Source organism: Gopherus evgoodei, chromosome 14 (genome assembly GCF_007399415.2).
Source record: "Gopherus evgoodei ecotype Sinaloan lineage chromosome 14, rGopEvg1_v1.p, whole genome shotgun sequence".
NCBI classification, from domain to species: Eukaryota; Metazoa; Chordata; order Testudines; family Testudinidae; genus Gopherus; species Gopherus evgoodei.
This window is the reverse complement of record NC_044335.1, coordinates 21,714,691-21,850,075: the sequence shown is the minus strand read 5'-3', so window position 1 is coordinate 21,850,075 and position 135,385 is coordinate 21,714,691. Positions and strand designations below refer to the sequence as shown.

Sequence of the window (135,385 nt, the reverse complement as noted above, 5' to 3'; positions counted from 1 at the left end):
GCGGTCGACTGTTCTTTCTCTGTTCCAATCTTGGTGATGCTGATAGATGATAGAGAGATGATTTGACTTTCATCAGGTCTGAACCTGCTGTACACTGTCATGCTGGATGGCTCCTGCAGCTTCCCCGCTTGCACTTGCTGTAAGACTGGATTTGCCTGGGTTTGAGTGTATGTGAAAACATGAGTGTCTGGTTAAAAACGATCATTCCATTCCAAGGGCCTGCTCCTGCAAGCTTTCCATGAACAGAGCTGCCCCTGTGATCGGTGGGAGTTCATTGTACAATGCAGGGCTGTCATCTGGATATCTATTCTCAAGATGGGGCTGGTCTCTTGAAAGGGCTTTCCTGTATGTGTGCAGGCTGTACAAGGAGAGTGGAACAGATAAGGGGGAGTGCTGGAAAGCAGTGAGTTGTCAAATGGGTGATATGGTGCATTGCTGGGAAATGGAGCTGCCGTTATGGGCTTAGCAATGGCTCATGGAGCTGTGGGTGCTATAAGCTATTGGAGTACAAGAAGATTGTAGGCCGGGTGACAGGAGATTTCCTGCCCCTCCACAAAAGGTTCTTTAACTTCCTTTAGAGAGAAACTGGAAACAAATACCAGGGGGGCTTCCACCTTGCCTCAAAGAACAGTGCGGCACGCTGTGCTCTGGCAGGGCTGTATAACACCAGCGCTGGATAGAAGCCCTCATTCTGACCATGGGACTTCCCTTGGCTCAGAGTGTAGGGAATCGAGTGATACTTCAGAGAGCTCCAGTTGTACCCTCATTTTTCCCCAGGCCAGCAAACTCAGCATGCCCCACTTCAGTAGTGTTTGAGTTGGTGATGGTCTCGACCAGTTCTGCGTGGATGAGCCTCAGCACTGGACCCCCTGTACGATCCGTAGCTTGGGGGAGAAAGGCTAAGGAAGCTGACCTGCCCTCCCACCCCTACAGCTGCTTCCTGCACACTAGGGCATTGGGCTGTGCCCTGTTTTTGGAAGCCTGTCCTGCCACTGGCTGCAGGACAGAGGGCTCCAGACTGGCACTTCTCCCAGGTCTGAACTCACTCGGAGACCCATTAGGGGGAGGAAATGGTGAACGTGCCGCAACAAAACGGAGGATGCAGGGGGGTGTTGCAGAGAAAGGATTAACCCCGGCTACCTTGAAGCACCTGTCCAGTCTGTCCAGTGCAGAATTCGCAACAGGAGAAATGCTGAAGGCTCCAATATGGTGCAGTCTGTTGGTGAAGTTGTGGAGTGAGCGTCAGGAGACCTGGTGCTCTATTCCTGGATTAGCCATTGATTTGCCATGTGTTCTCACCTCTTTGTGCCTCACTTTCTCCATCAGCTGAATAGCTGTGCTTTGGCCAGATTTCTCTCCACGGGATAGGGAATGGGGAGCGGAATTGGATTGGGATTGTATCATTTCCCTTTTGGGCACCCTTCTGGCTTCATGGCGGAAGGGTGGGAAGGCAAGAAAGATGTGAGGGTTTTCCCATGTAAGTTAATGTCAGCCTTCTTTCTGTGCTGTGACACTTGTATTCCAGGGTTCGGCCCAGGTGTGGTGGTCCCACAGGCTGCCTGCCATGTGAGTATTGTGGAGGCACTGGATCTCTGCTGGAATGCTCCTGCTTTTTGTGAGTGCTCTAAAGATCTGTGGGGAAAGCATCATGATTTTCGGGCTACCCACTGGGTTTGATGACCATGCCTCCCCTGCCCAGATGATCCTCAAGGCTTCAGACATTTTCCATCAAACCTGTTCGTTTGTTTGTTTTTTTTAAAACCTGTAAAGCAGGGTATAGCCAATTTCAACATCAAGTGCGTTCTACTAGGAATAACCCCTCCATAAATCCATGCTTTCAGCAGCCTGAGTACAAAGCATGGCTTCCTGTCTGAATTATTCTCATGTTTTAAGACATGCGTTTTTTGTTTGCTGTGATTTGCTGTCTGTCGGTAGCTGCAGCAATTTGACTTTCGGGTTACTCGGGAGGCTTCCTTTTAAACCAAACACACGCTGCAGAAAATGCATGCCAAGGGAACTGGAAAGTCCGCATTTCTGTAAATAACTTTCCTGAGCTTTCCCGGCTTGCTCATGTTGGGACAAGGCGGATGGATAAAAATATCCTTTCTGTATATGCCAACTCCCCCTTGTCCAGTAGTTGAGAACTCAAGGCTGGATTATCTTCTGATGCTGAAGGTTACAGAGCAGGAAACCGAGCACGTCCCCCATATTTCAGGGCAGCGGTGCTTCCCACCAGGGATTCCCTCTTTCTTTTGTCTGCTTTAAAGCAAGCAGGAAATACAAAGCTCCAAGGCCTCTCCAGCATGAAACGTGATACTTGATGTGATCAGTGCTGCCAAGTGAGAGAACACAAGAGGTTCAAGTCTGTTCAGAAATAATTTAAAGTGATACTAGCCCATTGTTTGGACCCAGATCTTGGCAACATGAACTTCTGGTACTGAAACATACTCTAGGTCAGTGGTTCTCAAACTATTGTACTGGTGACCCCTTTCACATAGCAAGCCTCTGAGTTCGACCCCCTCCTTTATAAATTAAAAACACTTGTTTATATATTTAACACTATTATAAATGCTGGAGGCAAAGCAAGGTTTAGCGTGGAGGCTGACAGCTCGTGCCCCCCCATGTAATAACCTGGTGACTCCCCAAAGGGGTCCTGACCCCCAGTTTGAGAACCCCTGCTCTAGGTGACAATATCTTGGACCTTCGCTTGCTGCGTGTGCAGCTGTTTGCAAGACTCGTTCCTGCCGAACTTGTGACAAAACTGTATCGGGACATGAAAGCAAGTGCCAGGCTTTTGCTAGTTTGGAAATAGGTGAAGAAAGCCCAGTGTTGCCAAACAGAAAAAGACCAATTTCTTTTATTTATTTATTTTTTTACGGTGGTGGTGAAGACACTATGCATCCAAAATAATAGAACCAAGCGAGGGACAAGGCCATGACCCTCTTATTCAGAGAAATATCCCTGATAGTTGGTATCTTCCAAGCATTGTTACAAATGCTGGTTAATCCACCTTGTATCCCTGTGACGTGGTTAACACAGTTATCCCTCTTTCAGAGACAGGGAAACTATAGAGACACTGGCCCAGATTTCAAGAGCCCAGTTCCCACTAAAAATCAATGCGTGCGCTCCATAATCCCTCGGGAGCTTTTGAAAATCTCCCTCTGGGGCCCTGTGTGAACCAATTTGCTCCATGTTCTGTGCACCCCACCAGCATCCTCCATCTGCCATGTGCTGTCAAGCCGATGCAGCGTTCCCAGCTCTCACCGGTCCCAGCCTGGCTATGATGCCAGAAGCTGCAGTCCTCTCTTGAACTGCAGCCCTGCCTAGGGAAAAAACTCCCTCTGGTTGGCTGTCATCCACGTTTGCCCACCTCTTGGAGAAGAGCCACCATTCAGAGCTGTTGCAGGAAGAAGACAGAGCTCCCCACACCCAAAGCCAAGAGGAGGTTGTGGGGAAAGTGGGGAGAGAGGGAGCCACTGACACTATTCTAAAGGAGGGGAGGGGAGAGGAGAGGAGAGCAGAAAGAGCCGAGTCACTCAGGCCAGATCCGTTCCCCCTTCCTCTCCTGTGAACAATAGGTAAGTCAGCTCATGTCTGGGGATGGGGAGAGGAGAGCAACTGGCACTGCAGAAGCAGCAGATTTGGGGTAGGGGGAGAACTGATGTGGGGATGTGTCACGTAGGGGATGCATAATTAATTTCTGGGCTAGGGAAGGAGCAGTGATGCAACTGGAAGGAGACAGTTGATTAGGATGATGGAGTATGAGGAGAAGCTGGAAGCTTGGTGTTCAAGCGTCAGTGAGAATTCCAGCAGCAGGGGCCAGGTGTCTTGTCTATCTGTCTCTCGCCCACCACCTGGCTGGGCAAGAAGAGTTCAAAAATCAAGATGGACCCACAAAAAAACAAAAGATATAATTTGTGGCCAGTCATATGATATCTTTGGGGTCTGACTCATGATTTTTGAAAGTTTAGGGTTGGCAATACTGCAAATTCCTCATGAGTTACTGATGCTTTGACAATCAGAAGGCCTCTCCTTGGGCACAACAGAACTTTTGACATGAAGCCACCTGTGCAGGAGACAGAAGTTTCTGAGGGGCTGATCCCAGACTGCAGAGACTTCCCACAGGTACGAAGGCCATCTCAAACCTCACCTTCTGCTCCAAAGTGCAAGGTGCACTTTTCTGATCTTGCCTTCTCTAACATAGCAGTGTGTACGTGTGTGTAAAAGAATCCCTACCAAAACAAAACACTCCACTGCACACAACTTTTCCCCTGGGATGAGCGAAAGCAAAAACCACATGACAGATGTAAGTCACAATGCTTAATTCGTTATTGAAAGGGGCACTGATTCTGCAGTGCTGGGGCAGTCTTTCATATGGCAAGAGAGGTGATAAGCAACCACATAACCAGGTTCAGATTACTGCATCAAAGAGGGATAGCTCAGTGGTTCACGCATTGGCCTACTAAACCCAGGATTGTGAGCTCAATCCTTGAGGGTGCCATTTAGGGATATGGGGCCAAAAATCTGTCAGGGACAGTATTTGGTCCTGCTGTGAAGGCAGGGGACTGGACTCAATGACCTTCCAATTCTATGAGATGGGCATACCTTCATATATTATTTAGTGGCTTGGTGCAAACCTGAGGTGCTACCAGCCAATGATTGAAGTAGGCCATCATTTATATTTGCAGCTGGTGTCCACAGTCACACTGTGCATCATCTCTCATCTCCCAGATGTGTAAGAGATGACAGCATCTTCCATGTGATGATCTGGAATGATTCAAAATAGACCACTGCTTCTAGGGTAGATTAAAGCCTCAAAGTTGTTTTGGGGGGTGGCGGCCATGAGGTGTGTTTGGGACACAAGCATTATCCCAGAATTCTTCTGAGGGTGCCTTAGGACTGAATGTGGGCACTTTCAGTACTTTAGCCCAACCCCAAAAAGGCTTGCAAGATTTCAGGTGTTTCTTCAGAAGCTCCTGGAGGCCCTTATGAACTGGTAATTTCAAGCCTGCCATGGTTTGATTGTACTCACAAGGGTGGAGGGTCTCTCTCTCTCTCTCTCTCTCTCTCTCTCTCTCTCTCTCTGAATTTTAGGCAGAGTGCATGTGCCAGAGTGGACAACCATTGAATGGGTCTTGATTTTCATTTTCCAGTTATGAGTCTCATAGCAGCACTAAGCTATACACCTAGCAATTTGGTAAGTGGGCTACCTGCAGCGACTGGTGCGCAATATTCAGCCATTGAGTATACCAGTACTAGAGTCCCTGCTCGAGGTGTGGGCACGTTTCTTTGTTTTTACCTTCTCATGTGCCTTTGCCAAATGAGCTCTAAAAGTCAAGCATCTGTCCAGGGTTACACCCAAGTATTTTGGGTAGGGCTCATTACGGACCTGTCAACCACAGGAGGTGACACTGAGTGGTTCCTTGGTGGCTTTGTTGTTTAGGTGAAAAGCTATTACCAAGAATTTGGAGGCTTTGAGATGGAGCTTCCAATAGTGAAAGTATTCTGCAGGTCGGTGGAGAGAGAGTTGTCGAAAGTGGTGAGAACTCTGCCTGGTACTGCAAAAGTGATGATGTCAGCATAAATGAATTTACACCAAAGTTCAAGACGACAGCCTTCAGGTTGTGCTCCTATATGTTGTTGATCACCACAATGAATGTTGTGAAAAGGCTACCAGACATCGATTTGTCGATCTCCTGGTATGATAAGGATATCATATAAACCTAAATACAATAGAATATAGCGTGTGCATGTTTGAAATGTTTTTCTAGTACAAAGCTACTCTTTAGGAAGCAAATACTATGGGAGAAGGAGATGGTGTGCAGGAGTTCTGATGCTTGACGCAAATTGGATTATAATCTATATACTGGGTTGCTTCAGCATTATATGTACTATCACTTTTCCTTGTTGGAGAAAGGGCAGAGAACAGTGTTTGAGACTGGAGTGGGGAGCTCTTGTTTTTAGGCCTGCCCTATGCTGGGGGATTTGCCCCAGTTCCAGCCAGCACTGGAGATGCCCCAGTACAACGTAGAGCTGGGTGAGAAGTGGTTTTCCCATTCTATGGGAATCAGGACAGAAAATCTAAATCTGGGAAACTTTTGCCACCCAAAAATAAATAAATAAAATTTCAGTGTGGGTCAATAATACATTTTTGTTTCACTTTTAAGGTTTAATTTTCTTTTACTATAAATTGCAAAATGAAAAGGCATTTCAGAGCAGAAAACTGGAATTCTCCATTTAGAAAACGTCAAAATGAAACATTTTGGTAATTTTTAAATTTGTTTTTCCAAATGTTTTCATGTTGGAAAATGAATCAAATCCGACTCTCTTTTTCCTGTGACAAGTTTCAGTTTTGGGACGTTGTAATTTTTAACAATGCTCCCCTCTCCTTCTTCTCCCTCACCCCCCCCCCCCCCAAAAAAAAAAGGTTAGTTGCAAAAATCCCAGCTGGCTGTGTTGCAAAGCTGTAGCCAAGGTAACCATCGCCTGAGTTGGTGCACTTTACCCAAGTCCACGCAGAGGTGAGCTGCTCTGATGTCAAGTATGATTTACCTTATCTTCGCTCGGGTTCTGCACTAGTGCAGCAATACTGCTGCCTGGAACTGAGGCAAATGCCCCTTTTTGTATAAAGCCTTAGAGGCTCTTTGGGAATTGGAAGGGAGCAGAGGGTTCTGCTGTCTGTCTGGAAATGGAATCAGTGCTTGAGTTCAAACACAGGCATTAGTTTGAAAACAAGAGTAAGGCCCCCCGGGGGGTTTGAACCTGTGCGTGAAGGATGTTTACATTGCAACAACCACCTATTGCTGCATGTAGCAGCTAACCCACGTACCTGTAGCCTTAGGGGAAGTGAGGACTAGTGCACTGCTCTTTCTGCTCCAGAATCATTGGTTAAAGGAGAAGCTCTGGAAGCTGCCAGTCAGTAATATCAGGAGTTTGAATGTCTTCTCTGCCTGCCGCTCACTAAGGGTACGTCTACACTTCAGGATAAATTCGAATTAGCTTAAACCAATTTTATAAAACAGATATTATAAAGTTGATTGTGCGCGTCCACACTAGGCACATTAATTCGGTGGTGTGCGTCCGTGGTCCGAGGCTAGCGTCGATTTCTGGAGTGGTGCACTGTGGGTAGCTACTGTAAAAGAATGAGGCCAATAACGTCGATTTGCGTCCACACTAACCCTAAATCGATATAGTAATATCGATTTTAGCGTTACTCCTCTCGTTTTGTAGGAGTACAGAAATCGATTTAAAGAGCCCTTTAAATCGATTTAAAGAGCAGTGTAGTGTGGACAGGTGCAGCATTAAATCTATTTAACGCTGTTAAAATCAGTTTAACAGTATAGTGTGGACCAGGCCTAAGATGGCATGAAAATCACAGATACTTGTGCAACTCTGATTCCATCCAGCAGAGGGCATCGCAGCACGTTGGTACATTCAAGCTGCGCCAGAGTTAAGTCTGACCCCATCCAGTGCAGGGCACTGGTGAGCATTCCTAGCATCCAGAGCAGCTTTGACTCTGTCCGGTAGGGGGATATGTTGTGTATCATGCAAACCCAGGCCATGACCAAAGGCTTGTGTGCATACAGAAGGAAGTGTTCAGAGCGATTCTCTGCAGGGTGTGTTGGCACTGTTCCATGGCCAAAGCATAGCCTACCGCACAGCATGGGTTTGAATGCGACTGTGTTAACTTAGCCCGTTGCCTTCCCCAAAGAGATGAATTGAGTTCCATGTCGGTTGTTTGTGGACGCGCCAGTTCTCTGGGGTGCTTTTCAGAAGAGGTAGAGGTTAACTCACCCCAGCCCGCTACCTGGGCCAAAATGCACCCCTGCTTATGCTGTACACCAACTGCTTCTCCTAGATTCAGGCCCTTTGCCCCAGAAGTAGCCGCACTGCAGCCAGAAGTGTGGGGTTTCCTGTATGAAAGAGGCTCTCTGAGCGTCAACCCATACTAGAGAGAAAAGGCCTGGAGGAGGACCATTTGTATACAGAAATTGGGAGGTTCCAGGGTGAATGAGGAGGGGAACCCTGCTGTAAAATTGGTGGGGGAAGTCCTGTTTATGTGGCAGGTTGATGTTGATGACTCATCTGATCGTACTATGGCCATGGTTCACCACGGGATGTGAAAGTAGTGACCAGCCACCCTGCTTATGGTGGAGATGGAGTGAGGGAGTCTAATGGAACCAGGGACAGTAAAAATGGGCCGGGAGGACCCCTTCCCCCCCCCGCAACTCCACGTGTCTGAATATCTTCTCTGCATGCCACTCACTAAGATGACATGAAAATCACAAATACTTGTGCTTCCAAATCTGCCGAAAGCTCTGCTCATGATGCGGCCCTAAGCTGCCTCTTCACGGGGTTACTGTAAATCTCTCCCATTCCTTGGACAGTCTCTGCTTACTAGACTGCACCCTGGTGCTGTGGCTGAGCCAGGCAAAAAATATTCAAGATGATTTATTAGCTTGGTCTGTTTGGGAACTGTAGTGAGCGGGGAGCTATTCCCAACAGCAGCCACAGTGCAGTTACAGACTCCCTGGAGAAACTGATCTAAAAGCTTCAGCAAGTGCAGTAAGGACAGTTTTCAAGCTAGACATTCTGAGCTGAAAGAGCAGTCAACTTCCCCCGGGGATTGCCATTATGCTGCAGCTGTGCCATGCTCAGGCTCATTTTTCATTGAACCTCTACTCCTTTTACTACACAATTAGATCTGCTGATCAGCACACCCCAGGGAATGGGGATAGGTTGTTTTCTTAAAGTCCATTCAACCTGCATGTCTTTTATTAGTGACCAGGTCAATTTCAGCAAAGCCCAGTCTAAGGCACTGAAGAATGAACACAGTGATTGGGTGTGTGGGTTCATTATGCTGTATTCATTACACAAGATACAATTACAGTTGCAGAAAATGCAAAGTCAGTATAAAACAGCGAGGAAGCCCTGGTGCACCATAGGTCCAAAGCGAAAAAGAGAGGTACAGTGCCCACCTATGGCAGTTTCCACTTTATTCTGAAAGCTGGCCTGGGAAGAATCTCCCAAACGTTTTCCTTGGCTCTCATTTCAAAGGAGTGGTGTGCGTTGTGATGATCTTTATATCTGGCAAGAACTTTTAGATTCTAGGTTTTGTCCTGCCTCAAGAGTGTGTGGGAGGAGCGTCCAGCAGCTTCTCCGCATCTTTCTCTTTCGGCAGAAACATTCCTCTGCTGCTGAAACTTGAAACAAGTGACTGAAGTGGAACACTCCAGAACTGTCCTAGTATTTGTAGAGTGAGCTTATTATTTATTACAGTAGCACCTCAAGGAAGAGCAGCCCCTCCCCCCCTCTTTGCATTAGGCGACTGTTTTCCATGCAAGCTGCAGAAGCTGTTCTGTTCCCCAGGCACAATCCCTTCTGCTAGTTATTTAGTCCCATAAGCACCTGTTTCTGGTGCCTAATAAGACTTTCGCTGAACCATTCAGAACCTCAGAGTGCCAGGCTCCCTGGCCCAGGCAGCAAGGAGGTCAGGGTTTGATCAGCTGGGAAGACCCAAACACAGGTGCATCTCACAGCCCTGTCTAACAGTAGCCATGCTGAGGCTTAATCTTAGGCCTGCAGTGAATCTGTGCCTAAGGCATGGGCCTGCAGGGAGAAGATGTTGGTAGGGCGTTGGGTTTGTATTTATGTATGTTGTGTGTATACACACATGCATGCCTCTGACCATGGAAAGTATTAGGCATCTCTGCCTGCTCTAGCTGTAATACACATCCAGCTGGCTGAATTATTCAACAGTGCCCGTTTCCATCTCTCTGTCTGTATCCAGCTGTTAGCAGCATGGCCTTGGAGAACCTGCAGTAAGGGCACCTTGCAGCTAGAGGGCAGTGCTCACTCTGCAGTTGAGCCCAGGGCACGGGTTCTGCCAGCATCCCACACCTCCCCATGTACAGTGTGGGGGGCCCTCCCAGCCCGGGGGGGGGGGGTTTGATGGTCTTTCTACACATAACAGTGGCCCCAGTAGAATTCACCTTTCGTCAAAGGTCTCCAGATTCCTGTCTGTCTCCTACCAAAGGAGCACTGCACTAATGAACACTAGCTATTCCCCTTGGGCATCGCCCAGTCGAAAAGGGACCCTGACGGCTCCGGTCAGAACCACTGACCGGGCGTTAAAAGTCCGGTCGGCGGCACAGTGGGGGCTAGACAGGCTCCCTGTCTGCTGTGGCTCTGTGCGGCTCCTGGAAGCAGAGCCATGTCCCCCATCTGGCTCCTCTGTGTAGGGGCAGCTGGGGGCTCCGCACGCTGGCCCAGCCCCAAGCGCTGGCTCTGCAGCTCCCATTGGCCAGGAACTGCAGCAATGGGAGCTGCGGGGCAGCGAGAAGAGCTATCTGGCTGTACCTCTGCATAGGCGCCGGAGAGGGGACGTGTCGCTGCGTCTGGGAGCTGCCTGAGGTAAGTGCCGCCCGGAGTCTGCACCCCAAATCCCCTCCCATGCCCCAACTCTCTGTCCCAGTCCTGATCCCCTTCCTGTCTTCTGATCCCTCAATCCCAGCCCAGAGCACCCTCCTGCACCCCAAACCCTTCATCTCCAACCCCACCCCAGTGCTCGCACCCCCAGCTGGAGCCCTCACCCCCACACAACCCAACATCCTGCCCCAGCCCTGATCCCTCCCCACATGTTCCAAACTCATCGGTCCCAGCCCAGAACACCCTCCTGCACCCCAAACCCTTCATTCCTAGCCCCACTCTAGACTCTGCACCCCCAGCCAGTCTTCACCCCCCCACACACCTCAACCCACTCCCCCAGCCTAGAGCCCCCTCCCGCAACCTGACCCCCTCATTTCTGGCCCCACCCCGGAAACTCTCTCACACCCCAGTCCCCTGCCTCAGCCCAGAGCCTCCATCCCACACCTCAAATGCTCAGCTCCACCCCCTAGCCCAGGGCCCCCTCCTGCACCCCTTGTCCTGTGGGTAAGGCACTAGCCTGGGACTTGGGAGACCTGAGTTCATGTCCTGACTCTGCCACAGGCTTTCTGTGTGACCTTGGGCAAGTCACTTATCCTCTCTGTGCCTCAGTTCCCCGCCTGTGAAATGGGGCTCATAGCACTGCCCTGCCTTGTGACATAAACATGGTCAAGATTATGGTGGAGGTAAATGAAAAAGAGACAGACTGTGGAAAGGTTGCATGTGAAGCACTGAGAGGATGTAAATGTGGTTCTTCTGAAGGTTTTTTGTTTGTTTGGGGGTTTTCTGGCAGGGTGCAAAGCAGGGAAAATGAGAGAACTTGAAAAGTGAGCTGCTTCTCTGAGCGATAGTCCCTATGTGAAGGGCCGTCCCTAGCTATTCTGGGGCCCTATGCAATCCCATCTCCATGGAGGTGGAGTGTCGGGCCCAGGCCTCTGCAGAGGAGAAGCAGGGGCCCCAGGTCTCCACGGGGGTGGCACCAGGCCTCTGCAGGGATGGAGTGGGCCCCAGGCCTCCATGAGGGGTGGAGTGGCTGGCTTGAGGAGCGGTGTAGCTGGGGCCAGGTCGCTGCATTCCTGCCACCAGGGGTGGCTCCAGGCCCCAGCACACCAAGCAAGTGCTTGGGGCGGCAAGCCGCAGGGGGTGCTCTGCCGGCGCTGTCAGAGCGGCAGGCAGGCTGCCTTCAGCGGCTTGCCTGCGGGAGGTCCGCCGAAGCCACGGGATCAGCGGACCCTCCGCAGGCAAGCCACCAAAGGCAGCTTGCCTGCCATGCTTGGGGTGGCAAAATGCTTAGAGCCACCCCTGTTGCCACCAGTGACTGCAGTGCCCCTGGTCCTGCTGCAGAGCTTGGGGAGTGGGGATGGGGCTGGGCTTTCTTATCCCAAAAGAGGGAGAAGGACTCGGCTCTATACTCTATCTCCCCTACTCAACACCTTTCTCATGCAAGCCAAGTTCCATATGGAGACACTCACATCGGCCATCCCTCCCCCTACCAGGGAGCATCGTTCACAGCTGTTAATATTAAGGATATGTACTTTCACATCGACATCCATCCGGCTCACCGCAAGTTTCTTTGCTTTCACGTGGGCGACAACCACTGCCAGTTCAGAGTTCTCCCCTTCGGCACTGCAGTGGCCCCAAAAATCTTCATGAAAGTTTTCATGGTCATGGCAGCTCAACTGAGGTGACTGGGACACTGTGTTCCCTTACCTGGATGACTGGCTTCTGGTTGTGCCATCCATCGCCGATGCTACTTCGGCCATCTGTGCTCTCCACTCTCTCTTCACTGCTCTTGGCATCTGTATCAACAAGGAGAAATCTGTGATTCTCCAAATGCAGACAATCCACTTCCTTGGTGCGTGCCTGGATTCTGTGACAGCTTGGGCCTTTCTCCCGGCAGACCATTTTGATGGGCCTCGTGGCGACCCTATTCTGCAACCTACGTGCAATGGTGCGCCGCTGCCTCTATCTCCTCAATCACATTGAGGCCTACACCCATGTGATGCCTCATGCCTGCCTACACATGCGCTGTTTTCAGCTGTGGCTCCTATCAGTCTGCAGACCCGCCTCCTCCCGTCGACCACCTGGATGCAACGCTGATTGTCCCACGACCAGTCCAGGCCTCCCTAGCCTGGTCGAATGACCTCCTTTGCTACCTCCATCCTAGCCCCCACCCTCACCACAGATGCCTCTCTAGTCAGTTGGGCTGCACACCTGGACAGGCCTGCCACCCAAGGGGCTTGGACTCCGCATGAGGCCATCAATGTCCTGGAGCTGCTGGTGGTCCGCTTGGCCTTCTATGGCCTGTCCCTTCCCCATGCTTGCTAGGTTCAGATCCTCTGTGACAATATGACTGTGGTGGTCTGCATAAACAGGCGAGGGGCACCAAGTCCTAGTCACTCTATGTGGAGTTCATCCACCTCTGGAACTGGTGTATCTGCCACAATGTCACACTCCACGTGGCGTACCTCCCAGATATGCAGAACTCTGGCGGATTCACTCAGCTGGACCTGGTTCCTCAATCACGAGTGGGAGCTACATCACCCCAATCTCCCTTCCATTTGCTGTGCCTGGGCCCCCATTGCTGGGACCTTTTCACCACTCATGAAAACGGCATGTTTGCCCTCTACTGCTCCTGGGAAGCAAAGAGTGCATGTTTCCCAGAGTGATACTCTCCTCTTTCCATGGCAGGCTGGTCTCCATTACACCTTTTCCCTCCATTTCACTCCTTCCCCAACTAATACGCAAGATCCACCAAGACCAGGCCATGGTCCTACTTATAGCCTCATTCTGGCCCCATCAGTTTGGTTTACAGACACTCTGCCTGCCCCCAAGCCATCTCCCTGCACTGCCAGACATCTTTACCCAGGACCAGGGCAGAATTTGATATCCCAGCCCAGGCGCGCTTCGACTGATGACCTGGTGTTTGGATGGGGCTCGCACGTAGACAACACTTTTTCAACACTGGTGCAGAACATACATGCAGCAGATGAAGTTCCACATGAGCATGCTACACAACAAAATGGGAACACTTCACCTTCTGGGCGCAATGTTATCACCTCCCCCTCCAGGGCAGCTCAGTCCAGGAAAGTGGGGATGATCTTCTAGAACTTCCCTCCAGCTTCACCCGCAGCTCAGTCCGGGTCCATTTGGTGGTGCTTAGTGCCTCCCTCCCACTGGTGGATGGCCACTCACTGTTCACCCAACCACCACCTGATTTCTGAAGCGGCTGATGAACAGCTTCTCATTGGTCCTTAAACCTACACCCCTCTAGGACCTCAAACTTGTACTCTGCCCTCACCAACCCCCCGCCTCTTGAGCCCCTGGCCATGTGATCCCTCTCCCACCTATCCATGAAGGTCATCTTTCTCTTGGCCATCACTTCTGCTTCTGAACTGATGGCCATGATGGTCAACTCCATGTATATGGTCTTTCATAAGGACAAGGTCTCCCTAGGCCTTCACTCTAAGTTTCTTCCAAAAGTGGTCTCGGAGTTTCACCTCAACCAGTCCATCCACCTCCCAGACTTCCATCCTAAGCTGCACGCCACGCCACACCAATGGACAGGACCCTGCATTCACTTGATGTCCACCGTGTACTTGCATTCTACCTCGACAGAACCTGCACCTTCCACACCTCTCCACGCTTCTTCCTGCCCACTGCAGAGAGGGCTCGGAACAAAGCCCTCTCTTCACAGCACTTATCAAAGTGGGTCTCTACGTGCATCAGAGAGTGCTGTGTGCAGTCTAACACCCCGTCACCCAGCCGGATTATGGCCCACTCAACGCAGTTGCACGTGACTACCTCTGCCTCTCTGGCAGACACCTCCTGGCTTGACACATGCCATTGCTCAGGCAGCAGCGGAAGATGTGGCCATGGGTCATGGCGTCCTGCAGATGGGGATACCTCTTGCATCCTCGCACACACCTCCAAGCTAATCATTGCTTGATACTCACCCATGTTTGGAATACATATAGGGAGCATCACTCGAAGAAGAGGAGAGGAAATTACTTACCAGGAACTGGAGGTTCTTCAAGATGTGTGGTCCCTACTCATATTCCTGTATCCACCCACCACTCCCTCTCTGTTGCAGACCATGCTGCTCAGCAATAAGAGAGCGACTGAAGGAGCATTGCCCTGCCTGGCCTTTTATAACCTTATCTGGAGCACGAGGCAACGCATGACCCATGTGCAGTCAATAGACACTTTTGGCATTTGCCTCGAAGGACAGCAGTGACTCCATATTGGTACCCCATCTTCATGGACAGTTTCATGTGAAAAGTAATGGACTGTGGGGTGACCAGTTCTAACTGGCTCCACCACAGAATCTTCGCACCATCAAGGTTACAAATAGGGGACTGCGCAAAGCGGACATTCTTGCTGTCTGTTCAGAAGGCAGCCAAGTGCCGTATTGTTTGCGTGGGCAACAGACCAAGATTCATCTTATCCAGATGGCAACAACATCATCTTACCTGTGGTATCCTGGTTCCTGATCCATCCTCCATCTGTGAGTCTGGGTTTCAGCACCGCCAGTCCAGGAACTCCTTCCTCGGACTGAGCCTGGCCAGAGACAACAGTTGAAGGTCCTGGGTCCAACGATCTCAAGTAGCAAGCAAGGTACTCGCCATTAACTTCTGGACAGGTTGATATCAGACTGCAGTACAGTATTTGGGGTTTTAAGTTTTTTGTTATGCTGTTACCAAGGGAGGGGTCATTTGGGTACCTGAGCTTCAGGTTCAGTCAGGGAAGCAACCACATCTGTGTGTTTATTATTGTTTGTCTTTTCCCCGGTTATCCCACACTTTGTTTATCCCTAATAAACCCATAGTTTGTTTTCGAAGAATATCTTTCTCTCTCGCTTTTCTGTTTCACTGCACCACACTAGTGGGAGGTGGGACTGATATTACTGCTCCCCAGGTGATATAAGTCTATCATATATAACTAAACTATTGTTGTATGTAAAGTAAATAAGGTTTTTAAAATGTTTAAGAAGCTTCATTTAAAATGAAATTAAAATGCAGAGCCCCCCCTAGACCGGTGGCCAGGACCCGGGCAGTGTGAGTGCCACTGAAAATCAGCTTGCGTGCTGCCTTTGGCACATGTGCCATAGGTTGCCTACCCCTGTGATAGACCCTGAGTCCCAGACAAGAACCTGGGCCCTGTAAACCAGGAGTAGATTTTTTGGTTTAAATTAGGGAGCTGCCTGCTTTCTCTTGGGTTTTGCTTCTTATGTGTTAATTTAAGAACTGAAGTAGTGTTATGCTGCAACCTTCCAGAAAGAATGTTTGAGGTTTTTAATCTACCTTCTCTGTTTAGATATTTTGGACATATCTGTCCACATAAGAGGTTAATGGGTCTGTTACTGCTGACAGCTAAGGGGATTTTATCCTTTAACTCAAGCACTAGCAGCTCATGCTTTGAGTGAAGAAAGTCCTGGGGCCAACTCCTGCCTGTGGCCCTTCTGGGGCCAGTTACTCGGGTATTTCACATTTACATGATTTCATCCTCCAGGCCTGGAGGGAATGGACTGGATTCCAAATGATGTGTTTTAAGATCATTTTGAAGATCTGTACAAAAAACCTCTGTCTTACCGGACAGCTTACTCATTTCCTGGGTTGATCCCCTCACCCACCACTGCAGGTAACTATGTCTCTTCTGACTTTAAGTGGCTCTAAATAGCAACTCTCAGCTTTGCCAGTGTGCACTTGGTAACGTTTTTAAAAATAATAACACATGCAGAATACCTGACCGTTGCACGTGCATAATATATGACTAACTGCACATGAAAATATGAAGAGCGCACATGGGAACTGGATCATTTTGTGCATGAAAATGCTCTGGATAATGCTCCTGCAACAGGCTGACTTTTGTGCACCTGCTGGGAGTACACCGGCTGGGAGAAGGAATTCCCTCTGTGGGAAAAGGCTCTGCCCTTAGGCTATGGAGTAGCAGCACAGCTGCTCTGCTGTCACCAGGCTGTGGTAGCTCAAGCATGTGCTGGCATATCTGAGCAGTTGTGGTTCATAGTCCGTTTCTGTGGAGGTGTGCTTCACAACCACAGGCAGTTGGGACTTTCTGCACAAACTCATGCTTGCTCTTGCCCAGCAGAACCACACCAGTTCTGTCTTACCCAGGGCCTCCTAAAGGGGGAAGGACAGGATTTGTCCCTTAGTTATGATAGAGGAGCCATGGGAGAGAGACAAGCTGCAGAATGTTGAAAATGTTCTGCACTGCATAGGGCCTGGGTTAGTGATCTGAGCACAGGTCTGGGAGTCAGGAAGCCGAGGCATTTTAATCCTGGCATGGGAATCAAATTCCCCTCTCATGTTGGGCACATCATACAGAGCTAGGGTGATCAGGCAGCAAGTGTGAAAAATCGGGATGGGATAGGGGGTAATAGGCGCCTATGTAAGACAAAGCCCCAGATATCAGGACTGTCCCTATAAAATAGGAACATCTGGTCAGCCTATACAGAGCCTTGATATTACTTGCAGTGCAACCAATGGCAACATTTCCTAGTCATTTTAGTAGGGGCGAGGGCAGGCCCTTAACCTCTATGGTCTTTCCTTTCCGGTGTCTGTAGTGTATATGTATTGGGTAGTATCCTTTTAAATAGACGTGAGCCCTCTTGTGGTGCTCACCGTGTTCTGTGTTTGAGAACACAGTCAGAGCAGCAGCAAGTATGTAGCTAGGCCTGGCCTTTTGTGTATATTAAGTAGATAGGGTGATTTGGACTTCTCCAGTGCCCCGCAGTTTCTGCAACTTATTTTCTTGTGCAAGGAGCAAAACACAGATCAGCCTTTAAAACAGGACCACAGTAATTCTTACCAGCAAGACAAATTAGTGTTTAAAAAGTATGGTTTATTATTAGTTTCTTTTCCCTGTTTTGGATAGGCAAATGCTGTTAGGAATCAAGAAAATTGTCCACAGCCTCTCAGGTGCTGTTGCATGTTGTTTGTACCATAATAAGGGACTGTTGGCCAATGTAATCAGAGCAAAAAATTTGATATACACTTTAAAAAAAACCCAAAAACACACACCATGGCTGATGAAAACTCAGGCTGCCCTAATGTCATTGTGTTGTATCCTGCTGATTTGGGGTTGGGGAGGAGAAGGGAAATCGGGGGGGGGCTTCCAAAGAACGAAAGTGACAAACAGGCCTTAAATACTTTCCAAAGCAACCGCTTATCCCCACACTAAGCCTCTCTTTGTTTGATTTCCTGCCACTGGCCTGAATGAGGATGTAGCACTGCACAATTGGCCTGGCACTATTGGATGCTAACACAAACCTGGCATGAAGAGGAAAGCTGCTCTCCTCCTCTGCATGAAATGTTACGGCATGGAGCAGTCTGGCAAAGGAAGTTCCGTCCGGTTTGCGTTTAGTGGACACAGTAAGGGACTTTTCAGTGTGGAGGGGACATACCATCTAGAAAGGATGGGCTCTTGGTTAAGGGACTTGCCTGTGCTTCAGAAGAGCTGGGTTCAATTCCTGCTCTGCCACACTCTCTGTGTGCCTGGGGCTAAGTCACTGAGGCCCAATGCTCCTTGGTGTTTAGGCACTGAACTCCCATTGATATCAGTGGTGTGCTAAACACCAGTGGGAGTCAGGCACCTAAATACCTTTGAGCGTCTGGGCCTTAATTTCTCTGTATCTCTGTTCCCTATTGGTCAAACGGGGATGACATCACCGTCCTCCCACTTTTTGTCTTGTTTTGGCACCTTTTCAGGGCAGGGACTGCCCCATACCATGTGTCTATGCAGCCCCTAGCACAATGGGGCCCCGGACTGGTTTAGGGCTGCTAAGTGCTGCCGTAATTCAAATGATGATAGCGCAGCTCTCCTGTGGCCCATGTGTGGTTAGTGGTGAGGGCACTACACTGGAACTCAGGAATTCTTGGTTCTATTCCTGGCTTGGCCACTGACCTGCTGGGTAAGTTCAGGCATTTCCCTTCTCAGTTTGCCTACCCACCCTTTGTACATTTGGCCCATGCTACCTCCACAACGATGAAACTTCAGTGCCCACTGCCCAGAGTCTCTTTAGAGTTGGGTGTCCTTCCTCAGCACCGATTCTAGCCTAACACAAAAGTAGGCTCTTGTTCAAACCAGGGGGATTACTTTATGATGATGACATCATCATCCCAGAGGGTGGAAGAACACACAGGTGGGGAGTAGTGTGAATGTCACAATATAGGGGAGAAGCCCTGGCAGGGAAAGTCTCATGCACCAGCTCTTGGAAGCTGCTCCTTCTACAGGTGTCTTGGGAGGGGGGCACTCTGCTCTGCCCATCCCCAGATAGCATGGGGGCAGCCAGCATTAGGTATCCCTGTCTGGGGCCCAAGCAGTATGTCCTGAGCTAAATTATCCACCTTCTAAACTCTTTTGGCTTCCTTCCATCCTGGCGGGTGAACTGTGTAGGCGAGAGATGATTTATTAGGAGGAAACTGCCTTGTTCTGCAGCTGGAGGAGCAGGGCCAGCCTGGGAGCCTAGCCATGGGGCTGGCATGAGCAGAGAAGGAAGCATCCCTGTGCCAGACCCTCCGCCCCAACATTAAGCAGCGCAGCTTTGGCTGGCTGGCTGTGTGACTGCCAAGGGGGAAAAGGGTAAGAGAGAGAGTGTGAGTGTGTGTGTGTGTGTGTGTGTTCGTTCCCAGAGCCGATTTGGACTGGGGGAGAAGGAAAGCTGCCCCATCTGTCATTATCCTTTCACCCACTCCTACAGGTGGCTTCCCATCCAGCCTCTCGCTTGCATGCCACCTTGTTGTCCCCCGCACATGTGGCTCTGTGTGAAGATGGCTGATACCCACCCAGGTCTTCCCTGCTAGAAGAGGCCCTCTATGGACCTGATCAAAGCGGAGACCACACGCCCCGGGCAGCAAGGTAACAGCGTGTCGAGGGGGAGGGGGTTAGGACTCCAGAGGAAACGAGTCTGGTGTCTCTTTAAGAGGCTGCTCTCTGGCTCCTCTGCCCTGCTTTGTTTTACATGCAGGCTGGGAGGGGACGGGCTAAGGGGGAAGAGCCAGTTTAATCTTTTCTCACCTCTGCCAGCTCGCTCGCCCCATGGCACTTCCCCCTGGGGTGGCACACTAAACGGGACGCAACCAGCAAGGGGCGGAAAACCCCAGGCCAGGAAGGAATGGGAGCGCGAGCCCCCAGCCACTGATTTGCTCTCTGCCCCCTGGGAGCCCCATATTCTAGGCCCCCCCGGCTCTGGCTGGGGGAGTGGCGAGGGTCTTTTTCCTAATGCACATGTCGGAGTTGGAATAATCCCCGCTGCAGCTGGTGGGTGAAATTGACACAAAAGAGCCCTGGAGGGTGAAACTGAGGCAGGCTGCCGGATTTTTCAGCCATTTCTTGCTGAGTTCTCGGGAGATCTGATCCGTCTCCGATCAATGCAGAGAGAGATTCGTAAGCTGCGGGAGGGAAAGAGCCAGTGCGTGTGTGGGGCGGTATAGGGGGGGACGGGCTGTAACCGGGGGCCCCGAACAAAAGGCAAATCGGGCCACCAAGTAAGCCCCCCTCCCCCCGCACGCGCTCTTTGCAACCAAATCCTGCTGGAGGAGCCAGGCTCTTCGGGAATGCTTTGTGTCTGGCTGCTTTCGCTTTGGACTCCGCTCGGGAAGGAGAAAAAAAATGGTGCATGATTCAAACCGGGAGAGAGGCGATTTTCTGCAGCCTGAGGGGAGCGAAAAGTGGAAAGCTGGGGGAACGAGCGATCCGGGTTTGCTTTCGCCCTTCTAGCTCTCCCCCAGTATAAACACTCATTTCCCCCCCTGTAGGAGGGGGAGATTGTTGCCCGCCGAGCCATGAACTGAAGCTGCTTCTTGGATTGTTTGTGTTTTAAGTCTTCCGAGTGCCACGAGTGAGCGGCAGATCCCTGGTGTTTGGAAATCTCGCCGCCTTTGAGGAACGAGGTGGAGGCGGAGGGGCGCGATGGCGTCTGGCTTTTCCAATGGACCCGGTGTCCAGAACGAAGCGGAGGTGGTTCACCTCTGCAGGAGTCTGGAAGTTGGCACCGTGATGACTTTGTTTTACTCTAAAAAATCGCAGAGGCCGGAGAGGAAAACTTTCCAGGTGAAGCTGGAAACCAGGCAGATCACTTGGAGCAGAGGGTCGGAGAAAATAGAAGGAGCGAGTAAGTGGATTCTTCTTCTTTCTCTTTTTTTAAACAACCAACCCTTGTTGCCTCTGATTCCCCAAACATCCGACTGTGGATATGGAGGGGCAGGCTTGTGGCGCATGGAGGTGAGGGTGGCCCTGTGACAGGTTGTGTTTGGGCTAAGCGAGGATCTCTGTACAATAGATGCAGCGGTGAAAGTTTCCCTAACCAGTTTATTTTGAAAAGTGCCTGGGATTTTTTCTCCTCGTTACACTACTGGTATGGAAGTGGTAGTGCTACCCAAACCTGGCCCTAAAGCTGCCGTGTACCTTTCTACCTAGCTTCACATTCTGGCCTCTTGCCCATCCGGAATCACTATTATTCCGTTTTATTATAAACACTCATTTCTCGCAGAGGAAGAAGTACATCGGTCTTAATCGTTCATTTCTTTTGGCCCATTTTATGTTCCCTCCCTGCCCCACCCCACCGCCTAAAACTTCAGCAGAGCTGCCAGAGAAAAACAGATTTCCTGTTTCCTCAGGATTTAAAAACTAAAAATATGTTTAATCCATCCTTGCTGCTGTAATGTGGTGGAGCTAGGTTCTCATGGTCTGAGGACCCGAGTGTGTGTGTGTGTGTATTAAAGTGAAGTTTAGATTTTTGTGTTTTATTTGCAAAAGCAGATGATCCGAAAAGGCTGAAGGCTTTGCAGCTAAATTGGGTTATTTAACCTTCTGCCTCGTTGTTAGCAAGTTTCATTTCCCCTACACAGATACCCTACCATCTTTTGATTTGTTAGTTGTGTGGGAATCACATTACATGTAGAGATACAAACTCCTTTTGTTATCAGTGCCTGCTTAGGAGGACAGCAATCTAGCCACTTAGATGGAAACTCTTAACTGTCTGTAGAACTAATTTTTATCTTAAAGCCATTAACTAGTTCGCTGCTTTGTTTACTCTCCTATTTAAAGTTGTGGACAGAGCTGGTAGGTCCAGCCCTGATTTTGATCATTGCAGTGAGGTCAGACGTGAAACAATGGAGGGCTGGAGAGAGATTTCGCCAAATACAGGTGAAGAAATTAACATGGTGGGTAGTGACTCTCCTGCTGCTTTTCATTGTCCTTGAGCTCGATAAGAATCTGCAAAACAAGACAGGTTGTCTGTCAAATAAGCTATTGAGTGACCAATTTCTCTCTTTTGCAGGCACATACCCAGATGTTGTCACAACTGGGTGGTGGATTGATGAGTTATAATCCTCTTGTAAACTCTGCTAGCTAAATTGTAACATACTAATCTAATTATAGCCAGTAATAATTATATGGCTAGTATTCTGATGTGCATTAGCTAGTAGGGGCTGTAGTCTGGTATGAAGTTGGTGCTAGTAAGAATGGTGCCTGTACGCTAGGTCTAAGTCAGAGGCGCATCCTTTGTATCTCTTGTCCCTGCAATGTTTGCAGTACGAACTGGGCATCAATACTGAATTCTAAAGGAGAGTGGGTCTCTCCTGTCTCCTTCATGAAACAGCATAATTGATAAGGTATCTGGTTTCTGCTTCCATGAGACATGTCTGTCTGCAAGCTAACCTTCTGCTATTTGATCAGTTTGCATGGCTCATAAGTAGAGTGGTGTGTGTTAGTGTTTAGCTACTCTGGTGATGGGTGCTGTAGAAATCAGACACTAAATAGCACTCTAGAAAGCCGGATATTCATTTGACTTTCATCTTGGTAAGTGACTGCAAAAAGGTAGGATAAGGTTGGAGTCTGTGACAAACCCCCTCCCCCATGATATATTTACTACCAGCACCTCTATATCAGAGGATAGCTAAGCGTTGCAGAAGGCAACCCAATAATTTAAACCCCTCTTCTGTTTTTACATGTAGTACTTGAGGCGGGAGAGAAGAACGCTTGTTTTTTTTTTTTCCATTTGTTTCCTTTGTGCATTCGACAACACTTCATGTGTAGTGGGCCTCAGGGTTTCCAGCATAGTCTGTCCCTGATCCTGCAAGCTGCTCTGTGTAGGCAGACCCGTTTGCTGGTTCAGGACCTCAGTCAGTTTTCCTTGTTGTTTGATATGGCTCTTTAATGTAACGACAAGAATGAGAGAAGCATAGGAAATAGTGCACGTAAACCCACAAAGAATAGCAGGGGGCTCAGAAACTGCTTTTAACTGCTCTCTTCTTTCCATGTTGCTCAGGGCCCTTTTTAATCAAGTCCAACAACCCCACTGTAAGGCGAGTAAATATTATCCCTATTTTGCAAGGGGGAACAGGGACTGAAACACACAAAGGAGAAGTGACTTACGCAAGGTCTGGTTTGTTTTACACAGATTCTTATACTGCCTCATCACCATATATATATTATAGTGCATTGAGCATCATGACTAAACATACAACGAGTCAGTGACAGACCCAGGACTAGAACCCAAGGGTTGTCCTAGTCCCATGCGTTAGCCACCAGATCGCAGTTCCTCCTTACAGTACATTGTGATTCTGTCTTGATGCCCAAAACGCAGAGGTTTGAAACATTTAATATTGCCAGGAGAGATATCAGTGAAGCTGCTTTTCCTGCAGAGCCTATTTCCATTTGTTAGGCTAATGCCTTGTGAAAGAAGAGTCTTGGGACGGCTGGAGCCCTGCGGCCGTGCATCGCCAAAAGCATTAGGGGCATAGGTGAAATCTAAGCAACATGTTTGCTCTGTAACTGGGAGGGCAACTTGGTACTATTTATTAGCACGATAAAGGGAGCTGGATAATGGGTACATCACCTGACTCCCCTTCTCTGTCACATCCGACATCAGCTGCTTCTCTTGACTTTTGAGGCCCTTCACGGCCTATCCCCACTGTACCTCTCGTCTCTTGTTCACTTTTGAGCTGTTGGCGATTGGCGGCGCTTGGCCCATTATGCCAGCCTCCAGTTACACTTGCAAACAGGAATCTCTGCGCTTTCTCCTGTGTGGCCCCACACGCTTGGGAGGTGCTCCCCATAAACATTGCAGAGCTCCCTCATAATCCACCCTCAAAACTCCCCTTGGCCGTGATGCATACAAAGCTCTTCAGGCTGCTGGTGTGCTGAGACCCCTGCCTGTCATGCTGACCGGTATTGGCTCATCATTTCCTCGTACTCCCCACCTGTCTGTATCCGTATGTTGTCTCTCATCTCACACTTAGACTGTGAGCTCTTTGGGGCAGGGACTGGGGGATTTGTTTTGTTTTTTTTTGCTCTAGATTTGTACAGCACCTAGCACAGTGGGGTCCAGGCCCATGATAGGGGCTCCTACTGCAATACAAATAATAAATGTTGGGGGTAAGGTTGGTTAATAGAGGTGGTAGAGGCTTGATTTAACTGCAACAGTTAGAGTTGATGGTGGGATGTGATTTCCCACTTCAGAGAGAAGACTAGAAAGGGAAGTGTTAGGCGGAAATAGAAATGACAGTTTCCTGGCTGAAAAGGGCTGAGTTCTTGAGTTGTGTGCATGCCAAGAGGCTGCAGAGATCGTTCAGGTAGCTGAAGCAACTGTAAAAGAGAGCAGGATGACATCTTATTTCAATAGCATCTTCCATCTGGGTGCATCACAGGTCTTAGAGAATCTGCACATCCAGGGATGGCTGGACTCGCCACAGAAATGCAGCTTTCTCTGGGGTGGAATATGCCAGCGTTTCTGTAGTGCACAGTCACAACAATTTAGGGACTTGTCGATATAGCTCGGTGCTGGGGATCCTTACCTAATTTTAGGCTGGAATTTGCAAAGGGGCCCAAGGGAGTTAGGTGCACAGCTCCTGTTGACTTTTAACACTATTACATTTTTTCTTAAACTGCATCCAATGAATGTTTTGTTTTATTGTCTTGGTCTGGTAGACAGGTTTGTTTGCTTTAAGCAAGTAGGTAAAACTATGGGACTGACTGTCTAGGAGAATTCTTCCCCTTCTAATGACAATATATTAAAGTTTCAAGAACAAACTGTGTACGTTAAAGTTTCCTGGATTTTTCAGATTTTTTAAGGCCCCAGTCTTGCAAAGATGTAGGCACCTGATTGAAGTAATGAATAGAAGTAATGCCAATGACTTTGAAGAGACAATTCATGTGTGAATTTAAGCAGGGGCACAATAAATCTTTGAAGGATCAGGATCCAAGCTAGATTATTTGCTGTCTGATAACAAACTTCCTTCAGCTTCTTGCAAAATAAAGAATTTGTAATGGGTAATTCTAAAGTTAGGCACCTGAATAAGAGTGGCTTGATTTTTTCAGAGTGGCGGAGCACCTGCAGCTCCCATTGCATTCAATGGCCTCTGAGGCCATGTCTACATCTAAAATTTTGCAGCGCTGGTTGTTACAGCTGTATTAGTACAGCTGTATAGGGCCAGCGCTGCAGAGTGGCCACACTTACAGCAACCAGCGCTGCAAGTGGTGTTAGATGTGGCCACACTGCAGCGCTGTTGGGCGGCTTCAAGGGGGGTTCGGGGAACGCGAGAGCAAACCGGGAAAGGAGACCAGCTTCGCCGCGGTTTGCTCTCGCGTTCCCCGAACCACCCTGCAAACCGCAGGGAAGGAGACCTGCTTGCTCGGGGGTTCGGGGAACGAGAGAGCAAACCGGGAAAGGAGACCAGCTTCGCCGCGGTTTGCTCTCGCGTTCCCCGAACCACCCTGCAAACCGCAGGGAAGGAGACCTGCTTGCTCGGGGGTTCGGGGAACGAGAGAGCAAACCGGGAAAGGAGACCAGCTTCGCCGCGGTTTGCTCTCGCGTTCCCCGAACCACCCTGCAAACCGCAGGGAAGGAGACCTGCTTGCTCGGGGGTTCGGGGAACGAGAGAGCAAACCGGGAAAGGAGACCAGCTTCGCCGCGGTTTGCTCTCGCGTTCCCCGAACCACCCTGCAAACTGCAGGGAAGGAGACCTGCTTGCTCGGGGGTTCGGGGAGAGAGAGCAAGCCGGGGAAGGAGACCAGCTTGATTACCAGAGGCTTCCTCAGGTATGCTGGGATACCTGCTTATTCCACGGAGGTCAAGAAAAGCGCTGGTAAGTGTCTATACTTGATTACCAGCGCTGGATCACCAGCGCTGGATCCTCTACACCCGAGACAAAATGGGAGTACGGCCAGCGCTGCAAACAGGGAGTTGCAGCGCTGGTGGTGCCCTGCAGATGTGTACACCTCCTAAGTTGCAGCGCTGTAACTCCCTCACCAGCGCTGCAACTTTCTGATGTAGACAAGCACTTACATTTAGGCACCTAATTGCGGACTTAGGTGCCTGAAATGTGGAAGGCCTGAATTCTTTTCCCTGCAGGCATTTGAGTTTGATGGGTAAAGCTGGGAAACTCTTCCCCCACACAACTCTCCCAAGAACCAAGCTGGGGTGGATAACAGGGTGACCAGACAGCAAATGTGAAGAATCGGGATGGGGGTGAGGGGTAATAGGAGCCTCTATGAGAAAAAGACCCCAAAATCAGGACTGTCCCTGTAAAATCTGGATAGCTGGTCACCCTAATAACAGACAAATAACTTGTAGGAAGGTGGGGGCTTGTAACAGCATGGATGTGAGTGGTGCAGATAGCGCAGCTGTACTGTGCTATTGCTCAGTTCTCATCCTCTCACACCATGCTGCTGTGTAAGGCTTTCAATGGGTGGCAGTTTTAGTAGCTTGCTCGTCTTTCCGGCTGTCTCAGCAACTGACTTTGAGGCTATGACCTCCAGGTTGGAGAGGGCCTTGCACCTTTGGCTGAAGAAAGGTCCTGACCATTGGTGGTCATTCACAGTTGTAGCACTCTTAGTTCTGGGGTCCTCCCCTAGTACCAGCTGGGTTACATTTTTGCCTCCCCAAGCTCCTCTTGTAGTTGCATTTGTCGCTATTCCTGTTCTGCTCTGAACTCTGCAGTGTTGTGACCTGCTCTTAGTTTTGTTCTACCTTAGAGGTGGCCACATTTCCCTCCTGGTTGAAGTGCTCTTTTTGGGCCCAGTCCTGCGAGCTATTGAGCATACTTATGGGTGCAGTGTGTGCTCAGTAAGTCACAAGAACAGGGCCTGAGTGTGCTTTAAGGTATTCTGAGGTGAACAGCACTATATGAACCTGAGCTAACAGGCCAATGCTCTTAAACATGGTGTCTGGAGTTAGGCTCCTAAATCCCTATTTAGTCAGATACGTAAAAGTGGCCTGACTTTCAGAGGTGCTCGGCACTTTTACTCAGGTGCCTAAATGTAGCCTGGATTTGATTGCCAATTATCTGGAGACAGCTAACCCATTTGTAAAGGCTGGAATGGAGAATGTCGCACGTCTGTGGCTGACCCAAGACTGAGAATGCACCACAGTGGCTGCCTGCCAGCCCGCTCTTCCCCAAATTCCATCTGCATGCCTTCCCCATGGAAAAGACTGGACTTCCTCACACGCCACCTTCAGCACAGTCCTGTGAAACTACATACAGGAGGTTTGGGGAAGTTTCTGCAGGGAGGCTGGAGTACTGTGGGGGCAGAGTTAAGGCTACTGTGCTAATGGAGAGGTGGATATCTGGCTAGGGAGTAGAGGGAATGTATTGCTGGTACCCAAAACTTTTCATTTCCTTGCTTTGTAGATTTTGCATTGGGTATATTACGTAAAGAGCAACCTTAACTGACCGGCAGTTTTGGTGTGTTAATTGCCCAGATGTGGGCTTTGTTTAGTTAACATCTCCGACAAAGGAACGGTTTCTTTCAGGCAGAATAGGATTTTCAGCCAGCTGGGCTCTATGACGAAGAACCTTTTCTGTGTGGGAGGAGCCATTGCTGCGTTGATGATCCTGCTGTTAACAGTTAGCTCCAGAGCTCTGCTGCCCTTGATAAAGATTAGAATCCATCGATGGGAGCTTGATCAAACATCTCAAACAAAAAAAGGTTTAATTTGCAAAATGGCAGCCTCCTCTTTCCAAAAATGGGAGATTTTGCAATCAGACCATTTATCAATAAATATTTTTTTCAGCCACAATATCTCAGCTGGCTCTAAGCATTACCAAACGCTGCTTTCTCGATGAGCAACTTCACACACAATCCTTGTGATTATGAAATTGTTCATTCAGTTCAAGACAAACACCTCCACAGCTTCTCGGAGATCATGATCTTTGGTAGATCAGCCCCTGATACTTCCTAATAGATTTGATCATAAAAAAATGGTTGTCAGCCCATTGTGGTGCATCAGGCTATCTGTTATGATGAGGAACTCTTAATTCTTCATTCTTTGTGTTAATTAATACAGACCCCACAGTACTCCCGCCAAGTGCACGTTTGTAACTTCTTAATCTGTAGGGGCTCAAAAATCATAAGTTGGAATGTGAAACTTTTTTGGCCATTTCTTAATCAACAAGTTTGTCTTGAAACTCCTTGGAAAATTCAAGGTTTGTTCTGAGGCTGAACTGAATTTGGAGCAGATCCATTTATTTTTCTATAAAACAAACAGGGTGATCTCCTGCTTTAAGTGTAATGAGACTAGTCCCAATGGGTCGGATCAGTGTCATAGTCTGAGCCTCAGCTGTGTGCAAAAAATTACAAGAACTACTGTATATGTTTTTGAAATAATGTGACTTTTAGAGAGTGTGTATCTCAGGAGCCCCTTGCTCAAACAAATCCAGATTTAGACCACTAACCCTAGCAGCTCATGAAGCTGCTACCAGGTATTTGTCAAGGTGACAAAGGTGCTGCTTTGTGGTGGGTAAAGAAGCCTCACCAAAAAAAAATGTTTTGTTTTTTCAGTGGCTGGAGGTTCTGCATGTCTTTTTACCTTAAGTGTCAGGCATAGTTGATTAGGTCACCCCTGGTTTTGCTGGAGTTCTCCGATGGGAGCTGGGAGCTTTCTCAGTCGTTATTTGAAGGGGCAAGAGGGGTATTTCCATCTTTACCAAACAGACCTTTTATCCTAATTGCTTAGTGAGGTGTTTGTGTTTAAATGTGGGTGAGCAAAGAAGCACCCTTGTCTCAAAAAAAAGAAAAAAAAAAAAAAGGAAACGGTCTGATTAAGTTACTTCCCCTCTCAGTCACATTGCGCTTGCTTGTCTGTGGTGTCCTCATCTGGCTACTTTTTCTTGTCCTCCATCCAGTCTTTCGGGAAGAACAGGCTAGACAAGACTTATTTTCTAAAAGCCCTTCAAAAACAACCTCCCTCCCATCCATCTTTCAGGCCTTCTCTAGATATCCTAGAGGGACCAAGAAGGGATGCAGGCTTTCCTTCTGCGGGTTGCCTTTCAGAGGTGAACAGCAGGGGAGAGAGAGACCTGTGTTACATGTGCCACCAGCACCATTGCTGTGCTCACTGCATGTCTGTTCTATTGGTCTCACTTTCTCTCCCTCTTCCCTGGCTCCTGGGTGATTGAGTTGTAAAGCGCCAGGTTTAATTTCTAAGCCCTGCTGGCTGAGAAGTGGTGCAGCAGGCCCCGTGCTGCAGGAATCAGTCTTCTTAGCTGTCGGTGGCTGTCACTTTATTCCCAGTTTTCAGGGGCAGATACAAATAGGGTTTATGTTTGTCCGACTCTACCGTATGGAAACATGCAGTCTTGCCTGTCAGATATGTGAACGTTGTAGTAAATGTAGCCTGAATGAACTGGGTTTGAAATGCAGGCCTGCCTCTCTTTTTCTTTTGCATTGATTGTTTTAGTAGTTTATGTCTCAGTCGGGATTTTTGCACTAGGTTTAGTTTTTACATACTTTTAACCTTAAACAGTCTTGGATCCCTGCACCAGTCATCTGAGTCACTGTGTGACCTCTTGACTGCTTTGTGCCTTAGCTTCTTCATCTGTAGAATGGGAAGAGTAACTTGTTATCTATGCCAACAGACTGGCATGGTTACCGAATAACTCTGACGTCCTTTGAGAACCTCAGGGCGAAGGACAGAGTATTACTAAAGCCATGTACTTAGTGGTATTCTTCCTTATATCACTTAGCCCTCCCCAAAGGTGGACAAAAAAGCCTCCTGGGTATTTTTCTGATGGGAGATGGACGTAGGGAGGAGTGACTTGTCCTCGAGTCTGTGGCAGAGATCAGACTGGAACCCAGAGTATTGAATATGATAAAAAAAAAACGTGACCAATGGGCTGTTCTCAAAGCTGCCTGGAACTAATGGAATCTCCAGAATTGTAGTAACAAGAGCTTTGCAGTTGAGGGGGAGAGAGGTGGTTCTCGGGACTCCACAAAAGTGTTCCAGTTCATGCAGATTGCTGCAGCGCATTCCATGCCCTGTGTGAAACGGGTGATATGACAGCTTTACAGAATGAAATGAACGATTGGGCGGGGAGACTTGGTGGGGTAGAGGCTGGGGAAACCCTTTATGCAGCTGCTGTATCCTTTGGGGTCTCCTGGAGTTGCCAATAAGACAGACACTGATTCTTTTCTCTACACCAGAGAGAAACTATATCAAACAACATAAAATGGAAAAAAATAAATAAATCTCTGCTTTGGCCACATATGGGTTTTGTTCACAGCTGTGCTAGTTTGTGCTACAGTCGTGTCTGTCCATGCTAAGCAGGATCTGGATAGGTCAGTGCCTGGAGGGGAGACTGCTAATTCACAACTAGGAGTAAATAGCCCTCTTCTCTCTGATCCGCAGCCCCAGCACCAGGCTGGTGTGGCATTGCTGTCACAGGTGCCATCTTTCAGCTGAGATGTAAAACCTGAGGTCCTGACCACTTATGGTTGTTAAAGATCCCAGGGCAGAACAGGTACTCCAGGTTGGCAGTTAATGTACTGGCCATCGATGGTTTCCTTTGAATGCGATCATGGAATTTCCATTGGCATTCTTCTTTCTCTCTATTTGCATAGGGTTGCTGTGTGCCGTTGAACAGGTGCTGTATTTTGCCCCTCCAAGCCACTTTGTGGGCTCCCAGCACCCATTAGCTAGCGGCACTGTGATCACGAGCTGCATGGCGATTGCTAGCGGCCACGTGGGATTTTTTTCAAAGCACGCTGAAAACTTTTTTAGCAACGTGGGTCACAGATGATCGATGTGAGCATGTAACTGGATCTTTCTGTGGCAAAGCAAGACATTGCTTAGGCTAAAACTGAGGCATTAGAAATCCTGGTGCCCATACCATCCGGTCCATAAAACAATTCTGAAAGGAGCCAGGAAATCTTCCTTCCAGGTGACCAATCCGATGCGTGGCTATTGCCATTCCCCAAACTGTGTGGTAACAAACTCAGGATGCAGTGAAGCCCATCAGTCAAAGGGAGCATCACAGACCATCTCCTTGCAGAAGTCTGGATTTCATTAAAGCTGCACTGGAGACCCTGGGGATGCAATAAAGTGCTCACGTGGGACAGCGGGGTTGCCTGTAGGACATAGGCTTAGTGCACTTGTCACACTCAGTTTTCATATCTTAGCTCTTTAGAAAATAGGGCAGGACCTGTTGCAAAGGTCAAACTGGGGGGAGACCCAGGGGAGCCTGTCACATGTGTTGGAGAAGGTGTCTGGCGCTTATTCTGCTGCAGCAGAGAGCACCTGCATGTAAACGAGTCGACCAAGGGAAGCAGAATCCTGAGATTACTTTGTTGGGGGAGGGTTTTTTTTTTCAAAGCACCCATGAGATTTAGGAGAACAAGTCCTACTGGAAGTCAGTGGGGCTTATGCTCCTAAATCCTTTCGAACATCTCTTCCTAAAACAAGCTTGGAACATTTAAGGGGAAGCTTTTGTTTATTAAGTAAAAACCTGATGATGCCAGTGTGTGCCTCTAGCATTCGTGACATTCTGGAGGAGGGCAGGGAAAAAGAGAATGTATTTGGGGGGGAGGAGGAGGAGTCACACATGCACATTTGGCATTTGGTACCGGCAAATGGAAAATGCTGTCAAAACCCTGTCGTCATCTAAGACCTCCAAGCAGATGTGCATGTGGCAGTCTTATTAGCATGTGTGTCTGCTTTTGGGATGCCTGTTATCGCTTTCTTGACCTTTTGGCTAGGATCACGAGTAGTACCAGTGTAATACCAGGGACGTCTACATCGAACACGTCACCGGCCACCAACAGTACCAGGAGGTGTGAGCCAGAGCGACATTGACTATGAGAAAGGGACCGAGAGACTTTGTCCGTTGGACCATATGAACTGGAACCATAAACTCACTGAACGTTAAATCTCACCAAATAAGGGTCAATCCATCCTCATCATTGTAGCCACTCTTTATACTCCACACCTGAACACAGCCGTTGTATGAACAACGTACCCTCACATCTCAGTGTCTGTATTTTGACCCGTTAACCTTTTACTGCCAGTCGGGGAGATTGCAGATTATGTATTCCTTACACCACCCTAGTTTAAACAGAACATTTTACCCCTCGATAATCTGTACATTCTTCCCTGATAACAAGAAACTTCTATCCTTAAACTCTGTACCATTCACTTTTTTTTTAAACATCTTAATAACATTTTTAAATCCAATACATCCTTTATCTAGTATCTGTATCCTGCATTGCATGTAAGTGGAGGCGAAGATCTCATAGTTTCCTCTGCTGCTTCCCTGATTCTGTTCCATTAACATGTTTCCCACAGCTGAATTGGCAAGTGGAGCAGGAGCGCTGCTGTGCTGACTAGCTATGCAAAGTGCAGGATAGAGGCCTCTGAGAGAGGTGCAGTGGGATTGGCCATTCAAGTAAGGCTGGTCAATAATTTTTTATCTGAACATTTTTTGCTGGAAAATCAGGTTTTTGATTAAACTAATTTTTCTGTGACAAGCATTTGCTTTCTGCAGAAAGCTTCAACTTTTTGTTGCAAATGTCTTCAGAGTGTCACCAAACATTAGCAACTTTCAGCAGCGGGGAAATAAACATTTTCTGGCCCGCTCTAAGTGGGAACTCAGTCGTCCTGGAATTCATGATTTGTGCAGCCAGGGTGCTGGTGGTTGAACTACCTCTGGATGTGTTTTTTCTCTCTCCTTCTGCCCTTCGAAGTGGCTCTAGAGATCTGGAGTGCCAACTTTGCAACATTTTGTCCTGCTATTGCACATACGGTGTGTCAGAATAGGGGCGTTCCATTGCCAGAATTCCAGAGGAATGAACTGATCAGTCCATGATGCGAGGTGGCTTTGCAAAGAGAGATCCACTCCTAAAAAAGTCAGAGGGTCAGATTCTTGGCTGTTGTAAACTGGCACAGCTCTGCTGAAGTCAACATAGCTGAGCAAAGAATATGGCCAGTTGTCTTAATAAACAGTCTTATTTGTAAACAAGAAAAGTCTACAATGGGTATAAATTCCTTCTCAACCTCTATATCTGGAAAATTTGTGGTTGGGAGACCTTCAGAGTAGACATGGGTGAGTCTTTCAAGTGGACGGAGATTTGTGTAGAACTTCCCCACATCGAAACAGGCCTCAGTTTTTCTCTAGCTCAGTGATGAGGTTTTTATGAGTGCAATTATCACTTTATTAAATGCAGCCTCCCAAAATGTGCTTGGCACGTTACAGGTCAAAAGACCTGCGCCTCTGCTCCACAGAGCTTATTGTTCAAGCCTGCAGCTGGGTTTGTGCAGCCACAACGCTGTGTTCAGATAGAGCTGGCTGGCAGAACTGGGGCCTCGGTGAACAACATTTTCCCGGAGGAGTGGGGCAGGAAATGGCTTAAATGTGATTTGCTGATACCTCCCCTGCCCTTGCACACCAGACACTCTTCTGTTTAAAAATAGGGGCAGTTTTTTAAAGTGATTTTGGTGCCACGTGGCCACGTGGGGGGACCCTCATTAACCAAGGCTCTACCAGTGCCTCTCGGTCTCACCCCACAGCTGTCCGGACTCTTCCCTGACACACAGGCAGACAGAGGTCTAGTTATCCACAGAACGTACAAACACTGCCTCCTCGGTGGGCTGTGCCTCCCCAGTTCCCATCCCTCCTCTGGCTCCCAGCCCACTGCTGTTCCAGCTCAAGGCCTTAGTCCTGAGCGTCAAAGCCATCAGCAGGGTGAGGAACCAGTCGTGTTTGCGACTGCGTCTCCGTCCACCACCCACTGCAACAGCGGTGCTTCTCTTGGGCAATCCAGTACACAGCACCTGGGGTGGGATTACAAGGAAGGGGTCAGATAAAGTGTTCTCAGGCAGAGAGCCTGTTGTGGGAGGAGCACAACCTGCCATTGCACCTGGGTCCTGACCTGCTGCAGCCCCATTTATAATCCAGTTCCACCCTGTTCCCAGCTTTGTCAGTGGCCTCCGCAGTCCTGACCTGCATCATCCCTTATATTCCAGTCGTGGGCCTGTGCTAAAAATGCCAGTTGTGCCAGAATCTATGGTGACTTCAGTACCCTGCATCTGTGTCCACTAGGGGCTCGGTTGAGAGATGCATCTTCAGTTGTGGTCTGAGCAGGGTTTGAGCTGTGGCTGTCAGAGACCGGAAAGTGGTAACTTGAGGCCTGTTTGCAGGGATGTCGGGGAGAAACCCCTTTGTACTCTGTTTCAGCAGAGTGTCTGTTTGTGTAAGAGCAGAAAGGAACCCACTACAGCAAAAGTCTGATTTGGCTTAAAACCAGAAGCTGACCAGCCCAGCTGTACCATAATCTCCTTGGCCTAAATTAAAGGGCACAGTTAATTGCATCTTGAAGTGGACCCTTCAGATCATGGTCACTTCAGTTCCATTAAAGGAAATCAATATTCTCCCACTAGGAGGGATAAAATGTTAAACACCCAGCTGTGTCACTTACCCTCCCCCTCTTCATGCCCACACTGTGAAGAGGCCACGCAGTCTTTGTTACCCATCACCTTCCCTGGTCTCTGCTCATCAATATGTCATGTTTTCCAAGCTGATGCTGGTAGGTTTGATTCATGTTAAAGGCTGTTTAATTTCCCTGCACTTCTCCCTGAAAGGATTTCGCTTGGGTCTGGGATTGGCAAGACATCAAGGCAGATTGCTGGGTCAGTCTGATCTCAACAGGGAGATACTGGTTAGAGGCCGGTTACAGGGTGTTGTTTGAGTGGCCTTTTCCTGTTTACATGCTGGGTGAGGTGCCGGGTGATGATCAAAAGCCATGTGGTTTTGATGTCCTTTCTCTTCCCCCACCTCAGTTCCCTTGTCCTTTGTTTTCCTCAGGCAATATCTAGTAAGAGCTCAGTTTATCAGTGAATCTTAAAATCTTGGCATTTACTAGGTCACTTGTTTGTGTTGTATCTACTTATATTTGCTCCTCTCCTGTCTCGTACTGTTGCTCTGTCTCTGATCTGGCCTCTGCCTTGGTCTATGACCTTGAGCGAGTCACGGAACTTTCTCTGTGCCTGTTTCCCTCCCCATAAAATGGGCAGGACAATACTACCTCACAAGGATAAGGGGAGGCTTTGTCTGTGAGGTGCTTGGGCACTACCTCAGGACAGATGCCACGGTATCTAGGATAAGCTTCAGTTGCTTCGAGGACATAGTGGATCAAACGTTCACATTCTGCCCTCGGATCTTAGTTGCTGCCGTGCTTGTGCATCTGAGGGCAGAACTCGCCTCTAAATTGTTGTTTCAACCAATATCTGTTTCACAGGCTTGCTCTAAAGTCTCAGCATCATTCATTGTATTGATTCTCTTGCTGGTGTAGGCTAGATCAGTGGTTCTCAAAACTTGTCCACCTGTGACTTAGAAAACACCTGGTTCCTGTTGTGCCCCACCCTGATTCCACAACCCTCTGTGCCTAGCAAGGATTTGGGGGATTGAGGTTTTGATAAGAAAGTATGAGGCTGCCAGTGGTTTTGGAGGGTGGCATCTTGGCTGGGGTGATAAGGAGAGCGTAGCACCCACAAATGCCTCTCTGCCCAGCACTTGGCTCTGGGTACAGCGCCACACTGAGGGGCTGCCCAGCCTCTTGGAGCACCCTTTCCCTTCCTTGGACTACAGTTGAGCCTCGTGCGGGCCGAGGGTACGGTGAGGTGGGGGATTGGGGCAGAGGGTGGGGGTGAGGAGGTATCAGCAGAGAGAGCTGGGGGACAAATCCAGAAGCTCCTGTTGGTACAGCCTGGCAGTTTGAAAAACCCTGGTCTCCAGGGCAGGGGCTGGGAGTCAGGACCCTGAGTCTGCTCCCTGCTCTGCCCCTGACTTGGTGCGTGTCCTGGGCAAGTAACACACACGGGCCTCGTGAGCTCAAAATCCAGTTGGTCTCAAAACAAGAATTTAAAAGTAGTTTCAGGCCCTACAGTAGTGTTGGGGTTTGCTCATTTGCTGGACATGGCTTGGCAAGATGCACATTAAATGTCAGAATTTATTTCTGTTCTTTACTTACTCATTGGGCTGTTTTTCCTTTCCTGACTTCTCACTTTTCTTGTTCAATGTCTTGCCCTACCTCTCCCCCTGCAGCACCTGCTCTGGGAACAGACGGAGTCATTCTCCCAGGCTATCAAGTCACCAGCTCTCACAGCACTAAATTAACCCCCTCTCCCCAACCTCAAAAACAAACAAACAAAAAAACAACCAAGAACAAAACAAAACAAAACGAAGAACCAAAATCCTATCCAAGCTGCTTTTAAAGGCACTGATGCCTGGAGCTGCTGTTGTGGCTTCCTAATTAGGATCACCATGGTCCCAGCGTTGACTCTTTCCCACACCTTTGACTAGCGCCAGAGTATTTCTGCGGAGGCATACCTGGCATGCTCCCGATGTCTCTTCTGCCAGTTGTTGGATGGTACGGCCCCATCCCCGTCCCCCTAATGCCAAGTGCTGTGTTGCTAGTGAACTGCGTGCTTCTAGCTGTGTCGAGGTGTTGGTGTTAGTATCTGCAGTCTGGTTTCCTGGGCTCTGGAGAGAGCGGTACTGCTCCTTGGCAGTGGTCAGTTCCTGGAATCAAACCTGGTGCTTCGGTTTCTTTTCCCTCCCTACCCCGCTGCCTCTCAATCCCAACCCCTGTGGGTGCTGAGATGAAGAGCTGTGTCAGAGTCACTCTATTGATCAGCCTTTGTCCTCTGCAGGACCTTTCCGATCTTGTTACAGCTGTACCATCCACCCTGAAGAGTGACACGGTGCTGCTGGAGGGATGGTGAGATTGTGCCACTTGCAAATCCTTGGCTGCTGCTCTCCCTCGGTTTTGTTTCCTGCCCCCCCGCCCCCCCCCCCGAGTGGTGGTGATCTTTCTGGGAAAGAAGGAGGGAGGGGGTCAAGAGTGAAGGTTTCAAGTACAGCGTGGAAGAAGTCACCTTGGGCCCATCGCCGACTCTTCCAGCAGCCCCAGACGTCGGCTGGATCCCACTTCCATTTAAGTCAGGGAAAGTTTTCGCTGCTGATGTGAGGATCAAGCCGTTGCTGCTCATTTTATGGTACCAGGTGGACAGTCCCAGAGGACTGAAGTCCTCTGTGTAGCCACAGGATGGCAGGTACCATCGCAGGCCTCCCTGCATTGCCTTAAACCTGGTCCAGAGAGATTCTCTCCAGGTGCACATTGGCGCTGGCAAAATTGAGCCCCATCATTCACAATTGGGACAGCTCCTCTGGCAGCGGGAGTGATGGATGATGTGGTATACGCGGGGCCCTGCAAGTCTAGTTGCCGTGGTGGTAAAAATGCCGGCGCCCTCTCTACACTGAAGCTTCCACCATTACTGACCCCAGGAGAGCTGCACTAGGGGAGAACTCTGATGTGTAGCCAGAGTCTAGAAATGAGAAGGCTAATCCGTTCCCGGGGCTCTGCTGAGCGGGGTGAAAGCCGTATCAATGTTCGGGGAGAATTCACTCACTTCTGTGCTATTTATTTACTTAGGAAGCTTTAACAGGTTTACAAATCCTTGCCATGTAAATACCAGAAACAAAACAGTAACCATTAGGGGCATGCACAGGGACGAGAGGAGCGCAAGCAGGGCCCCCCCCCCCCCAGTAATTGGTGGGAGCACAGAACTTCTCTGGCCCCCAGGGCCGCTGTGGGGAGAGTGAGCTCCTCCGCCTCCCTGGGGCTGCAGCAAGGGCACAGAACATGCTCCTCCAAAAGCAGTCAGATTTAAATTCCTGCACGCACCCCTGGTAGCCATTACAACAGGGAGCTTTTGTGCAAAGAGAGACTGCCCAGGAATATTGTCATCACGTCTCTCTGTGTATCAGGGTGTGTCACCCTATTGCACCTATGTCGTTTCTAGTGATTTTATTAAATTGAGTGAAAGCTCCAATTACATGTATTTAGCAGACCAGGCACATCTCTCAAATGTTGTTGTTAAAAAAACAAAACAAAACAAACGTGCAGGTGTGCTGGGTTATTTTATTTTTTTTGCAGGATTCACTCACTTTTTTAAGCACTGCCACTTCGTCTGTGTTCATCCCACTTCTCACCTTCACTCGCCATGAATTTCTTGACGAGAGCATTTGTAGAGGCAGCAAATCTTAAGCGAGCACTGCAGAGTGTTTGTAGGAGAACAAATTTCAAATTTCTATTTGCCCCAGATGTCTCCCTTTGTACCAGCTCATCCAATCAGGGAACAGAACCATAGCATGTACCTTATTAAGAAGAGCTTGAGTTTCCTGTCTGGAGTCCTCATGATGACATGGCTTCAGAGAAGACTGAGAACTAGTCAGAGAGTAACTTCAAGTAACAAATTAGAGGAAAAGCCATCAGGAGAACAGGAAAATCCCTTGAATAAATTTGCCATAAATTACCTACAGCTCTACTGCTAAGTCTGCCAATTAGCCTCAATCCTGGTGGTGGGTTTTGTAGAAAGTCTCAACTCTCCCTCATGTCACGCGCACGTATATATATTCCATTAAATGTAATATTTCCTGTAGTCGTTATACAGCATTTTACATCTTCAAAGTGCTTTTAACCCTTCTAGTGTCCCCTTGAGGCAGGTAAACGAGTATTGTCCTAGATGGGGAAACTGAGTCAGGGATGTGAAGTCAGGTGCTTAAGGACACCTGGTTTTGGTGGAGGAGCTGGGCTTATAACTTGGAGGTCCTGGCTCCCAGTCCTGGTGTCTAGTGCAGCTGTACAAAACAGACTCCAGCCTCTTAGAGTCTAGGACCCAGGTCCTGCTTGCTTGCTTGTTTTTTTAAACAAGGGGTTTAGGGCACATCCTGGTTTGCTGCTTTTTTGTGGTGTGTTTCTATTCCACTAGCACTGAAATGCCCCAGCAAAGACTGCAGGTCCATCATGCTCGGCACTGCACATACTCATAGTGAGAGAGAGTCCCCATCTCAAAGAGCTTACATTCTAAAATAAGCAGGACAGATGGGGAGCGGGAGGGGCAGCAGAGGCACTGGGAGAGGATACTCACTCAGCACATCAGTGGCAGAGCCAGGACTTAGAGCCCAGGTCCCCTGACTCCCAAGTGGATGCCGTTTCCACTAGCTCATGCTGTCTCCCAACTCGCCCCTGCTTCCTGAGTCCTGCCGGAAGAGCTACACCAGTCAGATAGTGGCTACTCCCATCAGGGAATAGGGGGGCTTCCCATCGTTGTAGTTAATCCGCCCCCCCAAGGAGGCAGCAGCTAGGTGGATGGAAGAATCCTCCTGATGACCTAGCGCTGTCTACGTGGGGATATAGATCAGCTTAACTACACTGCTCAGGGGCGTGAATTATTCACACCCCTGAGCGATGTGCTTATGCTGTCCTAATTTCCTAGTGTAGACCTGGTTACAGGCTTGGCCTTTTGAGCCTGATCCAAGTGTGACTGAATCCCCTGGCTCTCTTCAGAGCAGATACCTGTGTGTATTGTCCCTGTCCCTTTACTTCCTTTGCTTTGGGCATCACTTGGGCTTAATGAAAGCTTGTTATCCTTCAGCTTCTTGGATCACCTAGTCTCTCAGAGGCAGCCTGATGAGGCTTTGCCTGTTAGCCCAGCAGAAAAGCAGGTTATTTGGAAAGGAATTTTGTAAATTTCTCTGTAGGAATGGAGTGATCGCTGAGCAAGTTCTCTGCCTTCCACCCTCTCCTGGGCCCATGGCGCACGCATGCTGATTCAAACCAGTTCATTGCATTGGTGGAGGGATGCATGAAATTGGACTATAAGATGATCTCCTCGCTCCTGAGCCTCCTGTAAACAGTTCTCTCCCCTTGTACCATGTTATAAACTGGAATGATAAAGGACCCTCCGCTCTGAGGAGCTGAGTCATGTGGTTTGGAATCGATAGTCAGCCCCCTCAAAAAAGTCCCTCCTGAGCTGTATAGCTAACTGGGAACGCTGTCTCCAGTGCTGGACGTGCACTGGGTGAATGCTGCATGTGGGGGCAGGGCACGCGGAGTCAGGGCAAAAGGAGAGGAAGATCCTTTTCTGAGCACCCTCTCCTCCCGCTCCAGGCCTTCTCTAAATGCCTGTTGTGTGTGACAGCTGGCTTCAGTTAGCAGGGGTCCTAATCTGTTTGTCTGTCCTCACATCACGTGTTTCACTTTGTTTGATAATGATTTGTGGAGCTGGGGGGAGGTTACCAAGTGCTGGAGTGTACAAGACACAGAGCACGTGAGCCAGAAATGAAGCTGAGGCAGCAACATCTAGAGATTAAGGCAGGAAATAGCAGCACCCACAGCGAAGCCACACGGAGCATCTTAAGCGCCTACGGCACGGGGGAGCATACCCCACCTGCTGCCTACATTGCTCGTCTCACAGCTGACCTGAACCACACTTGGCAGGGGTTGGGAACAAAGGGCTGGTTCCCAGGCACAGCATATCTGCTAAAAGGACACTGACATCGTCTGGGTGCACAAAACATCGTAGGAGCTTGAAAGTAAAGATCCTGCCCTGGTAGACGTCTTTTTGTTCTGTATCGACTGTCAGGTATTTATTAGTGAGGGACTCAATCCTTTGTGTTCAGATCTAGATGCAGACTGGGACATTCCCAGAGTTCAAGGTGAGTGGGGAACTCTGGTGTTCCAGGCTGATCCCATCTTGAGTATCTTGTGATATTTGCATAGCACCTTCCATCCCAAAGGCGTCTACCTGCACACGCTGTGCATGCATCCACTTCTGGGGTGGGGCTAAGAGGAATACAGCAGCTGTCTAACTGCACACATCAACCAAATACGCTAGCTTAGAGCAGATTTGTTTTCTGATTACTCCATTAATAGGACTCCTATTGAGTAAAGATCTGCCAGCCTTATTCATGTTGTGCAGCATGTTGCTATGCAAGAAGTACAAGTGTAATCTATTTATGTACATGGCATCCCTCACAGTAGTATCTGTACCAGGTTTAATGTATTTATCTTCACAATACCTGTGTGAACTTACAGCAGTGGTTTTCAATCTGTTTTCATTTGCAGGCCCCTAAAAAATTTTGAATGAAGGTGCGGACCCCTTTGGAAATCTCAGACATAGTCTGTGGACCCCCAGGGGCCCACGGACCACAGGCTGAAAACCACTCAGTTGGGAAATACTGTTCTCCCTATTTTTACAGATGGAGAATGGAGGCCCAGAGAGATTGCGACTTGCCCGGGGTCATACTGGAATCCTGTAACAGAGGTGGCAACTAAATCTGGCTTTCCTGAGTCCCAAAGCAAATGTCTTTACCTGAGTCCATGCTATTACTTGTGCATGAAGTTAGAGTGGCAGAATCTGACCTTCCATTCTTGAGAGCACCAGCATTATTGGGGACAGTGCTGGGATGGTTATTCAACTGCAGAACAGAAGGGGGAGCTTGTCCATTGCATTGCACTAAAATAGCAGCTTTTCCATGTTAGTTTTTATTTTTCCTTGAAGGGGGAAGGATTGCTGGATTTGGGGCTTTGCAGACACTAGAATCCAGAGATAACTTCCTCTTAGCATCAGAAGGGTAGCCGTGTTAGTCTGGATCTGTAAAAAGTGACAGAGTCCTGTGGCACCTTATAGACTAACAGACGTATTGGAGCATAAGCTGCCACTGACGAAGTGGGTATTCACCCACGAAAGCTCGTGCTCCAATACGTCTGTTAGTCTATAAGGTGCCACAGGACTCTTTGTCGCTTCCTCTTAGCAGCATCTCTCACCCAGGAAGAACAAGGAAGGTCAAATGTGGGGCCTCGACTGGGTTACTCTTGCCGCTCTTTAATAAACCAGACAATTAACAACAGAGGGGCTGGAACAATTTGTAGAGTGGGGGTGCTGAGAGCCATTGAATCAAACTGTAAACCCTGTATAGGATGGAAACCACTTGAAGCAGCAGCACCCCCAGCGCACCTGCTTCCAGCACCTATGGCTAACAATGTGGATAAGCATGTCCTTGAGAAACCCAATAGCCCTGTATTTTCCACTGCATGCATCCGATGAAGTAGGCTGCAGCCCACTGAAGCTTATGCTCGCATAAATTTGTTAGTCTCTAAGGTGCCACAAGTACTCCTGTTCTTTTTGTGGATACAGACTAACACAGCTGCTACTTTGAAACCAATAGCCCTGATGCCCCGAAAAATGCTGAAGACTGGTATGGGAATAGGTATACGGTGGTGGTGAGGAAATGGTAACCTCGGTGCTTTCTAATCTCCATCTGCAAGCTATAGATTGATTATTTTTTTTAATTAGATCTGTGTTATTCTGGCACTGATTTACGGTGGAGGAAGGTGCGCAGAGTTTGGAAGTTGAGCTATTGTAGCTTTTAAAACCATGTAAATGCTAGTGGGAGAGATGTAATCCTTATCTTTAAAAAGCTGTGTAATTCAAAACCTCCCCACTCTGGTTTATAACACGTGCTGAGATTATTTCTCTCTTTATTCTGAATGAGATGTAAAAAGTAGGTTGTGGTGTCTCATGGCTATTAAACAGGGGTTCTCACACTGGGGATTGGGACCCCTCAGGGGGTCACAAGGTTATTACACGAGGGGGTCACAAGCTGTCAGCTTCCATTCCCAAAACCGCTTTGCCTCCAGCATTTATAATGGTGTTAGATATATAAACAAGTGTTTTTAATTTATAAGGGGAGGGGCGGTTGCACTCAGAGGCTTGCTATGTGAAAGGGGTAACCAGTACAAAAGTTCAAGAACCACTGCTATTAAAGATCTTACAACATTTTTCTTAAGAGCAGAGATTTTAATCTCAGCATCCAAGCCAAATTCAGAATCGAGTAGTCACTGCCGACCTAAATTCCCTTTGCAGTTACAATTGGATGTGGTATTCTTTACTTCCCGACCTGAGCTGCTGTTCAGTGTTGCTGTGCACTGTTTAGCATTTTCTGCCTTCTACCCAAGAGGTGGCTGCATTTCAGGGGTGAGTCACTTGTGCATAGATAGTACACAGGCTTCAAAGCCCCTGGGAATCCTTGCAAATGGAAGGGGCTCTGTAAATGTGAGATGATGGCAAGATAGGGCTCAATACTGCACGGTGCTGAGCACTCTGGCCCAGTCCAGAAGAACGTGTAAGCACTTGCTTGACTTCAGGTAAGTTGTTCCACTGAAGTCACATGTGGGGTGTTTTCCAGGAAGTGGGCGATTGTGTCCAATGTAAGGACCTGGCGTTAGCTAACTTGATACAAGGACAGATATGATCAACTTTAAGTGTCTCCTACAGGGGTTTGAACCTAGCTTTACTATATTGCTCTAAAATCTGATTTTTAGTTAAATCAGTGCATCTTTCCTGTATAGACAAGGCCCATATGTCTGACCTGTCCGATTTCTAATGAGGTATTGCAAGGAAAACTGCAACATTCTCTTTTCCGCACAAACCCCGTTATACTGATTGAGGAGAAACTTACCACTGGGTTATTAATTTGTTCCTCTTATTTCAACCAAAATATATTTAAAACCATACCACATTTTTATTTTCTTTCTCACTTCCCAGACGATTGTCTTTCAAATCAACCTGTCAAGCTATGGGGAAATTTTAAAATTAACCTGCAGTCCATGCTTGGTTGAATGTGGGATGTCCTAAAAGGTTCAGATGTTGTATATGTGGAAAGCTTTGTATCAGGGGTGATTATGTGCTGGTTGAATGAGTTCTAAATTTGAAATAACTTTAAGGACTGGTACAGTTTTCTTGCAACCAGAGAGTGATTTTAGAAGGGATACAAAGAGAAGACTGGGATAAGCTAATTCCTTCCAACTAAACCCACTTTAAGTGGTGGGTGATATTTCATGGGTAGGGCCCTTCGGTTTTGGTTTTTATTTTATTTAAACGTTCCTGGGAATTTATCAGTGTTTATTACTATAACAACCAAAAAGGTGAAAATCGGGGCAAAAAAACTATTATCTTTTCTGGATAAATATTGGAGTTTATTTGGGTGGACGGAAGGACAGGGGGAAAATGTGTTCAGTAGATTAATGCTTTGATGAATGGAATTCAATGTAGTTTGCTGCAGAACTAAAACAGAACTCAAAACACAATGCCACCTCGGAGTTGAAGAAAACAATATTTGTATTCCCCAAATAAAACTTTTCCTTTGACTAAACAGTTTACTCTTGTAGACTTAGAACTATTAGCCTATAAATATTTACATTTAGTAATTGGGCCACACCGTTTGCAATGCGTACACTTAACTTCATCCTTTTCTCCTGTTCTGTTTTATTTTTAAACTTTTGAATACTTCCTCATGTTCTGAAATGTAGGCTGAGACAGATTTTTGTTTGCTTCCCATTTTAGTATGTCAAATCTTTAAACCATTATCTGCTAACAGCTTGAAATGTGTATGTGGTGGGCATGAGAATTCATCACAGTGTTCAGATGTGCACGCACTTCAGAGCTTGCGTGCCTTCCTGTTTGTTTATTGCGTGTATCTTCTAGACTAATACATAACCTTACTTCAACAGGCAGCTTTGCATATACACAGAGACTAATGTATTATCATAACACATATAGCTCATATAATGTATCGTATTTTCCTAATAAAACAATATATTTTTTATATATAGAATGATACCAAAGTAGGGTGAAAATGGGAAAAAGAAACACATAATATTCTTTGTAAAACCTGGGATTTTTTCGGTCAAAATCGGTTTAAACTGAAAACGATGGGGCTTATTCCTGGGTGACAGAATTTTGGGATACAAGTTCAGTGCACAGTTATATAACGAGATTGGGTTTGCCAGTTTCTCTTCAATCTGTATCCATGATAGATTCTCTCCTTTAGAGATCCATTCCAATACTGGTCTAATTTCTGCCACCCTAGAGTATATTTTGAAATGTGGCAGAGCCAGGCCTCCCATCTCAATTTGTTGGTCCTGCCATTCGGTTTTGATTCTTGGTTTGATTTGACCATAGGAATCTCTGAATCACTTTTTAAAATTTCTTAAAGCAATGTAATGTCTTATTGTAAATGACCACAAATATTACTACACCTCTACCCTGATATAATGCGGTCCTTTGGAGTCAAAAAATCTCACCGCCTTATAGGTGAGACCGCGTTATATTAGGTTTGGTCTGGTACAGCGTACCAGACTGGACCAGCTTCCCCGGTGGTGATTTAAAGGGCCCAGTGCTCCAGCTGCTGTGGGGAGCCCTGGACCCTTTAAATCAACACCAGAGCTCCGGCAGTGGGGCTCGGGAGGGTATTTAAAGGGCCCAGGGCTCCCTGCAGTGGCCAGAGCATCTGGCCCTTTAAATCACCGCCCGAGCCCGGCTGCCAGAGCCCTGGCAGGGATTTAAAGGACCCAGTGCTCGAGCTGCAGTGAGGAGCCCTGATCCCTTTAAATCACCGCCAGAGCTCCGGCAGCCAGGTTCGGGTGGGGATTTAAAGGGCCTGGGGCTCCACACGCATTCGGATATAACGTGGTAAAGCCACGGGGCTTGGGTGATGCTTTACCAAAAAAACAACCCTAAGCCCATGTCAACTGGGGCTAAGGAATAGTGTCTAAAAACTTGACCATATAATGGGCTTAGGAAAAGCTGATTTCTCTGTGAGGTCAAATGTTGACTTATTTATTTAAGCGCTTGCCTGATTCTGAAAAGCCAATTAGTGTAATTACACCGTGGTTTAAAGGTTAACAACATCCTGTTAGTCCAGTAGTTCTCAGACTTTTGTACTGGTGACCCCTTTCACATAGCAAGCCTCTGAGTGCGCTCCCCCCCCCCCATAAATTAAAAACACTTTTTAATATATTTAACACCATTATAAATGCTGGATGCAAAGCAGTGTTTGGGGGGGGAGGCTGACAGCTCATGACCCCACATGTAATAACCTCATGACCCCCTGAGGGGTCCCGATCCCCACTTTGAGAACCCCTGGTTAGTCTGACTTGGAGACAGAAAATCAGTACTTGTGCTCTAGGGATCCTTCGTTATGGGAAGAGCAGTCTAAGCACATATAGTAAAAAAGACAGAGAAGACTATGGCTATAGGTAGTTGGGGTCCATGAGACTAGCAGAGACTGACATTAAGCATAGTTGTGGTTTGATATAACCTGACCACTTCAAAGAAATCTTGTTCAGCAGTACACAGACCCCAAATCTGACCTTCCCTAATGTGGGATTCTGGCCTGTAAGGTGGCAGCAAAAAATGGTACTGTGGGACTCTCTGCATGTTGTGTCTCATTGAGTCTGTATTGGATTGGCTCAGATGACAAGGTGTTTGTTTTAACATCAAGCTGGGCCCTTTCCATCTCCCGAGTGCAAGAAAACCGTCTGTCTCTCCAGCGTGCTCATATGGCCCCAATTATCCTAGTATCTGAGCTACTCACTATCTTTACCACACTTATTCTCACAACACCCCTGGGAAGTAGAGCAGTGCTATTATCCCAACCTTGTAGATAGGGGACTGAAGCACAGAGAAGCTAAATGACTGGGCCAAGGTCATACAGGAAGTTTGTGGCAGGCCATGGTCTGGAACCCAGGTCTTCCTAGGCTAGTGCTTTAACCACTAGACCATTCTTTCTCTCTGCTCTCCTGTAATTTCTGTGCTGGGTTACATCTGTGCAGCCCCCAAATGCTAATGGCTTTGAGCTGGCATTCCTGAGGTCCATTGGAAAGCAGTGGATTGCACAGGTATAACTGAACATAAAAATGGCCATACTGGTCAGACCAATGGTCCATCTAGCCCAGTATCCTGTCTTCTGACAGGGCCAATGCCAGGTGCCCCAGTGGGAAGGAACAGAACAGGGCAATTATGAAGTGATCCATCCCCCGTTGTCCAGTCCCAGCATCTGGCAGTCAGAGATTTAGGGACTCCCAGAGCATGGGGTTGCGTCCCTGATCATCCTGGCTAATAGCCATTAATGGACCTATCCTCCGTGAACTTACCTAATTCTTTTTTTAACTTAATTATACTTTTGGCCATGATTTAAATCACTAGTCAGGAAGACTTGATTTAATCATGGATTTCTACATAAAAGTGCATTCTTGTTGGTTGTTCTAACCTTAATACATATTCTTCACAACTCAGAGATAGATGTAGGTTTCATTTTTAGAAGGTACATACTATATATTTTTAAGTGATTTATTTTGAAAACTTTTCAGATTAGTTTTACAGCTATATCAGAAAATGAATGATTGTTTAGTTATTTCATTTACCAAAGGTAATTGAAGAAGATAGTTCACCTCCCAATGACTTCATAAATATATCCATTTAACCAGGTTAATCATTAATATTTGGAGGATTTTCTTTCCATGCTGTATTAGAAAGAGAACATCATCAGACAGACATTTAAATTGTTTTATTTAACTAAAACAACAACATTAAGTATTCTGGATTTATTTCTTCAACAGCAAACATAATATTTTAACAAAACAAGCATATGAATTTTTGAATTTAGTTAAACATTCAAGTTTTTTAAAATCAAATTGGTTTTGTTAAAATTGCTTTAACTAAAATAGTTAAATTAAATATTTAAAAAAAATTAAATCGACTGTCAGCCAGGTCAACATGAGAAACTTAAAATATTGGCTTCTGCAGCTAACTGAGTCGCCTTCACCTTCATTTATTTTCCTGTTTGTTCGTAATCTGGAAAAGAAAAACAATCTTTCCTACTTTTTTAGGTCCCAAACTATTTCTCAATTCGGAATGAAAGGAAGAAACTATTCTTTCTACCCTGGCAGAAGAAGCTACAGCTGTTAAAAGTGAGATTATCACTTTAACAGTCTCTGAATCCAAGTGCTTAAGTGACTTCCACCAGTTCAATGGTGTGACTTTCTTTAAAACATCATCAGCAAACATGTATTTCTTGAAAGGTTCACCCTTAGCTCTGAAGTTTTATAATTGGCATTATGGAGGGATGATTGCTGGATGTCCATGTCATAACTAACTCCCCTTCTTCAGCAGTTAAGGTTTGACCTTGGTACCGAATATTGAAATATTTGCAAGAATATGAGCTGGAGATAGTGCTTATCCCATTTGTTTTTTTGAATGCTTGTAATTTAACTCGGTCACTGCATATTTCTCTTTTTAAGATCTCACTCAGTTCCTTCCAAATTTCAACAGCGTCAGCAATAAAACAGCTATTTCCCTCTACTTTGTTCAAGGCTACAGAAATAGGTTTCAGGGTACTCAGCATGTGTTCAACATTTCTCTTAAGCCCAATGTTGAGAACTTTGGCTGTGACAGAGCCATCTATTTTTTCACAATTTTGTTCACAGACTGTCATCAGATTAGGCCAGTTCTTGATATAGTGCTCAAAACAGTCCACTGCTAAGTTCCATCGCACATCTTGTGGGAGAGTTAGCTTGGATCCTCCCACTTTTTTCAGAGCAGCTGCTGCAAAGTGGTTGTTATGAAAGTATTTTGCAATTCAACAACATTAGCCTTTATTTCTGGAACACTGAAATCTTTGGCTAAGAGGTGCATCAAATGAGCACTGCAACCATATGATCTTCGCTTGGGACTCTCTCCTAGATAATTTCTTCTCATCTTGGCTATATTTGCAGCATTGTCTGTTACCAAGCTGCGTACTAGACATTTGAAATATTTTTCAGTTTGTTATAGCCTTTACTGCTACTTCTTGTAAGTATTCTGCTATGTGTGCATTTCCTGATGTATCAATTGTTTCTGTAAGGAAGACATTCCCTTGTTCTGTCATCACACAAGCACAAAGAACAGGATCGTTGCGGACGTTGCTCCACCCATCAAAACTCAGGTTAACAATTTTACCCTCTAGACCTTTTGCTCGCTGCTCAGTTTTTCTTTCATACACTTTATCCAGCAATTTGCCTACAACATCTGGCTCTGTTGGTTGGACTGTATCCTGGTCTTAATGACTGACCCATGTTAATGAAGTGTGGGTTCTCAATCATATGGAAAAGAGAGTTTGTTGCATAAACAAATTGGGCAATTTTTTCATCAATTACCTCTTTTTGTAATCTGCTGGTTCTTATTATAAACTTACTTACGGTTTTGTCTGGATGATGTAGATTTTTTTTTCTTTTTGCTACAAGTGATATAAGAACATAAGAATGGCCATACTGGCTCAGACCAAAGGTCCATCCATCCCACTATCCTGTCTACCACCAGTGGCCAATGCTAGGTGCCTCAGAGGGAGTGAACCTAACGTAATGATCAAGTGTGCATCCATCTATTGTGGCTATGTGACATACATGATGTGATTGAAACACTGTCATTGGCAGATTACTCTGAAATTATGGAAGATGATGGTGATCTTGAAGGTGGATAGTCTTCAGAATTCTGTATGTTGAGGATGGATTCTCCTAAACAAAATAAGTCAATGCAGTTATTTAATTATTATTACCGTACTGCTTATTACTCACTGCATTCACTGACACTCAGTACTACTTTAAAGGTGAAATTGTAAAAGGAAGATCTGCCTATTTCAGCTATTTATTTTTTTATCACAACTATATTTTTGCTCAAACATGAGAATTCAAGAATAGTCCAGAAGGAAGACAGGCAGGCAGTCCTTAAGAAAAAAGTATGAAATAAAAAAGTTTACCAACCTGAAGATCCTGCATGTTCGACATGTTCCTATCATCATCTTCAATGCAGCTTCCTTCCTTCTGAGAAGGAACACTTCTCATGATGTTGTTTCATTCCAGCAACCAGGCCTTGCATTTTTTCTTTGTTGCACTGTTTGTATTTTGCACACATGCCTGTCTTACCCACAGGTAGAGGAACTTCATTAAAATATTCCCAAACTGAGTCTTGTTTACGGCCTGCTGCCATTATAGGTTTTCCCTTCTAGTGAGAGAATGGTATGGTCGATCTCAAATCAATGAAGGCTGCACTCAGAAAGGCCTCAAGACTTCTGGAATATCCTGCTCAAACAGTTTCACTTTTGTTTCTACTGCCTGTCCCTCCCTTCTCATATTTATCTCCAGACTTCTTCTCCTTGTCCAGATCTATTTCGCCCCCAACAATCTTCTATTCATTGAACTTTTTGAAATGTTGCACTTTTAGAGAGAGGTAAGAGATTGACTCTGTGTACACAAATTTGCAGAGGGAAAATAGGATTGGGGTCTGATATTTCTCACCTCTGTATATTTTATTTAAAAATATTTTTGCTGTTAACAAGCATGTTTTGTCTGGAGAGACAAATCCACAGTTTGAGAACTGCAAAACTAAGTATCTCTGATGGTATCTTCTAGACTGAGCACTGAGTCCCATTGGGTAGATAGAAAGATTAACCTAAATAATCTATATAGAAGCCCCTGGAACCACATAAGATTGGATCCCTAATCCATGAACTGTTGGAACTCATTTACAAAACTTTTCTTAAACATTACATGAATAGATTATCTCATACCGTAGAATTAGAATTTATAATCCCCATTCCATGATGAGACATTATAGCTCAAAGATATATCTTAATGAAAACTATCTTTTAGAGAAGTATTTTTATCAAAAAAATCTGATTTAAAAAAAAATTGATTTTTATCCACCCTGCTTTTGGCCTTCACAACATTCCCTGGCAACAAATTTCACAGGTTGACTATGCGTTGTGTGAAGAAGTACTTACTTCCTATTGTTTTTTTAAGCCTGCTGCCTATTAATTTTATTGGGTGACCCCTTGTTCTCATGTTCTCTGCACCGTTAATGATTTTATAGACTCTATTATATTCCCCCTTAGTCATCTCTTTTCTAAGATGAACCATCCCAGTCTTTTTAATCTCTCCTCATATGGAAGCTGTTCCATACCCCTAATGATTTTATTTGCCTTACTTTGTACTTTTTAAAATTCAAGTATATCTTTTATGAGATGGGGTGACCAGTGCTGTATGAAGTATTCAAGGTTGGGAGAACCATGGATTTCTTTAGTGGAATTGTTATATTTTCTGTCTGATTACACTGCTCTACAGCCAAAATGCTTCTGAAATAAATGTAGTCCAACTTTACTAATTCTGGGTCACTGAGAACGAAAATGATGCTTAAAATTGTTGATCGGCTCTAGTTTTCAAGATATGCTATTGGGTCAGTATATACGACCCTTGACTTGGGAATGGCGGAGGATAAGTGAGTTATAAAGGGAAGGGATCTCGGTTTAAACCAGAAATGACTAAAATACATCTTTGACTGGATCTATGAATAAATCTATGACTGGGTTTGGACAGTACTTGCTTTTTAGGCAAAACAATGAATGATGCAATCTGAAGCTGGTATTGCGTCATACATGATATGAATTGCATCATGTTATTCCTAGAAGTCATCGATGATGCAATCATAACGAAGCTTACATCACTCTGCTGAACAAATTGCCCTTTATCAGCTCTAGAAATCATACAGTGTCGCTCTCTTATTTGTCAGTGTTTGATTTTGCAAAGGGACCCATTTCTGTTTAGCCAAAGTGAGCAGAGATGCCTCGTACTTGTGTGAACAGTGCAGATAACTTCTGCTATGTTTGTGGTGAAGTGACTTTTGCATCACAAAAGCGCAGTCTAACCACTATGATTAAGAAAGCTTATCACCTTTATTTTGGCTGCAAAATTGGAACTCAGGACAAGAGGTGGGCCCCACACATATGATGCAACACTTGTGCAGCAAATCTTCGCCAGTGGTTGAACAGGAAAAGGAAATCTATGCCTTTTGCAGTGCCAATGATTTGGAGAGAGCCAACAGATCATACCAGCAATTGTTACTTCTGCATGGTGCCTCCAGTTGGGAAAGGTGTGTCAAAGAAGAAAAAGTGGACTGTGCGTTATCCAAACATTCCATCAGCTATACGCCCAGTACCCCACGGAGAAGGACTGCTGGTTCCTGATGCACCAGTATCGTTCTCACTTGAGTCAGACGAGGAAGAGGAAGAGGATGAAACTTCTGGTCCTGAGCCATCAATGTCACAGGACCCACATTTTCTCCCATCCTCCTCCTCTGAACCACACCTCATAACACAAGGTGAACTGAATGACCTTGTCAGGGATTTGGAACTACCCAAGAGTAAGGCAGAGCTGTTGGGCTCCAGACTACAGCAGTGGAATCTCCTGGCAGGTGATGTTAGGGTTTCCATGTTCCGTGACCATCAAAAGGATCCTGTCCCATTCTTCTTCATGGAAGGTGATCTTGTAGCCTGCAACAACATCGATGGTGTGATGGCAGCCCTCAATATCGTTCACGATCCAGATGAGTGGAGACTGTTCATTGATTCATCGAAGACGAGTCTTAAAGCTGTTTTGCTGCATAATGGCAATGTTTTGCCATCAATTCCAGTTGGTCATGCAGTCCATATGAAGGAAACCTAAGACAACATGAAACAACTTTTGAGGTGCATAAACTATGACCAACATCAGTGGCAGCTTTGTGGCGATTTGAAGGTTGTTGCTCTCTTGCTTGGTCTGCAGATTGGATACACGAAGTACTGCTGTTTTCTCTGCGAATGGGATAATCGTGCAAGAGATTCCCACTACATCAAGAAAGATTGGCCACTCCGACAGTCATTGGAGCTTGGGAGGAAAAGTGTTCAGCATCCACCACTTGTTGAAGCAAGGAAGATATTGTTACCACCCTTACACATGTAGTTGGGTCTGATGAAGAACTTTGTCAAGGCCATTGACAAAACACAAGCAGCTTTCAAGTACCTCCATGGAAAATTTCCAAGGTTAAGTGAAGCTAAGATAAAGGAAGTTGTCTTTGTTGGTCCTCAGATTCGTGAACTTCTTCGAGATGATGCATTTGACCATGTACTGCGTGGCAAGGAAAAGACGGCATGGAAAGCCTACCAGTTAGTGGCAATAAATTTTCTCGGAAACAACAAGGCAGACAACTACAGGTTTTTGGTGGAAAACCTCCTCAAGGCATACAAAAGCCTTGGTTGCAGCATGTCACTAAAGATACATTTTTTGCGCACTCATCTAGATTTTTTTCCACTGAACTGCGAAACAGTGAGTGACAAGCACGGCGAGCGATTTCACCAGGACATTGCAACAATGGAGAAACGCTATCAGGGCAAATGGAGCCCATCAGTGCTTTCAGACTATTGCTGGACAGTGACAAGAGATGCTCCATTTAATGAATACAAGAGAGAAGCCAAGAAGCGCCGAGTAGACACTGAATAGGACTAAACTATGTACATAATAGTTTTTTGCCTTTTGTTTCATAATACATTTTATTTATATAACCCTTTTGCTGATTTTTAAAGTGTTACGTAAACAGGACAGGTGAAATATTATCATGTAAAGCAACCATAAACACATGAAAAGACCTAGGTTTACAATTTATGATTAAAACTCTATCTGCACAATATACATAGACATAAAATGTAAAAACTTAAATATTTTAGAAACAGTAGCCAATCAGTTGTTTAAATTGTCATATTTGAATTCAGCACATCAAAATACATAATAAATAGCACATTTTATCTCTGAAGCAGACGACTTCTCAAAAACTTGTAGACCAGTGTTATCTAATATTCCTAACATTCTGTTAGTTTTTTTTGGCTCCCATTGTACATTGAGCAGATGTTTTCAGAGAACTATCCATGGTGACACCAAGATCTCTTTCTTGAGTGGTAACAGCTAATTTAGACCCCATCATTTTGTATATATAGTTGGGATTATATTTTCCAATGTTCATTGCTTTGCATTTATCAACATTGAATTTCATCAGCCATTTTGTTGTCCAGTCGCCCAGTTTTGTAAGATCCTTTTGTAACTCTTCAGTCAGCTTTGGACTTAACTTATTAACTTAAGTATTATCTGCAAATGTTGCCACCTCACTGTTTACCCCTTTTTCCAGATCATTTATTAATATGTTGAACAGCTTTGGTCCCAGTACAGATTCCTGGGACCCCGCTATTTACCTCTCTCCACTGTGAAACTGACCATTCATTTGTACACTTTTTGATTTCTATATTTTAATCAGTTAATGATTCACGAGAGGACCTTCCCTCTTATCCCATGACTGCTTACTTTGGTGTGGGACCTTGTCAAAGGCTTTCTGAAAGTCCAAGTACACTATATCCACTGGATCACTCTTGTCCACATGTTTGTTGACACCTTCAAAGAATTCTAATAGCTTGGCGTGGCATGATCTCCCTTTACAAAAGCCATGTTGACTCTTCTCCCAACATATCATGTTCATCTGTGTCTGATAATTCTGTTCTTTCCTACAGTTTCAACCAGTTTCCCTGGTACTGAAGTTAGACTTAACAGCCTAACTAGACTTAACTAACAAAATCATCCAAAGCCCAAGATTTGGTGGTGATGGGGGACTTCAACTATCCAGATATATGTTGGGAAAATAACACCGTGGGGCACAGACTATCCAATAAGTTCCTGGACTGCATTGCAGACAACTTTTTATTTCAGAAAGTTGAAAAAGCTACTGGGGGGAAGCTGTTCTAGACTTGATTTTAACAAATAGGGAGGAACTTGTTGAGAATTTGAAAGTAGAAGGAAGCTTGGGTGAAAGTGATCATGAAATCATAGAATTTGCAATTCTAAGGAAGGGTAGAAGGGAGTACAGCAGAATAGAGACAATGGATTTCAGGAAGGCAGATTTTGGTAAGCTCAGAGAGCTGATAGGTAAGGTCCCATGGGAATCAAGACTGAGGGGAAAAACAACTGAGGAAAGTTGGCAGTTTTTCAAAGGAATGCTATTAAGGGCCCAAAAGCAAGTTATTCCGATGGTTAGGAAAGATAGAAAATGTGGCAAAAGACCACCTTGGCTTACCCTTGAGATCTTGCGTGACCTACAAAATAAAAAGGCGTCATATAAAAAATGGAAACTAGGTCAGATCACGAAGGATGAATATAGGCAAATAACACAGGAATGCAGAGGCAAGATTAGGAATGCAGAGGCACAAAATGAACTCAAACTAGCTATGGGAATAAAGGGAAACAAGAAGACTTTTTATCAATACATTAGAAGCAAGAGGAAGACTAAGGACAGGGTAGGCCCACTGCTCAATGAGGAGGGGGAAACAGTAACGGGAGACTTGGAAATGGCAGAGATGCTTAATGACTTCTTTGTTTCGGTCTTCACTGAGAAGTCTGAAGAAATGTCTAGTATAGTGAATGCTTACGGGAAGAGGGTAGGTTTAGAAGAGAAAATAAGAAAAGAGCAAGTAAAAAATCACTTAGAAAAGTTAGATGCCTGCAAGTCATCAGGGCCTGATGAAATGCATCCTAGAATACTCAAGGAGTTAATAGAAGAGGTATCTGAGCCTCTAGCTATTATCTTTGGGAAATCATGGGAGATGGGGGAGATTCCAGAAGACTGGAAGGGGGCAAATATAGTGCCCATCTATAAAAAGGGAAATAAAAACAACCCAGGAAACTACAGACCAGTTAGTTTAACTTCTGTGCCAGGGAAGATAATGGAGCAGGTAATCAAAGAAATCATCTGCAAACACTTGGAAGGTGGTAAGGTGATAGGGAATAGCCAGCATGGATTTGTAAAGAACAAATCGTGTCAAACTAATCTGATAGCGTTCTTTGATAGGATAACGAGCCTTGTGGATAAGGGAGAAGCGGTGGATGTGATATACCTAGACTTTAGTAAGGCATTTGATACAGTCTCGCATGATATTCTTATAGATAAATTAGAAAAGTACAATTTTAGATGGGGCTACTATAAGGTGGGTGCACAACTGGCTGGATAACCGTACTCAGAGAGTAGTTGTTAATGGCTCCCAATCCTGCTGGAAAGGTATAACGAGTGGGGTTCCACAGGGGTCTGTTTTGGGACCAGTTCTGTTCAATATCTTCATCAACGATTTAGATGTTGGCATAGAAAGTACGCTTATTAAGTTTGCGGACGATACCAAACTGGGAGGGATTGCAACTGCTTTTGAGGACAGGGTCAAAATTCAAAATGATCTGGACAAATTGGAGAAATGGTCTGAGGTAAACAGGATGAAGTTCAATAAAGATAAATGCAAAGTGCTCCACCTAGGAAGGAACAATCAGTTTCACACATACAGAATGGGAAGAGACTGTCTAGGAAGGAGTATGGCAGAAAGAGATCTAGGGGTCATAGTAGACCACAAGCTTAATATGAGTCAACAGTGTGATACTGTTGCAAAAAAAGCAAACATGATTCTGGGATGCATTAACAGGTGTGTTGTAAACAAGACACAAGAAGTCATTCTTCCTCTTTACTCTGCGCTGGTTAGGCCTCAACTGGAGTATTGTGTCCAGTTCTGGGCACTGCATTTCAAGAAAGATATGGAGAAATTGGAGAGGGTCCAGAGAAGAGCAACAAGAATGATTAAAGGTCTTGAGAACATGACCTATGAAGGAAGGCTGAAGGAATTGGGTTTGTTTAGTTTGGAAAAGAGAAGACTGAGAGGGGACATGATAGCAGTTTTCAGGTATCTAAAAGGGTGTCATCAGGAGGAGGGAGAAAACTTGTTCACCTTAGCCTCCAATGATAGAACAAGAAGCAATGGGCTTAAACTGCAGCAAGGGAGATTTAGGTTGGACATTAGGAAAAAGTTCCTAACTGTCAGGGTAGTTAAACACTGGAATAAATTGCCTAGGGAGGTTGTGGAATCTCCATCTCTGGAGATATTTAAGAGTAGATTAGATAAATGTCTATTAGGGATGGTCTAGACAGTATTTGGTCCTGCCATAAGGGCAGGGGACTGGACTCGATGACCTCTCGAGGTCCCTTCCAGTCCTAGAGTCTATAAGTCTATGAGCCTGTCAGAGGCGATGCATGGGGTGGGGCACACAAGGTCATGGTCCCGTCCCCCATCCCTCCCCCCCAGATTTCTGCCTTCTATTTAGCACAGAGGTTTTCAAACTGTGTGGTGGCCCAAAGGGGATACGCCCCACAGTTTGAAAATCGCCATGTCCTGCCAGGAGCTGGTGGGAGCCGCTTGTGTCCTGGCTGTCTGCACTGTGGGACCTGGGGTGCTGGCTGGCTGCCCAGCAGCCCTGGCTGCCCTGCTTCCCAAGGTGGGCCATCTCTGTATGGCCAGGCACTCCCCCAGCAGTGCGGGCAGCACAGCTCCAAGTCACACCCCTGATGTGCTCTTGCCTCTCCCTTGAAGAAGACGAGCACCAGCTGGCAACGCCCCCTGGAGCTGGCCCCTGCCCATGGAGCCTGTCTGCCATGAGATGCTCCCTGCGGTGCTCATTCACTGCTGTCCTGGTGCTCCTGGCTCCCCTGCTGCTCCTCAGCCCAGAGGCAACATGTGGAGTGGTCACATGCCCACCTCGAATCTTTAAATTGTGCCCCCAACTCCACTCATCAAGAGTTACGCATTGTCTCTGCAGCCTGTAATTGCTAGGATCACCTCTTGAGCCCTTTTTAAAAAAAATTGGCGTTTCATTAGCTATCCTTCAGTCATCTGGTCCAGAGACTGATTTAAGTGATAGGTTACGTATTGCAGTTAGTGGTTCTGCAATTTTATATTTGAGTCCTTCAGAAGTCTTGGATGAATCCCACCTAGCCCCGATGACTTATTACTGTTTAATTTATCAATTTGTTCCACAGCCTCCTGTAATAACACCTTAATCTGGGATAGATCCTCAGATTTGTCACCTAAAAAGAATGGCTGAGATGTGGGAATCTCCCTCACATTCTCCACAGTGAAGACAGATGCAGAGAATTCATCTAGCATCTCCACAACAGCCTTGTTTTCCTTGAGTGCTGCTTTAGCACCTTGATCATCCAGTGGCTTCACTGATTGTTTGGCAGGCTTCCTGCTTCTGATATACTTAAAAAAAAAAAATTCTGTTAGTTTTTGTGTCTTTTGCTAGCTGTTCTTTAAATTACACTAGAGGCTGATGGCATTAGTATGCCATAAACATCTTGTTGCCGAGGACATGAGAAGGGAGGGAATTAAGGCGCTGGAAACCTTTCTGGAATTAAGAAAACATCATCACCCAGCTCTGTGAAGCTGAACTTGCCCTGATCCACCCAGCACAAGGTTCCACAGGACAAGCTGTGGACCTGACTTACAAGGGCAGCTGCAGGAACAAATATAAATGCTGTATGAACTGTAATTTGAAAGCTTTCAACCAGCCCCAAGCAGTACTTATTGAGAGCAGTCGGAGCAGTTCCTGGGGAGGGGAGTTTGGATGGATTGTAGATATTTGACTGGTCCATAGAAGGCTTCAAACTTCTTCCTAGGGGGTCAGGTCTGGTTAGACATGACATGGGGGGAGCCAACATGGGTCAAAACACAGAAAGCAAAGCACAGTAGCCAGGTGTGAATGCTATGGTAAAACACTGGCATGCCATCACCTAGTTTGAGAAATGGACTCTCTCCATGTGAAGAGACAATGAGCACTGCTTCACATCTCCATTCCCTGAGAGAGAGCTTCTTAAGACCTCAGTCAACATTAAGGACTCCTGGATGGGCTTTACTGACCTCAGAGACAAAGACACTGACTCCACTGTGATGGCATGGTTAGGCCAAGCTACTTGGAGACTCATGCTGGCTTCTGCTGAAGTGGGAGCCAGCTGGCCACAGCTGAGTGGAATTCAGAAAACCACCAGTGTGTGTCAATCCTTGGTCATCATCTGTGTGTTGCTCTCTCTGCTGCTCCCAAGGATGCTGGAGACTCAGGGGGAGGACCTTGTGGTTCTGTAGTTCTTGCCGTGACTGAGGACACACTCAACCATCAGCAGGTGATTTGACTTCCTTTGTTGCCGTCTCATTCTTTACCCATCAGTGCCCTTGGGACATTGGCTGAAGGCTCTTTTGAGACCAGTTTTAAATAGGAAACCAGAACCAAAGGTTTAGAAATGCATGACAATTGCAGTCTATCATCCCTTTGACCTGAGGTAAATTTGGGTTCCTGAGCCTGGTGGGTAACTGGGTGTGTCTGAGGAGAATATGGAGTTAGGGGTTTGTTACAGGAGTGGGTGAGATTGTGGCCTGCATTGTGCAGGAGGTCAGACTAGATGATCATAATGGTCCCTTCGGACCTTAAAGTCTATGAGGATCATCTCTCTGGTAGTGCAATGCAAGGCCTTGGTGCACTCCATGCCGTGCAAAGCAAAGAAGCCAAGGTCTCTGCCCCAGTATGTCTACAGTGTAATCCATCCAAGGTGTGTGTGAGGGACCAGTCAAATTTACATAAACATAATTGCTAATTTACATATATTTGTCTATTCTTGGCCTGTTGGAAAACAAAGGGGATGTCTAAAATACATTTTCCACATCTTTAGATGCAGATGGTCTGTCCTGCCCCTACAGCAATGTCAGGGGCAGCTCTATCCACTTTCCTCAGGGGACACGAGCTTCTTTTGTCCTCTGGAGTTTCCCAGCACTCCACTCCTGGAGCTGCCCCACATCTATCTTCAGCCCCGTTCCTCCTCCTCTGAGATCAGAGCCCCCTTTTCCCTGTCTCATCTTGCCTCCCGGCTCTCTTCCCCCCTCTTTCCTCTTGGCTGACCCCTCACCCCATGGATGCTGTTTGACATTTGACTAATACCTGTCAATATTTTAAAGACCAGAATTATCCATTTCCTGGCTGAAAGGAACTGTGGACAACAGGCATCCCAAGAGCAGTCAGCCTTCCTGGACAGGATCCATTGCTCTCTTCCCCGTGTTCAGTGTCATGGTCATAGTTATGTCAGCCAGCAGGCAGATCTTGGAGCAGGCCTGAGAAAACCAGCCGCCTTCCCACAGTCTGAGGTTAGGCGGGTTTGCCCACAGTTTGCTCTGCTGCGTGCTATTCTGATGAGCAAAGGGGTGACTACCACACCCTGGGGCAAGATATTGTTAAAGTCAGTACCCCGACCTGCTAGCCAGAGTGGAAGAACCTGGGAGGTGGCGTAAGCAGGTGAGCTGTGCATGGGATGGCACTTGAGAGGCTAAGCAAAGCTGGGGGTGGATCCACTGTTAGGCTTTCTGTCCTTGAATGTGTTCCCAAGTGTTGTTCCCTGTTCCAGAATCACTAGAAAGCGTCCAGATGGCGCCAAGCTGGCTAGCTTCTGTTTTCAGTTTCAACTCCCTCCACCAGTCCAGGTGTACGCTGCTCCCCCCCGCCCCAGCACAATCCTCCAACCCAACCACCCTCTTCCAGTTAATAAAGCCACAGGACTCGTTCTGCACATCCCGAGAATGCAGGTGCTAACAAGGCTTAGTGAAAGTGTAAATCAACCCAAGCATGAGGGATCAATAACCTCTGGCCAATGCATTCCTTGTGGAAAACAGGACCAAGCTTGCAGTCTGTGGAGGGGCTCTGGGCTTTCTGTTTCCCTTCAGGGGAGTGGCTGGTGTGTGCTAAGTCATCTGAGTTTATTTGTAGCTCTTGTGAACTGAGGTGGGAGTTGATAGGGTTTGTTTTATTGTCAGATGAGATGTTACATTCGCTGCTAGGGGTGTGAGGGACAGAGAGGAGAGCAAAATCCTTGGGCTGGAGGATTCTCCTGAGGTGGGAACCGAGGCATGACTCTAAGGGGCTGCGGGAAGCACTGAGCATTCTTGCCCTGTATCTGTTGGTATATATGGGGCTGATGAAGCTTGGATATGAACAGGGAAGTAACCCTTAAGTCATGTCGGCATCTCCCCTCTTTGGAAGGGTACAAGTTTGGGTGGATGGATGCTTATCAAATGGAAAGGAGACAGAATCATTCAGGGAAAGCATCTTGTCTGTCAGATCAGGGCCTTCACATGCGCACTTGCTCTCCAAGGAGTATCTTCCTCGTAGTGTGTGAAGGGACCGGGGAGATTCTTCAGCTGCTAGGGGTGGTGGACGAGTAGAGCCATGAAAAGTAGCTACTCTGCTGCTGCGTGGTACAAAAGAAGCTGTTGAGATGAGAGAAGAGAAGTTGTATGTGTGGAACTCCAATTCTCTCCAGATGCACATGCAAGTGTGTCTGTGCAGTTGAGAGAGGGCAGAACAGGCAGCAGGGAGCTGCTGTGCACTCTGGGCCAGCAGTTGTCACACTGCTCCCTCTTGGAGCAGAGAGAGACAAGTTTGTGCTGTGAACTCAGTTCCTCCCAGAAGAGTGGGTGCTTGGGTTTCTGAGAAGCTTCTGGTTTGATTGGCTTTTCTCCAAAAGTGATATATTTGCATGAATGCAAGTGTCAGGTTTGCACTGAGACCCTGGCTTTCTCCGCACTGACAGAGGCGTGCGTTCGGTTTGTTTTGTTTTGTTTGAAGTGAAGTAATTAACGCAGGATAGTTACCTCACTGCAAAATCCAAATGGAGACACAGCAGTTGTTGTGTTTTGCTGCAAGGCCTATAGGTCGGCATTATACTGGCTGCCTGGGTTGACCCGCTCTAGTTTATCACACACAATAACTGTAATTTGTCTCCACTCTGTTTTTACAGCAGGACAGCTAATGTGCCTTGGTGATCCCATGATAAAAACAGGCCTGTTCAGTCGGTGAAGACCAAGCTGCTGAGTCTCTTCTAGCCACAGCCTGTATTTAAAGTCCTTCACAGGAATAGCCTGTAGCCCTGCACTGTCACTCTCGTAAGCCATGTTGGACCATTACTGTGGAATGCTGCAGTATTAGGGTGAACAGATGTCCTGATTTTATAGGGACAGTCCCGATTTTGGGGACTTTTTCTTATATAGGCACCTATACCCACTGTCCCAATTTTTTACACTTCCTGTCTGCTTATCCTATGAAGTATTGTCTTGAAAATGGATAAAATCTTGTAAAGATCCCAGTAAAATACATTGAACTGAACTCTCCATGGAGTTACTTCTGATTGAAATTAGGGCAGCTGAGAGCAGAGCTTGGCTCTTTGTGCATGAAGTACTCGGGGGAGGGGTAAAGGGAGAATGAACAATATAGAGAGCTTTGAGGCAAACCATATCTTCACTGCTGCTCTTCAATACAAGGAAGGCCCCCCTGTGTTAAGGAAGAGGCCCTGAATGGAATTCCCCTTGTATCGCAAACTCTGGATGGTGATGAGATTGGTAGGTAGACACATGGAAACAGTGTGTTTGGAAGAATTATTTTTGGATCTGTTAGTCTGTTGACTCAGCTGACAGTGCCGTCGGGATTCCTGTGACTAGGCAGAGGTGGTGGGTCTACTTTGGCTTAAAAGGAGGTGGGAATAGAAGTGTTACAAAGAGCCTTGTAGAGTTCTGAATGGGAGAACTGATCCCCTCTCTGGGAACTGGCAGGGAGTTGAAGGTTGTGGGCTGGGGAGTCATTAGCTACAGGCTAGCTGTGTCCTGTGCCAAACAGGAGGCACACGGCGGTGTACGCCAATCAACTTCCTAGCGGTTTGTAGCCCTGTCAGAAATATCGGTTCTTCCAAGACAGCCAGGACAGGAGGCAACCCTAAATAGTTGAATCAGCAGTTGGGGGATCAGCTGCACCTTTCTACCTTTGGGGGGGATTACATTGAAATGTGTGTGCACGTATGGGCATGCAGTGACAAATGGATCCAAGTTGTGGCCTTTCTTTCCAATGTTTTAACAATATTTGTAATCTCCCTCGCTGGTAACAGATGAAGAGTTCCTCCAACTGCAAGTTCCAGGTTACTTAAGTTGCGGTTAGTAAGGTGTTCCTTGCCGTGGTTTGATACATGGTCAGGAGTGAACACGCTTGTTTGCTGTCCTGCCCAGAGCCTTCTGGCTGTACTGCTGTTGGCTGGCGTGTCAGATTTCCACCCAGCCAAAGAAATTGCACTAAAATTAAGGGCCATGTTACTCCTCTGTTTGTGCAGCAAGTGGAGCTACACCAGAGTAGAATTACAGCCTACGCTTGCAGTAAGCTGTATTCTGAATTGCTTGGAAACATTGGGTGTCTAGAAAATGTGACTCACAAATGTCATTATTCGGTTCCCCTGAGGATTAAAGAAACACTTTTCCAGGAAGCAAGTGGTTCTTGTTTGTTGAGGGTAATCAAAATCCTTTCCCAGAATCTGCTCTGGGGAAGGCAGACAGTGAGGTGTCCCCTTGCCCTCCTGCATTCAGATCCAGCCAGTCTATCTCCATTTACAGTGAACCCATCCCTGTCTTATCTTGTCACAACTTAAATAGATCACATCAAATTTGAAACCTCTCCATCCCGTTCCTTGTTCTAGATGCTATCTTAAAGCGAGATCGCTTGGCTGGCTGTGTTGAGAGGACCGTAGCTGGGATGTTCTGGAGCTCCACTCCATGTTAGGAGTGCCTACTGGCTTGCACTGTGTCCCAGCAGCATGACGCTGGGGCAGCCGAGTCTGAGGTGGGGAGGATTTCCACAGCCGTAAGCCTGTTCTTGTGCCCCAGTCAGTCTGATCCTGCAGGCTGTTGGCATTCATTATAGCAGCATGCTGTCTTCACGCTGATACGGTTTGGCCACTCAGGTTCTAACTGAAGTTTAACTTGCCCCGTTTCACTGCTGCCTTTCTGCTGGACCTTTAGCCTGGGGGAAACAGGCAGACATATCGGTTGTTCATAACCTGAGATGAATGTATCATATATGACAAATGTAAGAGCTGCACCATGAGGTTCTTGGTGCCAGCCCTGACTGGGCTGTAGCATCTGAGGTCTGCCCATGTCTCGGGTCCAGCCCCAGCAAGTGGGATTCCACTAAATTAACAAAGGCTTATAGTGATGAGCCCCCAGTTGGAAGAACCAGAAATAGCTGTTGTCAGTCATGCTGGTGATTTGGGAATCCGTTACCTCGTCAACGGGCTGTGAGAGGGCCATGATTTTCAGTCATTGCCGCCTTCATCTAGGGTTGCTTCCTTCTTAGATTTGTCCTGTTGTGCAGTCATTTCCATGTCCCATAATGATACTCTTATGTCTGCCCCAGAGCAAAGTTGGGATTTTCTGTGTGAGCCAGATCCAAAGCCTGTTGAACTCATGTAGCAAGCGAAGGTTAAACCCTTTAAATTGGGACAGGTGGCCACCCTGTATCCTCCTTCCATCTCCCTCCTCACCCGATCCTAATCAGGGGCTTGTGTTTCTTTAAATGCTTCATGACAAGGATTCCGGTTAGGGTTTGTTTTTGGTAGTTAAATTTGCTTTTCATACCTTTTTTAAATATTTGCTCTCTGGTAGCTGCTGAGCAGTAAAATACGAGAGATTTCCTGTTGGGTTGTGGGGAAGATTCCTTTTTGGAAGCAGGACAGACCTTGGATTCAGTGAAACCTCACTCTGGTTCTGTAGGGAATAAGCCACAATTAGAACACGGAAGGTTTTGTTTTGTTGGTTCCTGCATTGTGCTTTTCCTGTGGCCGGTTGAGTGCTGTCCAGATGTGTTTGGTATTCAGCTGTATCTGGCTGGGGGAAGGCCAGAGAAATGTGCTGGTGTTGCATTAATGTACAGTGGCTCTGGCAAGCTGAGCTTGCAGCTCTGCAGATGTATACAAATGCGGAGGCACCTGGCACCACTCAGGGAGGCAGAGGCCAGTGTGATTCCTATTCATCACTAGACTTGCTAGGGGAATCCATGCAATGGAGGCGTGGACACAAGTGGCTTGTGTGATCTATTTTGAGTGGGAATGGTTGCAGGGAAGAGTGAAAGGGACACTGGTCAGTAGTTTAAACCAAAGAATATGATGGTTTTGAAAACAGCTTGTAATTAGGAGAAGAACAGATTCTAAATACATGGTGGCTCCAAGACTGTGGAACTTTGTTAAACTGGATTTGATTAAACTGAACTGCAGGTTGTATGTTCATTTCCATAATTTCAGGGAGGAAAAACCTTATTTATACTATTATTATTATTATTATTTATTTATTTATTTATTTATTTGTTTGTTTGTTTTGTTCTCTTGAAAAAAAAAATTACAGCCTTAAATAGTAAAATGATTCTAAGAGGCGGTTACACTTGTGAGGGGAACTGTTTGAAAATGTGAGCGTGAAATGTTTAGGAACTCAGAATAATCTTAACTCTGCCCCCTATCCCACTGCTTTTGTATATTATCCATATCTGGCAGATAAGAAATGCTTATGATTGAGTATGGCAATTGGACAAGGCTTTGCATTAGTTGTGTAACGGACACAAATAGTTCCATATCTTTTGCCAACGAAAGTGTTATTCATTGTGTGCAACATACATTCTACTTCTGTCTGGAAGAGCTAAGGTGCTAATGTCCCACTTAGTTTGGTGAGTGACACACTTACAGTTAGGTTTGTGGTTAGTGTTGCTAGAGTGGATGAGATCAAAGTGGTTGGCTATAGAGGTTGGGCTGTATGACTTACAATGTTAATTACCCTCCCCCTCATGTAACACATGGATTCTCAAATTGGGGAGAGGGGATCACATTATGATCACTCCCCCTTTTTTGTGACCAGACTCGAGGATGAAGGCCCCAAAACACTTTTCTGTTTTACACGAGGTCACTGCATAGAAAGGTTGAGAACCACTTACAATGTGTGGAATAGTGATACTTGTAGAGGTGCCGGCGATGGCAATAGATGTGGCTTTTCAACTTCCGTTGAAATGATGGATATAGACGGTGTGTGTGTATGTGTTAGTCAGTAAGAGAAAATCTTGATAAGGTCTTAACTCTATTTGGCAGGGTTTTTGTGTGTAGGGTAAGAGCTGAGATGTCAGTGTGGCAATCTTGGGAAGAGGCTGAGAACTGGAGGAGAAAAGAAGACTGTGGTCTAGTGGGAATTGTCTATAGTGGGCAATCGACGCACAGGATGGTATGCGAGTATCGAATGGCGTAGCAGAAGGGTGCAGCTTTCAGCATCGTGGCACAGCATATACAGTGTGCCAATGTGGACTGTGTCAGACATTTTGGCAGGGATTTGGAAGCTGTGTGAAGGCCTATTTGCAGTAATTTACCCCTGCGTTTCCAGCCAAACGTAACTTTAAACGTAAACTGCAACCTTGCTTTGCTTTCACATTTTTAAAAAAAGGTCTAAGAAGCTCTCTGTCCCTCAAATTATAGATTTGAACTTTAAAACCGCAGATTAACTAAACTAGGTGGGAGAGTGTGGTGTTATGGGAGTTTCCTGAGACTTTTCCTCTCTCAGTAAGTATAACACATGATCAGTGACACCGTGGTGTACGTGTTTGATCTGCCTAGATTTTGACTGATGTATTAAACTATGTCCAGTTCAGATCTTTTTGACCCTCTTCCATACTGTTGGTTCACATGCAGGCTTGTTAAAGTTCGCAGCTGCATGATGAGCTGTAACAGAGTATGAGCAACCAGGGTTTATAAACTCAGTGGCATTCTCAAAGTGTAGAAAGTGTTGTCCTGACTATGTTCAAAGCTAACCCACCAGACTTCACACCAAAGACACCATCCTTGTTGATTTCAGCAGAGTAAGCTGAGTTCAGAGATTCTAGGCCAAAACATATTTGATGGATCACCTGAGAGGGCTGTGGGGAAAGAGAATTAGAAAACATTAAGAAGTGCAACCTCAAGTAGCCCCTGCATGAACAAAACTGGTGTATCTCAATCCAGTAAAAAGGAATCCCACCACAGAAATTTCCACCACCACAGTTGACCTTACCTGAGAGTCTCTTAGCTGAGAAACCAAGGACTGAACAAGTCCCGGAGATTGAAATGCCCACTCAACCCCTTTGAGGGCAGGCCTCAGGTGCACAGCTGAGGCGAGAGGAAGCTTGCACTCAGACACTGGCGCTGGCTGTGCAAGGCTCTGTAATCCCCATCAATAAACACAAGCATCTTAAGGAGGAGAGAAGCAGGTCAGGATAAGAACAAGGAAGGGGGTTAAAAAAACTAGGGGCCAAATGCTCCCTGTGCCAGTCTTGGAGTAGGAGGTAATGCCGGGGTTGTTGGGAGGAGTCCTCCTTTGCCACCTCTCCGGGCTGCGGAGCAGCAGTGGAATTGCTCCGATTCTGCTACCCACTGTGCTGAAGCAGGGCTAGGCCCAGCTGCTATTGCTCCCTGACTCTGCAGGGAGCTATGCTGGTGGATCCACCAGTCCCCACGTCACTGTGCGGAGATGTCAGAGAAAACTGCATTCCAGTGCATGTGGAACACAGACACCCCTGCTGCAGAGGGTCATTAAATTGCCCCCACACCACCATCCCTGCCCAGGCTCCTTGTCCTTCTGCAGAATGGAGCGGGATTTATTGCAGGTGAAGCAATGCTGAATGGTTTTATAAAGCAGCCTCCCCATCCCTGCCCTTCAGCTTATCCTGGCAAATGCAGTTTGTTACATCTGGGTTTTCAAAGAGTTAGGTGCCCAACTCCCCTAGGCTTTGTCTAGCACCAACAGTGTGTAATGGCTGCTAATGTCACCTCTGTACCCAGACCTTGGATAATGATAGTCATGTTATCGGTGCCCTTCCCTGGGCCTTCTCTAGTGACTAAGGGATCCGGGGGCCTTTCCAGCAGCCATGGTGCCAATGAAAAGTGCAGGCCACAAGGTTACTAGAGAGGGCAGCCTACCTGCACAAGCCTAAGGATAGCATGTATCTGTAGGGCATTTGTAGTACTTTACAGCTTCAGAACATATTAATGAATCCTCCAGACACCCTTGTGAGCTGGCTAGGCTAAATCACAGCCAGTTTTGCAGAAGGGAAAGCTGAAGTGAAGTGATTTGGCTGAGGTCATGCAGGAATCTGTGGCAGAGCAGAGAATTCAACTTCAGCTTCTCCAGTCCTAGGCTAATGCCTAACCATTGGGCCATGCTCTCCTCTCCCCTGTTTCCTCCTTCATTGGTGTGTTTGAGAACTGATACCTCATGGCTGTTCTGCTACATTTTCAGTCCTCTTATTTCCTTTTCCTTCCTCTTTCCCCCCAGTCGACATTCGTGAAATCCAAGAGATTCGTCCAGGAAATAATTCCCGAGATTTTGACCGATACCAGGAGGATCCCTCTTTCCGGTCAGATCCGTCTCACTGCTTCGTTGTCCTCTATGGAATGGAGTTCAGGCTGAAAACTCTCAGCCTGCAAGGTGGGCAGTCCCCTCTGTTTGCTTTGCATTTGCAGGGTCATTTCGATTGCATGCTCCTCAGGGCATTTAACTTAAGATCAGTGCCAAAGGCAGTGTAGCTGTTCTCATTTCGGTCTAATGGTTGCTTGTTTCAGATTAGCATAGGTCAGTTAGGAACAAGTTTACACTAAGGGCTTGTCTACATCAGAAAGTTGCAGCGCTGGTGAGGGAGTTACAGCGCTGCAACTTAGGAGGTGTACACATCTGCAGGGCACCACCAGCGCTGCAACTCCCTGTTTGCAGCACTGGCCGTACTCCCGTTTTGTCTCGGGTGTAGAGGATCCAGCACTGGTGATCCAGCGCTGGTAATCAAATATAGACACTTAACAGCGCTTTTCTTGACCTCCGTGGAATAAGCAGGTATCCCAGCATACCTGAGGAAGCCTCTGGTAATCAAGCTGGTCTCCTTCCCCGGCTTGCTCTCGCGTTCCCCAAACCCCGAGCAAGCAGGTCTCCTTCCCTGCGGTTTGCTGGGTGGTTCCGGGAACGCGAGAGCAAACCGCAGCGAAGCTGGTCTCCTTTCCCGGTTTGCTCTCTCGTTTCCCGAACCCCGAGCAAGCAGGTCTCCTTCCCTGAGGTTTGCAGGGTGGTTCGGGGAACGTGAGAGCAAACCGCGGCGAAGCTGGTCTCCTTTCCCGGTTTGCTCTCGCGTTCCCTGAACCCCCGAGCAAGCAGGTCTCCTTCCCTGAGGTTTGCAGGGTGGTTCGGGGAACGCGAGAGCAAACCGCGGCGAAGCTGGTCTCCTTCTCGCGTTCCCCGAACCCTCCTTGAAGCCGCCCAACAGCGCTGCAGTGTGGCCACATCTAACACCACTTGCAGCGCTGATTGCTGTAAGTGTGGCCACTCTGCAGCGCTGGCCCTATACAGCAGCTTAATACAGCTGTAACAACCAGCGCTGCAAAATTTTAGATGTAGACATGGCCTAAAACTGAGACAAGCCACTCTAAAGAGCCTTCGGCACTGATTTCCCTATATCGGTTTACAAACCAATTTAAGTTAAATTGTTGCAGCTTTCTCCTGTAAACAAGCCTTGTTGGGCAGCCATGCTGGCTTCTGCATATGCAAGACAACTGGGTCTTCCACATGGCGATTGCCAGAACGCACAGGGAGAGAGATGTTATTTTCTAGCTTCAAAGAGGATACAGCAAACAATGGGGAGGTTAAAAAGAAATCTGTGCACATTCTAAAAATAGCTGTTGCTTGTGTCTCAAGAGCAGCTGAAATTTGCTCCTTGAAAACAAACAGGCATCAAGAAGCCCCAGGGCCTTGTCAGCGAGGTGGCTTAGAATGCTGAGTATGGAGGTGAATAGGAACTGACCAGTCATGTGTATTGAGAGAGATGTGGGTGAGAGCTGATGGCCTCTCACCGGCAGACAGACATTATGGGGAGCAGGAGAGGATCAGAGATCAGCAAGGTGGGAGTTACTGACAATGCAGGGAAGGGATGGGCACTGAAGGGGAGAACAGACAGTGGTGCTGTATTTTCTTATATTAGGCAATGGATATAAAGAGGGGTTGACACAGATCCACATTATGGTGATGTTTAGGCACCTGGCCTGGCTGGATCTACTTCCTCCTGCCATGCTGCAGCTGTGCCAGGGCTTCCTCCATGGAAGCCAGGGTCAGTGCGGCTGCCTCGTTCCTTCATGAGCCCTGTTCTTTATTTTCACAGCCACATCCGAGGATGAAGTCAACATGTGGATCAAAGGATTAAACTGGCTGGTGGGGGATACTCTCAGGGCCCCCACCCCTCTGCAAATCGAAAGGTAAGGCAAGCGTCAGGGAGGTGAGGAGCTAATGACACCACAGCGGGCACAGGGCAAGCAGCTGCTCTGCTGGCTTCGCCCTTCCTGCTCTGCTCAAGCACTTGACTTGGCAGCAGCGTCTTTGCTTTGGTCCAGTTTGTCCTCGGAGTTCTTCTCCGCCAATGCCCTTCAGTCTTCGCCCTCCTCCCTTCCTCTGTGGCTTCAGACACCATGGTCTGCGCCAAGACGGCTGTCTGTCCTGTCCTGTCCTGCAGCATCCCTGCAACCCCACCCCGCTCTGCCAAGGCATCCGAATCCTCACCGGCAGCATCGCCTCTTCCAGGCATGCTTTTGTGTTGAGTCACCTCAGCAGTCCTGCCAATTGTGTGGGAGCTTCTGGGATCTGAGTATGGAGCCACTTAGAGCTTGTATAGAGAGAGGCCCACCTCATTCCACTTATGAACTACAAAGGGTTTGAGCCCAGAGCTCTCTAAGCAAAAGGTTTCATTGCATTGACCTGCTGTGGTACATGATCCTCCTCGTGCTCCATGATCAGGATGAGCCTGATCCTGCATGCAATAGGGGTTCTGGGTGCATAAAAAATGTCAGAATGCAGGTCTGCAGTAAGAAACTAACCTGCTTCACAGGGGAGCAGCCAGGCATTCTGATGGGAGCCGGGGGATGACACCAAAGGGAGTTGAGGACAATTCAGTATCTGGCAGAATTAGGCCTGGAGACAATGTTTGATATCAAGCAATCAAGATTTATGTGGTAAAACGAGTGTGTTTGTGTGTTTGTGTTTGTGTTTTTCCTTTCAGGTGGCTCCGGAAACAGTTCTACTCGCTGGATCGCAACCGAGAAGACAGGTAAAGAGAGAGGAACTTTTGTTTATGCAGATTTATGTATTTAGAAAAGTTGGGCCTGTTTTACCTCGTGCTAAGTCTCAGAATTGAAGATGTCTCAGGGTGCAGTTAGAAACCAAACGTGTAATAAGGGTATTTGAGCATCTCCTACTGGTGCTGTCCCACCTTCTAAAGATCAAAACTACACACACATTTAGTTGGTGTCAAGCTGGGGTTTAAATTTACCTTGCACTAGCCTGCAGTGCACTAACTGTCTGTGTGGATCTTGCTGATAGCACATTAAAGATTCCTTAGCGAGCTTTGATCTACCCGGCTTTGGCATAGGACTAGTTCAAAACTCACTAAGGAATTATGAATGCATCAGTAGAGTCCACAGGGACCATTCATTTCAAGGCAGGCTAGTGTGGGGTAGATTTACACCCCAGTTCATTGCGAATAAAATGTTGGTGTAGACAAGCCTTAAGACACAGTCATGCAACTCTTACTCTGGTGAGCAATTCTTTTGAAGTTCGTGGGGCTTGCTGATCTGAGTGAAGCTTGCTCATCTGAGCTGGCTTATAGAATTAGGCTCCTAATTTGTAACACTGATAGCATACGGGCTTAGTGTATTGGTGTTTCCCTCTGACTTTTAAAGGGCTTTGTCAGTTTTAGCTGAAGTCCAAAGCATGGGCTGTGTGGGTTTTTTTTTTGAGAGGCTTTATATACCCTAAGAGGAGTCTAAATCTTTTCATGTTTATTTGAAATACTCCATGTAAACAGTTTTTTTGTTTTCTATTGATCCTGTGGAACTCTTTGCCAGAGGATGTTGTGAAGGCCAAGACTATAAAGCAGGGTTCAAGAAAGAACTAGATAAATTCATGGAGGATAGGTCCATCAATGGCTATTAGCAGGGATGGTGTCCCTCGTCTCCGTTTGCCAGAAGCTGGGAATGGGCAACAGGGGATGGATCACTTGATGAGTACCTGTTCTGTTCATTCCCTCTGGGCACCTGGCACTGGCCACTGTCGGGAGACAGGATTCTGGGCTAGATGGACCCTTGGTCTGACCCACTAGGGACATTCTTATGTTCTTATGACCCATTCCCTGCAGTTAGGAATGCAAAACACCAGGGTATTGGGGTCTCCTGGGAACCAGCAAGGGAAACTGAGCCATGGAGCCCCAATTGTCTCTGCTCAGAGAACCACACCGTGCAAAGCAATATACAGCAGCAACAGCCCAATCGGTGCTAAAACCTTTTATTTGGGTTACTATCTCTGCCCCTCAGCCCCCAGTACCCTCTTATTTCTCACCCACTTGTCTTATCTTTTAGACTGTGAGCTCTTTGGGGCCTGGACTGCGCCATTGACAGTGTGTTTGTGCTGGTCCCATTTCTTGGTGAGACTCTCTCTCTCCTGCCATGAGGAGGGCTGGTCTGAGGTCTGGGCACCATGTAAGCCCTTCTGGGATTTCAGTGGTGTGTAGATTTGTGCACAAAGGTGAATTTCACCTGGTGAGAGGCGCTCTGCCCTCTGAACTCTACCACTGCTGACATGAATTTAAATGGGTATGGTGTTCTTGTTCAGTCTGCCCTCCGCACCAGAGTCAGCAGCCCTCTCCTCTTAGGGCACTGTTCCCTGCCTCCTTTCTTTTTCCATGACATGGTTCTCCTTAGTGATGTTAACAGAGCACATTAACCTTTTGCTATTGATTTTTTTTTTTTTAAGTGCCTTTCCCCTTGAGATGTGAAACATTCGTCCATTACCACTGAACAATGAGAGAACAGGGTGCGGGGGAAGGCTGTGGAGGCATTGCTCATGCAGCAGTGTGTGTCCTCAGATTACAATAAGAAACCTGCTGGACTCATCTGCCAAAGGGTTATATCTGCCCCCCTTTATTTATCTAGGCATTAATACCATGCATATTGCCATGGTGACTGAGCACCTGATGGGATTAAATATTCCAAAGGATCTCCTGTTTGTCCTTTCGCCGTTCTGCTGATTATTTTGTTTTGCGGTAAGGCCAGCAAGTTCCACCCTGAGGTTTGTTACCCTAATCCTTGCAGGAAGCCACTGCCACGATCATGGCGCAGCAGCCTGGGAACGTCTCTCCCATGCTCGTGAGGTTTGCTTTTGCTCCGTGGCATGTAGCTGTCTTGGGGATGTGGCACGTGTGTTTGTATTATGGTGGGGTATCATGGGCCATTTTCACGGAAGGCCTTGAATACCAGAACTCTGCATTTAGTGGGAAACCAGTGGTGTGAACAGATCCCTTGTGGGCATCCGTCATCCTCTGACATTTGACATCTCCTGCTTATCTGTGCCCTGCCATGGGAGAGCCTGCCTCCTCTGCCGTGATCGCCCACTCTCCCTTCTGCATTCTGTGAACCTGTTTTTCAGCTGCAGCTCATTCTGACCCAGTGGTGGCTCTGGGCAGAAACAGGCCTATGAACTCAAGCAGCCTGGGCGTAATCAAAGCTGGCCAAAATACACGGCAGAGCATGTGTGAGAGAGGGAGGGGAGTGTTTCGTGTTGCTTGGATCCAGATGGACTTGTGTCCGTATATCATGGCATGGTGAGAGTGTTGCCTTGTCCATTCTGAATGTGCCACTTACAGGACTGGAGAGGTGATTAATGCTTGTGCAGCACAGAGGAACGGAAGTGTTGTCTTTTTAATATATTCCAGCAGCGCTAATGCACTTAATGGACTTCTGTAATTGTTACTTGTTTTTTAAATGTTTTAAAACTCCATTTTCCTGTTTCCACTGCTCCTTGTGTGTTTTTGGGGGCTTGGGGAGCAAAGATACAACTGATAGGTTCATTTAAACAGAGTCCTTGTTAAAGTGAGGGCTAATGGGATTTCTCTTTGTATGAGAGGGTAAGAGCCAAATTACCAGGCTCAGGTCTCCAAATCTAAATGCCAGCTATATCTTTTGCGTGTTTAGCTGGCCTCTGTGCGTGAAATTTGGATGTTTGGGTGCTCAGCAGTTCAATGGGTAGATGCAAAACAGGTGCAGAAGTAGAGGTACAGATTTGGAAACTAGATTAAAGAGAGATGAAAACATGGCCCTTAGTTCAACGGCTCCAGTCACACACCCAGCTGCTTTAAAGAGACCACTAGATAAAATGTGGCATAAAATTTAGATTTTGTGTACTTACATGTGCATATGTACACGCACACCCTGACCCCTCCCTCCGTCCAGAAGCTACCCGAACAGAACATGAATTCTTTCCATATCTAAAACCCAGAAGACACATTCTTTAAATGTATAATCTCTCCATGGCATTTGGAATGAAGTGAAGAAAATAAACGTTCTCCTTCCGTGCCAGTGGTAGCATCAGGCAAGTCACTAGAAGCCTTTAAATGAAATTGACTAAAAGCAAAATGCGCAAGTGACTAGTCTCCTTCTGTTGTCCAAGCTGTGAGAGGTGCAAAATGTTAAGCCAGGAGCATGAAGAGTGAAAGTAAATGAGGTTTTAGTTCCTTCTGTTTTATAACAATCTTACGTACTGTCGGTAAAAGAGTTGCAGAGGTTGTGGGGAGTTAAAAAGTATGGGGTGAAATTCTGCCCCAGTGGGGAGTTGTAACATTTGTTTCAATGGAGCTGGGATTTCATCCATGGTTTTGAACCTGGAAATGGTTTTCTAAAAGGGCGCAATGCTCTGTGTGTTTTAAATAATGCTCTTTAAAAATCAGCAACAAACGAACCATCCATTGTAGCAGGTTCTTGGAAGCTGAAAAATAACATTCCTGTCACCACCACTTACTAGAGACCTCGTCCTTCGAGCACGCATGTATTTAGTCACATACACGTCGGCTTCAGCAGGACTGCTTCCATGTGTACAGTTAAGCAGGTGTGTAACCAACTGCACGTGCAGGACCTAGTCTTATACCAACATTTTAAAACCAGTGGTGTGTATATAATCCTCCCCCTCAACCCTCTGTTGCAGGTGCTATAGGACAACCCCCCCCAGTCTGGCCGAGGGGTGTGTTTGTGTGCATCCCACAAATATATACACACACAATGGCTGTTCAGGTGTTATTTGATCACTGTTTTTGGTAGGGGGGGGAGGATGTTAGTTTTTTTTCCTAAATACAATCTAGAAAACACCGCTTTGCCTATGGTTAAGAGAAATTGCTCCCTTTGGGGTGAAATAACAGTGTCAGGTTACAGAGAAGTTTGGGATGGGTGTTTCAAGTTTTGCTCTGATTGCACCTATGTATAAATACCTTTTAAAAAGCCTAAAACCCAGTTTATTTTCTCTGTGTTGAGATTTAAAATAAAAAAATTCATCCAAGCCTCTAGGCACCTTCACATAATTAATAACTCAGTACATAAAATCCATATCTAAGCTGGTTCCTCCTGCCGCAAGCATTGAGGGGACTGCTGGGCACTTCTCATTGTGGTGTGGTGGGTTCCTTTTTCCCTGTTAGACCATAACAGCTGGGCTGACAGCTTCAGTGCTGCCAACACCCACCATGGGTCTGTGCTGCAAACCCACCCTCCTCTGTTGTCCTCCACTCCTGCTAATGTTCCATTGGAACAAGTAGTCTTGAAGATGCAGCAGAACGCTGCAGTGAACCAGCTAAACAAAAACCTCGCATGGAAACCTCCTCTCTTGCTGTGAAGATGATACCCTTGCAGGCTTCCCTTCCCTTCCCTTCAGTTAGTCATGTCCTTCCTCTTCTGGGGGTAGGGTTAATCCTTTTCTGTTTTCCCTCCCACGTTGGAAAGCAGTAACCTGGCAGATTTAGGGCTCTTGGCTCACCCAGTGAGGCCTGGAAATAATAAATAGATAATTACTGGGTTCCATTTCCTGACCTAATCACTGGAGCCTGAGCATCAAACTGCAGGCCCTTAAGACTGGTCCTCTGTGAGCTGCATCTCTGGAGTGTAGCTGAAAAGGGGTTTAACTGGATTAAAACAATCCTTTCCTGTTATACTATCAAGGGACTCTCTGCATCCCTCTCCCTGTTGAGTAGATCAGCACCAGCATGTTGCCAGGAGCAGACAGGTTCTCTGCCAGCAAATCATCATCTGAAACTGACTTGCTTGGGCTTTGTGAGTCAGCATTTGGCTGATCACAAATCTGAGAGAATTATTAGATGGGGGAGGGGGAGTTCCCTTCTGAATGTCAGTCTGCACTGGTTGCTGTGCATGGAGACTGTGTGGGCACGTTGGCTAATTAGCTGGATAGCTGTTATGCAGTGAGCAGGGCAGACTGGGTATCACATTTCCATCTCCGGAGCCCGTACATATGCTCACACTTTGTCTGCCTCCATCCCACACTCTTTCTGCCTCTCGCTACCTTGACTATCCAGATCAGCTGCTCCACAGATCTGCAGAAGGAACTGTGTACGCTAGATGGGCAGGCCTGGAGACTCCTACTGTATCTGAAATAACAGTGCCAAGGTCTGCTAGGCCTCTCCAGCTGTAATCAATGTGGTCCTTTGTGAGCAGAAGGGGGGTCAAAGGCCCTATGGATCCCCAGCTCTGGGGAGCAGGGAGTGCTGGCTCACTTCCCCCTTTCCTTGGGGCCTGTTGAAGCCCTTCTATGAGGCTGGGGATGTGAGAAGGTCATTAGTCAGGATGAACTTCAAGGCACATCACCTCCTCTCTATTCCTGCTTTTCCCCCTCCTATCCCCACTGAGGGAAATTTGTGGGCCAGGTGCTGGGACTGCATCCTGGCATGGAGCTGTGGGGGAGGAGGCAAGCAGCCCTGGAGCCAGTGAGGAAACAAGGATAGCACCAACCTCTTGTTGATCCCCAAGGCATACTGGCTTGGAGATTTGGCTCTCCTGCCCTCCCTGCATACTGGGGGAATACTGCAAATGAAACCTCTTGGAGTTCCCTACCCCCTGCACAGGCTTTTCCCAACATAGGGGCAGTCTGGGCCTACAACTCGAGCTGTATGTGTGTCTCACTGAACTGGTCACTTCCAAGTCCCAGTGGCTGCAGGAGGTGGGTGAGCAGGCAGGAGCCAGCTGTGGCTTCCAAGCCCCAGTTTTAAAAGGGGCCAGTTTGGCTGTCTGCAGGAGGGCTCAGACTTCTGGCTTGTTTCCCAGAGCTGTTTGCTGTTGCTCCCAAGGACCTCACCCAGGCTGGATTGCATAAGGATCTGAGAGCGTGGGCAGTGCTGTAGCACCAAATCCAGTGTGATCTAGTGACTGATGATTAGTGCTCAGGGACCAGGGAGTGAGGTTGATAAGTATCTTGTGACACAGTCCTTACTGTGCTTGTTTATCTTCCCTCTCCTGTGGGTCAAGGCAGCTGGGTTCTTCCCTGGGCTCTGAGAATGGCCTGCTCAGAGAATTCAAGTTTGTTGTATAGGCATGTGGGCTGGCTCCCAGCTGCCATGGATTATAATAGGCTGGGATTCATGCTGAGTGTGCTCTCTCTCTCTCTCTGAGCTCTTTGGGAGTCTCTGGATAAGCAGAGGGCCCTCGTGGCGGGAAGAAATTTCTGCTAAGTTCTCCATTGGCAGGATGCACGGTGGGTGGGTGTGAAATGTATGTGTGTGTGTATATATATATATAGTGGGGAGGGAATGGAAAGCAAACACATACACACATCATCTGTTTCTCATGCCTGCATCATGGAAAATAAGAGTGGGGAGGCTGGAAAAAGACAGACTGTGCCAGTTAGAGCAAATATTTAAAGATATATGAAGAGCTTGTCTCTGCCTCTGGCTGGTGAGTTTCAGGTCTTATCTCTCTCCCAAATAAGATTGCTGCCTGGCTCAGTGCCTGTGGTACAGTAATTGGATAAACTTTAGGCTTTCCCATGTGGGTGTATTTATTGTATGTGAAAGTGAAGGTGTAAGAGCCCTGGCTAGAGTCCCGCATGGTAGGAGCTGGAACTCTGAAAGCTTCCCCAGAACAGCTCTGCCAATGTACCCTGCAGTCCTGTAACACCACCTGCTGTCCCTGTCCCCACAGTGCTTCATTGATGCATCTCACTTGTGACCACAGAACCTCCTGATGCTCCGGTCCTGGATGCCTAATCTCCTGTCTCCGCCCCTACCCCTTCATTCTCAACTGCTGTGTCTCTTACTGGTCCAGTCCTGGGTCCCCACATACCCAGATCTGCCCTCAGTCCTGACCCACTCAATCCCAGGTGCTTCCAGCCCTTCACCTTGCTTCAGAAATGAAGTGGTGTCTTGCTGGAAGATAGAGACAGGATGCCCCCTGTGAGTGAGAACCAGGTTCATGTCCCCTTGGGAGCTGGAACCCTTGTTCCTAGAGGTGAAGGCTAATGCCACTGCTACCTAGGGATGGGTTTTCTCTTACACCGTCCCCAACCCATGCACACACCTCTTCATAAACCCCAAGCCTCACCTCTGGCAGGATTGAGATCACTATTGAATGCACAAAGTGCATATCGTGTATGGGGAGCGACAGGTTGGGGCCCACCTTCCTTGTGATCTGTCCTGTAATCTGATGGCTTCGGGTCATGGCTCTAGCATGTGACAGCTGCTTCCTGTGACCTTCATCCTTAGGTGTTCTGCTGGCTGTTGGTGATGGTCCCATTCCTCACCTCTTCCTTTTGCTGTTGAGTGAGGCCAGTTGATTGTCCCTGTTTCTTGGACCTAGGATGCAACAAGCATGTGATCGGTGGGCAGGGATGTCCCGGTGAGAGGGCTGTGGTGCTTGTGGAGAAAGCTCTACAGGGAAAGTCACGCCCTAGTTGTAGCAATGTAGCTGAGCTGGTGGCAAGGACGCCCCTAGCACAAGCCATACCCTTAGGGTTGCCAGGTGTCCGGTTTTCGACTGGAATGCCCTGTCGAAAAGGGACCCTGGTGGCTCCAGTCGGCATCGCTGACTGGGCCATTAAAAGTCCAATTGGTGGTGCAGTGGGGCTAAGGCAGGCTCCCTGCGGCTCCAGGAAGCAGTGGAATGTTCCCACCCCTACCCCCAGCTCCTAGGTGTAGGGGCAGACAGGAGGATCCACGCAGTGCCCCCGTCCCTAGTGCCAGCTCCATAGTTCCCATTGGCTGGGAACCACAGCCAATGGGAGATGTGGGGGGCAGGACCTGCGGACAGGGCAGTGTGCAGAGCTGCTTGGCCGTGCCTCTGCCTAGGAGCTGGCGGGGGGACATGCTGTTGCTTCTGGGAGCTGCCTCAGATAAGCGCCGCCCAGAGCCTGCACCCTCTGTCATGATCTCCATCCCACTCTATGAACCCATCGGTCCCAGTCCAGAGCCCCCTCCCCCACCCCAAACCCCTCATCCTCATCCCCACCCCAGAGCCCACACCCACAGCTGGAGCCCTCAGACCCCTGTCCCAGCCCTGTTCCCCCGCCCACCCTCCAAACTCCTCGATCCCAGCCCGGAGCCCACACCCCAAATCCCTCATCCCTAGCCCCACCCCAGAGTCTGCACCTCCAGGCAGAGCCCCGTGTCCCAGCCCTGATCCCCCTTCTGCCCTCCAAACCCCTTGGTCCCAGCCCGGAGCCTGCATCCGAAACCTCTCATCCCCCACCCCAGAGCCCACACCTCCAGCCAGAGCCCATACCCCCTCCCACACCTCAACCCTCTGCCTCAGCCCAGAGCCCCCTCCCATACTCTGAACCCCTCAGCTCCACTCCCCAGTCTGGAGTCTCCTCCTGCACTCCCAGCTGGAGCCCTCACCCCTCCACACACACACCCCTGCTCCAGCCCGGCGGTCCCTCTGGAATTCTGAACCCCTCATTTCTGGCCCCACCCCGGAACCCACACCCCCTTCCAAATCCCTGCCTCAACGCAGAGCCCTCTCCCATACTCCAAACTCCTCAGCTCCACCCCCTAGCACAGAGCCACCTCATGCACCCCAAACTCCTCAGCTCTGCCCCACCCCAGAGCCTTCATTCTCTCCCGCATCCTAACTCACTGCCTCAGCCTGGATCCCCCTCCTGCACCCTGAACTCCTCTTTTCTGGCCCCACCCTAGAGCCCGCACCTCTTCCCGGAGCCCTCAGCCCCTCTCGCACTCCAACCCCCTGAGCCAGCCTGGTGAAAATGAACGAGTGAGTGACAGTGGGGAGAGCAAGCAACAGAGGGAGGGGGGATGGAGTGAGTTGGGGCGGGGCCTCTGAGGAGGGGCAGGAGTGCGGCAAGGGCGTTTTGTTTTGTGTGAGTAGAAAGTTGGCAACCCTACATGCCCTGCTCTGCACAAGGCAGGCAGGAGAGAAGGAAGAGATGGATGAGCGCCTTACTGTGCTCAGCAGTGACCCCTACGGCCACTTTAAAGATCTGCATCAACAGTCTCCAAAGGGTATCCTGACTAGACCTTGGTCACAGTGCAGAGCCTCAAAGCTGGACAACTGGGAAACACGATGGGATCCCCAGATAGGAACTGAGAGGACCCGCTGCTTCCCGCAGAGGGGATGGCAGGGAAGGTAAAAGCAGCTGTCAAACAAATGGTGGGATGATGACACAGGAACAATCTCCCTTGTCTCACCCCACCCTCCCCCATCCTGTGGCTCCTCTATTGTGATTCATTTCCTGTGGCTGATCTCAAAATAGGAGTCACAGGTGGCATTGATCCAGCCACTGCGTGTGCTCCATCCTCCAGCATTTGGCACTGCACTCCCTTGGAATCCCTTCCCCATCTGACCCCCTTGCTACCACCTCGGATGCACGCTGAAGCCTCCCGAGGCCCTCTGTTCTGGGCATGCAGGCCTTCTCTCTGGCTTGCCCAAGACCTTGCAGAGCTCCATTAAATATGTTCGTTCCCCATCTTTGTCGCACTCTGTTTCCAGAGGAACCTGGGTTTGTGTGATTACCAGTGCTTAATTTGTGCCAGGGCTGAGCCCTGGCACCTCTGGGCTTGGCAGTTCATAGCCCAGCATTTCTGGGCTTGCCACATTAGTTATGAAAGTAAAAAAATTGCTTAAGCCCCTGCACCTAATTGCTTGAGCCCTGGCACCTCTTTCATTACAAATTAAGCACTGGCCATTAGGACTAACCTCCTCCTGGTAGGGGAGGCGATGTTATTGATCCAGCTTTCTGGGTGACTCCGCGTCGCTGGCTCTGCAGTTTATTTGGCTGCTCGAAGGGCGAGGGTGGGGAGGGCTGGGGCTGTGTGATAGACCTGCTGCCTTTTTCTGCAGAATGATCTGTCTCTCACTCTCTGTCCTGTGAACAGAAGCGTGTCCTCCCTGCTGTGTAGACGGCTCCCAGGTTAGCATCACTTTGGGGCTGGTGCTGAAGGGCGCCTGCGAACGAGACACACGGCCTTCCCTTCGGGGTTCCTGGCAGACATGAGCTGTCTCTGCACATCACTGTTCTGTCGGCGTCCATGCCCGGTCTCCCGCAGACCAACAGGGTCTCCTTGGTAGTAGTGTCATCAGACTCAGCTGGAAAATGATACCAAACTGTGTTCTGGCAATTCCCGGTTGTGCTGTTCACGACATCCACTTGTGCTGTCTCTCTCTAGGTTTGCCACCCAGTCTAGTCTCTTCCCACTTGGGGATCACCCAGGTTTCAGTGGGTGGTTTGAATCATCACACTGTGACTTTGCATTGCCTGAAGGACAAGAACTGAATGCCAGCTTGTTTTTTTTCTTTTTGGCTGAGACACCTAGGTTGTTTCTGGAGTAACTGCATGGGCAGTTGTAGGCCCAACCCCCAAGCCTTTCTTTGTGTGGGACTTCCATTGACCTAAGCCAGAGCGTGGTGCATCACTGGCTTGCTGATGCCACGCCTACCTGTTGGTACATACTCTTGGCTCATAGGCCCAAGGCTTCCCAACTCATTTCACTGGGCTATTTCCTCCAACTCTCAGCCAGTCTAGTCCTTAGTCTCTGTTAGGCACTAGGCCACTGCCTCATCAGAATCGGAAGACACGATGAGCCAAACCTACTGAAGCCACTATAACCTGCCCATCAGTACTATTACCCTGATAGCTCCATGGGATGAAATTTAATAGTCTAAGGCAGTGTTTCCCAAACTTTTTTGGCCACGGAACACGTTTTAGCCTATTATGGAACACGTGTAATATTTTGTAGTCATTCGGTTTTCAAGTAAAAAATTGCGTTATTTATGCTCAAATATATTTTATTTTCTAAAACAAAGCAAAAATACAAATTTAAAAGAACTTGAACTTACAATTTCTAACTGGGAAGCACGTATAAAGTAGTACAAAAATCAAGCGCAGGAGTCTTTCACAGAACACCTATTCACATCGTGCGGAACACCAGTGTTCCGCAGAACGCAGTTTGGGAAATGCTGGTCTAAAGTCATGCACTTAGGGGATAACAACAAGAATTTTTGCTATAACCTTGGGACTTATCAATTGGAAATGGCAGAGGAGGAGAAAGACCTGAGTATGTTGGTCAATCACAGGATGACGGTGAGCCACCTGTGTGATAGGTTTGTGAAAAAGGCTAATGCAATCCTGGGGTGCATCAGGTGAGGTGGTTGTAGCTATACAATTCAGGGTGCTAAGGCATTTGTGTGTGATGCATTCATGTGGTTGTGTGGTTGCTTATTCAAAAAATCAAGTGTTCTCAGATTGCATAGAATAAAGATTTCTCTGAACAAAGAAGTTAGCATCAGGAAAGATAAATCTCATACCATTTAGTATTGTGTATGTAAAGGGAAGGAGCAGCTCCTAACATGAAATGTACCATTAATCTGCATTGAATAATTATGTTGTGTTGTTGGATTTCTTGGCTAATAAAGTAATCTCAATGGTAAAATGATTTTTCCCTAATAGGAAGAACAGGGAAATGAATTATCCAGTTATAAAATAAAAATGTAGATTTAAATGGGGATGGTTGATAAACTTGCATGTACAGATGATACTTATTTATCATTTTAGTTAAAATATATAACTACAACCTCTAACTTGTTTATATTAGTATAATTACTCTCTGGAAAAAAAAATAATATAATTAGGTATGGAAAGAAGAACTAGTCTGGGGATTGGTCCTGCTTTGAGCAGGGGGTTGGACTAGATGACCTCCTGAGGTCCCTTCCAACCCTGATATTCTATGATTCTATAAGTGATCCATCCTCTGTCACCCATTCCCACCTTCTGGGAAACAGAGGAAGGGACACCATCCCTGCACATCTTGGCTAATAGCCATTGATGGACCTATCCTCCATGAACTTATTTAGTTCTTTTTTGAACCCTGTTATAGTCTTGGCCTTCACAACATACTCTGGCAAGGAGTTCCACAGGTTGATTGTGCATTGTGTGAAGAAATATTTCCTTTTGTTTGACCTGCTACCTATTAATTTCATTCGGTGACCCCTAGTTCTTGTGTTATGAGAAGGAGTAAATAACTATTCCTTATTTACTTTTGCCACACCAGTCATGATTTTATAGACCTCTCTTATCCCCCCTTAATCATCTCTTGTCCAAGCTGAAAAGTCCAAGTCTTATTAATCTCTCTTCATATTGAAGCCGTTCCATACCCATAATCATTTTTGTTGTCCTTTTCTGAACCTTTTCCAATTCCAATGTATCTTTTTTTGAGATGGGGCAACCACGTCTGCACACATTATTCAAGATGTGGGCGTATCATGGATTTATATAGAGGCAATATGATATTTTTTGCTTATCTCTCCCTTTAATGATTTCCAACATTCTGTTTGCTTTTTTGACTGCTGCTGCACGTTGACAGGATGTTTTCAGAGAACTATTCACAATGATTCCCAGATCTCTTTCTTGGGTGGTAACAGCTAAGTTAGACCCCATCATTTTATATGTAAACTTGTTTCAAGACTGAGAAGTTTTAGGAGGGGATGGTATGATGAGGTTGTCTAGAATGGCCCATCCTTGATTGCTATTAGCAAATATCTCCAATGTCCAGACATGAGACACTATTCAAGGAGGCCTCTGAGTTACTATAGAGAATTCTTTACCAGGTATCTGGTTGGTGGCTCTCTCACACTGCTCTAAGATTAACTGGCATATCTGGAATTGGGAAGGAATTTTCCTGCAGGTCAGATTGACAGAGACCTGGGGGTTATTCACCTTCTTCTGCAGTGTGGGGCAGGGGTCACTTGCTGGTTTGAATTTGAGTAAATGATGGATTCTCTGTAACTTGAAGTCTTTAAATCATGACGTCAGTAACTCAGCCAGAGGTTAGGGGTCTGTTACAGGAGTCGGTGGGCAAGATTCTGTGGTCTGCAATGTGCAGGAGGTCAGACTAGATGATTGTGATGCTCTCTTCTGGCCTTCAATTCTCTGAGTAGCTCCAGGTAATTCAAATGTAGGGAATAATACAGCCTCCTGCAATGGCCCCTTCAGTACTCTGTATCCCGTTTCCAGCTTTAGGGGCTCACTGCACTGTGTGGACATGAAAGCTTATATGGTTAAGGATCTTCTCTTTAACCTACCCTGAGGACCGTCCCCGGCTTCCTGCCAGGCAGGGCTAGATGATTGATGCCAGCTTGGGGTATTTTGGATGGTTACTTCTCCTTGCTCCCCTGTGGAAACGTTCTGCTTTATGGGCAGAGCACTGAGATTTGGGGGTTGGGCTCTTCATTCCATGAAAGCAGAGTATCTAACTGTGTGTGTTCCCCTCCTTCCTCTGTTGAGCTAGAATTTCAACTAAGGATTTGAAAAACATGCTGTCCCAGGTCAACTACCGAGTCCCAAACATGCGATTTCTGCGGGAGAAATTAACGGTAAGTGCTCGGGCTTTACCATGACCGGTCACAATCCCTCTCCCATCCCCACTTTAAACCCAAGGATCTAGAGACTGCTGTGTAGCAAAGCGATAAAGGGTCTCTTGCCTTGCTAGGCACCTATCTCTGGATCCGCAGCGGCCTTTTGTCTGGTTTTAAACCAGTCTCACCTGTGACGATAATGCTGTGCACGTCTGAGTGCCATGCTTCCCAGCCCTCCTGCAGTGAATGAATTGGTGCCAAATCCCTGTTCATGCCACTCCCTGGCTCCTATGTGGCCAGCTTGATTTTCTGTCCTACCCTTTTTATGCCCCTTCTCACCAGCTGGTGTTTATTGGTCCCTGATCTTTCCCACATTTTTGTGGTCCCTGCTCCCCGAGATGCTCCCATGCTCAGAGGTGGGGGTGCACATACCCATGCCGCCTGTCACACATCCTGTCCTGGCTGAACCGAGCACGGCACGAGAAGAGAAGTTCAGCTCAGCAGGCTGCTGCCTGACCCTGCAGCCTTCTGCAAACATTGAGCTGATCCGGCCGCTGGCTGTGTCAGGTCACCATGGAACCAGGGATGGCTGGGTTGTGGGCAGCGTGCAAACATGCTGCATTAGTGGGGGCATGTCAATGATCATCTGGGATGATGGAGCTTTATCCACTCCTGTCCCATGGCCACTGAGCCCCTGCAGGCTCTGCCACCCATGCGATTGGCAGGCAGTTCTAAACGATGCCACCGGAGGATCTCGAAGCACACCTGAAATTGTTACATCTCACAAGACCACTGTGAAATAAGCCGGCATCAACCCCATTTTGTCGATAGAGGAGCTGGCGCATGGAGAGGTGAAAGTGACTTACCTGCAGCCACAAGAAGTCAGTGGCAGAGATGGGGAATAGAACACAGGAGTTCTGCGACCTCAGCTACCTACCCTAGTCACAAGATGACCCTGCCCTTTAGTGCATGGCTGAGGTGTGAAGACTGCATTTGTTTCTCTCTCGCTGGGGTTTGAATTTCCTATGAAGACTGCTGCTTCCTTCCCTGCAGCCTCCTGGCTGGGAGCAGAAGAGCGGAATAGGTTGCTTTTACTGCACTGAACTCTTTGCTTTGCAGATCTCCCGGCACCCACAGGGAGCAGAATATATCTGAGTCTCCTCCTGCTCCAGCTTGTAAGCTGTGGGGGAGGGTGTGAGCTTGGAGACAGAGCATCTGGCACGCTGCTACAGTGGCAGGTGTATTCTGCATCAGTTAGAGAGTTCACAGCCTGTGCCTTCTGCAGGCAGAGGTATCGGTGACACCCAGCCTTGGTGATGCTTGCTGGCAGAAACCCAGACCTGGGAGATCGTTTTCTGAAACATGTTTCTAGACCCTGTGCGGTGCCGTGGTGGGCCTCCTGGTTGCAGCGCATGAATGAAAGGGCAGTGGGCACAGTTGGACGAAGCATTCGCTTTGCCCTCCCTGCAGGGACCATGTGCCTCTGTAGCAAGCCCCAGTGAGGGGAGGGCTGTCCATGCCACGAACGGTGTGGTGTCTCGGGTAATCACGGCCACTGTCATATTTCTGTTCCTCTTGGCTGCAGGATGTGGAGCAGAGGAACGGGGATATAACGTATAGCCAGTTCGTCCAGATTTACCGGAACCTGATGTATGACGACCAGAAAACGGTGAGATGGCTCAGATTCTCTGTACTGGGGATGTGGGGGGGCAGAAACATGCCAGCCATGAGAGAAGATGGTTTGGAGTGACTTAGTGACTGGCGTTTCTGGCACTTCACACACATACACGAACTCCTCTGCCTCTTTGCACTCGTCTGCCCAGGACGTGTCTGTCCTGCATGCATCCACCCTTTTCTCCCTCTTTCCTTCGCTATGGGAGCATCCCTTTGCTTACCTCTCCTTGCCTTGCATCTTTCTCCTTACCCGGTCACTGATACAACCACCTAAGTGGGGCAAGGAAATGTTTCTGTTCCAGTGCTGAACTACCCTGTGGATGTTCCCTTTACGGCTTCAGGATTCATACATTTGCATTTCTGCTCTCTCCTCCCTACCGTTTTTAACATGTTGCCCCTGTGGCCAACGTGGCCCTATGCTTTGCGTACACCAGCTGCAACATGAGGCTGGTTGCAACTAGCAGAGGGTCTCTGGCGGTTGGGATTGTGGCCCATCTCAGTGCACAGGGGTTCGGGGGAGGGCAACATAGGTAATGAAGGGGAAAGAATACACACTTGGAGGTTAGCTGGCTGTGACTCCCCCCCACATCAAGCGCTCTGCAAGTGATTACCACGGATTGCCAGACAATTGGCAAATCTGGCATCAGTGAATCAAGTGTTTCACAATATAGCCTTCACCTGCTGCATATTGGGATTATTCCCTTGAGGCTGTTAACAGAAGTGATGTGTCCAGAGCTCTGGCCTTTGTCTTTTTTGGAGGTTCTGTCATATTCCAACTATGTTTTTACTCCCATTCAAATATGAATGGGATGATCAGACACATCCTTGGCCCTTCCAAAGCTTAGAGGTTGATAACTTTTAGTGTGATTAGTTTATAGGTTCCTGATCTCTCTCCTGCTGATGAGATCTGAGCATTGTGGGTTAGTCTGTGGGCCTTAGTTGTGTCTGAAGGATGTTTAACAAAGCTGGGAAGATCCTGGTGAGAGACCAGGTCCAGCGGCTGCACTTAATCATTGCACTTGGTTCCAGAGGTAGGATGGAGCAAGGAAGACCATTGTTCTGCCATACATCTAAGATGGAGGGGCAGTGTATGGGGGACCCTCACTCCTGGAGTGTCCCTGGCGGCCTGGTGCAGCATTGCATTTGTGTGTCTGTCTCAGTTTCCCCTAATGGGCTTCAGTGAGTCCAATGAGGCTCGTGTATGTTGAACAGTGCCCCTTCAGGGGTCTAGTTTATTTAACTCGAAGGTGGCACCTTATGCAAATAGGCCCCCACCTCAGCACTTCTAGCTAAAGGGGAGAGGGGCTGAGTTAATCATGGTCCATGAACCCCACTTATGTCCAGCTCCCTTACCAGCAAGGTCCCCTTGGTCTTGGAGCTTCTTCTGGAGCCAGGACCTCTTGTCATCAGCTGGGGAAGGGCTTCTCCTCTTGGGTCGGGGTCCCCACAGAGATCAAACTGTGACAACCCTTCCTTGGAATAGCCTGTAATCCCTCAGATCTAGGATTTCTGCTGCGCACGGTGAAGTGCTTCCATGGGGCCAGGTTCTGCAGAGACACAGCATTCGTAGCACTTCCCTTTCGGAGCCTCTCCCACCTAGCATGAGAATTCCTTTCCTGGTGAGCCTCCTCCCCTTGGGAGCTTTCCTTCTGTGCTGTAGAGAATTGTTCCTCTCCCCAGGAGTCCCTGGTCTCTAGCTCACCCTGACAAACTGGGAGAAGCTGCCTTTTATCAGGCCCAAGTTCTTTCCTGCCTAATTAATTGCCTCCCAGTTATTCAGTGAGTTAATTAGTCCCAGGTGAACCTGAATGTCCTCCTTGCCCTTGTGGAGCCTGTCAGAGATAGGCTGAGCCCCTGCCCCTTTCTCAAGTCATCAACATGCAGCGGGGCTGGTTACACACCAGCTTGCCCCTTGTATTTCAGGCCTGGATCAAGGAGAATGTAAAATGCTGCTAAACCCAAATTCTCCACTGACTCACTTTGTACTGGTGTAAATGATGGCACAAGATGCAGGACAGCAGTGAACAGGGCCAGTGACTCTTGGGCTAACGGTGAGATTGTCCCAGGGAAGTTGGGACGTCTGTCTGATTGACAGGAGTGTGCTGCCTAGTACTGGAGGGGGCTGGTATGTGCAAAAGGAGAGAAGGACCTTTTCACCTTGAATAGCTTTGCTTAGCACAGGCTTTCGTCTGAAGCACCGTACTCCCGAATTCAACTGGAGAAAGTCAGCAAAGGATCACAGGTTCCAGGGCCATGCAGGGACCCACAGTGTTAGCCCTGCTGCGTTTGAGGTCTAGTCTTGTAAAGAAGCTATGTCCATGGAAATGGAAAGGCTGATGTGTGTTTTTCTTCTGTTGCAGATCCAGCTCCCGTTTCTGGAAAGGTAAATGCCTCTCTCACTTTGGGGGTGGGGAGTGGAAGGCTATTTCCTTATACTTTCGATGCGCGTGGGTGTTGGCAGCTGTGTGGGAGCAAGAGCCGTCCTGTGTGCACCTTGCTCGTCAGAGAAGATTCTGCTTGTGCTTACGCACATCCTAAACCAGCATCGCTGTTGTAGAATCGCTGGGCTCAAGAGGTTAGTATTGGAGCCTCTAGCTCACCAGATACAATCCAGCCCTGGTCAGTAGTGACCAGAACTTGTTGCCATCTGATGGCTGTTTGTTTGGTCTGTGTGAACTAAGTTTGGTCTTGATCTAGTTCCTTGGGGGCAACTGCCCACACCTCAAAAGCTGTCCCCACAGTTGATGCTAACCGCACCTGCAATGTTGACAGTCTCATCAGAGAAGCCAAGGACTGTATGGGCCTGTAAGGGTGCGGACTCACCCCTGCGGCGCCTCCTGCTGGTGACTTCCGGGGATTAGCTCCATTTCCAGCCCCAAATGTCCTCTGCAGGCCGGTGATCCGCCTTACCGCTTGCTGTTGGCCCCCCATGTCCCTCCCTGGACCCGCTGCCCCTTTTACCTGGGGTGCTGCCCCCTGGCAGTAACCCCTTTCTCTCAGGGTCTCCCCTTCCCAGGGAAACCCCCACCCACTATCCCCACCTCGCCTCAGTATATGGCTACTGCCAGTCATTGTCTAGCCCCACGCCCTGGGGCAGACTGCAGTATTAGCCTAGTCATCACTGGCAAGGTTGGGTTTGGACCTGCTGCCTTGGCCTATCCCTGGGCTGCCCTCTGCAACCCCCAGTACCTGTTGGCCTTGTGCTAGGCCGCAGCCTGGGGCTTTCCAGGCTGGAGCGCCTCAGCTCCTCTGCCTTTCCCCAGCCCTGCTCCACTCAGGTATCCTGTCTCTAGCTCCCTGCAGCCAGGCCCTTCTCCCTCTACAGGCAGAGGGAGACTGTTTGGGCTCCTGGCTCACAGCCTTTTTATTTAGGCCAGCTGTAGCCTGATTGGGGCGTGGCCCAGCTGCAGCTGCTTCTCCAATCAGCCCATCTTTTAGAGCTGCAGCCCTCTCCAGGGCTGCTTTAAGCCCCGAAGGGCAGGAGTGGGTAACCACCCCGCTACAGGGCCATTGGTCCCTGAACCCAATAGGTACAGGGCCATTGGTAACGCCCTTCGTTTTCCGTTTTTATTTTATTTAGTTTTTTCCAGGAATTTGTCAGTGTTTATAACCACAACAACAAAAACAGGTGAAAATCAGTGCAAAAAATGATTATTTTTTCTGGGTAAATATCAGGGTTTATTTTGGTGGATGGAAGGACGGGGGGAAAGTATTCAGTAGCTGAATGCTTTGATGAGTGGAATTCAATGAGGTTTGCTGCAGAACTAAAACAGAACTCAAAACGCAATGCCACCTTGGAGTCTAAGAAAACAATACATCTGTAATCCCCAAATAAAACTTTTCCTTTGAACAGTTTACTGTTGTAGATTTAGAACTATTAGCCTATAAATATTTACATTTAATAATTGGGCCAGACCATTTGCAGCACATACACTCAAGTTCATCCTTTTCTCCTGTTTTTTTTGTTTTTATTTTGTTTTAAACTTTTGAATACTTCCTTGTGGTCTGAGACAAATTTTTGTTTTCTTCTCATTTTAGTGTGTCAAATCCTTAAACCGTTATTTGCTAACAGCTTGAAATGTGTACGTGGTGGGCATGAGGTTCATCACAATGTTCAGATGTGCACACACTTCAGAGCTTGTGTGCCTGCCTGTTTGTTTATTGTGTGTATCTTCTAGACTAATACATAACCTTACTTCAACAGGCAGCTTTGCATATACACAGAGACTAATGTATTATTGTAATACATACAGCTCATGTGATGTATTGTACTTTCCTCATAAAACATGTTATTTTATTTATATTTTAATGGTACAAAAGTAGGTGAAAATCAGAAAAAAATGAATAATACTTTTTCTAAAACTCAGGAATTTTTTGGAAAAAAAGGGGCTTAGCCATTGGTAAATAACACCCCTCTGACTCCTAGAGATCATCCCAGCCAGATGGTGCTCGAGGTACGTTGGCAAACCGTGCCCTCACTTGCCCATGTGCATCTGTGCTGTGGCTAACCAGAAGTTCAATGCAATTGTGGAAACTGGAGATGGAAAAACCCACCAGCTCAGCTAGTTACTGCCCTAGAAGCCAATGCAGGATTTCTAGTATCTTGTCTAGCCTAGTTCTGCTAGTCGTATGCACTGTCCTGATGCTTCTAGTATGTTTCACTCAGAGGACGTTCTTGATAGTCAGCCAACATTTTTTCTTGACTTCATCATATCACCCCTCGTTCTGCCCACCACCTCGCTAACAGTTCCTCTCCCTCCTTGATTTTTATATCCTCTATCTGTCTGTAGGCTGTTACCATGCCTTCTCCTTAGTTATCCCTTAGCTGTGCTCTTTTAATCTTTTCTTACAAGTCAAGCCCACTAGCTCCCTGATTAATTTTGCTGCTCTTCTCTGGCCTGCTTCTCTCTTGGTGCTGTATTGCTTGTAATATGGTGCCCCAGGCAAATGCAGTGTCCAGGAACAGGTGGCTGAGGCTGGCGAGAGGAGCACTTGTCTCTTTGCTACCTGACATGATTCTTTTGTGTGTGCACCACCAAAAGTGTGTGTCTCTTCTCTTGGTGCTGGGGTGACGATGGGGGTTGCTGTGTTGCTCTCTGAGGGATGTTGTGTGTTACTTGCATGTGCCATCCTTATCTGTAATGGCGTCCCGTCTCCGATGGATCCCAGAGACCATTCAGCGAAGTGATGAGATCACTGATTGTGGATTCTCTGTGTCTCCTTCCCCCAGGTGTGCAGAGAGACTTGAGCACTCCAAGGTGTCCCTGCTGGAGTTCCAGAAGTTCCTACTGGAGTATCAGATGGTGAGCTCCCCAAAGGGCAAGCGAGAGTGGAGAAAGAGGACTCCGCTATCCTCTGATACGGGCCATCTGTAGGGAGCCAGTGTCCAAAGGGCGACTGGTGGTGCTGAGTGCTTGGCATGCTCTGCCCGTGAGGCAGCCCTGGGAGCACAATACTTCCTGTCAGGAACAGCGGACTGGTTAAGGAAGAGCACTGACCATCTTAAGAAGGCATCTCATCCAGCCATCCTGGTCTGGGAGCAGGGGGAAAGTAGTGTGGGGAGATCCTAGTAAAATACTTGGGGAACATGGAGGTTCCATGAAGGAGATGAGATAGGGAGAAGAGGGTTTGGTCTAGGCCCTTAGATCATGACTGTTAGATCAGTCAGAAGGGTTAAGGTAGCAGAGGCACTGCTTGTCTCTGCCTGTCTGCTGAGGAGAGTGGTTGTGACTGCCAGCAGAGTCTGACAGGCAATTGATTGATTTTATCGCTGACTTTTCTTTTTAAAGTGCATCTTCTAAAGCAGTCAGTTAACACGTATGCTGTGTATTTTGCAAACTATGCAATCTCTCACAATCTAGGTTCATAAATGGCACCCACCACTGTACTATTGCCCTCATTAATGCAATCGTGCAAATTAAACTTCATGCTCAGGGGCCCTGACAGCTAGAGCACACACTGGAGAACCTAGCTGACTGCAATAACCATGTGCCCTCATTGTTGATGCAGGTTGTAACTACAGTGAGAATATTTAATATTTCATAGCATGGAGCTCCTGCCTTGCAGCGACCCCATGTGTGCCTCTCTGGCTGCCACTCTGCAGCCAGCAGTTAATTAATCAGCGGAGCCCTGATCTCCCTGGCTGACCTAATGAAAGATGCTGATGCGCCAGGAGAGAAATTGACAAAAAGGAGCCAGGTTGGCTTCTGTTGCCTTAGACCCAGGGTGTGGAGGGAGGTGTATCTGGGTGAGGAGCATTTTTCGGTAGCAGAGGACAGCATGAGCAGAGAGAAATATATCTGAAATCCTAAAAATCATAAGATCTAATTAACCATGGGGAGGGTTTCTTTGGTTGAGTTCACTGTTGGTTTACTACACCTCTACCCTGTTATAACGCCACCCGATATAACACAAATTCGGATAGAACACGGTAAAGCAGCGCTCCCAGGGGGGGCTGCACGCTCCGGCGAATCAAATCAAGTTTGTTGTAACGCGGTTTCATTTATAAGATTTTTTTGTCTCCCAAGGACAGCCTTATATCGAGGTAGAGTTGTATTAGTTTACTTGATTTGTATTAACAATCAAATTCCCAGTCCTGGATCCTTTTCCCTGGAGACCCCTTTTTCATTTAATTTGCTGATTTTAAATTAACTCAGTGTGGTTTATAAATGGAAGCTTCTGAAAATGTTCATTTCACACAAAGCAAAACTCTTCCTCCCCCTCCCTGTGTTTGCAGGAACTCTGGGCTACAGACATCCTCCAGGTTCAGGAGTTCATGTTTAACTTTCTGAGAGACCCACTGAGAGAGATTGAAGAGCCTTATTTCTCTCTGGATGAGGTGAGGCTCTGAGGAAGCTGTTGGTATAAAAATGGGGTTAAGGGAGGACTCAGAATAGTCAGTTGATCTAGTATTCTTTATAGGGAGTGTGCCTTTACCTCTGCCACGCGTAATGCTGCTTGAAGGGTCCCAGTCTCTCTTGCATAGCATTGCTGCATGTGATCATCCCGATGAATAGCTTGCACTCGATTGTCACCATGTTGCATGAGAGAATTTAAATGTCCCAATTTCCTGTGATTGGAACCAAACATTGGGCATTTGAGCTCCGCACCAGAATGCTCCATGGGGCACTGTCTGGTTCTGCTGATCTTGCAAGGTGAGGAAGACCCCTTGGGGTAGAGAATTATTTGTTTAATTGAATTATTTGGTGATTATTAATAATAATCATACCACATAATATAGTCTATTAGTTGACAGAGATGAAATAAGGTTTCATGTCCCTGACTGTGTGTAAATATGTTTAAAGTCCTGCAGCATTGAGACCTTAAACAACTAGCTCCTATCCCCATCTGCCCGTTGACTTCACTGGGGTTGGAGCAGGCCCTTTATCAGTTTGCTGTCACTGGAGTCAATGGGCAGACTGCCATTGGCATCACTGGGGCCAGGTACAGCCTGCAGTGCCTTAGGAACTGTCCTAGCTCTTGTGACTGCTTGAATTGAGAATGATCTGGTTTGCATCTGCCTCTGCATCAGTTACAACCCACGAAGTAAAACTCTTATTGTCCTTGATGCCTTTTCGTTTCTTCTTGGGCAGATACTCACCTTCCTCTTCTCCAAAGAGAACAGCATCTGGAACTCGCAGCTGGACACTGTGTGCGCAGAGAACATGAACAATCCCCTTTCCCATTACTGGATCTCCTCCTCGCATAACACGTAAGGACAGAGGAGAGGTGTGTCTCCCCAGCCTTTGGGCATCTGTGTTCGCCGGTCTCCCGCACCATTATGCAGTACTGAAATTCTCCCTTTTGTGCCAACTCCTGTGCCATGATGATTCCCCAGGTCCAGGTTTCCCCAGGTTTCAGTTTGTGGCCCTGTTCATCAGTGACACCTCCCCAGTACTCCAGGCCTCCCCACTGCTGGCTTCTGGCGGGGTTTCATTCTGTTCATTGTCAGGATCACCTCTGTGCTGGCTGCAGTCTGAGAGCCTGCGCTGTCGTCGTATTGCTTTATTTACCATCAGCATTATCGACCTCCCCCACCTCTCCGGAGGGTCATAAGAAAAAGCCTGGAAGGATGAGATCAACTGCTTGAATTGCTGCTGTGTGGAAAACCCTCTTAGAACCATGGAAATGGAACATCCTTCAGCTGGCAAATGCTGATGGCGCTTTGTGCGTCTCACGGAGCGGACGGCAGCTTGAGTTTGCTTCCCTGTCTATTCACAGTCACAGGTGCCATCAGCAGGAAAGGGCACAGCTCTGCAGACTGAATTTGCAACTCAGCAGGGCTGAGGGTGGGTTGATCTGAACCATTCCTGAGGGTAGTATGAGAGATGGGTCGAAGAGGAGGACAGTGTCTCTGTCATATTCTAGCAGCACAAAGCCAGGCTGTGGCTTGCACCAGTCCTTACTCCCATGATGTCCCATGCAGAGCTCTCCGTGTTCCCTAGTGTAGCGAATTACTTTTTTTTGATGGCGTGTTTCTTTTGCATGGAAGGTACCTGACGGGGGATCAGTTCTCCAGCGAGTCCTCCTTGGAAGCCTATGCGCGCTGCCTGCGCATGGGATGCCGCTGCATTGAGTGTGAGTACCTAGCAGGGGCTGGCTCCTTTTCTTCAGCAATGGCCATGAATTTTGTGCTGCCCTCATCTGAGGCCCTTGGTTCCTTTTGTGGAGTGGGGCCTGCTGTGCGGTAAGCAAGCAGCGCCTTCAGAAAGAGTGCGCCCTGGGGGCTGTCCCATGGGCATGGCCCCATCTTTCCATCCTGCACTGTGCCATGCCTGGCCTGCGGGTCACAGCCCCCCCCCCCCTTTCCTGGGACCAAATAGCAATAGTGGGGATAGAGCTACCACCTACTTAAACCTCCTCCTAATGCCACAACACCACAGCCTGGCACTCTGGGGCGGAATTTTAAAGGCATATAGGTTCCTAACTCCCTTTGGCAATCAGTGGGAGTTAGGCACTTCCCTACTTTTACCAGTCTGGCCTGCCTTCTCTTCACATGCTTATGCTGCATTCCAGGAGGCAGCCTGCTGCAGTGGTTAGAGCAGGGGAGTGGGAACCTGGAGGCCGAGTTCGTTTAAAAAAATCCAGTTGTATTTCCACAACCAATGTTAATTAAGCTATTTCTTTTGGAATTTTTCACAGAAAATTCTGCATTTTTTTAATTGAATATTTTTTTCTGAATGAAACCGTTTTCAGTGAGGATCCTGTTTGTCAGGAAATCTAACATTTAGTGAAAATTACACTGTTTTTCTGGAATATATTTTGATTTCAACCAAACCATTTTTTAAAGATCTTCAGTCGAAAAATTTCAGCCAGCTCTGTCAGGTGATGAAGTCTAATCTCCCTCTGATACTGACTGGCTGTGTGAGCGGGAGAAAGTCACATCATGGTTCCATGCCTCAGTTTCTCCATCTGTAAGATGAAGAGATTCGCTTTCTTGGTTGTTATGAGATTCAGTCCATGGAAGTAGATAGAAGGTGCCACTGAAGTGCTGTTAGCACTGTTACTGTCCTGTGATGCTGCATTTTGACACTCTCTTCCAATGCCCAGCGTAATGCTATGGTTGCATGTGCCCTCATGCTGAAAGAGTTAAGGAGATTTTGTTTGTTGAACCATCTTGTACTTGTTTAAGTCATTGTTTTCTCAGAAAGATCCTTGATTTTCACCTCTCTCCTTTTCCCATCCAAGATGAATTCCCCTGCAGAGCTAGCTTGGTTTGACCCATTTTGCGCTGACATCGTGTTTGCATCACTGGGTTTGTTTAAGTTTCCCACTGGGTTCTGTTTTAGTGGATTGCTGGGACGGCCCCGATGGGATGCCTGTGATTTACCATGGACACACCTTAACCACCAAAATCAAATTCTCTGACGTCTTGATGACCATCAAGGAACATGCCTTCATGACCTCTGAGTAAGTAGAACAGGTGTACGAAAGGCAGAATCCTCATGGATCTGATTCTCATTCAGGTAGAGTGAAACTCATGTTTGTGCAAAGGACACACCCGAAGCCTCCATGCAGGGTTTAAGTGGGTGTGAAGTGGCCCATGCAGGCCTTTTGCTTGCCCCCCTCCCCCACCCTCAGTGTTTAATTTGTTAGGTGCAGGGGCGCAAACAATTTTTTAACTTTCATAACTGATGTGCCCAGCCCAGAGGTGCTGGGGCTATGAACTGCCAGGCCCAAAGGTGCCGGGGCTATGAACTGCCAAGCCGTGGCATGAATTAAGCACTGTTGCCCCCTCTGCATGGGGGTGATTTCACCAGTAAAGAATGTCCTCATTTGGTCAAGATCTTGGGAATTCTGTCCCTTGCTCTCCCATGGGCTCACTTTGTGATGCTGAGCATGGTATTTATGCCTGAATTTCCAAATGTCCGTTAATTTTGGGTGCCCAACTGGAGACACTTTTGGTCCAGATACTCAGAGGAGCTGTGAGCCCCCAGCTCTGGCTGAAGTCCATAGGATTTGTAAGTGCTTGGCAAACTCCAAATCTGGTAGTGGAGGGGCAGGGGAGTGTTAACTGGGCATCCAGAATTAGTAACACTTCTGAAAATTTAGGGCCTAACTTCTCTCTAGGTTTGAACTTGGTGACTCTACTTGATAAATCTGATCTGTGTCCTTGCTGATAAACAAATAGAAATCTATTTGCCATGGAAAAGCACAGAATTTGCTTTTTTACAGAGACTCTTCAGTGTTTACATTTTGTGAAAAAGTAAAAACATATATTAACTATTAACTAAATGTTACTGAGAGTTCCAGTGTCAATTATTCATTGCGCACGACCTCCCCTGTTGTGGTTAATTTTTCAATGTGCTTTAAATTTACATAACTAAACGTACTCCAATAAACTGCTTCCGGCATAGAGAGGCTACTCAATGGCGCATAAGGATTCATGTTTTAGTGCATCTCAAATTTCACTTTGCCTCCAGACGTGAGTAATTAAGGTTAAGAAAAGAAGCCCGAAAACTTTAAAAATACCCCCTAAAGACCATGTCACTGAGTTTGGCAAGCACAACTTTCCTGTTGATGGTGATGTGCTGGTCTGCACTGTGTGCAGCAAGGCTGTCGATCACATTAGAAGGCAGACAGTTGTAGAACACCTGGAAAGCACTAAACATGAACTGAATGAAAAAAAAGCGAAAACAAGATGCTGAAAGAGCAGTGCCACCGATAACAGTAAAGAAACTATGCACTGTGTCTGGATCATTCTATTAATTGTATTTTATTATAATGATTGATGGCACTGGTAGGCTTCGGACTTGCTTGAAAATTGTAAACATATCAATAAAATGTTGTGTTCAACATATGTATATTGTGGCTAAGGAAACTAAAGTTTAGTGTTATATTTTAATCGTAGAAAAATGCAGGGTTTTATGGTTTTTTATTGGAGAATTTTTTTTTTTTTATCACTGAAAACTAGGATCCCTGCTGATGAATGTGTCTAACTGTGCCAAGGCTAAATGTAATTTCTCTGGTAGCCTGGGATTTTCCAGGGCAAGTGATGCTTATAGCCTCAGTTAGTGTCCTTTGATATTGCAGCCAAGGGCTTATTTTCCTCTTTGTACTCATGTACAACTTTGGTCCTTGATGGTTTTTATGTGACCCTCATGCACACATGGATGGTACACCGATGATCAGATACTGAAGTTCTTCTTGCTAAACTGGTACAGCAACAAGGGGACAACAGTGGGCTTCTGTCCTATCAATGGCACAGATGGGATTGTTTCTCCACAAGAAGGCTCTGATCAGCAGGAGGCACCAAAGTGCCTGTTTTGTGTTGTGTATTATAAACACATATGCTGTATTCGTAGTCCATTTGGTTCCTACTTGGAAGTCATTGTCCTTCTCTGTGTTGGTGAGGAGGCAAATTTTTGTTAGGTTAAATTAAACTGGGAAGCACCCTGCAGTTTTTTGATAGGTGTCTCTGTTCCCCCTCTCAGCCCAGTCCTGAATTGGAATGTACAGATGGACTCTGCTGAGCCCTGAGGCAGAAGCTTGTGTTCATCTTGGTGGGGATGAGAGTGAAATCTAGAATGTCCAAGGAATGCAAAGGAAGCTGAAACCAGACTCTGTGGAGAGTAACTTGTAGAGTTGTCTAGTTGGTAACTGGTAAATTCCTGCAAGTTGGTGCTAGTAGTTAATGCATGCAGTTACAGAAATGCTGACCCTCCCCCAGTCACCACTCTGTTATTTAACCCCTTTATTCCCTCCTGCTTCTTCACCTACCAGCTATCCTGTCATCCTGTCCATTGAAGATCATTGCAGTATTGCCCAGCAGAGGAACATGGCTCAGAATTTTAAGAAGGTTTTTGGGGACATGCTTTTGACCAAGCCGGTGGATATATCCGCTGACGGGCTCCCCTCCCCGAACCAGCTGAAGAAGAAGATTCTCATTAAGGTAAAATTTCCCTTGTGGCTGGTGTCTCTAATGCAAAGGAAAGTAGGGAATGGAACTGGGATCAAAGGAATGCTCACCTAGGCACTGGAAGGGCTCATGAGTGATTTGAACCTTAAAGGGACAGTGCCTGTTGATTTTATTTGGGCCCATTTCCCAAGAAGGTTGAATTAGGTTGGTTTTTCCTAGAGGCACTAGAGAAGATCCGATCTGGATCCTGATACTAATTTCCCCAAAGTTCAAGGTGATTTGGATTCAGGATCCATCTTTAGTCCCCCCCCCCCCTCCCCCCCGCTTGTCGCCAATGATCTGGTATTTGTACTGTGGGTCTCCTTGATAAGCTTCACTGTCTACTCCATCATAATCTGGTTACCATGGCACCTTGCACTGGCAGAGAAAGCTTTCTACTCTGCTGGAAATGCAGGATGCTCTAAGGTGGGGAGGGGGCATGGAGCTGAAAACTAAACAGAATTGGGGAGAGCCTCTAACTCCTCTGTCTTATTGCCCCCTGGAGGCCACCTGGGAAATGTATAGAGACTGTTGTTTTTAAATATCCTGTGCTCTGAAATTCAAGCAACCCCCAGACAGAATCTCCTTCGATAGCTTTTTGGAGTCATTTCTTTAGAACCACATTGGTTTAATTCTAACCCACTGGAGAGTGTGTGTTACGGATCTCCTGCAGTGCTAAGCCACAGAGGAATCTACAAAGCTTTAGAACCAGCTGTGGCCAGCTCATGTTTTAAGGTGTGGAGAGTCTCTGGTTCAATCCCTGGCACGTTGGCCAAGATGGTACTGTCACATAATCTCTTATAAATTCTAAAGGACTCTTCCCAGAGCCACCGTGCATCTGGTAGGGACTTAGATTGGAAGCACTTAGAGTCAAGACCTGGTTCTGCTATGTGTTTGTGGGGCCCCCAGCACAATGGAGTACTGATCTGTGACTGAATCTCTTAGGTACCACCGCAGTACAAAGTGCACAGTAGGGTTTTTGGCATCACTGAATTTCTTGACCCTTCTCTGCAGCGTGGAGAGATCTTTTATCCATAATTATGATCTAGGAGGTACCCCTTGCAATAGAGCTGAAGAATGTTAAGGTTGCTCAGATCGGGGCATAAACAGGTGAACATGGTCTCTTCTGGAGCTGTTGCTTCCTTTAGGGTATTTGACCCAAGTGTCTTATTCTGCAGCACAAGAAGCTGGCGGAAGGAAGTGCTTATGAAGAGTTGCCGACATCTGTAATATATTCGGAGAATGATATCAGCAACTCCATAAAGAACGGGATCCTCTACCTGGAAGATCCCATCAATCACGTATGTTTCTTTCTGTGCCTGCCACCTCATCCACGTCCTTCAGGTTACCTAGAAATCATTCTCTAGGGATCATTAAGCCAATCTGATCTTGTAAACTAACAATAATGCTGCTGGGGAAATCATTAGCATGTGCATGGTAGGGAGCCATCGTGCCTGGGAGGGGGGATAGTGTAAATTACTCAGGGCTTTTCTCACTCCTCTGATTATGTGACACCAAATGTGCCTTGTTTAATAGACCAGGTTCCATTATTGCAGTAAGTTATAAATTAAGTCCAGAGTTTTCAGACCTGGGTGCGGCTACATCCATATTCAGGCACCTGACTAAACAGTCTAATTTTTATGGATCTGAGCATTTCTGTCGTTTCAGGTTTACTGTGTGCTTTTGACCGTGTTTTCTCCAGTCAGTTTCCCTTGTTTTCTGCATGGATCTTTCTCACGCATGTTTTGAAAAGGAAGGAGGTGCCAGGGTGAAACAACAGAAATTGCCTGGGTGACTCTGGGTCTAGTGTGGAACTTGAATCTACTCTGAACTTTTGTTTTTTAACTAGATTTCCAGTTGACAGTATCCCATTAAAGTGTGCTGAGAGTTCTCAGTCTGATCCCGCATGAGCATCCATTTGCATCACCAAGCTACCCCAGGCTTTGATGCTATTGAAAGTCTCTGCTCAAGAGTATCTCTTGAGTTGAATTAGCAGCTGTCGTTGAGCTGGTGGTGTCTTGGAAGCTTGTCTGGCTTTCATCCTTTTATCAGTGCCATTGATCATTATCTTAAATGAGCCTTAAAATTAACCAATCAGCTTCCCTCGCTACCCCCCAGCCCCACCAACCACAGAGCTGAAAATCCATCCAAAGGTGGATAAGGTCTGCTGGGTGCCGTTTGGATGAATTCCCTGTACAGATCTTTCTGTCTTTCCCTACAGGAATGGAATCCGCACTACTTTGTCCTGACCAGCAGCAAGATCTATTACTCTGAGGAGACGACCGGCCACCAGGGAAACGAGGATGAAGAGGAACCAAAGGAGGTGAGGGCGATGCTTTCAAAGAGGGGGTGCCTATGCTCAGGACCCCTTGAAAACCTCCATTTCATGGACTGCCCAGAAGTTGTGAAATTAGCCCAATACCGTGCCTTTTCTGACCGCAAGGAAGTGGAAGCGGGGCAGCCACACACACTGGCCTCATGCTCGGCATGGCTCGTAGCACATGGTAGCGTCATGTCAGAGTAGCTGTGCAAGGGAGAACTCAGCGGTTGGTTTTACTAGAGGCACAGTTGCCAGTGCTATCGCCACTTGGTGCACGAGCAGCCATGGCCTCGACTGGCATCCACACATGCCGATCTCCTGCTTGGGCAGCTCATAGCCTGTGGTTCCACACCGCAGCAGTGCAGGCTACTGTGCCTTAGCTAAAACCCAGCCATGGAGCCCTCCCATGCCAAAACTGCTGCTCCGACGTGGCACTGTCGTGTGCTCTGAGCAGCACCAAGCAAGAGATCGGTGTGTGCAGATGCCCGCTTCCGCCTCCCCGCTGTTTGAAAAATTGCAGCTGTGCAGGGACGACTCAGGGGCTGTGCAAGTTCTGTGAAATTGACTACTTTACCCATGGTGCCACCATGAATTTTCCCAAAAAAAAAAAAAGAAAAAGTCCTTGATTTTTTTCCTCAGGGCTTTGTCTATGCTACGTGGCCTGATTTTGTGAGAAGCTGATCTGAGCATTGATTTCAGCAGGAGCTGCAGGTGCTCAGCGCCTCTGAAAATCAGGCTATTACTTTACACCTCTGTGCCTCTGTTTCCCTATCTGTTCAGTGGGGTTAATGACATTTATACTACCCTGGGGATGGTCTGGGCCCTGGAACATTCTATGCTGAACAGTAATGGAGGTAAATTACTGGAGTCCCAAAGGATTTTATTTTAATAGGAAGGGAATTCAAACACTCATAGTCCATAGCTGGAGGCCCTCTGCCTCTGAGAACAGCAGGCCCCTTCCACAGTGAACTCAGCTGAAGTGCTGGTGCTCAGTGAAGTGCGAGATGTATCTCTGCCCCCTGCCAGGTGAGCAACAGCACTGAACTTCACTCTACTGAGAAGTGGTTTCATGGCAAGCTGGGGGCCGGGCGTGATGGGCGCCACATAGCAGAGAGGCTGCTGATGGAGTACTGCATAGAGACGGGCGCCCCTGATGGGTCTTTCCTAGTACGAGAGAGTGAAACCTTCGTGGGAGACTACACCCTCTCTTTCTGGTAAGGATTTGCAACCCTTTCACGAGCTCTGAAGTAGCCTTAATCCATGAACTCCTTATCAGGACCTCTAACTTCTGTGCCAAGATTCCTGGGTTCAATTCCTCCTCTGCCACTGATGTGCAGTGTAACCTGATGCAAGTTACTTGACTTTTCAGGGCCTCAGTTTCTCTACCTGGGATACAAAACAGGAATCCTGAGTAGAACTCGAGGTTATTTCATCTCTGTATTTAGCACTGGTGCGACTCCTTCTGGAATAAATACTGTGTCCATTCTGGTGTCCACAATTCAAGAAGGATGTTAATAAATTGGAGAGGGTTCAGAGAAGAGCCCTGAGAATTATTAGAGGATTCGAAAACATGTCTTATAGTGAGCGACTCCAGGAGCTCAATCTGTTTAGCTTAACAAGGAAGGTTAAGAGGTGATTTGACCACAGTCTTGAAGTTCCTACTTGGGAGCAAGCATTTAATGATGGGCTTTCCAGTCTAGCAGAGGAAGGTCTAACACGATCCAGTATCTGGAGATTGAAGCAAGACAAATTCAGACTAGAAATGAGGCGTACGTTTTTAACAGTGCGAGTAACTAGCCACTGGAACAATTTACCAAGCGTGGTGGTACATTCTCCATCACTTTCAATTTTTAAATCAAACTGGATGTTTTTCTAAAAGATCTGTACTAGGAATTATGATGAGACAGCTCTCTGGCCTGTGCGATACATAAATTACAATTATGAATAATGTGTCCCAGAAGATGATCCTTCCTAACTCAGGTAGTTAGCCATCGGCTTATGTCTTTGGATTTCCTCTCCCATGTGCTGCTGACCTCTCTGGTGTGAGTGTACATTGATTACACCTTTGTCCTGTTTAATGTAAGCCCTGGGCCGACGGGGGCCATGCATCCTAGATTTCTTTACTCCTGGTGTCCGGTTTAGTTGGGCCATAGCCTTACAGAAATGACCAGCTAGTGATTAGCTTGAGCAAGTCACCTGGTGGCATCTTGCCCAATCCGTTTGCATTAGGGAATGGCTCTCTCTCCGCCTGCCCAGAGTCCTCACTCAGGTTGGATCCTGGGGCAAGCAGTCAAGGGCAAGTGTCTTTTTCTCTCTCCTTGTTCTGACCCAGGCGCAATGGGAAGGTGCAGCATTGCCGCATCCATTCCCGGCAGGACGCCGGCAGCCCCAAGTTCTTCCTGACCGACAACCTGGTGTTTGACAGCCTCTACGACCTCATCACCCATTACCAGCAGGTGCCTCTGAGGTGCAACGAGTTTGAAATGAAGCTGACTGAGCCTGTGCCGCAGACCAACGCCCACGAGAGCAAAGAGTAAGGCGGGCAGGGCGGTGGGAGGGGAGGGAGTTCCTAACCACGTGGCTTCCCGGTGATCCCCTAGTGCACTGCCCTCTCTACTTCACTTTGGCCCTGCTGTGCCCCCCGGTGCTGGAGTGTGAGGCAATGCTCTGCGTGGTATCCGCAGCCTGCCGTCCTGACCTTTCGAGCCTGAGCCATGTGGCATTTGGGGGGAGAGGGCAGGGACAAAGCTTTGTAGGATGCCTCCCCCTTGCCATGGTTACTGGCCCGATCTGACCTATGTCTGCGCTGCTCTCATCCCCGGCCTGTCTCTGCTGAGGGGATGACCCTTAATCACTCGAGATACTGTCCCTTTCTCTGCCTCCTGTCCGTGTGACGTGCTCCCACGTGAGTAGAGAAACCACCACCAGTGGATTTGGTTACATTGCGTCATGAGAGGACCTTGCCCTGGATTGGTTCTCGGATTCGGCTGGATGTGTCTGGGACATGAGCCCTCACTCATGTCATGGTGTCTTTACCCAAAGGTGGTACCACGCCAACCTCACCCGGGCCCAGGCCGAGCACATGCTGATGAGGGTATCGCGGGACGGAGCCTTCCTAGTTCGCAAAAGAAGCGAGCCCAACTCCTATGCGATCTCGTTCCGGTAAGCTCCCGGGCTGGAAAGTGTGTATGTGCATCTGTGCGCTCAGGCATCCGTCCGTCCGGCTCATGGGGAAGGTTTTGTTTATACCCTGGCCTTCAGCACTCAGGACTGATGCTGCGACTAGGGCGTTGTGTTGCTTTGGATTTGGCTTGGGAATCTCCACCACTTGCGCTCTCAAGCGCCTTCGCTGTTCCCCTGCACGGCCCCTGCCTTGCGCCCCTCCCTTGGCGTGTACCCAGGTGTAGGGGAGGTCCTCGCCCGCTTGTGCTTAGCGCACTATAAACCCCTTTAAATTGCCAGCGAGTTTGCATTAAGGGAGCAGTTTGTCCGGTCATGCCTTATAGTGAGGACTTCAGGAGCTAAATCTGTTCATCTTAACAAGGAAGGTTAAGGGGTGACTTGATCATAGTCTTGGTACCTACTTGGGGAGCAAGCATTTAATGATGGGCTCTCCAGTCTAGCAGAGGAAGGTCTAACACGATCCAGTATCTGGAAGTTGAAGCTAGACAAATTCAGACTGGAAATAACGCTACTTCCCATTGATTTCAGTGGGAGACAGGTGCCTAGCTACCTTTTGAGGATCTGCACCTTAGTGTCCCTGCATTGCTGTGGTGAAGCTTTGTATTTGACAAGGACCGTCAGGGCCCCTGTGTCCCTAATGGCTGTGCTGGTTCAGACAGACAGTTGGGCCACTGGATTCTGCAGCACCAAGCAGGGGAGGCCCAGATCCTTCCCCTCTGTCCCGATGGCCGTTCCTGCTTCTTCCCGACCTTGCAGGGAAGAAGAGCATGCCTGCTGGTGCAGCGTTTAGACTCGGGTGGCTCACGAAGCTGCCCTGCTCTGGGGATGTTCACCTCAGTTGCCTGCCACGTCGTGGGGGTTCCCCAGCTCTTGTCCCTGTGTTGTCTCATTAACGGGTGCGGCCTTCAGGATCTGTGGGATTGTGCTTTATCTACAGGAGGTTTCATAGTGATTCGGCTTCCTTGCAAGCTTTAGACACATCCCTGAGTGTGTGTCGCCCTCTTCTGACCTGTGCTGGTGCTGCATGCGCCATCCTAGTGCTTCACTCAGATCTTCCCTAGCTCAGGGTGTTGGGCATCTGGCTCCACAATGATTCCTTTGTGATCTGGGGTAGTGGCACCTCTTCCCTCAATACTGATGGCCGGGTGCTAGTGTTCTCTGCTCAGCAGTGCTGCTGGGTAGTCAGGGTGGCCCCAGGCATGGAGGGAAGGTGTCAGGACTGGGCTGGGGTCTCATTCTCCCAAGTGGCTGCCTGGGAGGGGCTTTCTCTGGCTGTTTGCCAAGCAGCGTTTCTGGTCGTCTCGGCCTGGCAGGGCGGAAGGGAAGATCAAGCACTGCCGAGTGCTGCAGGAGGGCCAGACCGTGCTCCTGGGCAACTCCGAGTTCGACAGCCTGGTGGATCTGATCAGTTACTACGAGAAGAACCCGCTTTACCGCAAGATGAAGCTGAGGTACCCCATCAATGAGGAGACGCTGGAGAAGATTGGCACAGCGGTGAGCACGAGGCAGGCCTGTTAACGGGTTAGGGGAGGAAGGGAGTCAGCCCATCTGGAGCGAGGACTCGGCTCTGCTGGCCTTGTCCGAAGCCATTTGCTTGCCCCTGGCCATTCAGAGGTTGAGCGAGTGTGTGGCACCTGCACAGCCAAGTTAGCAAGAGGACCTGGGATGCCCTCACACACACACACCTTGGGTATGCACAGCCTGACGTGCTGCCCGAGCTCTCGTTGGCTTCAGCGAGGTGTCTAGGTGCTCAGCACCGCAGACCCTCTGGCCAGCAGTGGAGGTGACCAGCACACTAGTTTAGATAGGGTCTGTTTCCTACGCGCCAGAGCCCTTCTGCACCTGTAGCTTCTGTGGCCCTTTCCCCCGGTGACAGCAAGAAAAGCGGCTAGTTCTCCCCGCAGCAAATGCTTGGTTCCAAGCGACAGCGTGTGTGCTTTTGTTTTGTAGGAGCCAGACTATGGAGCCCTTTATGAAGGACGCCATCCGGGATTCTATGTGGAGGCCAATCCCATGCCAACCTTCAAGGTATTCTCCTGCTGTTTGTCTTTACAGGTCGATTTTAATGGCCCACTCGCCCAGCTCTGCCCTTGGGGCTTTCGGGCTACCCCCAGCATCCAGCTCTGCTCTTGGGGTTCCCCTCACTCCCAGTTCTGTCCCCCATATCCCACCACTGCCATTCTGCTTGCCCCTGGAGCTGTCTCCACCGCCACAGGCCAGACCTTTGCTGAGGGAAAAAGAGGAGTTTCTGGTGGCTGGAGGGCTGGGCTGAGTGAGGACACTTTGGAGGAACCTGTCCCACTGCCCCTCGCCTGCCCCCGAATGCCTGCTACCTAGACAGGAGTCCATGCTGCTGTGCCTGGTTCCTGGCCCCTCTGTTGCTCTCATAGAGAGTTCAGAGGGATGGTGGGAGGGTTTCCTGGCTTCGTCCCAGCCCGTCGCTAGAGTGCGTGTGCGTGCGTGGGCTTGATGCTGTTCTAAGGTCAGGTCTGTTACTGTATTGCCGAGAAAGTCACCTGAGCATGGTTCCCTCAGCGTGCGTCCCCAGGGTCTGTTTGTCTATTCTGCAGCCTTCATGCAAAAGTGCAATGAGATCAAATAGCCCCTGGCGGCAGTGCTGGCTCCAGGGACTGCAGTGCTTTTGGCAGCCCCTGTGTTTAAGAGGGCTGTCTCTGAGATCTCCATGAGGGCACTTCAGTCCCCACCAGTCGAGCCCCCAGCAGAAGGAAGAATCTGCTTTTCTCCTGGTGATCAGAACAGGGTGCCTGGGTTCAAATGATTTGTTCTGACTCCCCCTGCTGGCAACTTCTGGAGGGGCGTGATCTCCCACTTGCTGTCCTCTGGAATTTTTGTGTACTGTAGATTCCACTTCATAATAATCAAGATATTCATATTAGCAACTTCCAGTTAATGGCAACATTTTTCTGGGAACCTCACTATTAATGGGGTTTGAATATTGGCAACAGGCATGCCACGTCCTAGCAACTTCATTTGTTTGTTTTTAAGAAAAGCCCCCGCTGTAGACAGGGAAGGAATTGCTGGGATGCGCGTTCCCTGTCTGCAGCCCTTGAAACCTGCCTGCACACAGGGACTGCACAGGAGGTGAAGGGCTGTGGGCAGGGCAGTAGCTGGAAGGGGGCTGCAGCCCAGCCGCTGGGACTGTATGATCTATCTGCGCTTTCCAGGCTGCACCTTGCTAGGGACCGCACACAGGGAAGGAAACGCTGGGAGTAGCAGAGCCCCAGCCTCTGGAGAGCTCAGGAAGAGGTACAGTGCAGCCCAACGGCCCTCCAGTGGCCCCCACCCCCTTCCTGCTGCTGTCCTGCCAGCAGGCAGGGCTGCAGCCAGGAAAGGTACCTCCCAGCATTTCCTTCCCTGGCTGCTGCCTCATGCACCTGCCTTCCGCTCATTAGCAACTGCCGGATAATGGCAACCTTTTGCGGGAAACCCAGTGGGGATGCTAGTAAGTGGAATCTCCTGTATTTCTTTTCATGGGGTTCCTAGCAGTAAGATAAAGGAAACAAACCACACATTGAGTTCCTGTTTTGTTTTTTTCCCCTCTCTAAAATCTGCATGTGAGTTTGTATCATTTGTGTCTTGTCTGCAAAGCACCGTTACAAAGCCTTAGTGCAGACTGCATTTTTATGTGTGTCGTGGGCCACGGCGTGTCTGGCCGTTTGACCGTGTAAAGGTCCATTTGGACGTGATGTCTCCTGATCTGATTGTGCAGGGAGACTGGGTGCCCAATTGCACACAAGCCATGTACAAAACCACGATGGCGGTGACCCATATCTGTCATTGCTTGGTCCAATAGTGCCATCAAGCTGGGCGGGGCAGCAACATTTCCATTACTCATCTTTATAGCAGCCAGGCACAGGGATGACAGAGAGAAACAAAATGCAACACCAAACCAGGAAGAGACACGCTAAGGAAAATCAATGGCTCTTGCATTTGTGATGGCTGCCATCTTGGCCAGCACATCAGAGGTAAAACCAGGGTCCTCCAGAGCTAAAAGCTGCTAGAGCTTGAGCTAAGGAGCCCTGGTTCCCTAACAGATGTGTAGCCTCTATAGACTGGCACAGCTCAGTACCAGTAACACACACTCAGCAGTGGGTTGCACGTTGTTCTGCGATGGTTGCTAGATCTAGCTCTTGGTGGACATCCCAAATGGGGGGTGCCCTTAGGCGAGCGAGCCCTGCCTGTGGAGTGGTTGCGCGTAGGTTCTGTGTTACCCTATGATCATACCTGCTATGGCTAGTGAAAGAGGAGCTCTTGAAGGAAGGAGGCCTCATGCTGGCCTTGGTGTCAGCTGCCCACCCTCATGCCTGGTGGCCCTCTGTTGTTTTTGCAGTGCGCCGTCAAGGCACTGTTCGACTACAAGGCGCAGCGGGAAGACGAGCTAACCTTCATGAAGAACGCCATCATCCAGAATGTGGAGAAGCAGGAAGGAGGCTGGTGAGCGACCCCCACCCCACCCATTTCCGGTGTCTGCCCTCCATGGATGGTGGATGCCAGAGGATGAGCATGGTGACCTTGCACCCATCCTAGAAGACGGGTCCCAAAAGCCAGCAGCCTCAGAGGAGAAGCCAGGGGTCTGCCAACGTCACAGAGACCACTGGGGAGGAGGGGGCCTTGCTGCCGCCCTGTTCTTGTTCTGTAGATGAGCAAAGGACGCTGGTTTCGAGGACTGTCCATCTGGCATCAGCACTCAAACCCTTCCTATTTTGGAGGGGGCATGTGGAGCTGGAGAAGTAATGAGTGAAATTGAGCTGCAGGGCCACAATAAATGTGGTGGTGGAAGGGGGTTGGGAGGGATGGACCCATGAGCCTGGACAAGTGCCTCGTTGTGAAATGGCCACCTGTCAGAGGGGTAAACTCCACCGCTGCCCATCAGCTTGTAATAAGCTATTCAAAATAGAGTCCGTGGGAGCCGTTACGCAGCCAGTGGGGCCGGGACCCTTTTGGAGGGCTGAGGGCGTCCCTCTGTGCCTGATGCCAGCAGGGCTCACACAGGAGTGTGGTGAGAGGGGACAGGTTCTTCTGACTCTGCTGTGGCCACACCGTGGCTCCAGGAGCTGGGCCCTTCCCGATGTGGAGCCTCCTTAGGGTTGTGTCCTTCTGAAGTCCCAGGAGCTCGGGGCGGCTCCCTGGGGCCACTGGGGACTGTTCTGACAGTGGCTGCACCTTTGTCTCTCCCAGGTGGAGAGGAGATTATGGGGGCAAAAAACAGCTGTGGTTTCCTTCCAACTACGTGGAGGAACTAGCCAGCCTCGGTGGCCAGGAGCCCGACAGGGAGGTGAGCGTGTTTCCGAGTGCCTGGGAAGGGATGTGGGGGTGGGGGTGGGGGTGTGCCTGCGAGAAAGTGGCTGTGTCTGAGCCAGAGGGGAATGCTTCCTCCAGCTGCTGGAACACGTGCCCCATGCTCAGGGTTGGGGTGCTAGCGTGGCTCTGGGGAGCAGGGTGGGCTCGCCACTGCACTAGTCAGTTCTAACATGCAGACCTGTGATCCGTTCCCAGCAGCAGCTAGACGAGAACAGTCCCCTGGGAGTCCTGCTTGGAGGCACCCTGGATGTGCCATCCTGCCAGATAGGTAAGCACTGGGGTGGGGGTTCTCATTCGCACCCATGCGCGGGTCTTGCAGGGAACTCCCTAGCATGAAGGGGCCTGGTTTCCCTCTCTGCCCACAGCCGCTCCAGTGTCTGGAGCCCAATGCCTCCCCTTCCCTCCCGTCCTGCATCCCCTGGGCACCTGGGGTACATGGCTTCTCTGGGGGCTTGGGAAATCTCCCACTTTGAGGCCAGGAACAGTGCTCAGCGATGGACTCAGGGACGCCATGATCCTGCTCCCCCAGCTCTGGGCAGTGAGGCCAGGAATCGAGCCCAAGCCTCTTCTAGATCTCTGGCCCATTTCCATTCCCGCCCTGCCTCGTCTCTGGTCATCATAAACCTGGAGGCCAGCGAATTGGGTGCAGCTCAGGGCCTGGCCGTAAGAAATCCACCCGGCACTTGTTCCGTTCCTTCCCCTCCCCTCACTAATGGCAGTCCAGAGCGCGGAGGATTCGGCTGCGTGAGCGGTTGTGACCTTTCCCTTCCCTCCCTCTCCTGTCACAGCCATCCGCCCCGAGGGGAAGAACAACCGCACCTTTGTCTTCTCCATCAGCAAGGCCTCCATGTCGCGCCCATCCATGGACGTGGCGGCTGACACCCATGAGGACCTGCTGGACTGGGTGAAGAAGATCCGGGAGGCAGCCCAGACTGCCGACGCCAGAGTGAGTCTGGTTAGCCAGCTCGCCCTACAGGCCCCGAGCATCCTTGGGGATGGACGCCAGGCCCTCCCAGAGCTGGCTGCTCAAGCCCAGACGCCTGTCCCCATCGAGCCTTGTAAAGGGAGTTCTGCTCCCAGCCCTTGGGAAGAGGGATAGGTCCTGGTAGAGTCTGGAACAAGCAGCTGAATAAACCAAAGTCCTCCTCACTCGGAGAGAGAGGGGCTTGGAGGGAGGGGCACCTGTAACCTCCCCCCTCCACTCTGTAGATGGCTAGTTCTCTGGTGGGTGGAGGAAGGCCAGGGAGCGCCCTACAGTGTGGGGTGGAGGTAGGATGCAGGCAGCTGGTAGTCATGAATTTTCATAGTGATTGGAGGGCACAGGCCCCACTGACTGTCACTAGGACTTGTGCTCCTAAGTCACGTCAGGGGCTTTTGAAGCCCCCCCTGCCCCCAAAGGCTTTCAGGGACCATGATGTTTCCTAGTGCAGAGCCCAGCAGCCTCCGGTCACAGTGACTAGTGATCCAGTGACTAGTGATCACTCTGCAGCCAAGGTCACCACTGGGCAAGTGCTGCTGCTAGCATAGGAGCCTTGTGACTTTGTGTCTGCCTCCTGGCAGCTCTCTGAAGGGAAGATGATGGAGAGGAGGAAGAAGATCGCCTTGGAGCTATCAGAACTTGTCATCTACTGCCGGCCCGTCCCCTTCGATGAAGAGAGTAAGTGCAGGTCCCCTGTGTGCCGGTACGCAGCAGACAGGCTGCAGGTGCATTATAATGCCCCCAGCACAACCTGGCCTGACTGTCTGTCAGAGGTGGGCTGAGATGCTGGGTGCAGACCCCATTCGATTTAACCAGCGGTTTGAGGTTTAAGGCCAGATTGGAAATAAATTGAGGTCAAGCTCCTAAGATTCCAAGCCCCAGGTGGTGGAAATCTCCCACAGCCAGCCGTTCTCGAGAGATTTCAGCCACCTGCCAACAGGATCTGGCCTGGAACAGTGTGTTCAGATCTGGGGATTCACGCCAGGCTGTCAAAGCCGCCCGGGGGATATTGAGACACAGAGCTCCCCTCAGAATTAACTGTGGCTCTGGCAATCTCAGCCGTCTGCCCTGACACCCTGCAGCCACATGCCCTGGGGCAGTGGGTCTCAAACTATTTTACTGACGACTTCTTTCACATAGCAAGCCTCTGAGTATGACCACCCCCCCAATAAATTAACACCCTTTTTAATATATTTCACACCATTATAAATGCTGGAGGCAAAGCGGGGTTTGGGGTAGAGGCTGACAGCTCGCGACCCCTCATGTAATAGCCTTGCGACCCCCTGAGGGGTCCGACTCCCAGTTTGAGAACCCTTGCCCTGGGGGATAGCAGGTGGAGGGCTCTAGAGGATGCCCAGAAGCATCTCAAATCTAGATCAGGGTTAGTGGAGGGAAGAGCTGTGTGGCCACAGATTCCCTAAGGGAAGGCATGGGGAGGACCAGGAGAGTGTCTAGAGCAGGGGCTGGAGGAGGGGGCAGTGGTCCAGCTTAGGCAGGGGGCGGGCTTGGATTCGGACAGTCCCCCCCCCCCCCGCCCCAATCAACTGCAGGGTATTTGCTAGTCACACGCTGAAGAGGCCTGTGCCAGGGAGTCAGCTTGCAGGTGGAAAGGGGAACGCAAACCCTGGTGATCTCTTGGAGGTGGGAGCAGCTCACCCAGCCTTGTCCAGGGGCGATGGAGCTCCTGCGTGATGAATGACTGCTCCGTGTCTCCTGGCAGAGATTGGCACAGAAAGGGCCTGCTACAGGGACATGTCGTCCTTCCCCGAGACCAAGGCAGAGAAGTATGTCAACAAGATCAAAGGCAAGAAGTTCCTGCAGTACAACCGGCTGCAGCTCTCCCGCATCTACCCCAAGGGCCAGCGCCTCGACTCCTCCAACTACGACCCCCTGCCCATGTGGATCTGTGGCAGCCAGCTCGTGGCGCTCAACTTCCAGACCCCAGGTGAGAGCTGCCTGCTGGGAGGGAGGGAGGCAGAGCTTGGGTGCCACACAGAGCTCCCAGTTAAAGGTGCCCTGCCAAACCCCCCTCCCTGAGGAGTCACAGCCTGATCCCTGTGTCGAAGGTCAGTCCCACCCAGCCACTTGCCCCTCCCATAAGCTTCAGGACACACAGCGTCACTAGCACACAATGCCCCCTGCGATCACTGACACCTGAGCCTGGTGTAGGTGAGACTCCACTTGCAGCCCATCTGGCCCATTCCATTGCAGGCAGAGGGGCTTCATTCCTCCCGGGGGCAGAGAACCTCCCTCTCTAGCACAGCATGCGATCCTGGCCCTCAGTCCCAGGCCCCAAGTTACTGGAGGGACACTGATCCCCTGCATAGGGAACAGCAACAGAAATGCAGAGGGCTGCAAGGACAGACCGATGGGGAGAGATGGAATGAGTGAGGGCCTGCGTTGCAATGGGTGCACTGGAGGTGGAAGCCTATAGGTATTTAGGGGGTGGCAGGGGATCCTCTAGGGCAGTGGTTCTCAACCTTTTTTCATTTTGCAGGCCCCTAAAAAATTTCAAATGGAGGTGCTGCCCTTTGGAAACCTTAGACATCATCTGTGGACCCCCAGGGGTCTGCGGCCTACAGGTTAGGAACCACTGCGCTAGGGTGCTACAGGAGGGGATACCCGGCAGGAACGGGATGGAGTTAAACAGGGGAAACTGGACATTGGGGCAAATGGTGTGTGATGTACCACGCCTGGGAAGGGAAGAGGTGGAGAAGGTCCTAGGCTGGGTGACATACCATACAGTGCCCTGTAGAGACAGAGCCTGTCCCGGTGCCAGGACAATGAATTGTGCACTCCAGTAACTTCTCTCATCGTGACTGCCAGCCCATGTTGAAGCGATCACTCCCTGCCTGTCTTTCTCAGACAAGCCCATGCAGATGAACCAGGCCCTGTTCATGTCCGGCGGCCAGTGTGGGTACGTGTTGCAGCCGGCCAACATGCGGGATGACCTCTTCGACCCCTTTGACAAGAGCACGGTGCGCGGGCTGGAGCCGCTCTCGATCTCCATCGAGGTTTGTACTGGCCTGCAGCCCTGCCGTCACCTGGTTACCTTTCCCCTTACGAAGGGAATGGCTGTCCCTGCTGCGATCCCCTTGAGTGCCCCACCCCTATTGTGTGGGGGGAGCAGAGGACATCTGCCAACAGCTCTGTTCCTGGTTTGTCTGAGCCCTTGCTGGGAGGTGAGGGGCCTGGCTGACTGTGTGGGAGAGGCATGTGGAATCAGCCCTTTTAGTCCTACCTGGGGACACTGGTAGAGAATTATGTTCCTCCCCTAGGCCTGTCAGCCTCTGGCATCTTCTCACTCAGAATATCACGTGCTCTTTATTGGGGATGCTTTGTCTTGGCCCCGTTAATACCCGCGTTAATACTCAACAAAGCTTGACCCAGAACCAAGCCCAGATGCGGTATGCTGCCTTGAGTCTAGTGGTAGGAATTTGCTTGGAAGCATAAGACAGAAGAGGATGAAACACCCCCTGGAATTGTCAGGGAGGACGAGAGGAGAAAAATGACCATCTTCTGTCACCAGCAGGTGGTGCTCTGCCCCCGCAGGACCACATAGTCCTAGGACAGTTGCTATCCAATCACCAGTGTGATTCCGGCTTCAATTATAAGTGTATGTGAGGGAGGGAAAACGCATGCGCACGCACACGACTTGCAGCCAAAGTGGTGCTCTCTCAGGTGGTTCGTTAAGGTTGATTTAAAACACAATAGCCCCTTGCTCCAGGCCTGCGAAAATTGTAGTGCAAGACATGAACTGATTCCCCCTGCTATAAAGATCTTTCCCAAGCAACCCGAAGCAAGTTTTTCTCTTCCCCTCAGTTGAAGAAAAGCCCCCCAGGAGCCTGGGGAAGTAGACTAGCTTCGTGGTGTGACCTGAAGGTTAACAAAGATCAAGGGAGGCATGCAGGGCTCAGCTGATCTCTACTGCCAGGGTACTGCACAGGGGGGAGAGAGGCAGCTTCTCAGAGAGCAGGGACTCAAAAGAATTTAGGACTAAATCCCAGCTGCCTTCCTGCGAAGTGTTGCAGTCACACAGCCTAGTGGTTTTAACATCTGGGGTGTAATCCTAGCTCCATTGAAATCAGTCAATGAGATTTTGCTATTGACTCCATTAGGGCCAGGATTTTTACCCCTGCTCTCTTAACGGCAGCCTGATGCTAGCATAGGCAGCCCTCCTGGAAGTGCAGTGACCTGTCTGCAGTAATACCCCCCGTTCCCACATACTGTAGTGCTAGCCTTCTGTAGCTCTCAAAGCATTTTATGAAGGAGGTCGGTATCGTTATCCCCATTGTAGGTGGGGAAACTGAGGCACAGAGTGGTGCCTGTTAACTCACTGGCCCAGCTACTCCCTGGGGCAGGTCTGAGGCCCAGCAGGGATCAGACATATTGAGGGTAAGAGGTGGTACCAATTTCACTTTCTCAGACATTTCATGGTAGTGAGAGGATTCCCCTTGGGGCTGAAGAGAAGCTGGGTCCCGGAGGGTTGATGCCCACAGGAGTTAACAGATCTACTGTCCGTCAGAGCCAGCGAGAGATCTATTCACAGGGAAGGTGGGGTCACCTCAGGCATGGCTTCCATGATGGTATCCCTCCCTGCATGCTGCTTGAGCTGATGATGGCCTGTTACAGGGTGAAGGCATCTGACACTGTGTCCTTTGTCCTTAAGGATTTAGCTATAATAATATTACATCATTCCCTAGCAAAGACCTCCTGATGCCATGTGGTGTCTAAAAGGAGTTTCCATTCCTGGGGGATAGTTACTGCTGTACGGATCAGGTGCACTGGGGAAAGGTTGCCTTCAATCTGTTGTACCAGTAAGGCACGATGGCTTCCCCAGTAAGGGGGCCTTGGTCATCCACTCCAAGCTGGTGGTTCTGAATTGGCTAATACAGGATAAAGCCAAGCAGTCGAATGAAAAAGGAAGGACGTGTGGCTTCAGTGAATGGGGCTGGGAGGCGAGACACTTAGGTTGTGTCCTTGGCTCTCTGCGTGACTTTAGCCCATGTGCCACATTCTCCCCCGTGTGTGTAATGGGGATATGTCTTCTGGACTGGCAATAGAGCTGATCCTGCTGTTCAGGGATGTATTCAGTAAAGTTTGCTGTGATCCTGAGCGAGATGTGCAGGGGAACAGAGTTGTTCTCTCCCCACTCCACGTCAATCCATTTATTCCTACCCCTCCATGTCAAACAGTCATACTGTGCCCCTCTCCCTGCGGGTTGGAGGCAGGGCAGCACTGGACAGCCAGCCTGGAGCCAGGGCCGCTCCACTGGAGAACCCGCAAGTTTCCTGCAGATTGCTGTCTTTCTGCCCCAATACCAAGCATCCCTAGGAGACTGAATGGCCTATATCGGAGGTCAGGAGAGCACTCAAAATCTTCCTCAAGCACATGGAGCCTTATCGGCGGTCCACAGCACCTTTCATCTTGTATCACTGCCAAAGGGAAAGAGGCTCTAACTCCTCCACAACAAACAAGGCATATATTGTCAAAGACGACAGAGCCTCTGGAGTGAGTCCACCAGACAGCATTAGAGTCCACTCCCCGAGGGGTTCAGTGACCTCTTGGGCAGAAAGGTCTGGCAGGCAGCTACATGGCCATCAGCGTTCACAAAACACTACGATGGTGATGTCCTTTCTTCTTCAGATGCGGCTTCGGGACCAGGGTACTTCTGAATGTGCATCCCCAGTAGTAATCCAGGCTCAGCACATTGTTTTAATCCTCTCAGTCTAGGGCTGAGAACTACTTAGCACATCCCACAATGCAGCATGTTGAACAGAGGGGTGAGGGAGAAGAGGGAAAACATTCCCTCTTACTTGTGAATTTTCCTTCTAACACTTTCCCTGTTTGACAATCTGGCCCACCTGGAGAAGGATTCACTTCGAGAATTCAAGTTGATGCTTCTGTTCTCTGTTTTTCCACATTAGCATGGAACATGCATGTTTGCATAAGGGAATATTGGTCTATTCCCTAGGGCTCTATTACAGGTTCCCATGGTAGGTGACATATTGGTATATGCAATTAATAATGTTCAGCTTTGGAAGCTGTCATTCTGGGGTTCTGCAGAGGGTGGTCCTGCCTCTGGGCTGGCTGTCAATCTTGGTTCTGCTTCCTGCTTGCAGTGGGAGGGGGAGCACCCTGCAGTACAGATTGTCAGACAGGGTGGGTGTTAGAAAATTCACAGGTCAGAAGGCAATTTTCCATTCTCATCATTACCACAAATGCTTTCTTCTTTTTTCTAGATCCTTGGGGCACGACATCTTCCCAAAAATGGGAGGGGGATCGTTTGCCCATTTGTGGAGGTCGAGGTGTCTGGAGCGGAGTACGACAATGCCAAACAGAAGACGGAGATCGTGGGTGAGTACCGGGGTTGGCTCTCCCAATGGAGCCATGGGCGAAAAACGTCTCGGGTGCAGTTTGTGCCAGCGAAAAGGGAGCCCCTGGTAGAATGTGCTTTGCTTTGTTTGTAAACGGTTTCCCTTCCCATTGATCCTGGTGTATGATTTGACACTTGGGCATGCATCCTCACTAGGGGAAAATAGTGTGTTAGCGAACATGGGGGAAATTCCTCGGGAAGACCCAGCACTTCGCAGTTTTAACAGGACTTAGGCTAGGCTTCTCCACAGTCTGTACATAGACCTGCCACTCTTCACCAGGATCTTGCCTCATGTTAGCTGCCTCTGCCTGCCCCCTGCTCACACGCACTTTATTGCGGCTCTCACCCTTGAGCCTGCAGGCATGGAGCCAGCTCATGCTGAACATTAGTCCTGAATGTACTGTGGGCGCTGTTTGATGTGGTGAGCAGCGCTGCACACCCTGCAAATAGCTCAAAGCTTCATTGAGCCAAGCAGGGGCTTTGTTCCGGTACTGCATGGTGTGAGCTGAGTGCTAATGGAGGACGTCAATGTGAGAAGCACTTTTCCACCTGCAAATACCACAGTTCCTCTAGAGACCAAGACTGTAAATGAAAGAAGCTAGCAACACCCTCCCCCCCTCCCCACAATTTCTCTGTTGTTTCAGTGTGTTTCCTCTGGGTATTTGACAGCATCTCGGCAATAGTCATTTTCATGGTTTTCCCCTTTATAGACAGCTGGGATGAAATTCACCGCTACTCACTTTCCCCTCTGGCTAAAAAGATCCGAAGAAACCTCCATCAGAGGAGCAGAAATCCTTATCTATGTTCCCTTTGAAGGGATATCTTTTAATTCTAGTACTTGCTATTTAAAGGGGGGGGGGGCACGGTCAGAAAATGGATATATTTTTAAGGGGCCAACATTAAAGAATTCCAGTTGACATTGTCCCTCCAAAGAATGTAACCATGCCACATTGCAGGCGCTTGTTCTCCTGAGGGAAGAGTTACAAGAATTCTTCCTCGCCTCAAGGCATGCTGGGCTGCTCGGAGACTCTTTGAATGATTTGCTGTTTGTAGCTCATGTAGAACTGAGGGTTGAATGGCAAGTTTGCTGGACTAGTCTCACTCCAAGGCGCAGTGACAGGGTTTTGAACTTTGTGCCGTAACATCGAAGGATGTGTGAAGGAATGTTGGTTTAACCATTACGGCAGGGGAGTGGGTGTCCACTGTCCTGGGTTCACTCCCTGTTGTGCCATGGACTTGAGGCATGAAAGGGGGCAAATCACTTGAGCTGTCTGTGCCTCAGTTTCCCTCTGAGGTTTATAATGCTGAGCTGCATGACTGAGCAGATTGATTAATGAATGCTCATAAATAGCTTTGAGAACCTCTCTTCTGCTGCTGGCTACTTTCTTTTGAGGCTACTCTACAAGCAAAGGTGACTCTGGTTGTTATTTCTTATGTTTTGATTTCATGTCCTGAATATACAGGTAGGAGCTAACTGCAAGGCCAGCTGGAAAGGAAAGCTGTATTGTCGTGGTACCTAGAAGTCTCAGTTCTGAGCAAAGACTCTGTTGTGCTAGGTGCTGTACAAATAGAGAGCTCAAAGCCCAGAGCTCCTGGACAATTGTTGTTAGATTTGTAGGTGCCAAAGGAAACAAGATTTCTGGAAGGGAACAGTTTCCAGCGTTCACTCCAGACACTAAATGAGCCAGACTTCAAGTAAATTTTTCTGAGAAATCAAATGGGGAGAAGCCGTGGGGAAGCTCCATCCTGCAGCAAAGGGAATGTTGGGGCTGGTGTTTGATGGTTTGATTGTTCTTTTAAATAGCGGACAATGGCCTGAACCCCCTCTGGTCGCAGAAGACCTTCAATTTCCAGGTCAGCAACCCCGACTTCGCCTTCCTGCGCTTCGTGGTATATGAGGAGGACATGTTCAGTGACGAGAATTTCTTGGCGCAGGCCACGTTCCCAGTGAAAGGCCTGAAGACAGGTAAAGCTGCATGCGCTTATGTGTCCTTCCTGCTGTCACGCAGACTTTGTGGCAGGAGAACCTGTCTCAGGGTGGGTCGGCAGCATGGCAGAACACAGGGCTCACATCCCGCCTGATTTGCCCCTCTGTCCCTAAGACCCCTAGTCACCATCTGGGGATGGCATAGGCCCACAGTCTTTGCTCCAGGTCCATCAACTCACCCACTTTCTGGGTTGCATCCAAACCCTCCTATATAGGAAACCACTAGGATTCTGCTGCAAGTGGGATGCAACCAACAGAGGGAGCTTTGCTCTCCTAGCCTCTTAACTGCATATTGTGTGGAGGGCTCTGCTGGTGCCCTGCTCCCTTTAGGGATGTAACAGTTATTTGGTTTCTGGGTTCAGGAGGGCAATGGGGGAAGGGTGAGGCCCGGCATCCCTTCAATTTACTTCTGTGGCCTGGGTACAACAAACACCCATCATTGCCTTGGGTCATGCTCACAGGGCTTGAAATGGGGAAGAGCTTTTCGGGTAGTAGGCAGCTTTTTAATCCGGCAGGAAAATGCCTAATCAGATCCACTGGCTGGAAGCTGAAGTTAGGCACATTCAGACTAGAAATAAGCTGGCCATTTAACAGAGGTATTTACCCATTGGAACCACGAAACTAGGGACATGGCAGACTCTGCATCCCTTGCAATCTTTAAATCCAGACGGGGATGCCTTTCTACAAGGGATGTTGTAACTCAGACAACAATTATGGGCTTGATGCAGGAAATAGTGGGTGAGGGCCTCTGGTCTGTGCTGTGCAGGTCACACTAGAAGGTCAGACAGTCCCTTCAGGCCCTAAAATCGATGAATTTCACCTCATATGCCGAGGGCCAGCATGAAGCCTCTACACCACTCAAGCTTCATTGACAGTCTCAACCTAAGGATTAAGTGGGCACAGACGTAGTGCTGGCTCCTCTGCACAGAGGTGTGTTAGAACTGCCCCATCTGCTTTGTGCTGACTAGAGCAAGCAGGTGTGTGCACGGTAGGGCATGGCCACGTGCATGAAGCTTCACTTGTGCTGTGCATGGCCCCCGTTAGCCAGCCCTCCCCTGGGTTTCTCTCAGTAACAGTTGTGCTCTCTTTGTATCAGGGTACAGAGCTGTGCCGTTGAAGAACAACTACAGCGAGAACCTGGAGTTGGCCTCCCTGCTTGTTAAAATAGAGATCTTCCCTGGCAAGGTAAGGCTGGTCCACTTGGTCGTCCTCCTCTGCAACACAGGAGAGCAGATACATTGGGCTTAGAAACCAAGGGCTGGTTGGTCCAGAAGGCTTTGAGCTCCCCTGATGACTAAGGGTAAATCTGCAGTGCAGTGAGAGATGTGATTGCAGCACGAGGAGATGTACCTGAGCTGGCTTTGATCTAGCTAGCTCCGATAGCAGCAGCGAAACCGCAGCAGCACAGATGTACAAGGCCACCCTGCACCCTCATTATGCACTCAAGCAGCTAGTCACCTCTTCGCTGCTCTTGTCACTTGGGCTAGCTAGATCAAAGCTAGCTCAAGTTTGTCTGCCCATGCTGCACTCACACCTCTGACTGCAGTGTACACACACTCTTAAGTGAGACTGTAATTCATTGTTTCCTCACCACCTTACTAATCTTACTTCACAACCTGAGCTTCCCATCTCATCAGATCTCCCATCTAAGCCAGGGTAAGTCTGGTCTGTGCTTGGAGGAGAAACCTCTGTTGAACAGCTTGGCACTCCAGGAAGCGGGGTGGCACTGCCCGCTGTGAGGCAGCACTGACCCGCCCTCCGTGCTGGAGATGCTATCTCCTGGGTGGCTCTTAAAGATGAGGTCCCAACCTCTTGGCGATTGTTAAAGAGCCTACTGCTTTCTCTGCCACGCCTGCTGCTCAGTGGCACAAGCAGGATTTTGAATGGCCTCCTCCATTCTAAAGACTCCAGAGGTGTCATTCATTAGCCCAGAACATCACCCTAGTCTCTCACAAAAAAGCAGCTTGGTTTTTCCAAGCTGGTCCCTGTAAGAAACCCACCACACAGCTGGGAATAACTGGCAGCCTCTGCTCAGGAGACAAGCATGGCACATTGTGGGCCCCTCTGGGGCATTGCCTGAGCTGGTTTTATCCTAGTGGGGTGAGGCAGGGATGAGCAGAGCTCTGGGGATGAAGCTTGAACAGGGCCGGCACTTCTATTAGGCGACCCTAGGCGGTCGCCTAGGGCTCCAGGATTCAGGGGGTGGCATTTTGTGTGCTCCCCCACGGGGCGCACGGGAGCTTCCGGTTCCGCTCCCCTTGCGCCGCTGAAGAAGGACCTTCTGCCGACATGCCGCAGAAAACAGCGGCAGGCAGTTGAGCAGCTCAATGACTGCCACTGTCGCCTGCGGCATTTCGGCAGAGGGTCCTTCTTCGGCGGCGCGATGGGAGTGGAACTGGAAGCTCCCGTGCACCCCGTGGGGAACGCACAAAATGCCGACTCCTGAATTCTGCCTAGGGCGCCAGAAACTCTGGCGCCATTCCTGAGCTTGACCACACCTACCTGTGCTGCACTTGGTTTTCATTGGATCCTCATACTAGACCACCCGTCCGAGCAGGTATAGTTCTAGCTTCCAGGCCCAGGAGATGTCGGTTTCTAAACATACTCTCTCTGGGCGAGAGGAGAGGGAGAGAGGCTGATATCTTCATCTCAGTTGGGCTGGTTCATGTAGTTCTGTCATGAACAAGTTTTGCCTGAAGGGTTGGTAATGCAGAAGGTCTCTTAAAAAACAAAATCTTGCCCTAAAGCCAATGTTTGTCTGTTAAAACTGGGGCAGATGTCTAAAGAGCATCAGCGCACAATTGCATGCTCATTGCACATCTGACTTGTTCACACCATCTTTGTGTTTGCACAACTACACAGACAGTTCTGGTTCCTTGCAGCACTGTTACCTTGGTAGAGAATGTGCATGCAGTCCCAGTGCAGTGCTTTAAAAATCACTTCCCCTTGTTTCTGATTCAAGCAGGAAAATGGAGAAATTAACCTCTTCGGTGCCTCAGCCCTCCGAGAACGGACAGGAGACCCTTCAAGTCAGCTCCTGACAAACCGAGCCCGGGAAGGGTCCTTCGACGCCCGCTACCAACAGCCATTTGAGGATTTCCGGGAGCAGCTAGCGGACCATTTTGACAGCCGAGAGCGAAGGTAACGCAGTGGAGTTTTGGAAAGGGACTTGTTCTCTCTACCTTGAGCTCCTGTAATGCAAACCAAGCATGGCCTTGGATCCAAGCTACCCTTGATTTTAATCAGTGCAGCTTCTATTGCCTAGTCGTCAGTTTTCCTTATCGTCTCCCTGTGATGCTGTCTGAATGTAAGCTTTCTGATCTCAACAGCCCATGGAGACAGTTACCAGGAGTCCATGGTAGTGATGTAGTGAGAGGTTTGGTTTAGTGGCAGAGCTAAGGCAGGGGGACATCCTACCATTCATGGAGAGGCACTCAAGCCTGTTGTCATAATGTAGGCCCTGTGTCAGGGCTGTTGCAGCACACTCCCCACCTGCCCAGTGTGCAATGCAACTTCTCTGCCCACCCTGATGCGTCAGGTACCTGCAAAGCGCCTGTATTTCATATTGAAGGGTGGATGAGCGAGGTTCATCTGCAGAGTCCTGGCCTGCAAGACAGGTGTGTATCTCACAGGTTGCCATTCACGCTCTGGGGCAGGAAGGAAGTCCTCACCCTATTTAACACTAAGCGAGGAGGGACTGGGGCTCTCAGGGCAAGCTATGCTCCAGCTGCCAGGATCCTGACTGGGAGCTGAGAACCTGAAAGCTCTGAGAGCCCTGGCTTAACCTGAGTGTCTGAGGATTCCTTTCCGTAAAGCTGGGAGCCTGGAATTCCTGGGACTGGCATACATACAGGGTTTGGGGAAGCCCAGCCATGCAGACTGCCCTGGGGCTGAGGACATCAGGGCTTCCAGACTCCCGGCTCGACCTGCCCCACTCAAGAGTCACACAGCCCATGGAGCCTCCTGGGCAAGGAGTTTCGAAGCCAAGGTTCCTGGCCAGTCCACATTATGGGGCTGCACCAGAGCAACAGACCCTGGCAGCCCCAGCAGCAGCTCCATGAAACAGACATTGAGTGACTAGCAGCCATGAAACTGACAAGAACATCAGTTTCATGTTTTGTTTGGGAACCAGAAGATTTTGGTGTTTCCGAGACAACATTTTCTATTTGCTAAGAAACATCAGCAAAATAGGTTTCATTCGTGGCACAGCCCACATTTCAAACCTGAAATGTCTCTCAAACCCCAAAACACAAGTTTCAGCCAGCTCTATCTAGCAGTTCTGAGATGGACGCCTAAGGGCTTAGCGCTGGAGCCGGGTGACCTTTTAATGACTGGGATTATAAGTAGCGCACAATTGCTTGTTAAGGTCTCTGCAGCAGAATTCATCTCAAGCCCCTCCCCTTTCCTCTCTTCCCCTGCAGGGTACTGCGAAGGACCAGGGTGAATGGGGACAACCGGGTCTAGCCCCACTTCACCTGCTGAAAAGCACCTATAGTGCTTGTGATTATCACGGAACGCTGTGAACTGGTTTCTATGGAAACGTCACTGCTTTGGCCTACTTTCAGGCAGCTTTTCCAGTTTCTCTGCTGGTGTGTGTGTGAGTGGAGAGATTAAAAAAACCTCACCACCCAACCACCTTCTACTACCAAGCCCATAATGAAGTGTATTAATGTGCATAGCCTGTCAGCTATTAAAGCTGGAGACAAAACTGTGTCTATAATCAAACAAACTCCCTTTGAGCCTATATCCTGAGAATTCTAGATCCCGGTCCTGCTCAGAAGCTGGTAGGGAAGCTTTTTACAGCATTAACTCGATGTAAATGTTTCCCACTCCCTTGAGTGACCTGCCTCTTCTTCCTCCTTTTACATGCCCCCATAGGGAGGTGCTTTCCTAAGAACCAGGCGGGATGCACCTCAGCCCTATTGTTGTATCAAAGTACCTGTATAGCCTCTGCCTCTGGGCCCAGTAGTGAAACTCAGTTTACAAGGCCCCTCTAGCTTTAAGTTACAATAAAAAAAAGTCAGTGTTAAGTGTGTAACGTCTCCACTTTCTCGAGGTTTGCCTTAGCTGCCGAGTTCATGCTCCACTGCACCTTGTGGGCTAGTGGCCACTCTTCAGTGCCTGTCAAGCCAGCAGCTAGCTGTGGTTTTTGCGTGCAGTCTCTTTTACACCTTCAGGCGGACCTGGAGCTCGCGCGCTCTCCCTGCCTTCATGTTGCCTTGTAAACAGTTCAGGCAGCGGGTCTGAAGGACTGTGGGTTATCGCTCTCTGTCGCCCAAACTGCACATCAGGTAGGGAACGTGTGCCGTGGACTCCCAATGGATGGTGTAGCAAGAAAATGGAGTGCAGAAAGCCGAGGCTCACCAGAGAAGCAACATGAGGTACTGAGGCTAATTCAGCCCTGCTGGCAGCAGGTGCAGTTCCACAGAAGTTTCTTCCTATTTGGTGTGCAGCCACCAGCCTGGTGGTTTCCTCTAAAGGAACACTCCAGGCTGCTGAAACCTGTGACTGAGTAGCTCTGTTTTAGGTTAGGAGCTGGCAGTTGCAAATTCTGCTTTGACTGGTGGCTTCTCCAGCTGAGATTTAGACAAGTTCCTGCCACTCTTATTTTGGAGGTGGCAAAGCTTTGCCTTTTCTTTGAGAGTGAGAGGAAGAAGAACTCTGGCCGAGTGTTGGCATGATCTGCAGAGGGAACGTGTCCTTTTCCAAACAGAGCGCTCCAGGGCTAGTGATAAATGGCTACTCAACTGCACAACAGTAACTCGTACCTGCTCTCTAGGCTGGGGCCTGAATTTAGGTTATTCCAAGCTTCCAAAGGGACTGTATTTATCATGGGGGTGGAAAGACAAGGCAGGATAACAGACCATGCGACAGTTCCTGAGGCAGGCTGTATGCTCTACTGCACTGCACTATATTGTGTTTGGCTCTTGACGTGTTACTTAAGAGCCATACTCCCCATTCAGCCTGAGGCTTGTGTTCAAGTCACTCTTTTAAAGACCAGAATGTCCAATAAAAGTCCTTGACTTACTTTTTCCTCATTGTGTTTTGTGCAGAGGGGGCTGGGTAGGGAGAAATGGTAAAGCAAACCCTAATATGCCCTGGTATGTTCTTGTAACGAGCACATGTGCAGACAAATAGCTGAAACAGCGATAAACATTCAGGGAGAACGTAGAGCGAGCCACCTAGGAAGGCTGCAGAGGAATATGGATCCTGCAAAGCCTGGACCAGACTGCTTGAGGAAATTCTGTCATGCTGTCTTCCAGAGAGATGGCAGAGTGCACAATGCGTAAGTTATTCGATTCCATGGACCAATGCAGTCCTTGAGCGTTTGAGACCCTCCCATGTGCCCCAGGAGCTATCACTTTCTGTTAAGTCTATGTGGGGGACTTTACCAGCATTGCTGTTGGGCGTTGGGCACTGCCAATGTGTGTCTTCATGCTCTGTTGGGCAAACTGAACTCCCAGGAGTAGCCAGACTCGCTGGGAGGGGGTGACATCAGAACTGAAGGCAAAGCAGACCTTGGTGTCTCAATGGATTCTTGTTTTTAAGAAGAGGAGAAGAGTTAGGAGATTGTGAGGTACAAAGTCTGGCAAATCAGATGCATCAGCGCTGGCCCATACTACCTTAATACCCCGTGTTTCAGAACCCGTTGCCTGTCGGAACAGACTAGCGATTGGAAGGCAGGCAGACTGAATGCTGTTAGCTGGGATGATCCTAACTGGTACATCAGTGTGAACTAAAACCCAGACACCCCTCTCCTGCCTTCAAGGCTGTCCCTGCCCATGTGCTCTCTGGAAGCTGATTTACAGTCAGCCATCAGGTCTCTGGCTTTGGTGACACAATGGGGCAGCAGATCGAAAGTCATGGCTGCTTTTATATTTAAGTGGCGATTTTTACTGATATAAATCTGGAAGCGTGTGTGTCTGATGCAGAGGACTGAAGTGACCTTGCCCCCAGATGGTCTGGCACAGCCAAATCCCTGTGGACTCCAGAAGGTTATCTGTCCTAGAGGCTTACCTCTGAGAAGTGTGCTTCCCCCTTCAGGACCCAGCTGCCGTTCCACCAGGCACGCTCTCCCTGTTGGACTCCGCATGCTGAAAGCTGGGCAGGACGCCTCACCGGGCCCAAACCACTGGCTTTGAAAAGAGAGTTGTAACAAAAAGCCGCTGTGCAGCAGCTCTTGACAAAGCGCAAGGTAACATGCCTGGCCCTTTAATCCCACCATTCCAACTGATACAGACACCACCACGCCGCTCCTGTTCATGTTTTATGCTCTTTATTTAGGAACAACTGAAAAGGTCTCATTTCTTTTCACCAAACTATACAAGCAAGCTCCCCCCGCCCCTCTCCACATATACAAAAGTAAGGGAAACTTGTGGTTCACTTCTCAGAAGTGGCACTGTTGCTACAGGGAGCTCTCACCCACAGAATAAGAGCATATAAAGTCCATCACAGGAACAAGCGACCCTAGTACTAGTAATAACTATAGCTCACAGTCACAGGCAGCTTTGTTTTTCTCTTTAAAACCTTCATTAAAAGTAAAAACTACCTTCTCACGCAGGTGCCATGTTAAATCTCCTAATTACGGTCTTAAAAAAAAATCCAAAATAACTCCCCCTCCTGCCCTCCTCCCCTACCCCCTATACAAAGATACAAAGATGACAGCCAAGCCTTTTCTCTGTCCCTGGCCACAAGGCTACCCTTACGAAAGGTCCCATTGCAGCTCCAATTCTAGTTTCCTTTGGATAAATCCACACAGAATCCCAGGTCACTCAGCACCAGGATGATTTTAAACAAGACACCATATGTTGATTGTGTGGTCTGATGAGAAGCAGCGTGTTCCCAAAGCCTGACTTTTAGTGCTGCGCTACCTACAGGGGGTGAAAAATTCCTGACAAAATTCCTAACAAAAATAATCAGATGGGGCTGAGCAAAAGTGCAACTTTATCAAGAAGATTTCTACCCTGCTCTCTTCACTGGCACCAGCGAACAGCATATGGATACTACCATCCATCTACCAGGACAGGAGAGATTTGCTTAAGGCCAGCCTTCAAATCAGTGACCAAGTGGCGCCGTATGCTCTTTGCTGAAATGAGGACAAGTGTAATAGATCTCTGCTGCATCTGGAAGAGTTCAGTTAATTTGTTTTCCTGTTTGTTTTCCAGCTTTTGTGGCGCTAGTCTGAAATTCCTGGCAGATCCCATTGCAGTAATGGACACAGCAGGAACTACCCTGGCAGAGCGTGTGACTGAATCCCCTTTTCATGCTGGCAGCTTCAACTGATGCTTACATGTTTGAGGTTAGGTCAATAGGGTTCCCTGTCTTAGGAACTAGTTTCACAAATTTAAAACACGGTTTCACTGGGAAGTAGGGAGAGATGAGTTTAACACTATCACTGTAACTATGAATACAGCCATGTGAAGGTACAGTATTCCCATCTCTCACCTGCTGACCTGTGCCAAGTTCTGAAAAACTTCTTACCATCTGAACTTAGCCACAACATTTCATCTTCTAGTCAGGCTCTATGATCAGTTGTTCCAGCTTTATTTGGAGGAAAGGTTTTTAAAGTTTCCAATCATCAAGAATTGCTGCTCTGTGTGGAAAAACGAAACTGCTATTCAGCCTTCCAGATCCTCCTCCTCCTCCTGAATGTATAGATCAAGAGCTGGCCCCAACAGCAAATACAAGAGAATGTGGTGTCTTGTCACTGTGCCTCTCAATGCAAGTCATGCCATCACATAAGCATTGTTAAACTAGATACCCAACCTATTCAGTTTCATACCACAGCTGCCATTGTGCCCTGCCTTTGCTGATTGATTCTCATGCTGTAAAACATTTGCCTTGGCAAATGACACACAAAGGCTGCTGCAGAAGGGATAGACCATTCTGCTTTAAATAACTGAAACATCAGGTGCAAGCTCTCTGCAGATCGCTGCATTATAGCAAGGCTAAGCAAGCATGGAGTGTCATAGGGCTGTGTCCATCCCACTGTGCCACGTTTGGAACTCGGCTTCATTTACGGGCCCGATTTGCAGAATTGCTGAGTGTCCACAGCTCTAGCTGAAGTCAATGGGAACTGTCAATACTCAATATCTTTGAAAATCGGGCAGCAGCTGTACAGCCATCCCTCTCCAGCTATTTTATACCAGGGGCATCACTATGGTATCCCCTAATTTTACTCCTTGTTCTCAGTTTTCCACAATTTGGCTATCCCCAGCCTTTCCAGCCTGTATTAGCCCCCCAAAAGCAATCCGATCGGGCATATTCTCTTCTGTTCCAGTCCTTGCTGTGCTGTGCAGCAAGTGGTCAGCAGGGAAGGGAAAGCAGCTGGTGAAGCACTGGACTGGGTTACCTAGGGAGGTGGTGGAATCTCCTTCCTTAGAGGTTTTTAAGGTGAGGCTTGACAAAGCTCTGGCTGGGATGATGTAGTTGGAGCTTGGTCCTGCTTTGAGCAGGGGATTGGACTAGATGATCTCCTGAGATCTCTTCCAAGCCTGATATTCTATGATTCTGCATGACCACCTACTAGTACTGATAAGTCTGATTCAAACACTACACTTCTAAGAGTTACAGGGATGCAGCTTGGGGAGTATATTTCCAATTCACGATCAAATACCAAACTTGTTAACAGAGTCACCTGTTAGGCTGGACACCTGCAGGTAACTCAAATGCAGGCAGCTGCAAATGCCCTCTGTACATGAAGCACTAACTAACCAAGCTGCTATCCCAAAGACTCCCTTGTGAAACTGGAACTAGGAACTAAGTTGAGGAACCAGGTATAGTTAAATTTTATAGTGTTTTTGAAAAAAACATCCAGGATGCTAGCCAAAAAATCAGAGCCTTGTCTAGCAGATCACTGCTCTTAATAACTAGCAAGCCAATTCTATTCCTAGAACCAGGAAAACCTACGATTCTTTTTAAGATGAGACATGACTGGATATTAATCTGGATAGCAGCTAACTAAGCACTTGAGTTTCTGGTTTTAAGCCAGCCCACCTCCTATACAGAAGTCTAATGTTAGTGAGATGGAAGCAACAACATAAAACTGAAGATAAGAAGAATTTTTACAGCTGTGCAACCATCTAATCTGAGTGAACATAGGCTCACTTTTAGCTGAGGGAGTTGGAGAAATTAGTTTTTAAAAATTTCCTCTCCTAATAAGTAAATACTAACTCACCACTCTATCTAGCCCATTCTCTCCTTTTATCTAGTCCAAGTGACAACGATGGTTGATTAGAGGATGACAAAAGTTAATCCTGTCTAGGTGCAAAATTGTGGTGGTGTTTCCTGCAACACCAGGTGCAGAAGTGCTGCTGATGGGACTGTCAAACAACTTCACAGTGACCAAGAGTTGGTCCACAATTGTTTCAGTTTCAGGCGCAAGCACACTTCTAATGTCCTGCACCAAATCCTATGTATTTTGGTATTAGCGCCTACTTCATGTCAACCTATTTAACAGAGGTATTAGATCAGGGGTTCTCAAACTGGGGGTTGGGACCCCTCAGGGGGTCATGAAGTTATTACATGGGAGTTGCGAGCTATCAGCCTCCACCCCAAACCCCGCTTTGCATCCAGCATTTATAATGGTGTTATATACATTTTAAAAAGTGTTTTTAATTTTAGAAGGGGGGTCACAGTCAGAGGCTTGCTATGTGAAAGGGGTCACCAGCACAAAAGTTTGAGAACCACTGCGTTAGATGAACCATGGATGACAGTAGCTCTCCCTTCTTTATAACAAACCCTTTTGGAAATACCAACTAAAAATGTGTTGGTAATAAACACGTGGGAGATTAAAAAGGAACCAGGTTTCTTTTGGTGTCTGGTTAAGAAGCTTTATCCCAGACCCATTTTATCACTCCCACCTTCACTATGCCCAGAGAGGTGCAATTCCATTCACTTTAGGAAAGCCAGGCTGCACAGAAGCATATTTGAAAATTCCTCTAACAAAAAAGGACTAAATAGCCTGATGTCTTTACACATCCACAAACAAGCATTTAGCAGCTCTAACCCTTCAAGGCTGGGTTTTCTGGGTACACCATGGCCAAATTCCCTTCAGCTGACTAGACTTTTCCTTTTATTTTCTGGGCTACTGGCGGACTAAAATCCAGCTGTAAAAAAATTCAGCCAGTGCCTGGAAAGAGAGATTTCAGAAACCCATTCACAGGGTGATGATTGAACATTTCCTTCAGTGGCCTGGAGATGGCTCTTTCTAAGTGTATGCCAACAAAGTCACTTTGAAGGGGCAAACTGTGTTTCCAACATCTTTATAGACCACTCAGTAAAGTGTACATTTTGAATGTACATCTTATGCAGTAAAAATTGCGCATTTGAACAGTACATGTGCATATTTAAATACTCCTGCACGTATACAGATACTAGAGAGTAAATGACTTACCTGTATTTGTTCTCTTCAGTTAACACTGTACATGCAGCCATACTCTTGGGTCACCAGATTCCCAGCAGTAGCATCAAGAGTAATGGTCAGTGCTAGACATTTCTAGTTCTCCCTCCCGTCCCTTGCTGTTTCAGGGTATACAAGATGACAGTTGCAGGGACTATGTAAATGGAGGCACCAGCAGCCATTGTGGAACAGACATCTCGGCTCATCAGAACGTAGGAGCTCAGCCTTGCAAATGTTGAGTTCACACCATTGAGAGGCTGGTTATTGTTGCTGGTATGCCTCTAACAAAGGTTTAATGTGACCTGTACAGTTGCAGTGCTGTTTTCTGCATAAGGAGAAATGCTGTTCTATCAGCACGGTTCTCTGAACTGCCACCGACTGAACTAACAGGCGTAGGTGTCCCGCTAGAGTCCTTGCGTTCCCAAACAATGCTATGACTAAAGAGAGCTACTAGTCTTAATTACTGAATAGTGAGGCCTTCTAAATAAGGGCACGAGGAAAGGGGAACGCTATTCAAGAAGATGACTTAAGGTAGAAATCAAATGCTACCTTCGGAAGAGACGCCAGGAGAGATTTAAAAATACCAACCTCTCTTTACAAACTGACACTAGATCAGGTCACTTAGAGCTTGAAACTCACCCATTTAATAAATATCTCCTACCACTGAGAATAAAGCTTTCCACATTAAGAACAATTACACTAGAATCAAAAATAATAAAGAAGCTGCTTGAAGGCAGTAATCGCCCAAGACATTGTAGACATATACATATTAAAAAGGTATATGATTAAGTGAGCACTTAATATACCAGATAACTAAAAACTAGTTTGCAACGTATTTATTTTCTAGGGTCTTCAGAAAGACAGGACTACAGTTGGAGAACTAGGTAAGGTGACCTGGACCAATAAGTGTAGGTTAACAGCATTAGCACAGTGGGACAAGAGAAGGAATCTAATTCAACTAGTGTTGTAAGAAGCAAGCTTCCTGTCTATAAAACTGGTTGCCTGCCCAGTAGAGGCCTACTAGACAAGGATGACTTGAAACGTTAGCAGAAAGCCAATTTTTTGTCTGTATTTGTTCTCTGAAGAACAGTTTGTTCTCTATATAAACAATGAAAGGGGTTCCAGGGCAGGATGGAAACATTAAGTGCTAGTTCTCGGTAATTAACGTGAGGCTTGGAGAGTAATGGGCTGTGCTACATTCCACCGCCTGGCGTAAAAGAAATAAAATTACTCCAGGCAGTAGGGGGACAGATTATATCCAACTGTATATCTCCTGACCTTTGCATGATCCCGACCCCCACTGGATATTGGAGGGTGTACAATACCTTATTCCACCCCCATCCCCAGGGAAAGAAATCTACATCCACCCCACTGATTTCATCCTGTTCTTGATACGAAGACTGGCATGTTGCTTCTCAGATCTTCTCCTCTCTTGCTCTGACACACATACTCACACTCATGATGGTATCCACCATTCCCTGATCTAGCAACCCAAGAGTCGGGGACGTATGCAACACTGCCAACCGTTAGAGAACAAACACATTACAAACAGCTGAAGATAAAAATGTATTGTGCCATGATAGTCCATTTCTATGCAAAAAATACGTTTACACAATCAATGTCTAAAATTAATTATGCTTGTCGAGACGGCTGTCTGCATGTCAAAAGTTGGTTCCATTATATGAATATGAAATCTGAAAGTTTATCCACTGGAAAGGAAACAACAGCATCCTACGTCACCAGAGTGAGAAGATCTTACTGATGCCCTACTTTGGCCAGCTGGTGAGTAAAATTCTAGATTAGGCTGCAGATGGCACTGCATGAAGAGCCCATTTCTCTTGCTCTCCCTCTCTGATGTGCTGTACTGGAAGGTCTCATTACAGCAGTGCTTTTACACCACCACTCCCTGCTACTGAGATTTGTATCAGGCCCATGGATTTACACTCTTCTCAAATGTAATCGCAGATCCTTCAGAGCTGGCAGTTTAAGGTCAATCTGTTTCTGAAAGAGACAACATACACAAGTGTCAGAATACAGGTCACATGCTTACAAAATCGGCATGTAACGCTGGGGCCTCTTCTGCTGGAAGAGCCTGCTTTGAGCAACAGCTGGTTGCATCGTAAAATGAAGCTACAGAACAGGATCCTGCTGTGAGGAGGAAGGAACAGGGCTGGCGTGAAGGCTAGAAATTGCATGGGGGCAGGAAGGAAGCAGTAGCTACACCCAGGCAGCTGTGGCAGTTGGCAGGATGCCACCTCTTATGGCAGAAGTTTGTTGTAGTTAAGTGAGTCCTTCTCTGGACCACCCTGTTCCAGAGATCTAATAAGATGGAGCATGGCCGCATAGGTGCTGGAACTAGGGGTACTGGGGGTGCTGCAGCACCCTCTGGCTGGAAGTGGTTTCCATTATATAAAGGGTTTACAGTTTGGTTCAATGGCTCTCAGCACCTAAGTTCCCTCTAAGCAGCTGTGTGCCCACACAACTGCTTATTAAGCTCCGAATAGGGGTTCAGGGCTGCAGCGGGGAGAGGTGCTTCTCCCTGCTGGCCCCAGCATGGACCTGCCCCAGGTGTGCCGTGCCAGGGGAGAGGTGCCCCTCCCTCGCCCCGGCCCAGGCCTACCGGAGCTGCGGGGGAGAGGAGCTCCTCCTTCAGCCCAGCCCAGCCCAGTCGGAACTGCCGCAGCCGGGAAGAGGCACCTCTCCCCCAGCCAGAGCTGCTGTGGCGAGAGGGCTGGAGGGTGAGTCCTCTCTCCCCACCACAGCCCCTGGGCAGCCTGCACCCCAAATTCCTCATTCCGGGCCCCATCCCAGAGCCAGCACCCACACACCCCAATCCTCTGCCCCAATCCTGAGCCCCCTGAAGGTCCTAGCCCCACCCCAGAGCCTGCACCCCACTCACCCCCTGCCTCTGAGCCTTTTCCCACACTCCAAACCTCTCAGCCCCACCCTGCCACATGAATTTTGTTATGTGCACCAACGTGAAGGTAATGTGTCTACATTACAGGGAAAAGTCGATCTAAGCTATGCAATTTGAGTTACGTGACCAGCGTAACTCAAGTTGACATAGCTTAGATCTATTTACCGCGGGGTCCACACTACGAGATGTTGATGGGAGACACTCTCCCATCAACTCCCCTGACTCATCTCGATCCGGTGGAGCACAGGAGTCGACGGGAGAGTGAGCTGCGGTTGATTTAGTGGGTCTTCACTAGACCCGCTAAATCAACCGTCGATCCTCCGGTAAGTGTAGACAAGCCCTCATCAGCCTTTCAATCAGCACAAGAGCAGAGTCCCTTTAAAACCCAACCCTCCTCTAGAAATTGTGTTTAAAAAAAACTTTGAAGGGGGGAAGTCACTAAAGACTGGAACTTAATTCTTTAAAGGCCTCTAAACTTAGCACAGTTGTGTGGCAGGCAGGAGCCTGGCTTCAACCTGATCTGCTGGGCCTCTGTGCTTTAGCGAGGTTTAGTTCAGAAAACTGTCCAGCTGCTGAGGATCCTCAAGGAGATGGCTGGGGCTCTGCTGGGTGAGGAGGGAGAGCGCATTCTCACCCACCCGGCAGCACTGTGCTAAAAACAGGCCCCCTCATATTACCTTGTCCAAAGAATCCATGTTGGGCTTAGAAGCAACCCTGTTTCCAGGAGGAGTCCTGGAATGGGTGTTAGGGCAGCTGGCAGCCAATGCCATTTCAGCACAGCTCCACTGGAAACCCCGCCTCTCAGTGCTCTTCCCTCAGACCAGTGTCTGACTTTCACACGGGTGCGTCTCGCAGTGCTCTACGTACTTTGTGCTTACAGCGTTTTCCATGCAGAGACCTTAAGACACTGTACAAAGTGTGTGTGTGGAGGCGGGATGGGACAGGCCCAAGGTCGCACAGCTGGGAAACAAACAGAAGCCAGGCCGCCTGCCTCCCAGTCAGTCGCCCTATGTAAAGCAATCCTCTCCTGGCAGGAGGATGGACTAGATTCTCTGCTTGGTTTTATCCCTGCTTAACTTCTGTGATAGGGTTCTATGTCTCAGCAGCGCTGGTGTCTGAACTCTGGGAGCTAAATAAAAGACAAGCATGACTAGAGGGATACCAAGGGTTGCACCCTTTGCCCCATCACTCCTGACTTTCTTTTCTGAATCAGTTTAACCATAACCATGCCCTGGCTTTTTTCACCCCCTCCAGATCAGCTCTGCCACCAAGTAAATCTGTAACAATAAATCTTGGGCATTAAACCCCACAAGTGTCAACTGCTAGTCAGTCAATGTTCAGTGTCATTCTGACTTTGCTTCTTGGTGCTGGAATGAGCCTATTTACAACAGGTAAGCTACGCGAAGCAGCCAAAACATCAATCAGTTTCTTACCAAGCTGAACTGCAGGTTGCTGGCTAACTGTATCAAAGAGTTCCGAATGGCCTTCTTGGCCACTGGGCTCCCAAGGTTCGCTATTCTCAGATACCTCCGAACTGGCATCGCATGTCCCTTTTTGGCTTCCTGCTTGTTCGCCAGTGCCTGAGTATCGATCTTCGCTTCCCGTGTCAGACACGGTCCGGGTTTCTTCGTCCGCCTTTACAGCAAACCACACCCTAACCTGCTGTGAATTCAGTTCAGTTCTCTCACACAAGCTCTGAAGGTCATCTTCATACAGCATCTTGTGCTTTTTGTAATACTCCTCTAGGATCTCTTTGCTAGCTGGGCTGATCACCGCTAAGCCTGGAGGGAAGATACCCCGCCGGTAGTTCTCATACCATTTCAGCTGGCCATTTTTTAACCCATACCGGCTGTCCCCAAACCAACGAATTATCTCAGCCCGGGGCAGGCCTGTCTGAGCAACTATGGCGTCATATTCTTGATTTGTTGGTCGCTGTGTCTTTACGAACATTTGTTTAAGCAAATGCCGCTGTTGGGCTGTTTTTTTAAAGTTCAGTTTGGTTTTTGCAGGGGTAGGTGGCCTGCTAGAACTGTTGTCCCCTTGATCATTTGCACCTACCTCTGGCAATTCATTTTTGCCATTTGACTCAGTCACTCTAAGCTTCTTCAGATTGATTTTAATAGGACTAACTTTCCGCTCCAGTGAAGTTTGATTGCTGCTTGGGATGTCTAATGAACCATTTTCTCTTGAGACCCTCAGTTCATCTGAGGAGTCTTCCTCTTCTCCACAATTATTGTCAGCATCCTCCTCCTCTTGCTGGACCATTTCTTCTGCTTTTTTATTTTCCTCCATCACCTTTTTTTTCCTCCTCTCTGAAAACCAGCTATCAATTTCTCTCCTGGTCATTTTTGTTTCACTCCTCAAACGGTCCACTTCTTCCTCTGGAGGAAAACGGTTTTGTGCAAAACTGCCTTCCAAAGCCTTGAGTTGCTCTGGTGCTCTCTCTTTGTATTTCGTTGGAGTGAAGTCGGGCGTTTGATGCCAGGACTGTCGCCTTGTTTGGTGATTAGCCACAGGCATCGCTGCTGTCGTAGAGGTTAAGTCAGTCTCTTTTGGTGACACACTGAAGGTAATGTCAGGCATGGAGTCAATAATTATTGTATTATCTCCAGCAAACATGGCTCTACTGCCTTTCATATTCCTGAAATGATATCTCCTATCACTAAACCACTTTCGAACCTCCCTAGTAGTAAGGCCTGTAATTTTGGTCAGACGCTCAACTTCAGCGTGGCCAGGGAACTGATTCCTGCAGAAGCTGTCTTTCAGTGCAGACAGCTGCTCGTGGGACTTCTTATTTTTGTAAATGCTGGGATCCATGAAAGCTTGTGAAGATATGCTTGGGCATGCAGTCAGCAGAGACTGAGCTGTGTTGACCACCTTCACAGCTGATGCGCTGCTCGAACACACATTGTTGTGTTGCGTAATGGGTTGGAGCTTGGGAATAGATGTCACTGCTAACGTGAGAGACGAGCTGCTTCCTTTTAATCCATTTGTCATTATTGGTTGTGTAACGAGTAACCCTCCCGTTCCTTCTGGTTGCCCGACCATGTGACCAGGCAGAGTTGCCTGAATGAGATGCTGGACATTGCTGGCATTTGCAACTAGAGGTGTATTTAAAACTGTGATAGTGGGCTGCGGTACAGACTGAATAACCGTGTTGAACATTTTTTTCCGTGCATCTTCTATCTCCTCTGGGGACCAGCTAATGCCTTGTTTCAACCTCT

General features: G+C 48.2%; 2 protein-coding genes across 5 annotated transcripts in view; one reads left to right on the top strand and one right to left on the bottom strand.

Moving 5' to 3' along the window:
- The first annotated feature begins 19,451 nt into the window (after positions 1 to 19,451).
- On the top strand, positions 19,452 to 123,845 carry PLCG1 (phospholipase C gamma 1). 4 transcript variants are annotated; one of them, XM_030533418.1, is made up of 32 exons: positions 19,452 to 20,557; positions 67,230 to 67,382; positions 69,094 to 69,187; positions 69,985 to 70,032; positions 83,539 to 83,623; positions 85,191 to 85,274; positions 87,640 to 87,662; positions 90,510 to 90,582; positions 92,016 to 92,117; positions 92,872 to 92,990; positions 93,771 to 93,856; positions 95,068 to 95,188; positions 97,502 to 97,670; positions 98,855 to 98,977; positions 99,898 to 99,999; positions 101,023 to 101,210; positions 102,329 to 102,529; positions 103,039 to 103,158; positions 104,493 to 104,673; positions 105,130 to 105,207; positions 107,531 to 107,634; positions 108,379 to 108,475; positions 108,700 to 108,769; positions 109,290 to 109,447; positions 110,062 to 110,158; positions 111,201 to 111,425; positions 112,346 to 112,494; positions 115,723 to 115,837; positions 117,661 to 117,822; positions 118,940 to 119,028; positions 120,809 to 120,984; positions 122,265 to 123,845. In XM_030533418.1, exons 1-32 carry the CDS (start codon positions 20,356 to 20,358, stop codon positions 122,305 to 122,307), a joined length of 3,837 nt encoding a protein of 1,278 aa, XP_030389278.1. In that variant the 5' UTR covers positions 19,452 to 20,355; the 3' UTR covers positions 122,308 to 123,845. The 4 variants fall into 4 exon arrangements, with proteins under 4 accessions (XP_030389278.1, XP_030389276.1, XP_030389277.1 ...); XM_030533416.1 differs by having other exon boundaries at positions 120,806 to 120,984; XM_030533417.1 differs by having other exon boundaries at positions 108,697 to 108,769.
- A 6,952-nt stretch (positions 123,846 to 130,797) lies between these two features.
- Positions 130,798 to 135,385, bottom strand: part of ZHX3 (zinc fingers and homeoboxes 3) — a 10,069-nt gene continuing 5,481 nt past the window's right edge. Inside the window, exons 2-3 of the mRNA XM_030533414.1 lie at positions 133,595 to 135,385; positions 130,798 to 131,245 (exon numbers count right to left, since the gene is read on the bottom strand). The exon at positions 133,595 to 135,385 is cut by the window's right edge and continues 1,151 nt beyond it. Of these exons, the coding sequence (XP_030389274.1) occupies positions 131,235 to 131,245; positions 133,595 to 135,385 (1,802 nt within the window). The 3' untranslated portion in view covers positions 130,798 to 131,234. The remainder of the gene's footprint in view (positions 131,246 to 133,594) is intronic.

Bases quoted from the DNA above. Each gene is read 5' to 3' on its own strand.
- PLCG1 (XM_030533415.1), top strand. From the start codon at position 20,356: ATGGCGTCTGGCTTTTCCAATGGACCCGGTGTCCAGAACGAAGCGGAG. The intron at 85,275-87,639 runs GTGAGATGGCTC...CTTCTGTTGCAG, and splicing joins TGTATGACGACCAGAAAACG to ATCCAGCTCCCGTTTCTGGA. The intron at 100,000-101,022 runs GTGAGGGCGATG...GCCCCCTGCCAG, and splicing joins ATGAAGAGGAACCAAAGGAG to GTGAGCAACAGCACTGAACT.